The 144,179-nt window shown below is 40.3% G+C and overlaps 1 non-coding gene across 1 annotated transcript; it reads right to left on the reverse strand.

Annotated features, from left to right (window-relative positions):
* Nucleotides 1-105,469: 105,469 nt before the first annotated feature.
* Nucleotides 105,470-105,576, reverse strand: LOC141616491 (small nucleolar RNA R71). Its single transcript, XR_012530837.1, has one exon. It is a non-coding gene; the product is annotated as a small nucleolar RNA R71 (small nucleolar RNA).
* Nucleotides 105,577-144,179: the final 38,603 nt, after the last annotated feature.

Here is a 144,179-nt window from a genome sequence, read left to right on the forward strand (position 1 = left end):
TTGTGTGCCGGCTTCGTACTTGTTGAGGTGTCTATGGTGGTTCAGGGAGCTTTCTGTCCATCAGGATGCTCGAATCCCTCTGTTTCGACCACGCGCACATTGGGTACTTCCTGCAGGAGGAATAGTTTGCTAGTTCCTGTTCATCTATTAGTCTACTAGGACATTGCCTTAATATTCAACTTACCATATTCACATTCAATCCATAAACAATGATAAACCTAAAAAATTGAAGCAATTTCATAAATCCAAAATAGTTTGGGGAGCACAAAGTGTGTTCCTCCAGAGTTTTACAACAACTTAAAAGAAATAGAGTTTTATTTTGGCCGTTTGAAATACTAAGTACGTTGCTTCCATATTTTGCTCCTTGTGACACCTGTGAAGTTGGCACCAAGGGAAAATAAGAAAAAGGATTTTGACTCAAAGGATTCGAAAGATACATTGTAAGTTGTCATTTCCTTAGTATTACTTGTTGAATACAGGAGACTTAGCACGTGCGTACTAAACGAAAGACTTTGCCTGGTGACTTAATTGTTCCTGCTGTCAAAAGAGATGTTACTGTTAGACCTACGCAGGGCACAGTCAGGTGGTACAAAACAAAATGATTAGTTTTTTGCGTATGTACCTCATGAGAGAGTGAGTTGTGGCTCCAGTAAGTGGGTTCAGGGGTTGTTCCCCTTCAAGCGATAGCTGCTTAATCAAAGACACTTTTAGCAAGTTAGTTTATGTTCTAAGGTTTCTGGAGTACTGAATGCTAGGATTCAAGGGTCCTGGGATGTACCTGTTGGAGGTGGAACTTTTGGGTCCTGCACCTGGAACCTCAGACATAATACTTTTTAAGGTAAATGATGTTCCAGGATCTAGGGACAGCTTCCCCATCCATAGTCCCCAACTTGTATGCCCCATTACCCACGATGCCTTCTATGCGGTAGAGACCTTCCCAGTTATAGGCGATTTTACCTGCGCTCTGATTCTTGGTGTTTGAGAATACCTTTCTGAGTACCAGGTCCCCTACCTACAGCGTTCTCAGCCTTACATTTTTGTTGTAACTCCTGGCTATTGTCTGCTTGTAGGATGCCATCCTGATTTGGCCGCTGGTCTTTGGTTCATCAATGGTATCTAGGCTGCTGGTCATTTCAACCTGGTTCCTCTCTTCGGTGGCATTGGCATACCGATATGTGGGTACTTGCACCTCGGAGGGGATAACTGCCTTGGCCCCATATACCAGACTGAATGGTGTTTGAACTGTTGCCCCTTTGAGGGTAGTTCTATCAGACCACGGCACGAAGGAGAGCTCATCTGCCCAGTTGGCTATTATCTCCTCCAGCCTGCTTTTCATGTTGTTCATGACTATCTTGTTGTTGGATTCTACCTAATCGTTAGACTGTGGATTTCTAGGAGTGGACTTAAACAGCTTGATGTTCCACCTGGCGCAGTAGTCTTCTGTTCTGTTGGATATAAATTGTGACCCATTGTCACATATGATTTCTGAAGGGATGCCATATCTGCTGACTATGTTCCCCTTGATGAAAGATATCACATACATCTCCAGGACCTGAGGGAAAGCTTCTGCCTCTATCCATTTAGAGAAGTAGTCCGTAATCGCCAGCAGCATGTACGTCTTGTTTCCAGAAGCACAGGGTAATGGTCCCACAATGTCCATTCCCTATTTCATGAAAGGCCAATGCAAGATGATCGGATGCATGTGTTCTGCTGGCTGGTGGCTGACAGAGGCGTGCCTTTTGCATTCTTCACATTTCTTGACGTAATCTATGGCGTCCTTCCTCATGGTAGGCCATAAGTAACCCTTCCTTTGTGCCTTGTTGGACAGTCTCGTAACCCCTATGTGATTTCCACAATCACCACTATGGATATCATACATCACTGCCTGTGCCTCCTGTATGCTCAAGCACCTCAGATAGGGTCCTGCCAAGGACTTCTTAAATAGGATACCATCAATGAGTACGAATCTGGAGGATTTCATTTTGAAGCTCCTGGCGTCTTTCTGGTCAGTTGGTAATACCTCATCACGTAGCCAACTAATGTAAGGCTTGCGCCAATCATCAGTTTCTTTCTAGGGTGTGGCAGTACACATTATCCCTACTTCATATGTCCACTGGGTGGTTGCAGCCTTGATGGCGTTCTGCTGTTCATTCTGACGTATGGCAGGTTTCATGACATGTATGAAAGGTATAGTACCCACTGCCTCTAGAGTGAAGGCTGCTCCCAGGGTGGCGAGAGCATCCGCTTTAACATTCTGATCCTTGGGTATCTGATGGATGTAGAAGGAGCCAAAGCGGAGTTTGAGCTCCTTCGCCACTTCCAGGTAAGCTACCAATTTAGGATCCCTGGTCGTGTATACGTTATTCACGTGGTTCACAATCAGTTGGGAGTCACTATACACTTTGATGTGTTGATTTTTATTTCTAAGGCTAATTGAAGTCCTAAGATTAGGGCCTTGTACTCAGCCTCGTTATTCGTTGCTTTGAACTCACACCGTACTGCCTGTATTATCTGTTCCTCCTGAGGTGATTTCTAGACCAGCCCTAGCCCTGCTCCCTTTGTGTTGGATGCCCCATCAACATGTAATTCCCATACCTGCTCCCCTTTAGCCTCACTTAGGGTCAGTATTTCACTGTCGGCTTGTTCTTAAAGGGTGGGGCTAAAGTTTGACGCAAAGTCAACTAGGGCTTGGGATTTTATGGCTGTTCGGGGTTCAAATTTCAGGTTGTACCCACTTAGTTGGACAGACCACTTAACCATTCTCCCTGAAATTTCGGGTTTCCTCATTATGGTTCTCAGGGGGTAGTTGGTCACGACTGAAATTGTATGTGACTCAAAATTAGGACGCAATTTGTACAAAGCAGTAACAAGTGCTAAAACGAGTTTTTCTAGAGATGTGTACCTGGTCTCTGCAGGTAACAGAGACTTGCTTATATAGTATACTGGTTTTTGCATACCCTCGTGCTCTCGTACCAATACAGCACTTACAGTCGCCTCCGTTACTGACAGATACAAGTAAAGTGGTGTTGGGAAATGTGTCCAATAGCCACAATTGGAGGATCCTTGGAGATCCAAACGAGGGAGCTTCTCAATAAGAGCCCTTCTTGTCCAAAGCTTGGATGATCTCGCCAAGCACCAACCATGATGGTGTTGGGAAATGTGTCCTCAACAATAGTGCGATCACATGATTTAAATATCATTATTAAATCTCATTTTAAAGAATACAATTGGGAAGTATTTTACTGTCAACTGGTCAACATATATCGGTAATGATTGGCTGACTAGAGTTTGACATTACTGTCGTGCGACGGTGGTGATCAGTTGACCCCCTAGGTCATACCTATAGGGCAACACTCTTAATTGATCATTTAATTAATCGTATAATATTACGAGTTAATTAAATTACTTGAAAATTGACGAATGATTTTGGAAGTAAAATTTACGTATCACATTGAAATGTGATTAAATGAGATACGGTCTGAGTAATTGAATTGTATCATTACTCAGATGAAATTATTGTTTGAAGAAACAATTAAATATGAATGAATTATTATAAATACGATTTATAAATTGGTGAAATATTTTGGTACAAGTAATCATGAATTACTAAGTTGATTGTTGTATATGACGTATTTTTATTAATACGTTGATTTTAATATGTTAAAAATACATGACAATTTTATGTAACATGTGACATGTGACATATTGACAATTGACAAAAATAAAATGGATTTCATGTTATCCATTTGGACCGAAATATTGGACATAATTAACATATTCTTATAATGTTAATTAAATAGTGGAAGATGTAATCATTCTTTTTACAACTAGGCATGCATACCTAGTGCTTCTTGTGGAAGAGCACCTAGCCCATGCATTGGCCTTCCTCTTCCTCCCAACCGGTTTCACCTAGAAAAGAACAAGGGTTCTTTTGCTTATTTTGATTATTATTCACCATATGAATGTGTGGGTAAAATTATTATTCATTCATCTCATAAAAACTAAGTTTTAGAAAGAGAAATTAATCTTCCATCTTCTCTCTCTCCCAACCGGTTTTTGGGAGCCAAAAACCAAATATTTTTGGGTCATTTTTCTTATAAAATTAATATTACCTAGTATACATAATATTGATTTTAATTAAGAGTAAGCCTTGGGTATAAATCCTTGGGAGAGATCCTACACTTGGATCTTTTGTTCATCCAAAAGGAAAGCTCAAGAACAAAAGAAAAGGAGATTTATTTTGTGCCCATTTGAACCGAAAACACCCAATGTAAGGATATGATTTCTCCTCTATTTTACTCACTTGTTTGCATGCATAAAATCCATGTTTAATTTTATGACAAATTAAATCATAACATATATGAATATGTAAGTATTTAGATCTACTTATCCTTCAATCGGTATCAAGAGCCATGGTTGTTTGCATGTAAATCGGTTAAAAGTTTTTCCGAGTTATAAAGATTAACATATAAAACTTGTAAATTTTGTGTTATTATGACATATCACGAAATTAATTCATCCATGTTAAAATTTCTGGTCTTAAAATGTTTTAGGATATTTTGGTTAATTTTACGGATTTTTATTGTTCATATTATACAATAATGGCACTTAAATATGATTTTATGAGTAAAAATGTCATTTTCGGTCTAAAATTATCTATACTTCGAATTTTCCATTGATTTTTGGATATGTTGTCACATATATTATTTTGAGATAACCTGTAAATTTTCAAATTTTTTGGACTTGTTATGCTCGAAAAATGGATTTTTCATTATTAAATTCGGATTTTGGTGAAAAATAGGTTAATATAAGTTAAATTTCGAATCTGGTCATAGAAATTTAATATGTTGTCACATGCAATTTTACAAGATGTGTGTAAAATAATTGGCTATAAAGAAGTCGTTTTGCATGATTTATGGATTTTTGAAGAAAAATAGCATAAATAGTGACATTATTAGTGAAAAATTAATAAAACATAATCTATGACTTAGGAAAAACGTCTAATGTTGTTTTTTATTATCTTTTTCAGATCTAAAATTGAAAAGTTAATGAATATAATTTTTCCATATTTTTATGAATATTTTAGTAAAAACCGATAAACCGCAACATTGTTTTTCCGGAAAAATTTTAAAATTTTTGACCTAAGATTTTGAACATTATGAGTGTCATGGTATTTTTCCAGAATGTTCATGAATTTAAATTTTGAATTTTGAGTTTATTTGAAATTTTGTGATTTATTTGAAGTTTATAGCTTATTTTTGTATTTTTTAGTCCATTAATGAACAATTTTATAAATATGAGTTAATTATGGTCAAATTATTAGCGAAGACTAAATTTTGAGTCCTAAGAGGTTAGGGTAATTAATTTATGCATAAATATGAATTTATGTAATTTTTGTGATTATAAAATGTTGAAATCACGCAAATCCGTAAAAACCGAGTAATATACGATATTGGCTAATTAAAGGCGATTTAGCATAAAATTGGGCATGTTCATACATATTATAATGCTGCATTTTCTTTATGATTGTCATAATTTTAATTTATGTAATTTTTGAATTATGTAATTTTACTTAGTATGGCCCTAGATTTAATTGGTATTTCCCGAAATGTATGGGAATATCGATTCGGTTGTAATTTTATTGTGATCTCGTATCACCGTTTTGTAATTTAATCGATTTATTTTATTTTAGTTACAAATGTATAATAGGAAATTATGTAATTTATTATGTAAGTTTATTCATTCCGGAGTTCCCAAAGACGGATTTCTTCAAGAATGGCGATACATAAAGACGGTGTTACCTCGAGATGCGTGCCACAACCGAAGTTCAAGGGACCAATGGAGTTGGTTTCCGAATATGTAATAGTTAAATAGTTTTTCTATTTTAGGAAAGGCCATACTAGGATTTATTTATTTTTTATGCTTGCATTTTATTTTATGTCGCATGCATCGCTAAATCGCCATAACTAAAACATGCATCCTTTTTCATCGAGTTTATCGACCGTGTCAATTAAAATTATCGCAGTTCACCGCTTTAGTTCACTTAAAACGTGATAGATAATAAATTGACATGACCTCTCGCTAAAACAATTAATTGAGACATAGCCTTACCAAATAGTAGAAACCATGAAAACCTATTTCGCGAGGGAGTGCACTCGGCCATCCCGGGGTACAAACCTTGTTACGTAGGGGAAGGGGGTGATGAATGTCTATCCACCGAATTCGTGTTGATGAAGGTTTCATCGGCCATCCCATGCCCAAATTAACGTGAATTTGGATCATGGACACATTTATTCGAAATTTGGGTTGACCTCAACGAAAGTATTCGTGACCGTAGTCGCATGTGTTCCGGGCTATAGATAAATATTAGAGTAATTTTATCGACCAAGAGTTCTAAAAGTAGAATCGATTAAACGTTAATCCACCGAGTTATATTAATAAGGGTTGCATCGGCTATCCCGTGCCTAAGTTGATATGAATTTGGGTCTTGGAATCATTTATAATAGTTGGGTAGAGGTCACTATTTAAATGTTCATTTCTTGTCAATTTTTACAAGTATGATTTAAAAAGACAAATGTTAATATTTCCTTTTCCTCCATATTTGTAGTTCTTTACAATGAATCCAACAAATGCTACCGCACCAATAACTATTGAGTCTTACCACAATGTTCTTGACGACATTTGCTCCAACAATGATTTCGATACAACTAGAGAACTTCATTTTGGGATAGGTTCGGATGGAAACCTTAACTTCATCACTTCTTCTAAACCACCTACTACTACTAGACCTCGCGTGAGTCCGTCTCAGGAAGACTACCTCATACAATCTATAGGGTCTTTGTCTTTGGAAGATAAAGATGCCAAAGCTAGTGGGAGCTCAAGCAATCAAGTTCTTGCTTCAAAGGGCAAAAGGTTCAAGAAAAAGGGAAAGAAAATCAAAAACTTCAAGCAAGTTGATGATGAGTGCCATTATTGCTATGGCATGGGACATTGGCTTAGGAACTGTCCCGTATATTTGCGAAATATAAGGGAAGGACTCATTACTCCAAAAGGTACAATTCCTAAAGAAATTTATGTTATTGATATAAATTATACTTCCACTACGACATGGGTACTAGATACCGGTTGTGGTTCTCACCTTTGTAATCATTTACAGGGTTTAAGAGATGTGGAGAGGCTTAGCAAGGGAGATGTAGATCTACGCCTTGGAAATGGAGCTCGGGTAGCGGCCGAATCCAAAGGAACTTATGTTTTAGCTTTGCCTAATGGATTTGAGTTGTATTTGCATAATTGTTTTTATGTGCCTACACTCTCTAAAAACATTATTTCAATCGCCATGCTAGACATGGACGGTTTTTATTTTGTCATTAAGAACAATCGTTGTACTATTTCTAGGAACGACTTGGTTATAGGCCAAGCTTCCTCTATCAATTGCATTTACATTTTAGAGACCTCAAATCCAACTAATGATATCTATAACATTCAATCAAAGAAACTCAAATCAAGTGACCCAAGTGAAACGTTCATTTGGCATTGTCGATTAGGTCACATAAACGAGAATCGCATCAAAAGATTAATTTCAACTAATGTGATTACACCATTTGATTATCAATCATATGGTACATGCGAATATTGCCTACTTGGCAAAATGACTCGTAATCCTTTTAGTGGTAAAGGGACACGAGCTAGTGAGCTATTGGGACTCATACACACCGATGTATGTGGACCAATGAGTATCACCGCTCGTGGTAATTATGACTACTTTATAACCTTCACCGATGATTTGAGTAGACATGGTATGTCTATTTAATGAAACATAAGAGTAAAGCGTTTGAGAAATTCAAGGAATTTCAAAACAAAGTAGAGAACCAATTGGACAAAAAGATAAAAGCACTACGTTCCGATCGTGGTGGAGAATATCTTTGCCTTGAATTCGATTCACACTTGAAAGGTTGTGGTATTATATCACAACTTTCTCCACCCGGAACACCACAACTCAATGGTGTTGCCGAAAGGAGAAATCGAACCCTACTTGATATGGTTCGATCAATGATGAGTCAAACCGATTTACCAAACTCGTTTTGGGGATTTGCGATTCAAACCGCAATTATATCTTTGAATAATAGTCCCACAAAGGCCACCGGAAAAACTTCATTTGAAATGTCGAAAGGAAGAGTTCCTAATCTATCCTACATGAAAATTTGGAGATGTGATGCTTACGTCAAAACCAAGAATGACAACAAGCTTGCCCCAAGATCCGAAAAATGCATCTTTGTAGGTTACCCCTCAACCTCTCGAGGATACTACTTCTACAAACCTCAAGATAACAAAGTGTTTGTGTCTTGCGAGGCTCTCTTCTTAGAAAGAGAATTTATTTCTAAGAGACAGAGTGGGAGAAATTTTGAACTTGACGAAGTTCAAGAGCCACAAACCGAGGAAGAGACGCAAGAAGAAGTTCCTTCGTCGTCTAATGCGGTTGTACCTCCTCCACTAAGAAGGACGGGTCGAGTAATTCACCATCCCGATCGATATGTGGGACTTATCTAGGAAGATGGAACACTCGATGTGTTGCTTATGGAAAGTGACGAGCCCGCCACCTACAAGGCCGCAATCTCTAGTCCAAATTCCTCCTTATGGCTTGAAGCCATGAAGTCTGAAATGGATTCTATGCATGAAAACCAAGTTTTGGACTTGGTAGATTTGCCTAAAGGGGCAAGACCTCTTCAATGCAAATGGATATTCAAAATCAAGAATGGCAAAGAAGGACATGACGATGTCTACAAAGCTAGGCTAGTGGCAAAAGGATTTACCCAAATCCAAGGTCTCCATTATGATGAGACCTTCGCCCCCGTAGCCATGCTGAGATCCATACGGATTTTGTTAGCGATTGCCGCATTTCATGATTATGAAATATGGCAAATGGATGTCAAAACCTCTTTTCTAAATGGGCCTTTAGAAGAGGAGGTGTACATGATACAACCCGAAGGTTTTGTTGATTCTAAAAATCCTAACAAAGTGTGCAAGCTTAAGAGATCCATTTATGGTCTTAAGCAAGCATCTAGAAGTTGGAATCATCGATTCAATCATGTTATAAAGGAAAATGGTTTCACTCGAAGTGTTGAGGAACCATGTTTATACATGAAATTCAGTGGGAGCAATGTTGTGTTCCTAATCTTGTATGTCGATGACATACTACTCATTGGAAATGATATTCCAATGTTGTCTTCTGTTAAGAAGTGGTTAGGTAACCACTTCCAAATGAAGGATTTAGGAGAGACACAACGCATATTAGGTATCCGGATCCATAGAGATAGATCCAAGAGGGTATTGGCACTAAGTCAAGAGTCTTATGTTGATAAGATTCTTCGACGGTTCAGCATGGACAAATCCAAAAGGGGTTTGGTACCTATGGTAACAGGGACAATATTGAGCAAGACTCAATGTCCCTCCGAACCCCATGATGTTGAACGCATGAAGTTGATCCCTTATGCTTCCGTTGTTGGATCAATTATGTATGCCATGATATGCACACGTCCTGATGTCTCGTATGCCTTGAGCATGACGAGTAGATATCAAGGAAATCCAGGTGAGAGTCACTGGATTGCAGTCAAGAACATCCTTAAGTACTTGAGAAGAACTAAGGATTCTATCCTAGTGTTTGGAGGTGACACTGAGTTGCGTGTTAATGGATACACGGACTCAAGTTTTCAAACAGATAGAGATGACTTGAAATCACAAGCTGGTTTCGTTTTCATGCTCAATGGTTGTGCCGTAGGTGGAGAAGCTTCAAGGAAGTCAGAATCATGGATTCTACAACGGAGGATGAGTACATCGCAAAGATCGAAGCTGCTAAGGAAGCTGTTTGGATCAGGCAATTCACGGAAGGTCTAAAAGTAGTACCTACCGCCAATGATCCCATCACTCTCTATTGTGATAATAGTGGGACGATCTTCCAAGCTAAGGAGCCGAAGTCTAGTAATAGATCTAGACATGTACTTAGAAAATATCATGTAATAAGAGATTTCATTGAAAGAAAGGAAATTGTGATTTGTAAGGTTGGGACGGATGACAACATAGCCGATCCGCTCACCAAGCCTTTATCGCAGGCTAAGCATGATGGACATGTTACGTCCATGGGACTTAAACGTGTACCAAGTTTTTGTTAGATTTTGAAATGAAATAAAAGTGTTGTTTTTGTTCATGTTCATAATCACATTTGTCTTTTATCTTTAATTTGTACATTGTTACATCCAAACGGGTTGTAGTGACAATTGAACCCCGTTAAAGTGAACATGGATTAACATAGTATTTGCCCATAGTCACTTGTATGAGGTGACGTCTCGAAGTGACTAGAGTGTGATGTGATTGATGGCAAGTTCAAGTGCCATAGAGTCATGTGAGATGACTAGTCGATCACATAGGCAGACTGTTAGGAACATTTTTGTCGGGCCTTATGACCGCTTATAGAGTTCTGGTAATTTATATAGCCTGGTCGTGGCAAGAGCTACTATAGTATTCAAATGAGTCGATTCTTTTGACTAAAGACTATTCGCCTAAGATGGCACAGTTTCAGATTAACTTTGATTTGTGTTACTACGACCTTCGTAAATGGGGTCAAATGGGCATATTTTGGGTTACGATGGCTGTGGCTCGTCGAAGGGAATGAGTGCGATAGGAATTGTCCACCCCTAGTCAGGGTTATAACAATATCTCAGGGCCACTCGAGGAGTAATAAACTGGAAATGCGTGGCCACGCTCGGAAAGTATCTATGATAGATAAGTCCGGTCAATCAGTTATTCTCCAGATCGAGGAAACCACTCTCGATATGATCACTTGCAAGTACGACCTGAAAGACACCTTGCATTGAGTGGCAGATAGTAATAGGACAAGAGAATTGGTGACGCACACTTGTCGAGGACAAGTGGGAGATTGTTGGGAAATGTGTCCTCAACAATAGTGCGATCACATGATTTAAATATCATTATTAAATCTCATTTTAAAGAATACAATTGGGAAGTATTTTACTTGTCAAGTCAATCAACAACATATATCGGTAATGATTGGCTGACTAGAGTTTGACATTACTGTCGTGCGACGGTGGTGATCAGTTGACCCCCTAGGTCATACCTATAGGGCAACACTCTTAATTGATCATTTAATTAATCGTATAATGTTACGAGTTAATTAAATTACTTGAAAATTGATGGATGATTTTGGAAGTAAAATTTATGTATCACATTGAAATGTGATTAAATGAGATACGGTCTGAGTAATTGAATTGTATCATTACTCAGATGAAATTATTGTTTGAAGAAACAATTAAATATGAATGAATTATTATAAATACGATTTATAAATTGGTGAAATATTTTGGTACAAGTAATCATGAATTACTAAGTTGATTGTTGTATATGACGTATTTTTATTAATACGTTGATTTTAATATGTTAAAAATACATGACAATTTTATGTAACATGTGACATGTGACATATTGACAATTGACAAAAATAAAATGGATTTCATGTTATCCATTTGGACCGAAATATTGGACATAATTAACATATTCTTATAATGTTAATTAGAGTAGTGGAAGATGTAATCATTCTTTTTACAACTAGGCATGCATACCTAGTGCTTCTTGTGGAATAGCACCTAGCCCATGCATTGGCCTTCCTCTTCATCCCAACCGGTTTCACCTAGAAAAGAACAAGGGTTCTTTTGCTTATTTTGATTATTATTCACCATATGAATGTGTGGGTGAAATTATTATTCATTCATCTCATAAAAACTAAGTTTTAGAAAGAGAAATTAATCTTCCATCTCCTCTCTCTCCCAACCGGTTTTTGGGAGCCAAAAACCAAATATTTTTGGGTCATTTTTCTTATAAAATTAATATTACCTAGTATACATAATATTGATTTTAATTAAGAGTAAGCCTTTGGTATAAATCCTTGGGAGAGATCCTACACTTGGATCTTTTGTTCATCCAAAAGGAAAGCTCAAGAACAAAAGAAAAGGAGATTTCTTTTGTGCCCATTTGAACCGAAAACACCCAATGTAAGGATATGATTTCTCCTCTATTTTACTCACTTGTTTGCATGCATAAAATCCATGTTTAATTTTATGACAAATTAAATCAAAACATATATGAATATGTAAGTATTTAGATATACTTTTCCTTCAGATGGATCTCTACCATGCTCCATTTTCTCAACCACGTGCACAAGGGTCATGCTACCATAGCATTTTGGCCCCTCTTTCTTCAAAGCATCAACAAAAAGGTATGCATGGACAAGGCAAAAGGCAAGAGCCCTGATACCCGTCGTGAGGTGTCAAAAATAAATTTATAATTCCTAACTACAACTATAGATAGTGGTAGCAGGGTCGAACCACAGAGAGGCAGATGCAATTTCTAGTTCTCTAAATTTCGGTCTAAGGTAACAATAAAGTGGGGGTTTGAATTGATTTGGTCTACAGATAAAGGCAATAAAACAAATTAAACTAATTAAACGGATGAAAATAGATATAAAAGAGGTACTAGGATGGTCGGTTCACTATAGTTTCGGCGGCAGCATACTAAGTAGGTCTAAATCAAACACATGAGGCGGGAAAACAAGAGGTCCTCTCGGTCCACTCTCACAGGTAGCATCTTTCGATCTCGCTACAGGTCCCTAATATCACTAATACCGACTTCCGTCCTGAAAAGTGACTAAAAATCTAAATGATACCTATCTTTCGATCTCAGCAAAGTTTAGTCATTTTAATTGGTAGTCTAATAACCTTCCCTATTCTTCGATCTAATGGGCCAGTCATATACTAAGTATTCAACTAGTCGCATGCATTCGATTCGTCGAATATAGAATTTAAAACAATTAAAACGAAGGTAACACCTCACGTGGTCAGTCGATCGACCAGGTATAGCAGTCGATCGACTGACACGCGATTTCCGCCTACTATTCTCTAATGCCGCCTAATTCTACAGTTCCCCTACATCCTAGCACGGGCTATTTAGCTACTCATACTGAAAATAAAGGCAACAATAAAATTGGCTAAATAAACTACAGAATTCATGATTAATACGGAGAAATAAACAATTAACATAAAACAATAAATTGGCTTCAGGAGATCTAACTTAGCAATTCTATACTACGAATAAAAACAATAAACGAAATATCAGAACAGAAGAATATCGCGTATAGGAATTGTAGAGGAAAGATCAAACCCGATTGCAAAAGTAAACTTTATTGATGAAAGAATAAACTAAAACTAATCTATTGAATTGTATCTATAGAACTTGATTAATAAAACTCGATGCCAAAACTAAAACCTAAAGCTACGTTATATAGGAATATAACGTCACACTTATTCCAAAACCTAAGAATACATTGGGCTTTCTAATTCTCGATCTTTTATTTTGCGTCAGACCCGTTGTTCAGTCGATCGACCATAAGCATCAGTCGATCAACCAACTTGTGCTGTACACGAGCTTCTGTATGTCGTGCTCTGGTCGATCGACCATGTAGGTCGGTCGATCGACCAAGGTCTTTGTCATGCACTGCATTCTGTCGATTCCTGCAGCGCGCACCGATCTTAAAACAGCTGCCATTTCTTCGTTACTTGGTCAAATCAGGCGTTCTATGCGGCGTTGGAAAGCTAAGAGGATAAGCTTTCACGTCCAATTGGAATCACTCGATTATCAAGTCTAGAACTCGAGATATTGCCATCTGAAGTAGGCTGCAATAATGTGAAGTGCTTCTCTGCTTGTTAAACTCGTACGCACCCATGCTTTTGCTATCTTTAGGCCTTGAAACGCGCACCAAGCTCTTTCCTCGAGTCACTACTCCATGTAAAATGCAATGCTAAGTACTTAGGGACGGATTTGGCTCGATTTCTACTCATTTCCGCATAAATCTGCAATATTACATAAAACTACGAAAGTAGACAAAATGAGGAGAATAGTAGCAATAACTACTTAAATGAGCTCTGAAATGCGTGTAAAATAGGGCGTAAAACAACATATTTAGGACACGCATCAAACTTCCCCAAACCAAACCCTTGCTTGTCCCCAAGCAAAAACTAGACCCGATCTAAAGGAACGAGTTCAAACTCAGAGCGAAATGCAATTGAATAGCCTAAACCAATTTAATGCAATAACCAACAATCAATTAGCAAATGAATCATGCAAACGAGTTATGGAGTCGTTAAAAATATGCTGAACCGTCAACTATAGAGACTTTTCAAATCGGACTCTCACGGGTCGCTCAAATCACTCAAATAAGCAAAGGTGAATAATGTAAAGATAGAAAGAATTCATTTTGTAGTGACTCTCACCTAACTACGACCTATAAGGACATGCCTGCAGTCTAATATGAAAATAATCTCTACAACCGTACATATGCATTCCAACCAACAAATGACCATGACACATGCCGAGATGTATATGGATATGTGAGGTATGGGTAAGAAGAGGCAAAGATAATTATGGGAGTGTGGAGGTACAGGTGATCAAGCTAGTACCTAACAAAGCCAAATGACAACATCCACTTCTTGCTCATAATCAATGATAAAACCCGGTGCAAATGATTAGCACAAATCTCGCATTCTCCATAAAAATAAATCAATCAACTCCCCATAAGGTATAAATGCAACATGGGAGCAAAAATCGCCATAAAAATAAGAACTTTGAATTATGCGAATTGATTTCTTTCTTTTCTTCTCGGGCATTGGTCGATCGACCAAGATGGGCAGTCGATCGACTGCCTCAAACAGTACAGAACTCTCTTTTTTTTTCTTTTTTTTTCATCTTTTTTTTTTCTTTTCTATTTCTTTATTTCCTTCTTTTCATTTTCCCAACAACATCTCAATCGAGCAAATACCACCAAAAACGAAGTAACAATCTCAAGAACTAAACTACTAGCTTGACAAGGGCAGGCTATATGTAGGATGTAGTTAACGGGACAAAAAGGCTATTTTTGGCAGTGTGGAGCTTATGGGCAAAACGAATAAAGGAAACCTCTTCCACATGTGTCAACAAACCACAAACCGAATGCATACAGGTATTAAGCAGATTAAGTTCATATTTATGCATATTTATGTAACATGCCTCATAAGGAGTACTACTCACATTCCTAAATAAACCGGTCATAGATGTCACCAGTCAGAAATATGATGTAGTTTGCCAATAATCTAAGTCAAGTCTCAAGTTCAGCAAATAAATTAACGAAAACTCGTAGACTATGCATATGATTCTACCAATAACATGTTAATTAGCAAGGCTTAGGCGTAAACAAATGCAAATGCAATGTCATCATGGAAATACTACCGTTCCGACTCAACCTAAATGCTAAAATAAACGTGCATTTTTGTTTGAATTTTTGAAATTGTTTAATTTTTTTGGATTTTCTGTATATATATAGGAAATGAAATTACATATGCAAAACAAAAATGTAAACGTGAAACAGAAATGCAATAAAACTTATGCAAATGCGACGCAAAACCCTTCCCCAAACCAAATCGCACAATGTCCCCATTGTGCAAAATCATGTAATGAAAGAAAAGAGAAACGGGAATTTGCGAGAAAATAATTAAATATGACATGAAATAAAGACTCGGAAACTCACAAGACTCTAAGCGCAGCAAAAGGAAACCTCCCCAAACCAGCGTGAGCTAGGAGGTTTCAGTAGCCAGCAGTGCTACCAATAAGTACCTGAAAAGACAGAAAATACCACGCATAAAACGAGAAAACAATGTGGGAGCGGTAATTACGTGCAAAGTTACTAAAATGGAAGAAATCAGAAATGAGTCGGGAAATAAAATAGAGTAGAAAAACTCCCTCAATCCCGAAAAACGACCCAACACAGCAGGGGAAAGGTCGTGAACAGTCAAAGAATGCGGTGGTCGATCGACCATAGATGGCGATCGATCGACCAAAGTGAACAGAACAGAAACTCCTGAGATGCGCAACTCAGTCGATCGACCATGGAAGGCAGTCGATCGACTGGGAAAACTGCTGTAACTTTCTGATTTCTTCGAATTAGCTCGATAACTTGAGCTAATATGGTCCATATACCTGCACAAGCACATAATAACGCGCCCAAAATTGCGCAAAACCCAAAGTATCCAACTAAAGTGTTGCTAATTATTAGAACACACAAAAACAAATAAAGCTAAATGTTTCAAAACCAAATTAAACGAAATGTTTCAAACTCCGGGTTGCCTCCCGGTAGCGCTAGATTAGACGGTCCCAGCTCGACCCACTTTTCGATCATCAAAAAGCACAAATCACTGGCTCACTATTGGGCTTCTGACTGAACGTAGTGGCTTCAGCAATTGTCAAATATATTCCCGGCCTCCACAACATGGCAACGGAAGAACAACAACGTCTCGCAGCATCCGGATCCCAATCTTTCGCCCCAGCGCACGGCTTCTTCTTAGACGGCATATCCTCATCAGGACCTCCTCATGGATCATATTTCCGGGCAGTTCCAGACTTCAAGCTAGGAACACCCAACTCACCTCCGCGGTCTTGGAACTTGCCAAGACCTGTAGAAAGAGAAACAAAGCGATGTTCCTCCAATTTGTCCCAAAACTGGGGCGGAGGCGTCAATTCTACAGCAGCAAATGGTTCAACAGAAGGTGTAAGAAGGTATACATAATCGACTAAAGGAGTGGAATTACCTCTAATCGGATAGGAATGGTCTTTATTTACCTTCTCATCGTCATCCGGAATAGGCGTTGGTGACGATTTAACAATTCCCAAGGCTGCGGGGGTTGATCGAACAGCATCACTACTCGATCGAGTAGTTTCCTCCTCCAGCATAACTGGTCGATCGACCACTGGTTCCAGTCGATCGACCACTCTCCCTTCTGCAATGTCATTCGTTCGACCACACAAATCTGCTTGATCGAATTCTTCATGTGGCACAGCATTGAAGTCTTCAATTGACGCTTCATCTTCCTCCAAATCATCATCCTCCGAGTCATACATATCATCATTTTGTTCGGCGGCTACTTGAGCCAATAGAAGCTCAAGTCTTTTGAAAGAAGCTTCTCTCTGTTCAGCGACTTCTTGCATTTGGAGTTTAAACATCTCCACCATGGACTTCAATTCCGCAATCTCTTCAGAAAGAAGAGGGTCTTGCTGAGGCGGTGCAAAGGAATATGAAGGCTCTTGGAAGCCTTGCTGATAGCACGGATGTTGACACGGCTATCGCAACTCGATCAAAGATAAAACCTAACGGTCTCAACTAAAATGTAGTAGAGGCAGTCGAGTATCGAATCCACAGGGAGGTAATGTAATTATAGCTGTCTAATTCTAATCCTACGGTAACAATTGGGGGGTTGTTTAAATTTGGTTCTAAACTACGAAGTTTGAAAGGGAGATAAATAAAGTAAAGAGCAGTAAAGGCAATAAAATATGATTAAACTATCAAGAAGAGAGGGACATGTCGGGAATTCGGTTCACTACGGTAGTCCTGTGACTCAGCTGTAAATGATTCAGACGAACTAATGTGAGACGGATGCTGAAAGGTCCTTTCGTTCCACTTTATATCCTAAAATACCACTAACTTAACTTTCATCCTCATTAGGGTAGTCTACTGTTTATAGCAGGTCTATTTAGTCCAATCTTTCGATCCAGGATTAATTTTAGCCAGATTAAGGGGTGACATAGAAGCGTGCACTCAACTAAGTCGAATAAATACAATTAAATTGCTATAGTGACAGAGTCTCACGATTAATTCATCTAATTCATTCACTATATCGTCACATTTCTACCACAGATCCCCTAATCCCAACATGAACGGGGTTTAGTTACACATATCGCTAATTAAACTAACAGCAATTAAATTCCCAGCAGAAAACATTATAAATAAACAATAAATTGCAATAAGGAAAATTAGGGCAAAAGAAATAATAACACAAACGAGAAATTAAAGCAACCAAATGATTAATTATTATTAAGAAGGAGAAAGGAATTACAATCCAAGCGAATCCGGCGTAAAGAACACAGATTCCAAGTGAAAGCAATCCCGAAATAAAGTAACAGTGAAGAAGAAACAGCAACGTTCTAAAGTTTACAGTAGAGTGTTTTATAATATGAAAGATGATCCTAATTAACCTAGTAAAGCATGCTTAAATAGCAAAAGAAACAAGTTTAGCGAAATAAAACATCACGCGGGCTAATTAAAGCCCAAACCTATCAAAACCACTCGATCGAGTGGATTAAAACCACTCGATCGACCAACTCTTCAGCCAAAACAGCTCGATCGACTGGAAAGTTACTCGATCGAGCAACAGCTCTTTCTGCAGCTTAAGGATCGAGTACAAAGTACTCGATCGACCACTTCTGGGATGTAGAAACCACTCGATCGAGTGGAAAACAGCTCGATCGAGTGACTTGACTTCATTTCACCTCACGTCCTCGCCTAAATGCCTCGTAATGCGTGCCACGACGCTTCCAAATGCAGTATCTCACTCTGGAACAATCCTGTCTCCTCTAAATGCATGCAAAAAGGACGAAAAAGAGTACGGTTCCACTACTTCCGCGTTCATTTCTACAAAAATGACAAAACGCACAAAAGTAGCCAATTCGGGGCAAAAATACCATAAAAACAGTATAAATATGCATAGAAATACGTGCTGAAATAGGTTAAAAAGACTATACATTAGGCACGTATCAGATGTGGCGGCGCATAATGATCTTGTTTATAATGCCAGTAAGCATAGACTTTGTCCATATCTGCTCGGCACATAACAGAAGCATGCCCCTTAGCGCCACATCTCCCATAAATCTCCACCTGCTGCTACCAAGAATGGAACATGAGTGGACTCTCCTGAAGTACTGCAAATAAACAACACTAAAGGAGAAGATAAGAACTGCCTCAAGGTACTCAGTCTTCCCTTGAGGCGAAAAACAGACTAAAATAAAGACAACCAAAAATTAGAACAATTGCCTCCCCGGCAACGGCGCCAAAATTTGATACCCGTCGTGAGGTGTCAAAAATAAATTTATAATTCCTAACTACAACTATAGATAGTGGTAGCAGGGTTGAACCACAGAGAGGCAGATGTAATTTCTAGTTGTCTAAATTTCGGTCTAAGGTAACAATAAAGTGGGGGTTTGAATTGATTTGGTCTATAGCTAAAGGCAATAAAACAAAGTAAACTAATTAAACGGATGAAAATAGATATAAAAGAGGTAATAGGATGGTCAGTTCACTATAGTTTCGGCGGCAGCATACTAAGTAGGTCTAAATCAAACACATGAGGCGGGAAAACAAGAGGTCCTCTCGGTCCACTCTCACAGGTAGCATCATTCGATCTCGCTACAGGTCCCTAATATCACTAATACCGACTTCCGTCCTGAAAAGTGACTAAAAATCTAAACGATACCTATCTTTCGATCTCAGCAAAGTTTAGTCATTTTAATTGGTAGTCTAATAACCTTCCCTATCTTTCGATCTAATGGGTCAGTCATATACTAAGTATTCAACTAGTCGCATGCATTCGATTCGTCGAATATAGAATTTAAAACAATTAAAACGAAGGTAACACCTCACGTGGTCAGTCGATCGACCAGGTATAGCAGTCGATCGACTGACACGCAATTTCAGCCTACTATTCTCTAATGCCGCCTAATTCTATAGTTCCCCTACATCCTAGCACGGGCTATTTAGCTACTCATACTGAAAATAAAGGCAACAATAAAATTGGCTAAATAAACTACAGAATTCATGATTAATACGGAGAAATAAACAATTAACATAAAAAAATAAATTGGCTTCAGGAGATCTAACTTAGCAATTCTATACTACGAATGAAAACAATAAACGAAATATCAGAACAAAAGAATACCGCGTATAGGAATTGTAGAGGAAAGATCAAACCCGATTGCAAAAGTAAACTTTATTGATGAAAGAATAAACTAAAACTAATCTATTGAATTGTATCTATAGAACTTGATGAATAAAACTCGATGCCAAAACTAAAACCTAAAGCTACGTTATATAGGAATATAACGTCACACTTATTCCAAAACCTAAGAATACATTGGGCTTTCTAATTCTCGATCTTTTATTTTGCGTCAGACCCGTTGTTCAATCGATCGACCATAAGCATCAGTCGATCGACCAACTTGTGCTGTACAGGAGCTTCTGTATGTCGTGATCTGGTCGATCGACCATGTAGGTCAGTCGATCGACCAAGGGTGCTGTACAGAATTGCATTCTGTCGATTCCTGCAGCGCGCACCGATTTTAAAACAGCTGCCATTTCTTTGTTACTTGGTCAAATCAGGCGTTCCACGCGGCGTTGGAAAGCTAAGAGGATAAGCTTTCACCTCCAATTGGAATCACTGGATTATCAAATTTAAAACTCGAGATATTGCCATCTGAAGCAGGCTGCAATAATGTGAAGTGCTTCTTTGCTTGTTAAACTCTTACGCACCCATGCTTTTGCTATCTTTAGGCCTTGAAACGCGCACCAAGCTCATTCCTCGAGTCACTACTCCATGTAAAATGCAATTCTAAGTACTTAGGGACGGATTTGGCTCGATTTCTACTCATTTCCGCATAAATCTGCAATATTACATAAAAATACGAAAGTAGACAAAATGGGGAGAATAGTAGCAATAACTACTTAAATGAGCTCTGAAATGCGTGTAAAATAGGGCGTAAAACAACATATTTAGGACACGCATCAAGCCCTTCTCCTAGCCACCTCCGAAACATTGACATCCAACCGGTTTGAGAAAATGTTGATAAGAGCCAACATATCCACACTATGAGGAGCACGGAGAAAATTGACTTGACTTGTTGACAAGCCCAACATCGAACGGAACTTCTCCTTATAACACAACCGAGTAGGAGGAAGCACCAGAACACAACCCGGCTACCCACTAATGGCTCCTACTTCTTCGGCAAGAGGACAAATTTCGCCTTTCGGGAAAACGAAAACATGATGTTTTGAATCCCAAAACCGAGAGCATGCTCCAAGAAATGAGGATTGCACCTTGACTTGTCGAAGCACCAACAATTGATCAACTCCCATGCAAGTAAGTTGATACTTCCCGGTAGGTGACAAATCCCGACACCAATGCCGCAACCTATTTTCAAAAGCATCCATGAATAATTTTGTGGAAGAAGAAGAAAGGGTTTTGTAGAGATGTTTTTCGTGTTTCGGATGATGAAACATTGAAGCATAAACGTCCCTATTTATAAAAACAATCAGCGCCTTTTTTCTGAAAAAAGGGGAAGCCGGCTTCTATCGCCAGTTGGCTCGCGCCTCTTTGGGCTGTTCCTCAGGATTCCCACCTTGAATTGTCCCTTTCAAGTTGTGTTTCTTCCTGACACCTCAAACCTCCCGCCGCAGGGCTCGTGATTCTTCGGGCCTATCCAGGATGTTTTGTATTTTCTCACACTCACATTTCCTTGTTTTCGCGTTTTACGAAATCCGACACGGTTTCCATGACGCAGCTTTAAACATATGGGTTTTTCACTTTTTTTTCAAAAGGGGAAGGGCTATTCCCCCCAATCCGCGACGGGTCGTTTCCATGTCAGTCGAAATTCCGAAAAATTTTCGCTTTTTCGCATTTTCCACAAAATCGAAAATTGATGATAACACGACGTCAGTTTTCTCCAAAATTTCAAGCTCTCACAAATCCGAGTCTTGATCTCACAAAAATCAAATCAAATACACTCGCAAAAATCCATTTTTGAATTCACCCCTGACGATTTAAGTTTGAATTTTTCGAGTTACAAATCAATTTCGACAATTTCGATGCGATTTAATTCAAGACACGAGTTAATTGCACAATTTTCAAATCAATTCTTTTTTAGGAGTCCGAACGTGATGACTTGTCACGGAATTTTCAAAATATCAATTCAAATTTCAATTTTTAACTTCGAATCACCGTGGTTAATGTTATTTTCAATCAAATGCTTTTTACGTGTTCACATTTTGCATATGTGCTACATGTTGCCTGTTTTCTACACTAACGATGTAGGAACTACTGCGAATCAAAGGAGAACTGACAACCGACAGCACTTCTACGAAACACAACACAAAAAAAGCCAAAAATCACAAATAAACCACAATTCAAAAACACATATATACAAACCGCCTCACGCAAATTACATCGACACACGTTTGATACAAACGACTGACCATACAAACAAGGCCTAGTACAAACATCTATCATACAGACACTAGCCTAAAACAACGAACCGAACTAAACACTCCCCATCCTTCCAATCAAGAAAGGAAAGGAGCGACAACAGAAGTAGAGGTTGTTACCATGACGTTAATACCACATTCCTGCTCCGCGGCAAAAAGGAAAATGATGCCTGGCAGATTTCGGATGACATGACAATCGGGGATCGTAACTCAGCACGTTATCCCGATGTTGACCTCCAATCGTCACAATTCGGCAATGAAAATAAGCCATGAAACCGGGCGCTACCCCGATGTTGAACCCATTCATCAGAATTCGACAACGATCAAAGACAGCAACGTGGAATAATGCATCCGTCTTGAACCCCAATCATCAGACATCCAAACCTCTGCAAACGACGACCAACGATCGATACCCGATTATTGGCCTGGCAAAGGCCGCCAGGGAGAAACACAACCAAGCCTGTAATAAAAAAAATGTCGTCTCTCCTCCTCCAGGATCATCCTCGTCCTCCGAAGTCTCAGCAATTGACCAGGTAGGCCCCGAACACTCCCCTGCAATAAAAAGAACATCCATGGAACGTCAGCCATAATTTCGGCATTGCGACGGCACAAAATGGACAAATCCAAAAAAAACCTGCAAAGCAAAACAAGGGCAATCCCGCCCAAACCCAGCCAAACAAAAACAACAAAACAATCCACAAAAAAACCGCACAAAAAACGACTCGCCCCTCTTTTTAAGCAAAAGAAAAGTCAAAACAAAAACAACAAAAACGGCACCTCAGGAACCATACAAGGTCCACCAACAACAAACAATATACTCCCGACGCAATGGGGTATTTTCCACGGCTAAAAAAAGGCAATTTTACGCCGATTTGAGCACAAGCAGGTTCAAATTTCAAAACACGACCACGACAGGGTAACGTGATTTTTATCACGTCTCAAAGCGATCTATATTACCAATAAGGTCCATTTCAAGGCAAACTGACTCAAATTGAGCTCAAACAGATGCTCACCTTGTCAGACATAAGACCGCTTCAAAAGCGAAAATTGCAATTTTGCCCACAATACCCCAACGAAGGTTCAAAGTGGATAACATGGTCTTCCTCGACTAAAATACAACCTAGTGGGGCCCACAACTCAAGCAAACAAACTTGACATTCTGAAATGAGAAGGTTTCCTCGTCTCATTCACGTTTTTCGAGCATAGGGAGCGGGAACGGGGACCAAAATACAAACTAAAAGCACCCCTATACTCCTAAACAGGTTTCTAACCTAATGCAATCATCAATTTTACTCGAAAATGGCTCAATCAAAAATGCCCAAATAGATTTTTGAGGGTTTAGGGTTTCGCCCTAATTCAATCAACAAAACAACAAGCAAATTCAAATGGATTTAAGAGGAATTACATACCTTGAGATAACATTTCGACAAAGGCACGAAGACAAGCAAGGAACCAACCCAAAAATGGCGATTTTTTTTCGGGCTTTTGAGTTTGTTTGAAGAAGACGAAGTGAATGGGATCTTCCTGATCCTCGCGTCTTTTTACAGAAAAAAGGGAAGCTCCCTTCCTTCGCCGAGTAGCTCGCGCCTCATTGAGGCGTCCCTATTTCATTCAGCGGAACTTTGGGCTTTGGCCCAGTTCCATACACATTTTCTCAAATCTTCAATGACGGAATTAAAAATCGTCATTTTCAAGTTAAAAGTCAATAATAGTTGTGGACAATGGGGGCCCACGGGGGCACTTGGGAAACAAGCGTTTGCATTTGTGGAGTCGCCACCAATTTTTATGGGAAATTGGAACCGTTCGAATACCTCGTGTCATGTCAAGACACAAAGTAGAGACATGAACACCAAGAACTCGTTACCCTTAACATTCTATGTCTTGAATGACTCTCGTGGATGCCAATGAACACGGATGTTCACAGAGATCTGGAGTAAGGGGTGAGGGTACATATTAGGAAGCTCTTTTGATCGAACACCTAATCCCGCCCGCCTCGATAGCGGCCTCTACTAATGATTAGGGAAATCGTCTATACTCGATATATCGTTGATTATATGCATGCAATGCAACATCCAAGTTTTAATCCTAGCATGTGAAGATTAGACTAAGTCGGTGAACAATTAATTAGCAAACAATTTAGTCAAAGTTGGGATTTATGTTCAATTACATGTGAAGACATACAAATGATACAAAATACAAAGATAAATACAATAAAGAAAAATTACAATAATTACAATGGGTTTAGCGATTTATGTCGAAAATACCTTTAAAATGGATAATTTGAGAAAATAAAAAGAATAAAGGAACGAATTAACGAACATGAATTAGGCGATAATATGAATAATAGTTAATTATATGTAAGCTAATTAAACTAGGTCAAGGCAGAACGGAAGTTCAGAGACAGAAATCAACCTGAACAGTAAGAAGAGATCGCCCTTTGGAAGAGGCGCAAGCCCGATTCTTTGCGTCTGTTCCAAGGGTGAGTTCTGGCTGTGAAGCCGGAACTGCAAATCGTTAATATTAATTGGTGATTTTAATGATCGATTATGATATTTACTCGGATGGAAGTGATTTAATTCATTAATTACATGTAAGTGAGTCATAAAAGCAACGAAACATGGATGAGACGGAATTAAGATGAATTATTTACATGAACGAAAGATTGATTAGTGACATAAGTGAACAAAATAGGTTAGATATAACGAATTAATGACAAATTAATGACGATTGACAGATGAAAATATATCAAAGATCGAATTCTAGAAACCTAATATGAACAAATCGAATTTCTACAACCCGGATTGACTTTAATGACGAAAACCGGCAAATATGAGATTATAAGGGATTTAAGTCGAATTTAATGACGAATTAAACGTGTTAATGATGAACAATATACATGTGAAATTATTATCCTAACAAAGAATTGACGAAAACAAATGAAGACGAATAAAAGTTGACGAATTACAGAGGACGAAGGAAGAAGAAAGGAAGCAGGAACTGCGGCAGCCTCACGAAGAGGCGCAGCAGCCACTGCGCTCCTTCGAAGAGGCGCAGTAGTTGCTGCGTCCTTTCTCGACGGTTTGTCTTTTGGTAATCCGCAAAAAGGGTTTTAAAATGGGTTTTAGAAATTCGTTTTAAGAGGTATTTTCGACATAAACCTTACATTAGTGATACAAAAAGTAAAGAACAATAATAAAAAGAGAGATTTACACCCTCAGACTTACATGTTTGACGAAACGAGATGAACTAAGTTTACGATTTAGTGATGCTCGACTCGAATGTAACGAAAGTGCCCTCGTAAGAGGAAAACGATTAGATTAATTAAGTTGATTATGGTGGAGTTGGTCAAATTGGTAGGTCATGCAAACGAGGTTGGTACTCAGAAGGATCTGAGCTTACGTGGTTGAATGTTCAAGCACGTAGACGCCAAAAAGTAAGAAAAAAGGTCTAGAATGCAAAGAGAGAAGAGAAGGGCGGACACTCGCGTGAGAAATATGAGGAGCGAAGGCTCCTATTTATACTAATCACGTGAAGGAATAGGGTTTTTGGAGAGACTTTAGAAGTGAATCTCGAAAAGATATGAAAGATATACGAAAAATACGTAGAAAAGGACCTGGGAAGAGGCGCAGCAGTCACTGCGTTTCTTGGAAGAGGTGCAGCACCAGCTGCGTCTGTTCCCAGGTGGTTTCCTCCTGCGGAAGAAAGATTTCCGTGTTTAAGTTATGGAATGACGGGATAATTTGGTTTTCCTTAATATTTTGTATGAATATTACGGGAAATTATTTACCAAAGATTAAAAGATTGTGAAATATTTATAAAATATGGAATAGAAATATCCGGAACATTCCAGAACATTCTGACTCGGGATTTAACGGTTATCAGAAAATGAAGACGGTTTTAGGCCCGGACTCCAAATGTACTCTAATTACTGTCAAAAAGACCGTATCGGCACGTACATGACAACTAAGAGGTAGACATCAGTGTTTGAGCAATCACTTGACGATAAACTTATCAACTGTCACAAATCGTTCCGCGTACCAAACATGCGGCCCAATCATCACCGGGTGGTTTGCGAGAGGTTCAGAAACGAGGTATCTACAGAGCCCCCACTTTGACTGAGGCTTGAACAAGGCGAAAGTCAAAGTATAGCCATCAAGTCAATCGAAGATTACAACCTGACGACTATGGCGACGCGAGGCGGCTCAAGGGGTCTGAACCAAGGACTTGTCGTCGGGAACATTTTAGAGTCTGTCGACTATCGGGGAGGGTCGTTTAAAGTCCATTAGACCACGTAAGGACAGAGCCGCTGGAGAAGGCCTATCCCGTGGTGAGGGATTGGGTGATGTGTCGAACGAGGAGCAAGCGTTCCTCTCACGGTATTTACCGGCGGGACGTGAACGCTCTTCAGCTGGACAGCGTGAGCATCTCACTTATATTCATTTTGCTTCTTCATTACTTCTTAACCGATCATAAGAATGATTCCTTGTTTGTCTTGTCCCAGTGGGTGCCCAGGCCTTTGGCGGAGTACGCTGGAGCGCCTCCTTTTGTGGCTGAGGTCCTTTGACCTAGGAGCTCGAGCCGGCTGTTGTTGAGGACGTCGATGGGTCCTGTGTGGTACTTAGGCGAGCGCTTGGCTCGTCGGTGCTCTCGGGATGTCTTGACGGTTCCCATCGATCCTCCTAGGACGATGTTCAGGAAGCCTTCCGAGGCTGAGAGGGAGGCTGACTTGGCTGGCGTTGGTGGTGACGCCCTCCTTCTTCCTGGTGAGGACTACTCGGCGTTCCTTTACGGGATATTGGCATACTGGCCGGTTGTGGTAAGCATTTTACTCTCCTTCTTTATCCTTGATTTTGAGAATACGATGAAAGATCATCAAATAATGAGAAACACTTGACTTTGCCGGAGGTTGAGGCGGCGGGCATCGAGCCCCCAGAGTACCCCGAGACCCTCGAGTACACTGACACGACCGGGAGGACGACGATCTCCGAGCTGCGTGACTTTGACGTGGCTGTGACGGATGCTGGCCTGGATGATTGGCAGCATCTGATTCGGAGGGTGAGCCTCTAATTTGCATGATTTTTTTGTGTAAGAACACATTTGATTGAACTTATTCAATTATTGAGAATTTCTTTTTGAAAATGCAGGTTGCGCCATCTCGGTTTGTAGCGTTATGGAGGGTGGCCAACCGGCTGCGAGCTACTGTCGTCGAGGTCGTCAGGTATGAACCCTGTGTCTATTTCATTTTTGAATTTTGATTTTCCAACTTTTCTTGTAATTGCTTGAAATGATTGACATGAGCCAATTTTGCTGCTTGCAAGGGGATCGTGAGCTGGAGCGAGAGTTGGCCCAGTCTCGGGAGGAGACAGCTCGGTTGTTGAGGGAGCTTGAGGTTCGCGACGCCGAGGTTGCTGCTCTCACGGCAAGAGTTGCGGAGCTAGAGGGCGACCGGCAGTAGTTTTGTTTTGCTGTTTTTTGTATCTTGCACATTTGTACATTTTTAGGACCTTCATTTTGGACATTTTGGACTTTGCTTGGGGCTCGAGCCCCCAATTTGTTGTACATTTCCCTTTTTTGGCTGTATATGATGGCCTGAGTGCCTTTGCTGCTGGGTTGCGTTGCTTGTACCTGCAGGTTAGCTTTGAACATGTTTGGTAGATGACGGTTTGTGTCGTCATGCTGCCGAAATTTACATAGAAATCACGCAGAACACACGTTTGTATATACATATGGCCTAGATTAGCGCAAAACGAATGACTCAAAAGTGAAAAAAGAATGCAAGAGAAAGTGCCAAAAATGCAAAAAAAATGTCGAAAATGACCGGACGGTAGGGAGGGTTACCCCTAAAAAGAAAATGAAAAAATATAAACCTATTAGTTAGGAATGAAATGATTACAAAAAAAAACAAAAATAAAAGAAATATATATAAGTTTTGAAATAAATTAAAAAGAAAATTATTTCCTAAAATGAAAATAAACAATTGTGTTAAAATGACGAAAGTGCTGATATTGCCTCGAAATGCGTGCCCGCGGATTTAGGAAACACCAAATATGGCAATTTCCACGTATTTACCAAAATAATAACCCGTAGGAATAGGAAATTATTCGTCAAGGAATTGAGGAAAGATCCAACGCGGGAAATCACAGAAACCTTGTTGAGGAAGAGGCGCAGCATGAGCTGCGTCCCTTTGAAGAGGCGCAGCACTGTTCCCAAGTGTGTCTGCTCTGGCAGATTTTAGGAGACAAATTTTAGTATAAATAGAGACGTCGATAGTGTTTTTATTCGCACAATTCTTCCGTCTCTTCTTCGTCTTATTACATAAAATTCTCAATATAATCACTCATCATGAATACTTTGGAGATTCGCCTAAAAGAGTGGACCAACGAGTTTTCCAACATGGAGAAGCACGACATGGGCGCTTATAATCTTGGATCATTATTGAGTTTGAAGCTTATCAAGGTTGTCAAACCATACTTAGATGCATGTCTTGATTATTGGGACCAATTATCATGTTTTTGCGTTCCCCGGAGGCGACATTTGCCCATTTCCTGAAGAAATTGCTGCGATCGGTGGGTGGGACCCAGAACACTTGCCTGCCATTCCTTCTACTTCACAAGGGTATAAGAGCAAATTTAGAGACTTGCTTGGGTTGACAAGGCTCGAGGTGGACCGTTTAGTGACCTCGAAAGGGGTGTAAATGTTGGACTTCATTGACAGATTCATTAACAGGGCTGACCCCACCGTTTCTTATGTTGCTAGGCAAAGAGCATTCGGATTTTGTTTGTTGCATGTATATGTCCTTCAAGGGCATGTTGATGAAGACTTGAGAGGTGATCCCCGTCTCTTGGGCCTAGTTGAGCAAATGGAGCTGCGCAGGAGCTCAGCTTGTTTATGTTTAGGAGAGATCCTTTTGGGCTTACCGTTACGTTGTTCCCAAGGACTAGCAAAATCGAAATAGCGAAATTCTTCTTTTTTTTTTTTTCAAGAAAAAGGAGCCAAACCAGGCGCACCATTCAGCCAGCCTCGTCATCGAGCGAGCCCTACTTCTTAGTGTGGTGCTGAGAATGAGGTTTTTAGGTTGGGGCGATTCCTCAATGAATCTCCTTACCCTCTTTTATTGAAAAACTTTACCGACATGAAATGAATCTATTTCAGCTATAATAGGAAAGCCAATCGCGACCTACCGTACTTGGGAAGTCCCATTATTCTGCAGGTAAAAGAACATTTTTCTCTCTTTTCTTTTCTTTTTCGTTCGTTTTTTTTTTTTCTTTTTCCTGTTTTTCATTTTCTTTTTTTTTCGTTTTTTTTTGTTTTTTTGTTCTAATACCCGCTTTTGGTAGGTTTGTCTTATGGAGCGTCTTCGATTGATCGAGCCCCCAGTTCATGTTCCTTCTTATCATGATCGTTCGATTGCAATGAGGACCAGGCTTTGCATGGTGGACTTGACTCGAGTTTGCAATTATTGGGAGAATAAACTGAAGAGTGATGATGGCCCCTTGATTAGGTGGATTGTACCATGGTGGCACCTCAAATCTGTCACTAGAGTGTCTTCCTTGGATCCTACTCGATCTGTGCGCATTCCTGGCTTGGAATTCATGGTATGCATCTTCCCGGAAAGGTTGATGAGACAGTTGGACTAAAGCAGACGATCCCGAAGCTTGACACCATCCCGCAGACTGCCGTGGCGCTTTCTACTGAGAGTCGAAGAGAGTGGGCCATTAAATGGGCTCAAAGAAATGTATGGTTCTTGAACTCTTCTGCTAATGCCTTATGGGTGTCGGATTCCTATCTGCGATGGAGGAAGGCTACTACTCCGGAGGAGCGCGAGAGATTGAGGAAGCGCGAGCTTGTTTACTACAAGGTGCGCGAAGTGGAAAAGGAGAAAGAGAAGCATTTGACTGAGAAAGAGGAAGAAGCCGGGTTTCGAGTTGTTCATCCTTCGAAGAAACCGAAGACCTCTCTTGCCGTGGGCAAAGTGATTGATAAGAATGGGAAGGCTAGACCGCGAGAAAGACCGTTGGTGATTAGGTCCGAAGTGGCGCAAGAGCGTCCGGCTCGGGGTCGTGACAAGAAATATGACAAGAATGACAAGGGCAAAGGGAAGATGGAGGAATAGCCCAAGTCTTTATTATTATTTACTATTATTATTATTGTAATAAGGAGGTGGGGTTTTTAGAATCCTAGCCTATTTTTATTTTTATTATGTAATGTATTATTATTAGAAAATGAATGAAATAAAAAAGGTTAATTGGGTATGCAACCGTTGTGATTTTCTATTTATTATTCTTGTCGAATACCAAATGCAATGCAAATGTCCTTCTATTTACATTTTGAAATTAATGGGTTGTATCCTGTGAAGGATTGCCTACGTATTCATTAAGAAAATGAAATCAAACCCTTGCGCGTAGTTCGAGTAAATGTAAAAGAATAATTGTTCTAAGCAAGAGCTTGTAATGAACTTAGAAAATAAGCATGAGCTTTTTGCTTACTCTTAAGGTGCAAATTTAGTTTATTTGATGATATGAGGATGACAAGTTTGTCAAAATGCAAGAGCATAGTGACCTTAGCTTATTTCAGCTTGGCCAGGGGCCGTTTATTTAGTGCCACAAGAGCGACACGTGAGGTTACGCTAGGCGCGTTTTTGTTCCTATTCTAGGCATAATACCGTTTTAGTTGGTCGAGGTTTGTCGGGTAGGAAAATTCATTCCCATCTAGGTCTGTGATTCTAACCGCACCCCTGGGAGTATGGACTTGACTAGAAATGGCCCGGCCCAATTAGGTTTGAATTTTCCCCGTGGATCGACGGGTAAAAGAGCTCTAACCGACTTGAGTACTAAGTCTCCTTCCTTGATGTTTCTTGGCTTAACCCTTTTGTTGAAAGCTCGTTTGATACGTGCTTGATATATTTGGACATTATGCAAGGAGCATAGCCTACATCCCTCTTTCAATCGGCTTCCGGGATTTGACTTTCAAGTAAGATACGCAAGGATGGTATTTCTAACTCGACTGGCTATACAGCTTCCATGCCGTAGGTCAAATAGAAAGGGGTGGCCCCAGTGAGCGTCCTAACAGATATGCGATATCCCCACAAAGCAAAGGGTATCTTGCTTGGCCAATCTCGATAGTTGTCAATCATTTTCTTGAGAATTGTGACAACGTTCTTGTTTGCTGCCTCCACCGCGCCATTAGTCTGTGGTCTATATGGCAAAGAGTGGTGATGCCTAATTTTGTACTTGGCTTGCAATTGCTCAGTCTCAGCTTGGAAATGTGATCCATTATCACTAATGATCTCATGTGGGCAACCGTATCGACAGATGAAGTTATTTTGTATGGACTTTGCCACGTTTTTAGCCGTGAGACTAGTGTAGGAAGCCGCTTCTACTCATTTGGTGAAATAGTCAATTGCCACTAGGATGAAACAGTGACCTCCTGTTCCGGCTGAGGTTATCTTCCCGATTATATCAATTCCCCAGGCAGAAAATGGCCAAGGAGATGTCATTGTATAGAGCAATGAAGGAGGGACATGTTGTACATTCCCGAAGATTTGGCAATTATGGCAATGTCCTACATATTTGATGCAATCGGATTCCATTGTGGTCCAATAATACCCCAAACGTGTGATTTTCTTTGCCATCATGGGCCCACTCATGTGAGGACCACATTCTCCATCATGGACGTCTTCCATCACTTTCCGTGCCTGTGAATGATCAAGGCAACGTAGGATTACACCAAGAGGTGTTCTTTTGTATAACTCTCCTTGCATGAGAACGTATTGGGAAGCCAGTAGGCGTATGGTGCGTTGTCCCCTTTTGTCCATATCTAGTGGATAGGTACCGTTGAGCTTGAAATTTAGGATTGCTTGGAACCAGGGTTCCTGTGTGATTTCCTCTTCATTGGTGATTTGGTGGACATAAGCTGGCTCTGACCGTCGTTCGATACATAAAGGCATTTCCACCATGTCATCTGGCATATTAATCAAAGATGCAAGTTTTGAAAGAGCATCCGCAAATTGATTTTCTTCCCGAGGTAGGTGTAGATAGGTCACGTGATCAAAGAATTGGGCAACTTGGTCTATTCTGGCTTGATAAGGCGCTAAGCTTTCGCTTCGGATTTTCCAAGATCCCGTAACTTGATTGATGATCAGGGATGAATCCCCATGTACTCGGAGGTTTTTAATGCCTAAGCTCACTGCCGCTTGTAGTCCAATGAGACCAGCTTCGTATTCCGCAGCATTGTTTGTCACCTCGAAGTCGAGTTTGACAGAGATTGGTGTATGCTCACCTTCAGGAGAAATGAGCAACACTCCTATTCCAAATCCTCTTAAGTTTGATGCTCCATCAAAGTGAAGTTCCCAGGAGTCTACATCAGTTTGGAGTATATCCTCGTCCGGAAATGACCAAGTGTCTATTATTTGTGCATCGTTGATGGGATTTTCTGCAAAGAATTCAGAAACGGCGCGCCCTTTTAACTTTTAGAGGCACGTATTTGAGGTCGAACTCTGAGAGCATCAAAATCCATCTTGCAAGGTGTCCGTTGAGGACGGGTTTTTCGAAGAGGTATTTGACTGGGTCCATTTTGGAGTATATTTTGACGGAGTAGCTAAGCATGTAATGGCGTAGCTTCTTCGTTGCCCACACAAGAGCGAGGCATGTCTTTTTAAGTTGTGAGTATTTGCACTCGTACTCCAAGAACTTCTTACTAAGGTAGTAGATAGCCCTTTCTTCCTTTCCTACAGTTTGAGCTAGCATGGCACTCATGGCTGTTTCGGTTACTGTGAGATATAAACCAAGAGGTTGATCTCGTTGTGGTGGAATGAGCACTGGTGGTTTAGCTAATATCTCCTTGATTCGGTCAAATGCCTTTTGACAGTCATCATCCCACATGGTGTGGTCTATTTTCTTGAGCTTCTTGAAGATAGGTTCACAAATCATGGTGAGTTTCGATATGAATCGACTTATATATTGCACTTTTCCAAGGAATCCTCTGACTTCTTTTTCTGTTTGAGGTTGTGGCATTTCGATCAGAGCCTTGATTTTGGAAGGGTCTATTTCTATACCTCGTTGGCTAACGACGTATCCTAGGAGTTTGCCAGATGTTACTCCGAATGCGCACTTCTGAGGATTGAGCCTCATGTTGTACATTCGTAGCCTTGAGAAGAATTTGCGAAGGTTCGCAATGTGCCCTTCTCTATCCTTGGATTTGACAATCATGTCGTCTACGTATACCTCAACTTCTTTGTGCATCATGTCATGTAAGAGTGTAGTTGCGGTGCGTTGATATGTAGCTCCGGCGTTGATTAACCCAAACGGCATGATCGTATAGCAATAGGTTCATCATTGAGTGACAAAGGCGGTCTTATGCATGTCTTCTATGGCCATCTTAATTTGGTTATAACCCGCATACCCATCCATGAAGGATAGTAACGCGTGGTCTGCGGTATTGTCTACCAATATGTCGATGTATGGTAGAGGGAAGTCATCTTTAGGACTTGCTTTGTTTAAGTCCCTAAAATCAACACAAACACGGATTATCCCATCCTTTTTGGGTACAGGTACTATGTTGGCTACCCAGTCAGAATGATCAGAAACTTTGATGAACCCGGCTTTAAATTGCTTATCGACTTCTTCCTTAATCTTGAGAGCCCATTCTGTTCTCATTCCAAGAAGCTTCTGTTTCACAGGCTTGAACCCTGGATTAATCGGGATTCTATGTTCGGCGATATCTCTGTCGATCCCTGGCATGTCTTTGTAGGACCAAGCGAAGACGTCTTTGAACTCGTGTAGGAGGTCTATGAAATCGGCCCTTTCGGTAGAGCTCAAGGTAATCCCTATCCTAAGTTCTTGGGGTTCTAGTTCGGTTCCTACATTGATGGGTTCGGTGTTCTCTATTACTGGTCCCCCTTCCCCTTCCTACAGTATTTCTTTGGCTACGTAGGGAGGTATCTCAATTGAGTCTGGGTCTGGGTCATCCTCAGTATCATCGTAAACAGAATTGCACTCAAGATAACACAAAGAGTAAGCAGAACCTGATTTATTCATATTAAAGTTTGAGAAAAGTTGAAACAAAGAAGCCATCTGATATGTGGTCAGTGGCAGTAATGGGACAGTGGTTGGGAAATTTCCCGAACTACTGTTACTATTCGAGGCTAAGCTATGAGAAACAAAGGGAATGGGGATGACGACAGGAAGAGACTCTTTAGTGACTTCTCTAGACTCCGACTCTGACTCCGACTCTGACTCGAATTCATCGTCTTCTGGTTCTCCTTTGAACATCTCTCCTTCTCCAGTGGTTTGCTTGAAGAGTCTTCCTTGATTGTTGGTTCACTTGATTGATTTTCTCCATCCTTTATGTTAGTTCGCGTTAGCTTCTGTGATTAACGCGGTGGGGTTGAAGTGAACGTCTTGAAGTATCATGGTAATGATCTCATCCTGCGCGGCTCTAACAAATTGATCTTCTCCAAACAATAGACTAACAGCTTGTTCGTCTAGGCAAGGTGCTTGACGAGTTTTGACGGTAGGAACCGTTTCTGGAGGAATGAAGTAGCAATCGTGAAAGATCTCGATTCCGGCTAGCTTCCTTTCGAGATAATGCCAAGGCTCGGGAAATCCGTGAAAGAGTTCTAGACTTCCTTCCTTAACAAAGTATCCATTTAGGGTAGGGAGACAGGGTCGCATTTGGACTCCTACGTACTTACGGTTTTGAACTTGAGCAAGCATCTCGAGAACTTCCTCTTTGGTGGGTTTGTACCCTAGTCCCAGTGGTATCCTTTTTTAGTTGCCTTCCTTGTAGGGTGCGAAGGTGTTTCTTCGGATAGGGTTCAAAGGCATTCCAGGGAAGTATCCCTGGGATTTGAGTATGTGGTTGACCACCAAGTTGGAGTAGGGATCGTAGTATAAGGGTGCCAATTCGCTTTCTATGACATTTATGCTTTGGAAGCCCCCAAGCTCATATACTGGATCTGCAAGGACTTGATTGTTCGACTTCTTTTCGATTATTGCCTTGATGGGTGACGAAGTGATTGTCACCACTTTGCCATTTAGTGGGATCTTGATCTTTTGATGAAGGGTGGATGTTACCGCTTTGGAAGCGTGAATCCAAGGTCTTCCTAGAAGTATGTTGAAGGAAGCTTCAATGTCCACTATTTGGAAATTAACCTTCTGCTCAATTGGCCTTGTGGCTATGGTTAGGTTAACGAGTCCTACTACCTTTCGTCGTGTACCATCATATACGCAAACACCTTGATTGGTAGGGGTCCAATCCGACTCTTTCATGCCTAATTTGTATGCCGTTTTGAGGGGTATGACGTTGACCGCGGAGCCATCATCAACCAAGGACATTGGCACATTCTTCTTTAGACAAACGACAGTGATGTAAAGAGCCAAGTTGTGGCTAGCGCCGAAAGGTGGCAAATCTTTGTCTGAGAAAGTAATAGGATTACTTAGCTTCGGTGATTCTTGGAAGACCAAGTTGACTACATCTTCGGGTGTGGAGTTATGCGCTACATTTAGTTTGGCCAAAGCTTGCAGTAAAGCTTGGGGATGTGGGAATGAGCTTGCTACTAGTTGCCCGACTGAAAGATCAGCCTTTGTCTTCTGTAATTGCTGGAGCAAATGATCAGTGGAGTCATCTTCGTTATCATTTGGTGTGACAACGTTGGTTGGGCCGTTTTGAGTGGTGCTTTGATATGGACGCCCCGAACGAGTTAGGTGGTCCACATCTTGGTCTTCACCATTTTGGACTATTTCCTTGACTAGGGAGTGTTCAATGAGGTACTCATCTTCATCATCATCGGCCCATACTCCATTGATTGTAACTAGTTCCCTCATTTTCATGATTTCGTCTTCTAATTGCGTGATTTGGTCAACTAGTTTATCAACCACGACGACTATTTCTTGCATAGTGGCATTTTGAGAGAAGATTAGTGGCACATGCTCCTTAGGTGTTGCGTTGGGGTCATATAAAGTTGTCACCACATTTCCTAATTCCCAAACTTGCCTATCCACACTCCTTGCTCATGTGATGAAGTCGGAAATGGTAGGAGAGATAGTAGAGTAGAACCCTTCACTCTCGATTGCGTGGATTTCATCTTCAATTGGAGAAATGAGGTGTGAACAATCTAAGGTAGATTCTTTACTTGTGATCACTAGAATCCCAAGAAGGTTCTGAGTGTTGTTGGGTTTACCTCCCGGCGGTATTGGTAGTCGACCATCCTCGATCATGTCTTGAAGCACATTTTTCAATTTGTAACATTTTTCTGTGTCATGCCCCTTACCCCTATGGTATTCACAGTACGAGTTCTCGTCCCAGAATTTGGATTTCTTTTCGGGTTCGGGAGTAGGTCCTATGGGTTGGAGTTTGCCTTGCTTCATTAACCTCTTTAGAGCGTTGGAGTAAGTGTCCCCAAGATTTGTGAATTTCCTTGGTGGGGTACTCTTCTTGGATGGCTCGATAAGGTTGACTTCATCGGTCTTGCTAGTGGAGCCGTATGAACGACTTGTTGAGCCTTGATATCCTCGACCTACCGTTTTGGACAAGAGACCTTTACGGATGTCATCTTCAATCCTTATTCCTAGTACGGTTAAGTCCTTGAAGGTTTTGATGTTTTGGTACCTCAAGTGATTGGCATAGATGGGTTTTAGATTGTCCACGAACTTCTCCACAAGGGTAGCCTTATCCGGGCGTTCAACTAGTTGGGTACTAGTCTTCCTCCACCTACTTAGGAAGTCGGTGAATCCTTCTTTGTCATTTTGGGTAAGAACTTCTAGAGTGCGCATGTTAACTTGGATCTTAACATTATCCGCATATTGCTTAGCAAACTCGATCGCGGCATCTTCCCAAGTAGCGATCTTCTTGTGTTCTAAAGAGTAGAACAATTGTTTTGGGATGGTGTCAAGAGATGAAGGAAAGATCCTTAAGAACATCTCGGGTTTGATGCCTTTGATATACATGTAATCCTTAAAAGCACGGATGTGGTTCAAAGGGTTTTCGTGCCCCTTGAATTTAGGGATATCCGTCATGTTGAAGTTGGTTGGCAATTTGGAATTTACGGCCTCATACTTGCGATTATTCTCCCTATAAATGTCATCCCCTTTGAGGTACATCAATTGCTCCTCTAAGTATTGGAGTCTTTTCTCAGCTGCAGTCATTCCCAAGGGAGGGTTTTCGTCCTTGGATTCATCCGCGAAGTCACCCACTACTTCACTTTCTTGAGGAGGCAACCTCCCCTCTACGGCGTAGATTCGGCCCTCGATGGTGTCAAGGCGATCATACACTTGGTCTTGCGTAACTTGGATTTGAGATAATGCGGCTAGGATTCGATCATTACTATCTTGAAGTTGGTTGAAGTTCACGTCAATTGTTTCAGGCATCTTGAAAACTGGATAAGAGATCGACGACGAATCAAAATACGATCGACCATTCTAACACACTTACCTAGAGAAGAAATGTTCTAACTTGTGAAGTGGGTGTGTGCCACTTGTGTTGAGTGAGTCTTGAAGAAAGGACAAAGGTTTTAAAATGTGTATCCTAGTCAACTATAGTGTAGTTGTAGGAGTGGACTCGAAGTGAGGTTTTAAAATGGGCTTGGGCCCGAAATTGGACTCGTCAAACGGACAGAGTTTTGACTCGGTTTTGCGCTAATCAATGGCCTTTTTCGAAATTTTCATTTAAAAAAGGGATTTTGATTTTTACAAAAATCGTCATGGTTTTGTTTAGAAATGGTGATCACGTAAGGTACCAACATTTATACAAGCATTATAACGGAATGTTGAGTGCATTTAAAAAGGTTTTGGTTTAAAGGGTGGGTAGCCATACCGAACAATCAAACCCGAAGTCTGTGGAAAGGCTCGTACCAAACAAGATTAAGGCCGATTCCTAGTCCATTTCCTCAAGTAGTGAAGGTCCTTGATACAAACAAGAGTAAGCATCATGGTATGGATGACGTCAATCGCTATCCATCCTTAGGCCCAAATAAGAATTAGGACCGTTTAGACGAGACGATTGGTCGAATGGGTTGGGTTGGGCCTAGGAAGGCCGAATGAAACGATCTAGGAAGACCGAGTTATGAAAACCGACAATTGTCTTATACAAACTATTCCCTAACCTTGTTCAAGTTTCACCTTTTTGGCTACACGTAAGTGTATCGTCCCCAGCGGAGTCGCCAAACTGTGGACAATGGGGGCACACGGGGGCGCTTGGGAAACAAGCGTTTGCATTTGTGGAGTCGCCACCAATTTTTATGGGAAATTGGAACCGTTCGAATACCTCGTGTCATGTCAAGACAAAGTAGAGACATGAACACCAAGAGCTCGTTACCCTTAGCATTCTATGTCTAGAATGACTCTCGTGGATGCCAAGGAACACGGATGTTCACAGAGATCTGGAGTAAGGGGTGAGGGTACGTATAAGGAAGCTCTTTTGATCGAACACCTAATCCTGCCCGCCTCGATAGCGGCCTCTACTAATGATTAGGGAAATCGTCTATACTCGATATATCGTCGATTATATGCATGCAATGCAACATCCAAGTTTTAATCCTAGCATGTGAAGATTAGACTAAGTCGGTGAACAATTAATTAGCAAACAATTTAGTCAAAGTTGGGATTTTTATTCAATTACATGTGAAGACATACAAATGATACAAAATACAAAGATAAATACAATAAAGAAAAATTACAATAATAAAAATTACAATAATTACAATGGGTTTAGCGATTTATGTCGAAAATACCTTTAAAGCGGATAATTTGAGGGAAAAAAAAGAATAAAGGAACGAATTAACGAACAGGAATTAGGCGATAATATGAATAATAGTTAATTATATGTAAGCTAATTAAACTAGGTCAAGGCAGAACGGAAATTCGAGACAAATCAACTGGAACAGTAGCGCAAAGAAGATCGCGCCCTTTGGAAGAGGCGCGGCGATTCTTGCGTCTCTGTTCCAAGCGTGAGTTCTGGCTGTGAAGCCGGAACTGCAAATCGTTAATATTAATTGGTGATTTTAATGATCGATTATGATATTTACTCGGAGGGAAGTGATTTATATCATTAATTACATGTAAGTGAGTCATAAAAGCAACGAAACATGGATGAGACGGAATTAAGTTGAATTATTTACATGAACGAAAGATTGATTAGTGACATAGGTGAACAAAATAGGTTAGATATAACGAATTAATGACAAATTAATGACGATTGACAAATGAAAATATATCAAAGATCGAATTCCAGAAACCCAATATGAACAAATCGAATTTCTACAACCCGGATTGACTTTAATGACGAAACCCGCAAATATGAGATTATAAGGGATTTAAGTCGGATTTAATGACGAATGAAACGTGTTAATGATGAACAATATACATGTGAAATTATTATCGTAACAAAGAATTGACGAAAACAAATGAAGACGAATAAAAGTTGACGAATTACAGAGGACGGAGGAAGAAGAAATGAAGCAGGAACTGCGGCAGCCTCACGAAGAGGCGCAGCAGGCACTGCGCTCCTTCGAAGAGGCGCAGCAGTTGCTGCGTCCTTTCTCGACGGTTTGTCTTCTGGTAATCCGCAAAAAGGGTTTTAAACGGGGTTTTAGAAATCGGTTTTAAGAAGTATTTTCGACATAAACCTTACATTAGTGATACAAAGGTAAATAACAATAATAAAAAGAGAGATTTACACCCTCAGACTTACATGTTTGACGAAACGAGATGAACTAAGTTTACAATTTAGTGATGCTCGACTCGAATGTAACTAAAGTTCCATCGTAAGAGGAAAACGATTAGATTAATTAAGTTGATTATGGTGGAGTTGGTCAAATTGGTCGGTCATGCAAACGAGGCTGATACTCAGAAGGATCCGAGCTTACGTGGTCGAATGTTCAAGCACGTAGACGCCAAAAAAGTAAGAACAAAGGTCTAGAATGCAAAGGGAGAAGAGAAGGGCGGACATTCGCGTGAAAAATATGAGCGAAGGGTCCTATTTATACTAATCACGTGAAGGAATAGGGTTTTCGGAGAGACTTTGGATGTGAATCTCGAAAAGATATGAAAGATATACGAAAAATACACAGAAAAGGACATGGGAAGAGGCGCAGCACCTGCTGCGTCTGTTCCCAGGTGGTTTCCTCCTGCGGAAGAAAGATTTCCGTGTTTAAGTTATGGAATGACGGGATAATTTGGTTTTCCTTAATATTTTGTATGAATATTGCGGGAAATTGTTTACCAAAGATTAAAAGATTGTGAAATATTTATAAAATATGGAATAGAAATATCCGGAACATTCCAGAACATTCTGACTCGGGATTTAACGGTTATCAGAAAATGAAGACGGTTTTAGGCCCGGACTCCAAATGTACTCTAATTACTGTCAAAACGACCGTATCGGCACGTAGATGACAACTAAGAGGTAGACATCAGTGTTTGAGCAATCACTTGACGATAAACTTATGAACTGTCACAAATCGTTCCGCGTACCAAACATGCGGCCCAATCATCACCGTGTGGTTTGCGAGAGGTGCAGAAACGAGGTTTCTACAATAGTGAAATTCAAAATTCGCTATATCCTCAAATTTCAACGACGATAATTAAAACTGTTATTTCAAAAATAATAGTGAAATTCAAAATTCACTATTTCTTCAAATTTCAACGACGGCAATTAAAAACCGTCATTTCAAAAAATAATAGTCAAATTCAAAATTCACTATTTCTTCGAATTTCAAACGACGGTAATTAAAAGCGTCGTTTCAAAAATAATAGAGAAATTCAAAATTCACTATTTTTTCAAATTTCAACGACGACAATTAAAAACCGTCATTTCAAATGATAATACTGAAATTCAAAATTCAGTATTTCTTCAAGTTCAACAACGGCGATTAAAACCGTCATTTCCAAAATAGTAGTGAAATTCAGAATTCACTATTTCTTCAAATTTCAAACGACGGTAATTAAAACCGACGTTTTAAAAATAATAGAGAAATTCAAAATTCACTATTTCTTCAAATTTCAACGACGACAATTAAAAACCGTCATTTCAAATGATAATAGTGAAACTCAAAATTCACTATTTCTTCAAGTTCAACAACGGCGATTAAAACCGGCATTTCAAAAATAATAGTGAAATTCAGAACTCACTATTTCTTCAAATTCTCACGGCGGCATTCAAAAGCCCCCATCTGTCAAAGACAAAATCAATGGCATGTCTCAAACCCGCTATTCTCACAAACATTCATCACATCTCAAATTGTCAAAAGACGAAATTGAAATCGTCCTCCTCAAACACACATCGAACGACAGAGCACGCCTCTGTCTCTTTTCTACAAAACCAACGGTAATAAAAACCGCCATCTCTCCTCGAGATTCAAAAATCGCTGCTAACCGTGGGGGCTAGGCTCACAAACCTATCCCTTTTCGGCACCACGAACAAACACCGAGATTCCCCAACTGGATACTGGGGATTCCTCACGAAGCCTGCCAATTCAAACAAACTTCTCAAACAAGCCCATCACGGTTATTTCCCCACGGTCGATCAATCGACCTTCGATATGGCTGGCAAGCCTCAAAATGCAGCACATTCAACATGGCTGGCGAGCCTTACAAACGCATATGGCTGGCGGGCCTTACAAATGAATATGGCTGGCGAGCCTTACAGCGCTTATGGCTGGCGGGCATTATAAACGCACATGGTTGGCGGGCCTTATAAACGCATATGGCTGGCGAGCCTTACAACGCACCGCGGCTGGCGAGCCCCTTTCATATACGCACCTTGGCTGGCGAGCCCCTCTCATATACGCACCGCGGTTGGCGAGCCCCTTCATATAAACACCGCGGCTGGCGAGCCCCTTCATATCCGCAGCACAGCTGGCGAGCCTTTGTCCTCAAACAAGATACAACTCAAGGACATATCCCGAAGATGCCTCGGGTACGACTCCTTATCACAGATGGCGGGCCTTTGTCCGCAAGAATGCGCAAGGACATATCCCGAAGATGCCTCAGGTATGACTCTTTTTTATGGCTGGAAAGCCTTTGTATAAAATCTAACGGACTTTAAACGACCCGCACAGACAGTCGACAGACTCTAAACTGTTCCCGACGACAGGTCCTTGGCTCGTACCCTCGAGTCGCCTTGTCGTCGCCCTTCCCGACGGCAGGTACTTGGCCCGAATCCTTTCGAGCCGCCTCGACGTCGCTTCGGTCTCTAGGTTGTAATCTTCGATTGACCTGAGGGCTCTACTTCGAGTCTCCAACAACCACCCAATGATTATCGAACTACAACATGCTAAGGAATCGCGGCGTTTGATTGATAATTTGTGTACAACTTTACGTCGGGAAACTTAAAACGATTTTGAAAATAAAATATTTTAAAACTTTTCAAAAGTACCTGGAGTGTTTAATGCATGACGACGGGGTCGCAATGACACTAACTAGAGTCAAAACCGACACCGGACCAAAAACCGACTCAAAATTCAAACCCCGACTCCAACAACGAGTCAAACCGAGTCAAACACAAAAAACAAAACCATTCAAATGCTTCTATGTTGAGGTTTCCCGGAATCTTACATAGTCAAGTACCAAACATGTTCATCACAATCCTAGGATAGAACAAATGATGATTTTCTCGTGTGATAGTGACAAGACACCTCGAAGACGTGCGACGTGGCTCGCGCCTCTTTGAGCAGCCCATGTGGCCACGTCACTCAAAACTCACACAACCACCCATTTTCCTATAAATACCTCTTAAATGCCACCATTTGAGAGTTACGCGAGTGTCCGCTCTCTCTTTATCCCTTAAAATTCTAGATTCAACTTCTCAAGTCATAATCCGACATGTGTTTACGACATACCGATCGTAAACACAAGCCTTACACATTGTTTGGTACCGTCATCGTGCATTAAATCACTTGACCGACCATCTCGACCACTACACCATCACTAAGATTAAAAAAACCCTCTTTTACTTACTAAAACGGTTTAAACCAAGTTTTCCGGCCAAACGAGTTGATACAGTTACGTCGGTTTCTCGCAACAAGCCTAGCATGTAAGTATGAGGGTGTAAAATTATTCTTTTATCATGTTTTCATATGTTTCATGACTATAACATACTAAATCATGCATAACATAATCCAAAACATGGGAAGAATAAGCCAAAACCGGATTTTTGGCTCGCGCCTAAAGCAGCTGCCCAACCTAATCCAAACCGTGTTTGGTCTCTTCATCTCCTTCATTTTCATATTTGTAATCGGTTTTTACCATTTCAAGTATTTTCAAACCATTTTTCTATGACAAGTTTTTAACCATAAAACATTAATCATCCTTGGTCCTTAATACCATGAAGGTTTAATCCGTGTTTCGGTGATAATATTTGGTTAATTACATTAAAAGGTATTTTAAAGCCTTTTTATTTCATTTCTTTACATTTTGAAGGGTATTTTAAAGCCTTTCTCATTTCTTTTCATTTCAAAACAAATGTATTAGTCACCAACACAAAGTCATCCTTGGGTCTAATATACCATGTCGGATTTTAATCCGAGTACAATGATGAATGTTGACTAATTATATACAAATGAACTTAAAACAATTAGTTCATAATCATTTTCAAAACTATTCATGTCAAGCTTGCAAAACCGAACCTGACATCGAATATTGTCAAAACAATGACGATTATTCAAGTCTTGTTCTTCAAATCAACACAAAAGCGGCCTAAACGGCGTTTTCAAATCAAGACGGGTTTAAACACCCATTTTCAATATATTTTTACAAACCCTTTCAATGGTCCGAAGACGTTTTTCATCGTCTGTTGACCCGCGCCTAGACAGGCCACTTATTTTTCTATTTTCAAACCAGGGAAGACCCATTTGCATCGCCAACAGCCTCGCGCCTCTTATAATGGTCTGATGCAAACCAGGGCAGACCCATTTAAATCGCCAACAGGCTCGCGCCTCTTGTGGCTGCCTGATGCAGGGTCTGCTCCCCTTCCAGCATTTGTCCAGGACGATCCTGACTTCGGTTACCCGAATACAGGATGGATTACACAACGAATCTGCCCATTCAACATTATATTTGCAAAATGCCTTAGTAAGACAAATGGATCACGTTATGCACCATAAACCTAATTCGGTAAATGGATGTTTAATTTCCGTCTTGCATGCAAATCAACGTTAAATACAACTCGACATCTTATACTTGATACTTGGATTAAACAAACCGACTTAGAAAGCTCACATATTATGTTTAAACTAGTGGATGCGCATTCATGCATTTACCCGTCTTATCAACTTTTGCATTTAACCAACCAAGATCGATCAGTAGAGGCCGCCACCACGGGCGGGATTGGATGTTTGATTAAAAGGGCTTCCTAATACGTACCTTCACCTCTGATACGTGCATTTTATATAGCCTTTTTAGCCTATTTTATGCACGTATTTCCATGCTTTTATCGTATTTTATGCTACGAAATGCCCCGAATATGCTACTTTGGTTTGTTTTGTCTTATTTGCAGGAATGAACCAGAAAGTAGTGAAATCAAGCCTTTTACCGTCCGTTTAGCATGCATTTGGAGGAAGAGTGAATTTGGAGCGGGAATGTAGCTGTCTTGAGATGCGCAAAGAAGAAAGATAGCTAGGCGAGCAAAGGAAGAACTTCAAATTGCTAGTGCCTAGTTTGGAAAGCCATATCTCAAGTTCTACAACAGATATCCAGGTGATTCAAATTGGGGATGAAAGCTTGTCCTCTTATCTTTCCAACGCCACCGGAATCACCCTGTTTGCCCAAGTAACGAAGACATGGCAGCCGTTTGAAATTCATTGCGCAAAGCAGGAAACTGTTGCTGGAAAGTACTCGATCGAGTAGAATTTTGGTCGATCAAGTCCTTTTTCTACTCGATCGAGTAGATTCAATTTATGGTTTAGTCGATCGAGTAGATTTTCTACTCGATCGAGTGGTTTAAGCTCTAGTTTGGTTGATCGAGTGGTTTTAATCCACTCGATCGAGTGGTTTTGATGGGTTTGGGCTTTAATTAGCCCGCGTGATGTTTTATTTCGCTAAACTTGTTTCTTTTGCTATTTAAGCACACTTTACTAGGTTAATTAGCATCTTTTTTCATATTATCAAACACTCTATTGTAAACTTTAGAACGTTGCTTTATTCCTCTTCACTGTTACTTTATTTCGGGATTATTTTCACTCGGATTTTGTGTTCTTTACGCCGGATTCGCTTGGATTGTAATTCCTTTCTCTTTCTTTAATCCTTTAATCCTTTTTATTGCTTTAATTCCTTCTTCCCTATATTAGTTATCGTAATTATTTTAAGTCAATTCTTATTAGTCTTTTATAATGTTGAATTCCAATTATCTATTTCTTGTTATTGTTAATTCGTTGGTTATGAGTAGCTAATTCCCCTCTGCTAAGACTATAGGGGATCCATAATTATGAAGGGAGATTAATCAATTTATTGGGTTAATGCTGGTATTGTCTTTGTTGGTTAAATGCTGCAGTTAATTGTATCCGTCTGATTGAGTCGACGCAATTAGGCATTTATTTCTTAGTGATCCTCGACCTGGACCGAAAGGTTGGAAGAGGCGAGACTAGTAGCGAACAATAGAGTATTGCAGTGAGGGCGAAAGTTAAGCTGTTTACGCTTTAGGGTGAATTAAGGACCGAAAGGTGACGTTCGTTACCCCTTAGACCGTATTTGCATTGACCTGAGACCTAGATTACTTGACCGGATGATTATGGTGAACCGTTTGTCTTAGCTGTTTCTCTCTATCTGTTTAATCCCTTTCTCTTATTCTCTTTTCCTTGCTCTTATTAGTTTAGAAAATCATATTTAAACCCCCATTTCTGTGACATCCTGACAGACAGAGTTAAACAGATAATTAGCAAAATAGCCTCCCTGTGGAGATCGACCCTACTTGCTGCTAGCTTCTGTTAGTTGTATTTAGGTTTATTTTTGATACAGAAACGACCGTATCAAATTTTGGCGCCGTTGCCGGGGAGGCGACGCCTTTTTATCTGTTTTATTTTGTTTGTTTTTCACCTCAAGGGAAGACTAAGTACCTTGAGGCCGTCCTTATCTTTTTCTTTAGTGCTGTTTTGATAGGTCCTACAGCTCTATTTGACAGATTTTAGAAAGAGATTGTCGAAAGGAAGGCTTGAGTACCTTCGACTCTTTTGCCAAGATGACGTTCGTCTCTCGACTTATCGCCCAGTTTGAGCTTCAAACTGAAAGATCTACGAATTGGGAGAGGAAAGAATCTTGGGGTTGTGGTAATCAGTACGACGCTGCTCCTCCACCAAGGCCTAGACCACAACCGTTGCTGCAACAAGGCTACCCACCACCTTGTTATTCTTTCTCACCGCAACCAATTCCCCCACTTGCTAGGAATGATGAGGCTGAAGAAGTTAAGTCACTGATATTGGCACTTGCACTACAGTGTCATAATTCTGGTGCGGAAATTGATAGCCGTATGAAGAAGCTAGAGGCTCGGTGTGATCAATTAATTACCGAGCAAGAGCAATGTGAGACGGTGTATGCTATCAACACCGACACCATTCCGTCTCATGAAGAACCCCTGTCACCCAATGTTGAGAATGATTCCTATGACTCGGATGACGAATTCCTATCGTACTTCAAGAGTTTATGCGAAGATTTCAGCCCTGTACAGGAGGAATCACTCGATCGAGTGACTAACATTGGTCGATCGAGTGATTTTCCAGGAGAAAGTGCTCGATCGATTAGTAAAGCTGCTCGATCGAGTGGAATTCAGGAGGAAAGTGGTCGATCGAGCAACAATTCCGCTCGATCGACTGAAGACGAAAGGGAAACAGTTCGATCAACTAATAGACATGCTCGATCAATCCCAGAAGCTGCGGAAACTGTTAAATCGTCACCAACGCCTATTCCAAGTGACGATACAAAGGAACATACGGTTAACTCCTATTTTGTTCAAGTTCCTTATCCACAACGATTGCTGCCACACCGTAGATTTCTGGACCGCATACAAGCCTTCAATATCGCTGCTCATTACGATGAGATGATCACTAAGGTACCCACTTATGCTAATTTTATTTCTCAAATTGATTGGTCTGAGAGGGATGCTAATGAGACGATAATGAATGTAGCTATGACTGAAGAGTGTAGCACACTTCTTCGGAATGGGACCTCCCCTAATATGTCTGACCCAAGTCGTTTTCCTACTCCGTGTTCTATAGGGACCCATTCGTTTGATAATGCTTTATGTGACCTCGATTCTAGTGTCAACATTTTATCTTTATCGCTGGCGTTGAACTTGAAATTGACTAAGTTTACGCGCGCTAGAACGACTGTTCAGCTAGCTGACCATTCTTATGTACGGGTCAAAGGAGCTTTACATGACGTACCTGTTAGGATCGGGAATTTCTATATTCCCGCAGATTTCATTGTCTTAAACATACCCGAAGACCGCAATGTTCCCATTATTTTGGGACGGCCATTTTTGTGCACTGCTGGCACAATTGTTGATGTCGGGGTTGGGACACTTACCTTTCAGGTCAGAGGAGAGGATTTGGTTTTTACTAAGTCCGATGACTCTAGGGAATCCATACCTATCATACCTTGCATTGATATTCCCCTTGTAGACTCCATTGATATTCCGTCTGACATTCCTAGTGTGTCACTTATTGCTGCCGTTACGACACCTCCGCCCCATTCTGGGAGCAAATTGGAGGAACATTTGTTTGTTTCTCTTTCTACAGGTCGCGACAAGTTCAAAGACCAGGGAGGTGAGATGGGTGCTCCGAGTCCGAATCCGGAATCGCTGGATAGACGACCCAGGAGGAGGTGTTGATAAGGCTACACCGTCTAGGAAGAAGTTGCGTGATGAGACAATAGTTTGGGACCCGGACGCCATGAGAAGCTGTTGTTCTTACATTGCCAAGCTGTGGAGGCCGGATGTCCGCTTGACGATTGCTGAAGCTACCGCGTCCAGTCAGAGGCCTAGTAGTAGGCCGATGATTTGTGCTTTTGGATGATCTGGAAAAAGGTCGTGCGGGACCTCATAAACCAGCGCTCTCCGGGAGGCAGCCCGAACTGTTTTTTTTTTTTGAACTATTTATATTTCTTTAGCTTTTTGTTGAACTTTAGACGTTGTATTACGAACTCCTTATGCTTTTCTAGCTTTGGCATGCGTGTTTTGCTGGACCAAGTACTCGATCGAGTGGTTTTGTCCTCGATCGAGCACTTTTTGGGGCAGTTTTCACTCGATCGAGTGATAATTGTCCTCGATCGACCAAAAGCAAATGCAAGTTTACTCGATCGACCGGTTTTCTGCTCGATCGAATCCATCCCATTGCCAGTTTACTCGATCGAGCTGTTCCAAGTGCTCGATCGAGTAGTTTTGACTCCCAGCTGATGTTTTCCGTCTATGGAGCTACTGTTTGACTTTCTTTGACCTCCCATGTTCATGGTCGGTTTGGGGAGGTCCCTCTATATGACGTTTTGTAAGTTTTTCCGACTCCATTTATCCTCTCCTCTTCAGTTTGCATTTCTTTCCCTATTTTTGGTACAATGAGGGCATTGTACGGTTTGGTTTGGGGAGGTATGGATCCATATCTGTGTCTGCATGTTTCTTGCATTTTTGCTTGCACGTTTATTTATTCTCGCATGCATTGTTGTTTTAATTAATTCAAAAAAAATCATATAAAAATCATAAAATCCATAAAATTTCAAAAATTTCATGTTTAAATTGAGTCGGAACGTTTGAACATTGACGCTACTTTGAACCCTTACTTGAGCCCTGCATATTCTTGACATTTAGTTGGCATGATTATGTGCACAATCTACGAGTTTTTGTTTCTCTCTTATCTGAACGAATAGACTTGATTCATTATATCGGCAAGCTATATTACATTCTGAGGTTAGAGCTTTATAAACTGGTGACATTCACGACCGGTTTCATTTAGGATGTGAGTAGTGCTCTCTTTAAGGCATGTAACATCAATTTGCATAAGCATGAGTCTAGTCTTCTTAATACCTGTATGCATTCGGTCTGTGGATGGTGACACGTGTTAGGAAAGGCAGTTCCCTTTATTTCATTCTACCCATGAACCCCACATAGCCAAATTGCCTTTTTGTCCTATCAGCTACTTTCTATAATACTTCCTACCCTAGCCGAGCTAGTGACGAGTAGTTGTTGGAATATGTTATTGCAATATGGTTATTTTATCTGATTTCAGAGGATGGTGGAAGAATCGAAGGGAATGAAATAAAGAATTGTTGAGAAAAAAAATGAAAAAAGAGAACGAAAAAAAAACGAAACAAGAAAAGAAGAAAAAGAAAGAAAAAAAATCATGTGAAAAGAAATGAGAATTGTACAAAGATTTTCACTCCCAAGTCTTATTTATATCTTTTGGGGAGTTGACGATTTTTGGTTAGTGCATAGTTTTGCACCGCTTCATCTTGCTATATTGAGTACGAAGTTGGGATGCAGTTTATATTTGGATTCGTTGTTGCTAGCCTGGCTATTAACCCCATATATCCAAATTCATTTTAGCCCCTTCTTACCCATTACCTCACTTACCCAAATGTAAGTCCTCGGCATGTGTCTTGGTCATTAGTATGGTTGGAATGCATATGTACGGTTGTAGAGCCTTTATTCATGTTAACTGCATGCATGTTCTTATAGGTCGAGTTAGGTGAGTGTCTTACTTCTTTCTATCTTTCACATATATACTCACCTTGTGCCTAATTTTGAGTGACGAGCGACCTGTGAGAGTCCGATATCTTTTGAATCTTTCAAGGTCGACGGTTCAGTAAGTTTGAAACATTGATTTAACTCGTTTGTACTTCTCATTTGCCACTTTGTCATTTTGTTGCATTAAATTGATTTTAGTGGGTGATTTGTAGCTGATGCGTTGGTCCCGTTCCACTGTTATTTCTTAGTTGCATTCATATTTTATTGGGGACAAGCAAAGGTTTAGTTTGGGGAGATTTGATACGTGCATTTTATATAGCCTATTTTATGCACGTATTTCCATGCTTTTATCGTAGTTTATGCTACGAAATGCCCCGAATATGCTACTTTGGTTTGTTTTGTCTTATTTGCAGGAATGAACCAGAAAGTAGCGAAATCAAGCCTTTTACCGTCCGTTTAGCATGCATTTGGAGGAAGAGTGAATTTGGAGCGGGAATGTAGCTGTCTTGAGATGCGCAAAGAAGAAAGATAGCTAGGCGAGCAAAGGAAGAACTTCAAATTGCTAGTGACTATTTTGGAAAGCCATATCTCGAGTTCTACAACAGATATCCAGGTGATTCGAATTGGAGATGAATGCTTGTCCTCTTATCTTTCCAACGCCACCGGAATCACCCTGTTTTCCCAAGTAACGAAAAAATGGCAGCCGTTTGAAATTCAGTGCGCAAAGCAGGAAACTGTTGCTGGAAAGTACTCGATCGAGTAGAATTTTGGTCGATCGAGTCCTTCTTCTACTCGATCGAGTAGATTCAATTTATGGTTTACTCGATTGAGTAGATTTTCTACTCGATCGAGTGGTTTAAGCTCTAGTTTGGTCGATCGAGTGGTTTTAATCCACTCGATCGAGTGGTTTTGATGGGTTTGGGCTTTAATTAGCCCGCGTGATGTTTTATTTCGCTAAACTTGTTTCTTTTGCTATTTAAGCACACTTTACTAGGTTAATTAGCATCTTTTTTCATATTATCAAACACTCTACTGTAAACTTTAGAACGTTGCTTTATTCCTCTTCACTGTTACTTTATTTCGGGATTATTTTCACTCGGATTTTGTGTTCTTTACGCCGGATTCGCTTGGATTGTAATTCCTTTCTCTTTCTTTAATCCTTTAATCCTTTTTATTGCTTTAATTCCTTCTTCCTTATATTAGTTATCGTAATTATTTTAAGTCAATACTTATTAGTCTTTTATAATGTTGAATTCCAATAATCTATTTCTTGTTATTGTTAATTCGTTGGTTATGAGTAGCTAATTCCCCTCTGCTAAGACTATAGGGGATCCATAATTATGAAGGGAGAGTAATCGATTTATCGGGTTAATGCTGGTATTGTCTTTGTTGGTTAAATGCTGTAGTTAATTGTATCCGTCTGATTGAGTCGACGCAATTAGGCATTTATTTCTTAGTGATCCTCGACCTGGACCGAAAGGTTGGAAGAGGCGAGACTAGTAGCGAACAATAGAGTATTGCAGTGAGGGCGAAAGTTAAGCTGTTTACGCTTTAGGGTGAATTAAGGACCGAAAGGTGACGTTCGTTACCCCTTAGACCGTATTTGCATTGACCTGAGACCTAGATTACTTGACCGGATGATTATGGTGAACCGTTTGTCTTAGCTGTTTCTCTCTATCTGTTTAATCCCTTTCTCTTATTCTCTTTTGCTTGCTCTTATTAGTTTAGAAAATCACATTTAAACCCCCATTTCTGTGACATCCTGACAGACAGAGTTAAACAGATAATTAGCAAAATAGCCTCCCTGTGGAGATCGACCCTACTTGCTGCTAGCTTCTGTTAGTTGTATTTAGGTTTATTTTTGATACAGAAACGACCGTATCAACCTCTTACTCAGAAACTTTGGATAGTGGACGACCTTATCCAGGGCGTACGAGAGTCATTCTAGAAATAGGATGCTAAAGAGGGACGATTCCTTATCTTTAGTACCTATGTCAAACCCTTCTTTGTGCTTCGTTTGACCAAAGTATAAAGTGGATTCGAACGGGTTCCAAGCATCCCACAAATGCTTGGTGGTTACTCCGGACATATCTTGAATCGTTTCGAGACCCTTGCCGAGACGAAACCGACCGATCTAAAACAATCCGGTCGAGAGCATTTTTACGCCGCCGATCATGGCTTTCAAAAGACCGCTATACGTCCAACAGATTGGCTTGGCATGTATGTGGGCCATGTCCACACAACCGGTAGCGATAATTCATTCAATTTGCATCCTTTTCTTCTCTTCAAAAATGGTAAAGTCATGGGAAGAGTTCCCTGCCAGTTAGCCGGTTGTCGGCCTGCCGGCAGAGAACACTTCTTCAATGCGTCCCCCTCTTCCTCTTCTCATGCTAACACAAGCTATCGTCCGTGCTCGCTCTTTATTCCGTCTTGCCTCTTCCTTGGCCTATTCCCTAAAAAGTGAGACGGGAATTCATAATATGGAAGCACATGGAATAAAAGGGGTAAAATTCAAGCTATTCGGAGCTAAAACCGTGTCAAATGCGGCCAAAAATCATGATAGTAAAGAGGGGAAGCGGTCTAAATAAATCACATATCAATCCTTATTTCAATTGTTTACAAATCGAGTCGACGAGAATCATCTGGGTTCCAATAGTTAGTTCCCTAACGGCTCTTATATTCCCGTCTAAGCCATGTTCGTGAATGCTTGTTAGTATAGTTCAAATCAATCTCACATACTAAATCACTTGGCCAAAGTAGATTAGATGCATTAAACGATTAGAAACCAAATCACATGATAGGATCAAAATGGCGTTTTGCATTATCTTACAATGAATCGTGTCCAATTAGCCATCGTAGTCCTTAGTGGAGGCCTTTATTGCAATGGACGGCGGTGGGTGTTTTATTAACGAACTTCACATCACGTACTTTCAACAACAAACTCAAATCTCATTGTCAAATGGTTCCCAAATTTCCTTAAATTTGGTGGAACTCCAAACGGTTTTTCAAAACCGTGGATACCCCAATCCCAACATCCACATGTTGACAGTTAGGGTGATGATGTTTATGAATATGATTAAACTTCGAGGATGAAGTTCATTTTAAGGGTGGTAGAATGTAACATTTCGTTTGGCGGTTGATCTTGCTTGGTGGATTGTCTTAACGTTGGATTTTCTAGTGGGTAATAGGTTACTGAGACGGAGGTAGCGACATTTATGGTTGGTATTATGGAGTTAGTATCGAGAGGCTATGCTCTAGTTGAGACGATATTGTGAGCCGTGTTGTGAAAGTTGGCATTGTTGGTGGAGTTAGTGTTCAGTGTTCATGTTTTATAGGTTGGGTTTGAACTACGAGGATGAAGTTCATTTTTAAGGAGGGAAGACTGTGATACGTCAGATTTATAAGTTGTTGGGTATTCTATCGAGTAGGGCTTACTCTGTCGAATAAGTCGGTTTTATGTTCTAGAGTGTGTACTGCCTGTAGGGTACTCGATCAAGTGGGGGCAACTAGATTGAGTAGGGGCTACTCGATCAAGTACCTCACTTACTCAATCGAGTACCTCACTTACTTGATCGAGTACGTTGGTTTTTACGGGTTTTGGCCGGGATTTTATAGCAACGCGAGAAAGTTATATAAAGTACTTTTCACCAGTTCTTTTACTTTTTCCTTTATTCCAAACATGTCACCAGAGAAAACAAACTACGTTAAATCCTCTCTCGCATTGCTATCAAATCTAAAGGGTTAGAGTCGTCGGATTTCAGAGTTCTTTATATCGTTGAGCCGTCGTATCGTGGGTAAGATCATAGTAAAGTTTTTATGTTTATTCGTTAGTTTTGGTTTAAACCCTAATTGGATGATTGGGGATTTTGGGAGTATTATTGGTATTAGATTATGATTGTATGATTATATATTGATAGGAGGTGATTTCGTAGAGGAGCACTATTGATCTACTGCTTGTGTCGATTTGTGGTGATTGCATTCCAGGTAGGGTTTCCTACTCAGTTATTTCTTACATGATTATGAGACGGTTGTTGGTTGTTGGTTATTGGTAGTTGGTTATTGGTAGTTGGTTAATGGCATTTGATTATATCGTAATTGATTTGATATTATTGATTCTGTAATTGATTATTGTTATTTGTCTGTGGTTCGCGAGGTGCGCCCTCGGCTAAGTGGAGTCACTTGCGGGAGTGGCTTCATGCCCTTGATTTGCCCCTTGTGGAACCCTCCACAAGAGGGGATGTGCACAATAAGGAACATGGGTTTTCGCTAAGTAAAGATGAGCAGGGCTTCAGTGGGAACGGCTGCGGTCTCCCACTAGCGGTGTGGATTACTGGTTGCGGCCGTAATCTGGCAGGACTGGACCTTCAGGCTAGTCAGGTGAATGGTGATGTGAGGGTGTTGGAGAATTATGTTTGTGTATTGTTGTTGTATTATCTTATATTGTGTATGCAGTAACTGTCCACGTTTAATTGTTTTAACTGTGGTGTTCCATTCAGGGATGGTGATCGGTTATTGAGCAGGTATGATTTGGATGCGCGAGGGATTAGCTGGCCATGAGTCACCACGAGTCGCTTAGAAGTCTTCCACTGTTGTGTCGAACATTTATTTACTTTATTGGTTATGATTTGGGACACTTGTATCGTACTCCTATCAATTTGGTTTCGCATGTAATCACTTTAGACTTATTTATTTAATGTGCGTCTTTGATGGTCTATTTGATATACATTGCCTCGGGTAACCGGGATGGTAGCACTTTTATGCATTAGGTGGTCTTGGTAAGGCACCTTGGTGTATGGGGGTATTACAAATGGGATCCCCTGCCAGACGTCGTGTCTCAACCACACGAGTCTCTCCGTAACTCAAGCCATTAATGTGCACATTCCTCTTGGAGTGGGAAGCTACAAGAGGCGACTCAAGAGTAAGATGGTCTCCCAACCGCTTTACGTCTCCATACCAGTAAGTAATCCACCATGTCCTCCGACATACAAGATAATACAATAAATGCAAGATACCGTATAACATGCTTGTTACCGACTCATTCAATGCAATTAACCAATGTCATGTTATAATGCAATGACCATTAAAATACGACTCACATGACCATTCAATCATATTAAAACTGAGTAGGATTAACCTACCTTTTAGCATATATACTCCGTAAGCAATCCAGCTAATAATATTCTTCCATAGAAACCGTCACTTAAATATAGTAATTAAATATATTTAATTACTAACTAATCTAATTAAATTAAATACGAATTAATTAATTAAATAAAAACTCGTCTTAAGCTATTCAAATCCCACCCAAACAACTCATAAAACCACGGCTCAAATCCCGACTCACTCACACCCATTATTTAATAACTAGTATATATCCCGTGCATAAATGCACGGTTTTTTTTAGATTTGGATGTTAGAGAGTTTAGCAAATAAAGATGACAAAATTTAAAGCAAATTTAAATATTTACACACTATGGATAACAAATATTAAGTTAAAGTGTAAGAATAATTATTTATTCGTAAGTTTATAGTATTATAAGTTAAACCTCTCCGTGAATATCTTTCATAAACAATGTTAATTAAAATTATGTAAAACATTCAGCGAATTATATATATGAATTTTCATATTTATAAGAATTTAGATTAAATATATTATTATAAAATGACCTATCCGAAATGCTATTAATTACAGAGTAGCGCTTTATTGTACTGCAATCATGTTTCATAAGTAAACTAAGGCCCTGTTCTTTTGGACATAATTTCAGTTCTTATAATTTCGATTCACTTATTCGATTCGATTCGATTCGATTCACTCCATTCGATTCATTCATTCATTCAGATCAGTTCAATTGATTCGATTCGATTCGATTCTTTATTTCAACATTAATAATACTATTCTTATTTTATATTCTTACTGTTATCATTATTATTATATTAATCTATTTAATATTTTTATTATTATATTAATATATATTTTTATATTTATTATATTTCTATTGTTTTTATTATTATTTTTATTATTTTATTAATATTTAATATATTTATTTATTATTATATTATTATGATTAATGGCAATATTAGTAGTATAAAGTATTAATTATTATTATTATTATTATTAAATTTATTGTTTATTAATATATTCATTTTGATTAATATTATTAACAACATTATTATTTTATTATTATTATTATTATTATTATTAATACCTATTTATTTTTTTAGTTATTAGAATTAATATATTGTATTATTTAATATTATATTATTATTAATATTACTATATTTATTATTATATTACTATTTTTTTATATATATTATTATATTATTATTATATTATATTATATTAATAATAATAATAATAATAATGAATAATATTGTTATAATATTTATTATTATTATTATTATTATTATTATTATTATTATTATTATTATTATCATTGGTATTAATTTTATTATTATAATCTTTTATTTTTATTTCAGTTCATTTCAGTTCAGTTCAGTTCAATTCAGTTCAGTTCAGTTCAGCTCTATTAAGTTCAGTTCAGTTCAATTCAGCTCCATTAAATTTAGTTCAGTTCAGACAATTTCAGTCCAAAAGAACAGGGCCTAACACATGATATAAATCAGATGTGAGGCCAAACTTTTACAGATTAATGACAATTAATAGAAATCGGTTTGTACCCCATTATTTATACGTAGTTTATAATCCAAAAAGGGCCCAACTATGGGAAATATTACTTAGGCGGGGATTAAAAGATAATAATTTAAAGAAATAAAAATGTAATTATTAGTTTCTTTTTTTAATGAATGCATATAATTGTAATTACCTTCCTTATTTAAAAAGATGGTTTTTGGAGGAAAAAATGTGAGAATTCCTATTCTTTTACTCCGTAGTAAATAGGGGATTATACAATAAAATTAGACAATTTGCAAAAGACTACATTTGTATCAAAAGACAGGAAAATAAAAATATGAAAAATATTATGTAAAGTATTTCTCACATACCATACGTATTATTAATGCGATTCCACATTTCCGACTGTGTAACAAAATCAATATCCCAATAATGTATGTTTATATATTGAATGTATTAGTATTTTTTATTTATGGTATAGAATTAATATGACATATAGTGTGAGCACCAATCATAGAGATTTTACTTAGGCGGGAAAACTTTAGAGAACTCTTATTCTTTTAGTTTAAGGGGGATTAAATCCCGTCTTAAATTCTACCCAAAACCCATAATATACACACAACATACATGGTTAAACCATGTTTGGACAGTCCTTTTAACCGCCCCCAAAACAGCCTTTTAAACCACCTATACCGCAGCTAAATCCACATGCTACCACCACCGAGGACCGCCCTCACCTTAGCCACCACACACCCGCCCCAACAACCACCAAATGAGACTCCAAAACCGCCCCAAAGACCGCTGCAAGCAACAATAACTACAACAGCCCTACAACGCCCTTACATGACATACTCCCTCAAAACCCAACCAAAACAACCACCATTTGCACCACCACTGCCCCCACCAGGTCACAGTCCACACGCCGCCACACAACCACCACAATACACGATAACACAGCAACAACACGAGACAACCTTCAACTCGCCCAACCCGTGTACCCTCTTTTGAACCCATTTTATACCACTTACGGCCACCCCTACTGCCACCACTAACCACCACTCAAGTCCCCTCACCACCCATGGCACAACCACCCCAAAATCAACCCAGGTCAGCCACTAATGGCAGGGTAAAATGCTGCCCAAAACCGAGTAACAACAACCATAAAAACGACCCTTTTTAACCACGGTCAAACATCCATTTACACGGTCAACGACGGTCAAATAGGCGGTCAAGGATGGTCAGAGACGGGTCAAAGTCGAGGCGGGTCAATGGTATTAATTAAATAATATCATTATAACTAATTATTATTATGATTAGCATCTTATAATTATTATTACTATTTTAGTATATTATTCCGTCTCATACATAATTTGTATAATATATAATATAATATTATTTATATAATTATAAAATACGGGGTATTACACTACCCAACACTAACGTCAAAACTGAAACCCACTATACTAAATAACACGGTCTTACCTAATACAATGCAACAAAAGATAGCGGGTATTACATCAAAACTTCAATTATTGGCAAGAATTGGGAGAAAGATTAAAGATGCTGTCAGAGAGGCATAAAATGAAAAGCCTACGGGGTATACTGGGCCTCTTCTTCTAAGAGCAAGGCTCCTGTAACGAGTCACTTTGTGGAAATCATCAATTTGTTAGAAGGACAACAAAAAGGTCGCAGCGCCATAATCCAAGGACATTCACTAATAGTGGATGTACCTACACTTATGCCTTCCAAAAGCTGATGGCCCAAGGAAAAATGAAACTTATAGGTCCAACTTCGGACCCTCCTGGTGATAAACTAGGTAATTGGTACGAACAGATGCCTATTGTGCCTTCCATCAAGGGAAAGGTCATGATACTAAAAGGTGCTTTAGATTAAAGCACGAAATCCAAGATATGATTGAGAACGGAACGCTCCCAATCCCAACCTTGAAGCCCAATAACGTACCTAGCCCTTTGGTGATCATGCTAATCACGTCACCATCGAAGACAATGTTGATTATTCTCATATCATTCGTCCATGCCATCCAAAAGGGGTATTTTTCGGGAAGGTATTTGTGGATTGTTCCAAGTTCATGTCAAGCTCGATGAATGAAATTCTAGTTGGAAATTTTGCTATCGATTGTACTCCATATACACTACAAGAAACACTCGTTTTTGAGACCGATTTTTTGGGACCGCTTATTAAAGTCGTCTCAAAATCTGTTTAGAGACCATCAGTGGTCTCAATTTTATTTTGGCGGTCGCTAATTAGTGACTGAAATTTTAAGTGTCTCAAAAGTTACGAAGTCGTCTCAAAGTTGAGACTTGCTTGAAATATTGAGACTGACGATGGTCTCAACTTAAACGCGCCAATTTATTTCATGAGACCGGGAATTCTTGTATTTTATTTGGAACCGCTGGCATGTATTTGGGACTGCTATTGGAAGCAAAACATATTAATATAAATAAAATTAAAAAATAAATCCAACTTGTACCCACAAACCCAAATATCAGTTGACACGGCTGTCGCAACCCTATCAAAAATAAAATCAACCGGTCTCTAATAAATGCAATAGAGGCAGTCGGGTATCGAATCCACGGGGAAATGGGAAAATGTATGCTAAACTAAGTCGATCTGAGTAACTATTTCTTGGGGGTTTTAAAGGATTGTTCTAATCTACGGAGATTAAAAGAGAAACAAAATAAAGAGAAATAAAGTAGAAATTTGACGAGTTTACCAAATAGAGAGAAACAGCTAGGACAGTCGGTTCACCATGATTCTCAAGAAGTCTAGTCTAGGGTCTTAGGTCAATGAAAATTCGGTCTACGGGGTAGTTAAAAGGTCCTTTCGGTCCGCTATTCACCCTAAACCATTACTAACTTAGCTTCCGCCCTCATTAGAATGCTCTAATGTTCACTGCAGGTCTTACCCCTTCCAATCTTTCGATCCAAGTCATGGTGTACCAAATTTAATCATCTAATTGCGTTGACTCAAGCAGACAAGTACAGTTACTTGCAGTGATTAACAACCCATATCTAATTCGCACTAAACCCTAGTCGCCTATTCACAATCCCCTTAATATCATGGCTCCCATATGTCCTAGCAAAGAACATTAGCTATGCATAAGTATTGAATAAACAACAACAACAACAACAACAACACATAAACTGAAAGAATTAAACATAATAAATAATCTAAGAAGAGAATAAAAAGGGCAAAAAGATTGAAGTAACAAGAAGAATAAGGCAAAAGTAATTAATTATAATCAAGAGTAGAGAATACCGAATACAAGTGAGTAGCAATAGAGAATTAGGTTTTCAGTGTAAAATTCTAAGAGAGAGAGAGTAAGAGCGGGAGAAAGGAGAAGAAGTTGAAGACCTCCCTAATGACTGCCGTCACTTCCTATTTATTCCCAATTACCAAAAATAATATCCAAGAATTAACTGAAATCCGTAAATATGACTAAACCTCTCGATCGAGCAGATTAAAACCACTCGATCGAGGACAAAACCCAGCAAATTTCTCGATCGAGTAAAACAAGTACTCGATCGAGGTCTTCAACAAACAGCTATCTCGATCGAGTAAAGAGAGAACTCGATCGAGAACCTTTAGCGATGTAAAGCAATCGATTGACTAGTTTAAGTAGCCAACTTGGTCGATCGAGCTATATTAGCACTGGTGGGCTTCTTAAACACCTTCTGAAGCCGCTTCACGCATCTCTAAGTGACAGATTCCAATCTCCGATTCCTTCTTTTCCAAAGTGCGTGAGATTGGGACAGGTGCAGGCTCAATTTTGCTCCTTTCCGGTTCATACCTGTAATTAATACAAGACAAACCAAAGTAGACTATTCGGGGGCATTTGTAGCTAGATGCCACATAAATAACATAGAAATGTGTGTAAATATAGGGTACAAACCTTATATAAAATACACTCATCAAATTTCCCCAAACCAAACCTTTGCTTGTCCCCAAGGAAACTAAGAATGCAACTAAAGACAACTAATGGAACGGGACCAACTCATAAGCTACAAATTGTCCACCCAAACCAGTATAATGCAACAACTAACAGAGCGACGATAGACAAGTGCAAACGAGTTAAATCAATTCTTTAAACTATTGAACCGTCGACCTTGCAAGACTCATATATATCGGACTCTCACGGGTCACTCGTCACACAAATTAAGCATAGGGTGAATATATTAGCATGCGATAGAAAGAAGTAGAGACACTCACCTAACTCGACCTATAAGAACATGCATGCAGCTGACATGAAATCGATTTCTACTGACCGTACATATGCATTCCAACCAATCAGGACCAAGACACACACCGAGGACTTACATATGATGTGAGGTGAGGTTATTGGGTAAGAAGGGGTAAATAGATTTGGATAAGTGGAGATAAAGTCAAGCCAGTACAACCATAACCAAATAAGAGAATCATCCCGCTTCACTACGCAATACAAAATGTAGAACTGTGCCATTGTGACAAATCATCACTCACATCGACAAAGGACTCCCATAATAAGGTAATGATAAGGATGGTAGTATTATTCAACGATCTTTTTCACATATTTTCTTTTTCGTCCTTTCTTCATCATTTTTTCTTTCTTTCATATTTCTTTTTCAATCTTTTTTTTTTCAATTAACTTCTTCAATTCATACCACCAACTTCAATTCTTTCAAAGCGAGCCAAAAATACAAGGGTGACAGCATACCCGCAAAAACCACTATAACTAGCTTGACAAGGCAGGCAAAGTTTGGATGAAGTTACGGGGTCAAAAAGGCAAATTTGGTTATTGTGAAGTTTATGGGTAGTAATGAAAGAAGGGTTGTAAGTTACCTCTCCATGAGTGTCACCACCACAAACCAAATGCATACAGATACCGAGAAAAGGGCGTCATGCACGTGCAAATTGATGTTACATGTCTAATAGAGAGTACTACTCACATCCTATATGAAACTGGTCATCAATGTCACCTGTTTATCAAGCTCTAAATCTTAGAATGTATAAGTAGCTTGCCAGTATAAGAGTCAAGTCTAATTGTTTAGATAAGTTTAAATCAAATACTCGTAGACACAGATATGGCTGCCTACCTCCCCAAACCAAACCGTACGATGCCCTTATTGTACCAAAAATAGGGAAAAGAATGCAAACTGAAGAGAAAAGGAGAGTAAAACTCGGAAAACTTATAATATAGGCGTGAAGTAGGGACCTCCCCAAACCGACCAGCAACATGGGAGATTGAAAATAGCCCATCAACGTCGCAGCATGCGAGATAGATCAACAGTACTCGATCGAAAGGTGGAAGGGCTCGATCGAGTAATATGGGCTTCAGAAAGTCTCGATCGAAGAAGAAAAGCTCTCGATCGAGATGGCCTCATTTGTAGATACCCGATCGAGAAGAACAAGTGTTCGATCGAGGAGAATGAGCAGCAAAAATGTTTGATTGAGTAAACAAAGCTCTCGATCGAACAATTCACGTGTGAATCCTGCAAAACGCAACAAAAATTCTACGAAACTAACAAAAAACCTTAAATGTTCAGCCTATTGTTTGTAAAACTAGAATCTAAAGCACACAAAAACAATTCAAAAAGTTCAAACAAAATGACAACAAAAACTGGTCGGGTTGCCTCCCGGCTGGCGCAGGCTTAAAAGGTCCCGCACGACCTTTTGACTTCAATTATCTGGCTCATCAGGATTGTTGAAGTAGAGAACTTCAACTCTGTCACCCAAGTCATTTGCCTCATGGTAATGCTTCATATATTGCCCCTTGACTTTAAACCTGTTGCCCTTGGAAGTTTCTAATTCAACGGACCAAAATTTGGTGACAGCAGTCACTGTAAAAAGGCCACTCCACCTGGACTTCAGCTTACCAGGAAACAAGCGCAGTCGGGCATTAAACAGCAACACTTTATGCCCGACATGAAATTCTCTAGGTATGATCCGTTTGTCATGCCATCTCTTTGTTTTCTCTTTATAAATGCGCGAGCTATCATAGGCATTTAGCCTAAACTCTTCCAGCTCATCTAGCTGCAATAAACGATTCTGGCCGCATAACTTAGGATCATAGTTTAATTCACGAATAGCCCACCAAGCCTTACACTCTAACTCAACAGGTGAATGACCGGACTTCCCATAAACCAACCGATATGGTGATGCACCAATCGGTGTTTTAAATGCAGTCAGATAAGCCCATAATGTGTCATCTAATTTAAGAATCCAATCCTTCCGTGATTTAGAAACTGCCTTAGCCAAAATCTCTTTTAGTTCCCTATTAGAGACTTCAACCTGTCCACTAGTTTGGGGATGATACCCCAAACCACGACGATGTTGGACACCGACTTTAGACAATATAGAAGTAAGTTTCTTTTCTTTAAAATGCATTCCCCATGACTAATGACGACCCTATGGACACCAAATCGGGGAATAATAATCTTTTTAAACACCTTAATCATAGTCTTGACATCACAATTAGGTGAAGCAATGGCCTCCACCCATTTAGACACATAATCTACTGCTACCAAAATATACTTGTTACCTTTACTAGATGGGAATGGTCCTTGGAAATCAATGCCCTAGACATCAAAATACTCGACCTCTAGAATGCCATTTTGTGGCATCTCATGTCTCTTAGATATATTCCCATAGCGTTGGCAAGCATCACAAGCTGAAACAAACACTTTAGCATCGGCAAATAAAGTAGGCCAGTAAAAACCAGATTGAAGTACCTTAGTCACGGTTCGTGATGGACCGTGGTGACCACCATAAGAGGATGAATGAGAGCCTTCTAAGATTGTCTTAGTCTCCCACTGCGGAATACACCGTCTGTAGAGATCGTCTGCACACTCCTTAATAAATAAGGATGATCCCAGAAGTACTGCCTGGCATTATAAATAAAACGCTTCCTCTGTTGATAAGAAAGATCGGGTGGCAGCTCGCCACTAACAACATCGTTAGCCAAATCTGCATACCATGGATCATGGTTAGTGGTGGACAAAATAGGAAATAGGAAATCATCGGGAAAAGAATCGTCAATAGGTAAGGAATCCTCTTCCTCCTACTGTGATAATCAGGACAGATGATCAGCTACTACATTCTCTGCACCCGTCTTATCCTTGATCTACAGATCAAATTCCTAGAGAAGAAGTATCCATCTCAACAGTCGTGGTTTAGCTTCCTTCTTAGCAAGAAGGTGTCTCAGCGCTGCATGGTCAGTAAAAACAGTGACTTCTGACCCTATCAAATAAGAACGAAATTTCTCCAGCGCATAAACCACACCTAACAGCTCCGTCTCAGTAGTGGTGTACTTCACTTAAGCCTCATCCAGAGTTTGGCTCGCGTAGTAGATTACACTCAAATATTTGTCTTTCCGCTGGCCTAACACCGCTCCTAGTGCATACTCACTAGCATCGCACATAATTTCAAACGGCATCTCCCAGTTGGGACGCTGGATAATCGGTGCTGAAATCAAGGCCTGCTTCAACCTGTTCAAAGCAAAAAGACACTCATTAGTAAATGCAAAGCAGGCATCCTTAAGCAACAGCTGTGTAAGAGGTTTAGCAATTTTTGAAAAATCCTTAATGAACCGGCAATAAAAGCCGGCATGACCAAGGAAACTCCTCACTCCTTTAATATTAACAGGAGGAGGTAATTGCTGAATCACTTGCACCTTTGCTTTATTAACCTTGATGCCCCTATCAGAAACTAAGTGCCCTAAGACAACTCCCTCATTGACCATAAAGTGGCACTTCTACCAGTTAAGGAAAAGATTAACCTTAATGCAGCGCTGCAACACTTTATCAAGGTTAGACAGACAATTATCAAAATCACTTCCATAGACGCTAAAATCGTCCATAAAGACCTCCATAATAGACTCAATATACTCAGAAAATATCCCCATCATGCACCTTTGAAAGGTGGCAGGGGCATTACATAAACTAAAAGGCATTCTACGATAAGCAAAAACACCTTGAGGACAAGTAAAAGTAGACGTTTCCTGATCATCTGGATGAATGGGGATCTGAAAGAACCCTAAATATCCATATAAATAACATAAAACCTTATGAGAAGCTAACCTTTCTACCATCTGATCGATAAAAGGAAGGGGAAAGTGATCTTTTTTTGTGGCGGCATTTAGATGTTTGTAGTCTATGCACATCCGCCAACCAGTTACTACTCTAGTGGGTATTAATTCGTTTTTATCATTCTTCACCATAGTAGTCCCTCCTTTCTTAGGGACTACCTGAACTGGACTCACCCATTTAGAATGACCAACAGAGTAGATAATACATGCATCGAGCAGCTTCATTACCTCAGCCATCACAACATCCTGCATCTTCTGATTCAACCTGCGCTGACCCTGTCTGCAAGGCTTGTGATCTTCCTCTAGCTCAATTCTATGCATACAAATATCAGGACTGATACCCTTAATGTCATCTAATGTATAACCTGTTGCCTCCCTGTTTTTCTTAAGAACGGCTAACAAAGCAGGAAGCTAATCATCATCCAATTTAGCACTAACAATGACTGGATATTACTCTGTATCATCTAAAAATGCATATTTAAGATGAGAAGGAAGAGGCTTACACTCAGGTGTAGATACCCAGTATCTGCTGAGACTCCAACAAAAACCCGATGATTATCGGACTATAACGTGCTTTGGAATCGCGGCGTTTGATCGATAGTTTGTGTACAACTTTACGTCGGAAGACTTAAAACGATTTCGAAAATAAAACATTTCAAAAATACCTGGAGTGTTTAATGCACGACGACGGGGTCGCAATGATGTTGGAATATGTGTCCTCCGACAATAATGCGATCACGACTGTTGATCATGATGATCACATGTTTAAGTCTCATTAAAATGAATACAATTGGGAAGTAATATTGTTACTGTCAACTGGTCAACATATATCGGTAATGATTGGCTGACTAGAGTTTGACATTACTGTCGTGTGACGGTGGTGATCACTTGACCCCCTAGGTCATACCTAAACGGCAATACTCTTAATTGATTATTTAATTAATCGTATAATGTTGCGAGTTAATTAAATTACTTGAAAATTGACGGACGATTTTGGAAGTAAAATTTACGTATCATATTGAAATGTGATTAAATAAGATACGATCTGAGTAATTGAATTGTATCATTACTCGGATGAAATAATTGTTTAATGTAACAATTAAATTGAATGAAATTTTATAAATACAATCAGTTATAATTTATAAATGGTAAAATTTTTGGCACAAGTAATTATGAAATTACTAAGTCGATTTTTGTATGTTGATACGTGCCTAATGTACGGTCTTTTTGGCCTATTTCAGCACGTATTTCCATGCATTTATATACTGTTTTTATAGTATTTTGCCCCGAATTGGCTACTTTGTTGTATTTTGTCCTTTTTGTAGGCATGATCGCAAAAGTAGCGGAACCATGCTCTTTTCTGCCCTTTTGCATGCATTTAGAGGAGACGGGACCATCCCAGAGTGAGATGTTGCACTTAGAAGTGTCGTTGCACGCTTTACGAGGCATTTTGGTGAAGACGTGAGTCAATTGAAGACCCGTGGGTCTATCGAGCTGTTTGGTGGTCTATCGAGTGATTCCTAAGCTTCCCAAGACTCGATCGAGCTACTGCTTACTCGATCGAGTGATCCACACATGACCAGTCCTCGATCGAGTTCCCTGAAGGTCGATCGAGGAGTTTTCCCTGAGCTGATGGTCGATCGAGTAGTCTAATCTACTCGATCGAGAGACCTTTGACTTCGTGGGCTTAATCAGTCCGTGTTTTAGTATTTCCGCATAAACACTTAGACTTTTCCTATTTAACCGAGGATTACTAGGTTAATTAGGCATCACTTTTTACTCGGAGACTATCTCTTTTACTATCATTTTCATATTAGAAAAACCTCATCATTTACTTTTTACGTTGCTTTCACTTTGGGGATTATTGCACTCGGATTTCGTCGTTCTTTACGCCGGATTGCTTAGATTGTAATCTCCTCCTTCTCTTAATAATAATTAACCCTTTGTTGCTCTTAATTCTTGTTTTATGTTATCATTATTTCTCGCCCTAATTTCTGTTATTGCGCTTTATAATTATTATTTCGTTATGTCTTCTGCTGGAATATTATGTGCTGTTAGATCAGTTATGAATATGAGTAGCTAATTCTCCTTCATGTTGGGATTAGGGGATCTACGGTAGGATGATAGCGATGTAGTAAATGAATTAGACGATTTGATTAAAGAGACTCTGTCACTATAGCAATATAACTGTAATTATCGACCTAGTTGAGTGCACGCTTCTATGTCACCTATTAAATCAAGCTACAATTAACCCTGGATCGAAAGATTGGACTAAATAGGCCTGCTATAAACAGTAGACTACCCTAATGAGGACGAAAGTTAAGTTAGTGGTATTTTAGGGTGGGAAGTGGACCGAAAGGACCTTCTAATATCCGTCTCACAATTAGTTCGTCTGAGTCATTTACTGCTAAGTTGTTGAACTACCGTAGTGAACCGAGTTCCCGACATGCTTCTCTCTTATTGATAGTTTAATTCATTTTCCTCGCTTATCTCGCTTTCCTCTTTATTTCTCTTCTTTTAACTCCGTAGTTTAGAACCAAAAATTCAATCAACCCCTTTGTTACCATAGGATTAGAGATAGACAAAAGTAGTTGCGTTACCTCCCGAGGATTCGATACTCGACTGCCTCTACTACATATTTAGTTGAGACCGTTAGGTTTTATTTTTGACAGGTCAACGACAGGCGTGTCAAATTTTGGCGCCGTTGCCGGGGAGGCAATTGTTCCAATTACTAGCTGTTTTTATTTTTAATTCTTCTTTTAGTTTAAGGAACATCGTTCCTTAGACTATTCTCATATCTTGCTTGTAGTTTCGTCTTTATGCGCAGTCGCAAGGTGGTCCACTGCTACCTTTTGATCCCGAGATTGAGAGATCCTGTCGCGCAAAGAGGAGACTATTTCGAGAGCAACAAGAAGAGGAAGAGCCCAGTTCTCGCGGCAATTTTTACGAGAACGAGCTTTTCAAGACAACCCGCCGTCTTCTCCAGCTTTCCGACTATTCACTTGAGTCTATCACTTTTCCGTAAGTACCGAAATGGCCGAGGAAGCATCCATTGCTAGTCACTCCGAGCCCACACCGACAATCTTTATAAGGGGTTCGAATCGGGAGATGCCGAAAGTTCGAACCGAAGCCCTCTTACATCGCATGGTAGAGAAAAATCAGTTCGGGAGTCTGCGAAAGAAGATGCAACAAAGATATGGAGACCTTCATCGACTCATCGCTGCTCCATACCTCCTCCCGCCGGTGTGACAAATGATCGATCAAAGAAACTATGTTCATCTTCTCACTCTGCGATGCTGCAAGGGAGTGGTACAGGGATTTGGACAAAGCTGTTCACGGCATAACAGATTGGAATTCGCTAGCACTGGCGTTTTATAAGAAGTATTTCTCTGCTTCGAGGACCATAGCCATCAGAGCTCAGATAACCAGTTTCAAACAAGGGCCCGACGAGAATTTCCATGAGGCATGGCTTCGTTTTAAGAAACTAGTGCGAACCATACCGCACCACGGTTTCGAGAAATGGAGTCTATGTAACCATTTCTACAATGGTTTATATGATGATCAGAGAGCTATTCTAGATGCGGCAGCTAACGGTCGATTTTCTGACAATTTGGGGCCGACGAAAGGATGGAAAATCATTGACGATTTGGCCACTCACAGGGCCGAATACGGGAATTCGAGGGGAAACCAAAGGAGAGCTGCTGAGTCGTCTTCAGTGGCTGCATTAGAAGCCCTTACTGCTAGGTTCGATAAGTATGAGCTAGGGGGAGCTTTCAAGCCAGGGATGTACCAGGTTAATGCTATGACAGACGGTCCCTTCGTCTGTACGAGGTGCGGGGCAGAAGGACATGTCTCTGATTTTTGTCCCAGTCCTTATGAGCAATGCGCTGCCTTCCAACATTACAGGCAAAACAACGCTCAATATGAGCCGAATATCCACCCCAATTTGAGGTGGAGTAATCAGAGCAATGTGCTTAACCCCACCGCTCCTCCGAACCAGCAGCAGCAGCCTTATATGCCGCCACATCAGAAGCAACAAGGCTATCAGAAGCCTCCGTCCTTTAACCCACCTAGCCACGGTTCATCTTCAAGTGGAGTGAGTGAAATGGGCGAGTTGAAGTCTATGATACAAGCCTTTACAAAGCAAACATGCGAGTGATCAACAAAGAAGCACAAGTGATCAACAGAGAGACGCGACCATAAAGGCACTTGAGACTCAAGTTGCCCAACTCGCCGCGAATCAATCCTCGAGGAAGCCAGGTCATTTACCGACTCAAAATGACAAGAACCCAAATGAGACGGTACATTTGATAGAGTTGAGAAGCGGTCGTTCTTATGAAGGACCAGAAATGACGAAATCGGACTGAAGTCAGCAGAATCGATAATGAACAATGTGTTCTCGTTAAGAGAAAGGGACTCACGACGAAGCGATTTACTCGATTGATCAAGTCCGTGTGAACCAGTTCGATCGAGTGGAAATGGTGAAGATCTTGGTCGATCGAGTAGTCACTCTACTCGATCGAGTGACCTGGAAGCTGAAGAAGGTCGATCGAGGGGGGCTGTTGCTCGATCGACTGAGGTTGCTGAAGAAACAGCTCGATCGAGTGGACACATTGCTCGATCGAGTGATATAACTGACGGGAAGCTTATTCGAGAGCCTGCTAGTGCTCGTTTAAGCGATGAATTACCAGAAAGGCCTCGTTCGAGAGGTAAGAAGCGCCCAAAGGACACCGAACTTGCGCCGGAAGACACTTTGGAGGCGAGAAATAAGGGACTTGAGATTCCAATTACTGTTCCCTTCCCGAGGCGGCTGCAGAATACCAAGATTAATCAACAGTTCAGCAAATTTGTTGAGCTTTTGAAGAGTCTGGAGGTTTCCGTGCCGTTCACTGAATTGCTTATGAAGGTACCCTCTTATTTACGATTTATGAAAGATATTTTAGCACGTAAGAGGACCATTAATGATAATGAGACTGTAGCTTTGACCGAGATGGGGTCAGCCCTGTCTCAAAATAAGCTACCTCTTAAGCAATCAGACCTGGGTAGTTTTTCGATCCCTTGTCACATAGGAATGAATTTGATTGATAATGCGCTATGCGATTTAGGCGCTAGCGTAAGTGTTCTACCTTTGTCTCTAGCTAAGAGACTTGGTGTGACCAAACTGAGTTGCACCAATATGACTGTCCAGATGGCCGACCGTAGTCTATCACGGCCACTAGGTGTAGCGGAAGACGTACCTGTTAGGATCGGGAAGTTCTTTATTCCCGTTGACTTTGTCGTCCTAGATATCCCCGAAGATGTGCATACCCCTATCATTTTAGGGAGACCATTTTTGTCCACCGCCCGTGCAAAGTGATAGATGTCGGGGAAGACTTTGACCTTCCGGTAGGGGATGAGGAGCCGACCTTCCATCACCCAAGTTCGGGGGCTCCCATGCAGTCTCGGCCTTGCAATGCCCTCTCTTCTCGTGACCCCATTATTGACACTCCACCCCGGAGAACATTGCTATTGCTTTGCTAACCCTCCGCCTCATACGAGAGCAAAAAGGAGGAAGATCCGTCTGTTTCCCCTACCGCAGTGCTGCAGATGAAGGCAAGAAAGGAGCTGTCAAAGGACGTGGTAAGACCATTATCAATCAACCTGGAGCAAAGGATGCCAAGGAAGATGACAGAGGGGCGAGAACAAAGGCAGTTCGGACCTACATAGATCAGAATTATGTTCCTCCTCCTCTCAGAAATTCAAGATCGTGGAAGTCAAAGAGGACGGTCAGCATCGCTGAAGTGACGTCCTCCAGTCAGAAGCCCACGAAGGGGCTACTGACAGATGACGGGAATTAAACGGGGAAATGCCCCGTGTAACAAATTGTAACAAATTTTTGGGCTGAATTTCTTTTGAATTTATTTTATTTATTACGTTTTTAATTAGGACAATTAGTTAGACAATTAGTTAGACAATTACGTTTTTAATTATAGACTGTATTTCTGCATATTTGGTATTTTGGGATTTGTTTTACGCAGGTTTGGGGAAATGCACGCATTTCGAGGAAGAAAAGATGGTTCGATCGAGTCTGCTGGTTACTCGATCGAGGAAGGCCACAACAGAACAGCTCGATCGAGAGGTTGGTTACTCGATCGAGTAAGGAGACATCAACAAGTCCTCGATCGAGTGACTTAAAATCACTCGATCGAGTGGATTGAACAGGGACCGAGGGAGTTTTCTATCTTAAACTCTTTAATTCCCTAATCTTATTTCATTTCATTTATAATTTCCCTCTAACTTCCTCCCCTAATTGCGATTGATTTCCCCCAAATCCCCATCTCTTGCCCAAAAATCACCAAATCAAACACCTACATTCTCTTGCTAGTTAATTAATCTTCCATAACCCCTTAATTTCCCCCTCTTTTGTGCTCGTTTTTACGGTTTTCAAAGGGGATTAGGGTTTGCGGTTTTGTCGATCAAATTTCCGCCATTGTTGCTTGTTGTTTGGAGTTTAATTGCTACATTGTAGGTCAATCATCATCAAGTAAGTGTCCATTCAACCTCCTTGCATTTTATCTTCAATTTTTTTGAATTTTTATGAGGTGATTTGAATTAGGGCTCGAAAATTCCATGTACAGTCGACTTGTTTCGATTTTATTGTGTTTATTTGCCCTTGCTTCGCTTATTGATGATGTTCTCGCAGTTCCTCACTGTTTTTGCGAGTTAAATTCGAATTTTTTGCGCGATTTCCGCAACTAGGGTCCCTGTAAGTCGAATTCATCGACTGTCCGACGGTTTTTCTATTGCATTGCTTGCATAACTGCAGCTCTTGACTGCCTTTTGCTGCTGTTATCTGTTTCCCGTCCCCTATTGCCATTACTTGATGTAAATTATTGGGAAGTCTCGCACTGTGAGTGGTTATTTCCGACTGCTAGGAGCCTTATATGCTCTCTCGTGTGGCTTCCATGTTGTTTTAGCCCTTTTTGCAGTCACTGCTTATCATCTATTCATCACTCACATGCTGTTTTTCGAAAATTTTTGAGGAATTGTTTGGTTTTGTATTCTGGAAGTCGAATTTTCGACTATTAGGGCTGCTCTGTTGCTGTCACATGTTGGTTAGCGGGTTGTTTTAACCACGGTTAGCAGCATCGTCTCTTATTCATGCCCTTTGACACTTCGCAGGATGGACGCAAGTTCCCTGTCTTCTACCAGCACGTCCTCCAGCTCTTCTGTGGGTGAGCAAGTGGCCCCTGTTGCTGCCACTAGCCCTACCTTGGTCACCACTGCAGCACCTGTTTTACTTGTCTCAGCTGCAGGGACAGTTTACGGCGCACCTAGCTCAGCCGGGAGCTCAGTTCAGGCCTCACAGGCCATCACCACTACCAGGCTTTTCTCTTTGCTGGACTGTGGACGGACACCCCGTTTCCAGCAGCCTGGTATGCTGCCACCGAGACTACACCAGCAGGCTAGCCAGCTAGCCCTCACTTCCACCCGTCGAGGTCGTTGTTACGGAGAGGGCGCTCACACACTGTGCATCGAAGATGCCTTCGGACGTTTCACTTCGAGGCTCACCGGAACCGGTTAGTCGCTTTACTTCATTGCCCCTCTCCTCCACCCGTTTCCTTGCACGAGCCGACTTAGAGACCTTAGGCATCTATGAGGAGGTCTCTGTAGTTTATTGAACGGGACGGGTATGTCGGGTCCCTGATTACCATGCAGAGGCTACCATTCGTACCCTTACGTTGTGTTCTTTAGCTCCTATTCCTTTGACACCGACACCTACCAGGCTGACCACTCCAGTACCTGCATTCACTTCCGACTCCGTAATGAGTCACATCACTGGACCTTGGCCAAGTTTGGGGAGGTTTTGGGACTAGTTAGTGATGGTCCCACTCGCCCCACCTAGAGAGCCCCTTCACTACTCCTGGCTGCTCTCTCTCACACTCCCTTCCAGACACGGAAGGGAGCTCATGTGCATCTACCGCGCCCCGTTACTACTTGCGTCTCGCTAGCAGAGACCATCTTTGGGCGCCCGAGCCCAATAACGTTACCAACACCGAGCTAGCCATTCTCGCGGGTACCTCAACATTGACTACGGTACCCCGTTTGTTCTGAACATTGCCTTTCTGGTAGCTCAGCATTGGAACGGTATTGGGACTCGGGTTAAGACCGCAGTTGTCTGCGGCGGGCTGGTGACTAGGATTGCCCGCCACCTTTACCCTACTGACCCTTCACTCACTGCACCCGAGGAGGTGGCTTACCTTGACCTGGATGCCATGGCTACCTTGACCTGGTTTCCCAGGGCGAAGGGGAGCGCGAGGACGTGGAAGATCTGTAGTTCCACGTCTGTTACCTTGCCGTGCTCTACCCTTCCCCCACTTTTACCGCTCCCTACTGCTGATGAGGGAGCGAGGCCACCTCCACCTACCTACCACCTTACCTTCACCCCTCCCTCTTCTTCTACGAAGAAGAGGAAGCGCGAGGCCGGAGCATCTTCTAGCTCCCGTGCTCGCACTCGTGCCCAGCCGGACCGACACCCACGCCTCGCCCGCACCCACACCCACTCAGTCTCACACTCCACCTCCACTTGACCCTCCTTCTGGTTCGGTTTTCCCGGCCAATTTCGTTTGCCCTCCTGCTTTAGAGGCGCCCGCGGTCACAGACCAAGGGCGTCGTGATGCCTTGCCTCCGGAGTTGTGCAGGTACCTTACTGAGATGAGACGGGATATGGCTTTAGCCGTATTCCCTCTCTACGAGTTCCACATCCGGGCCCGGCGACCGATTCCAGAGGGGTGGCCGCATCCTTCCTTCTACCGATACCCAACGGTCGGGTACCCTCCACTATCCTCTGACTCAGATGAGGAGAAGGAGGAGACAGCGGTAGAACGAGAGGTGCGGTTACGGGCAGAGCAGGCGGCGGCGAGAGCTGCCAGAGAGGAGGCGAGTGACCCTCCGTTCGTACCCGGTCCGAATGATCAGCCTGGAGATGATGATGACTGAGTCTCCCCCTTGTTGTTGCTGGTTTGGGGAGACCGTTTTGTTGAGTCTGAGTACCTGAGAGACAGCGGTGCCGACGACGAGTAGCTACTGGTCTACTCACTTCCCGCTTTACGGCTGGTTTGGGGAAGTTCGTGTTTTGTATGTTCTCTCACTCTTTTTATTTTTCGTCTCCTTTATTTTTCTTTTTATTGGTTGTATACTCCCATCCCCCATATTACTGCTGGTGTATGCTGGAGGACAACGAGGGCGTTGTCCGTTTTGGTTTGGGGAGGGTATTGCATCCTTTTGAGTCTGCATCTGCATTTGTTTTGCATTCACGTTTAATTTTTCAGTTTGCATTTGTTGTTTATTTTCATTAAAAATCAAAAAATCCAAAAAAATAGAAAAATTCAAAAATTCAAAAATTTCACGTTTATTTTTGCATTTAGGTTGAGTCGGAACGGTAGATTCCCGTGATGATATTGCCCTTAACTTGTCAATTCACTTGAGCCTTGCACTTTATTGATGGTTTTTAGCTTTGTCATACGCATAGTCTACGAATTTCTGTTCAAATAATAGCTGACTGTTTAGACTTGACCTGATAAACTGGCAAACTACTTAAAAATTCTGAGTTTTTAGAGCCAATAACTGGTGACATTCATGACCAGTTCATTAGGAATTTTGAGTAGTACTCCTTGCATAGCATGTTCGTCTCTTTTGCACATTTATGACATTCAATTTCTCGTCAAATGCACACATTCGGGTCTGCGGTTGGTGTCACATGCAGGGAGGGTCTTGCAAATTTCCCTTTCTTCACTTTTTACACCCATTTAGCTCCACATTGACCAAAACTTGCCTTTTTGACCCATTAGCCACATTCCAAACTAAGCCTGCCTAGTCAAGCTAGTTAGTCTGTCCTATTGTGGTATGTTTTCAGTTGCAGTTTGGTCCGTAATTCCCGTTTGGAGTTGGTGTTTGAATTAAGGAAGGAGGAAGGAAAAAGAAAAAAAAAATGTTCAAAAAAAAAAAAGAGAAAAACGTGAAAGAAGAGAAAGAAAAAAAAAAGGAAGAAAAAAGAAAAAGAAAATGAAAAAAGCTGTGATTCAAGAAAAAAAGAGAGATAGATTGTGAAAAATATTGGACCCTCTTGTCAGAGTTGAGAAGATGTTCGAAGATGTACAATCGACAAGAGGGTTGGTTGGTTGTTAATTGTCTCAGACGGTGTTTAAAAAAGAGAACTTTGTGACCGTCTGACTCCTCCACTCTTATTTTACATTTTTTGAGGAGATTGTGTTTCCAGTCTAGTGAGTTTTGTGCCAAGTGAAGGGCACCCGTGTTTAGTCTTTCAGACAGTTGAGATCCGGATGGTTTATTATGGTCCTGTTAGGAACTAGCTTGACGCTTTTACCTCCACATTTCCATAACTTGTTTAGCCTTTTCTCACCTGAACCTCACTATTCCCATATTATTTGCAAACCCTCGGCTGTGACGGACATTATTGGTTGGAGTGTGTGCATTAGTACTTGAATTGTCTTTCATTTTTGTTGCATGCATGCTATGTAGGTCGCAGTTAGGTGAGTGACTGTTTTTCTTCTCTCTTTTACATACAACATTTGCCCTTTGCTTCATGAGAGAAGAGTGACCACGTGAGAGTCCGGTTTTGTTGGTCTTGCAAGGTCGATAGGTCAGCTTTATTTTTGAACAAATGTATAATTCGTTTGCGTATTGACTGTCTAGCTTTAATTGTTGATTTTGTCGCATTAAAGTGGTTCAAGTGGACAAGTTAGGCTAGCTCTGAGTTATCATTTCCGTTCCATTAGTTTAGTTTTGAGTTTACTCGAGGGCGAGTAAAGGTTTGGTTTGGGGAGATTTGATACGTGCCTAATGTACGGTCTTTTTGGCCTATTTCAGCACGTATTTCCATGCATTTATATACTGTTTTTATAGTATTTTGCCCCGAATTGGCTACTTTGTTGTATTTTGTCCTTTTTGTAGGCATGATCGCAAAAGTAGCGGAACCATGCTCTTTTCTGCCCTTTTGCATGCATTTAGAGGAGACGGGACCATCCCAGAGTGAGATGTTGCACTTAGAAGTGTCGTTGCACGCTTTACGAGGCATTTTGGTGAAGACGTGAGCTGAATTGAAGACCCAGGTGGTCTATCGAGCTGTTTGGTGGTCTATCGAGTGATTCCTAAGCTTCCCAAGACTCGATCGAGCTACTGCTTACTCGATCGAGTGATCCACACATGACCAGTCCTCGATCGAGTTCCCCGAAAGGTCGATCGAGGAGTTTTCCCGAAGCTGATGGTCGATCGAGTAGTCTAATCTACTCGATCGAGAGACCTTTGACTTCGTGGGCTTAATCAGTCCGTGTTTTAGTATTTCCGCATAAACACTTAGACTTTTCCTATTTAACCGAGGATTACTAGGTTAATTAGGCATCACTTTTTACTCGGAGACTATCTCTTTTACTATCATTTTCATATTAGAAAAACCTCATCACATTACTTTTACGTTGCTTTCACTTTGGGGATTATTGCACTCGGATTTCGTCGTTCTTTACGCCGGATTGCTTAGATTGTAATCTCCTCCTTCTCTTAATAATAATTAACCCTTTGTTGCTCTTAATTCTTGTTTTATGTTATCATTATTTCTCGCCCTAATTTCTGTTATTGCGCTTTATAATTATTATTTCGTTATGTCTTCTGCTGGAATATTATGTGCTGTTAGATCAGTTATGAATATGAGTAGCTAATTCTCCTTCATGTTGGGATTAGGGGATCTACGGTAGGATGATAGCGATGTAGTAAATGAATTAGACGATTTGATTAAAGAGACTCTGTCACTATAGCAATATAACTGTAATTATCGACCTAGTTGAGTGCACGCTTCTATGTCACCTATTAAACTGGCTACAATTAACCCTGGATCGAAAGATTGGATTAAATAGGCCTGCTATAAACAGTAGACTACCCTAATGAGGACGAAAGTTAAGTTAGTGGTATTTTAGGGTGGGAAGTGGACCGAAAGGACCTTCTAATATCCGTCTCACAATTAGTTCGTCTGAGTCATTTACTGCTAAGTTGTTGAACTACCGTAGTGAACCGAGTTCCCGACATGCTTCTCTCTTATTGATAGTTTAATTCATTTTCCTGCTTATCTGCTTTCCTCTTTATTTCTCTTCTTTTAACTCCGTAGTTTAGAACCAAAAATTCAATCAACCCCCTTTGTTACCATAGGATTAGAGATAGACAGCTGTAGTTGCGTTACCTCCCTGAGGATTCGATACTCGACTGCCTCTACTACATATTTAGTTGAGACCGTTAGGTTTTATTTTTGACAGGTCAACGACAGGCGTGTCATATGTGACGTATTTTACTAATACGTTGATTTTTAATATGTTAAAAATGCATAACAAATATATATGTGACATGTGACATGTAACATATAGACAATTGACAAAAATAATATGGAATCCATATTATTAAGTGGGCCGAAAATTAGAGGGTTGTTGAGCTAATTATATGTTGATTGTAATTAGTGGAAGGCATGATGATTGCACTAGTGACTAGCCATGCAAGCCTATTGTTCATTGTGAAGAACAATTTTTCCATGCATTGGCTCCCCTAAAGCTCTCCTCTTACACGGTTTTGGGGAAGAAAAACCATCATTGTTTTTCTATAATTTTTACCTAATAATATACTAAGTGTAGTGTATTATTCATTCATTCAATCCATCATCCAAAATACAATTTTAGAGAGAATAAAAATCCTCCTCTCTTTCTCTCTAAAAACCGAAATATTCAAAGTGTTAAAAATATTTTGGTTCAATTTTCTACTTAATTAATATTATACTAGTATTTGTAATATTAATTAAATTAAGAAGAAAGCCTTGGGTATAAATCTTAGGGAGAGATCTTATACTTAGATCTTGTTCATCCATAAGGGAAAGCTCAAGATCAAAAGAGAAAGGTGATCTCTTTTGTGCCCTAATAACCGAAAATCATCATTGTAAGGACATGATTTCTCCTCTATTTTATTATTGTTTGCATGCATAAAATCCGTTTTAATTTTATGACAAATTATTTTAGACATATATGAGTATGTTAGTATGTATATGAATCTACATTTCCTTCAATCGGTATCAAGAGCCACGGTTGTTTGCATGCAAATTGGTTAAAAGTTTTTCCGAGTTATAAGAATAACAAATAAAACTTGTAAAATTTGTGTTATTATGAGATATCACGAAATTAATCCATGCATGTTAATATTTCTGGTCCTAAAATGTTTTAGGATATTTTGGTTAATTTTTCGGATTTTTATTGTTCATAATTTACAATAATGGCATTTAAATGTGATTTTATGAGTAAAAATGTCATTTTTGGTCTAAAATTAGCTATACATCGAATTTTCACTTGGCTTTTGGATATGTTGTCACATATATTATTTTGACATAACCTGTAAATTTTCATAATTTTTGTACTTGTTATGCTCGAAAAATGAATTTTTCATTATTAAATTCGGATTTAGGTGAAAAAATAGGTTAATATGAGTTAAATTTCGAATCTGATCATAGAAAATTAATATGTTGTCACATGCAATTTTACAAGATGTGTGTAAAATAATTGGCTATAAAGAAGTCTTTTTGCATGATTTATGAATTTTTGAAGAAAAATAGCATAAATAGTGACATTATTAGTGGAAAATTAATAAAACATAATCTATGACTTAGGAAAAACTTCTAATGTTGCATTTTATTATATTTTTCAGATCTAATATTGAAAAGTTAATGAAAATAATTTTTCCATGTTTTTATGATTATTTTATTAAAATCGATAAACCGCAACATTGTTTTTCCGGAAAATTTTTGAAATTTTTAACCTAAGATTTTGAACATTATGAGTGTCATGGAATTTTTCCAGAATGTTCATGAGTTTAACTTTCAAATTTTGAATTTATTTGTAATTTTGTGATTTATTTGAAGTTTAATAGCTTATTTTTGTAATTTTTGGTCCATTTATGAACAATTTTATAAAATATGGGTTAATTATGGTCAAATTATTAGTGAAGACTAAATTTTGAGTCCTAAGAGGTTAGGGTAATTAACTTATGCATAAATATGAGTTTATGTATTTTTGTGATTATAAAATGTTGAAATCACGCAAATCCGTAAAAACTGAGTAATATATGATATTGGCTAATTAAAAGGCGATTTAGCATAAAAAATTGAGCATGTTCATACATATTATAATGCTGCATTTTCTTTAAGATTGTCATAATTTTAATTTATGTAATTTTTGAATTATGTAATTTTACTTAGTATGGCCTTAGATTTTAATTGGTATTTCCCGAAATGTATGGGAATATCGATTCGGTTGTAATTTTATTGTGATCTCGTATCACCGTTTTGTAATTTAATAGATTTATTTTATTTTAGTTACAAATGTATAAAAGGAAATTATGTAATTTTATTCATTCCGGAGTTCCCAAAGACGGATTTCTTCAAGAATGGCGATACATAAAGACGGTGTTAACCTCGAGATGCGTGCCACAACCGAAGTTCAAGGGACCAATGGAGTTGGTTTCCGAATATGTAATAGTTAAATAGTTTTTCTATTTTAGGAAAGGCCATACTAGGATTTATTTATCTTTATGCTTGCATTTTATTTTATGTCACATGCATCGCTAAATCGCCATAACTAAACATGCATTGTCTTATCGAGTTTATCGACCGTGTCAATTAGAATTATCGTAGTTCACCGCTTTAGTTCACTTAAAACGTGATAGATAATAAATTGACATGACCTCTCGCTAAAACAATTAATTGAGACATAGCCTTACCAAATAGTAGAAATCATGAAAACCTATTTCGCGAGGGAGTGCACTCGGCTACCCCGGGGTACAAACCTTGTTACGTAGGGGAAGTGGGTGATAAATGTCTAATCCACCGAATTCATGTTGATGAGGGTTTCATCGGCTACCCCGTGCCTAAGTTAATGTGGGTTTGGATAATGGACACATTTATTCGAAATTTGGATTGAACTCAACAAAAGTAATCGATGAGGGTTTCATCGGCTACCCCGTGCCCTTGTTGATGTGTTTTGGGCTATAGATAAATATTAGAGTAATTTTATCGACCAAGAGTTCTAAAAGTAGAATCGATTAAAAGTTAATCCACCGAGTTGTATTGATAAAGGTTTCATCGGCTACCCCGTGCCTAAGTCGATATGAATTTGGGTCTTGGAATCATTTATCTAAATCATACATTTTTACGAGTATTATTAAAACGACAATTGTTTTACTCCTTATATTTTGTTTTGTAGACCACTTCTTTTTCATAACAAATGGCAACATCAACACCAACTCCTAATGCTACACCACTCGCTAGTTCGTCTTGGCTCCGATCCTTTATGGATCGATGTAAACTTGAAAAGAATGGGTCAAATTTATCCGAATGGGATGCCCAACTCAAATTAGCCGCCGAAGGTGACGACAAGCTTCGTTACCTTACCGAGGCCTCTCCACCCGAACCCTCCACTAGGTCCACCGCGGCCACTAGGAAAGCCTATGAGACTTACCAAAAGGAGTCCGCCGCAATGAAAAATGTCTTGATATTTGTGATGGAGGCGGACCTCCAAAGGAGAGCCTTCAAAATGGGCAATGCTAATGAGATTTACTCCAAACTTGTGACCATGTTTTCACAAACTCCGCGGATCGTCCAATATGAGGCGGCCGCGGCATTCTTTGATCTCGACTTCAAAGAGGGCCAAAAGGTTAGCCCTCATGTGCTCAAACTCATGGAGCTTGTCGAGACCTTGAAAATTCAAAAGGTTAAAATCCCCAAAGAACTCATCGTAGATAGGATTCTACACTCCTTGTCCAAAGTCAAGGCATATGTGCAAGACAAGGATGTGTCTCTTGAGGAGTTGCACAAGTTACTTGTGCAAGCCGAGAGGGACATGGGGTTAAATGTGAACCCTCCCAAGGATGTGCTTAACATAAGCACAAAGAGTAAGGGGAAGTTCAAGAAGAGTGGAAGAAAGGGTAAAAAGCAAGCTCCCACATTCACCAAAGCTAAGTCTTGTGAAGCTAGCACCTCCAAAGTCAAGAAGGGTCTTCTTGATAAATGCCATTATTGTAATGGCATGGGACATTGGAAAAGAAATTGTTCCAAATACCTTGGTGATATCAAAGCTGGAAAGATCACTCCAGTAGGTAAATGACTAACCTTCTTTTATGTTTCTAATTCAACTATGGTATTATGATGCAAAGTTGTGTTAATGTATCTCCCTTTTTATTGTAAATAGGGCCTCCACCAAGCAAAGACAAAGGAAAAGAAAAGCAAGCATAAGAAACCATGGAGAAGCTAAGGATAGCTTTTATGGAGCTTTGTTTTTCATTGTCTTATTTTAAGTAATGTTTTGGATTTTTAGAACTTTAAGTTTCCATGTTTGACATGGAAAGGTATTTTGGATAATGGGTTGTATTTTGGATAAAAGTGACTTGGTTTGCAACCCAAGTCACCCGTTTTATCATTTATCCTTTTAATGTTCTAAAATTCATCTTTAAATGCTTGCATTTTGAAACATAAGATCATTCACTTAATGTGATCTAATAGACAAATATAATGACGGGTTTCATTATATGTCCACATGCTTAAGGCATGTGTATGATCATTTATAAAGTGATTTTGAGTCTATGAACTCTCTTAAAGGAATGTCAATCACCAAGAACTCATATGAAATCAATAACTATTAGTCAACCTATGAGGTAGTTCTCCTTATACTTCAACATCATTAATTTGTGTCTCATATGCTATCTTTGAATCTATAGTGTATTTATTCTAAAGATAGAGTGGGAGAAAAATGAGGACTCAACACACAAGGCAAGACAAAATTGTGTACTTGTGTATAAGAAGATCTACGCAAGAGAGAATGATTTGAGTGAAGGTATATTTATTTACATAGTATGCCAAATAGATGAGATCTATGGTCTCAAGTAAGTTCTATATGACTAATGAGACCACTTGAAGTACTCGAAAGAAATACTCTTAAGAATACTACGTGAGGACACCAAAAGTAAGTTTTGGAAGAAATGACTAATGTAAAGTCTTAACAAGTTTTTGACTAAGTTTATGAATATTTGACCAATAGTTTCAACCATGAGATTTACTTAAGAGCCTAAATAAATCATAGCAACATACTAGTTATGATCGAGTTGCAAGGATTGATATACCGATATCTTCAATAGCCAAAGTTTTAACCACGTAGATGTCATGCTTAACCTCACTATGAAATGGTTAAACCTCCTTCCAAAAGGGTATTTGCGAAGGATGTATTCTAAATATTGTTTATATTTAAAAATGACATTACTACACATCATTATGACATGAGTGTGTTGGAGATTTAAAATCTCTTTCCGTAAGGTTAAGATGAGACCACTTCAAAATAGGCATTTTGAAGGGATATGATGGGAACATATATGGTTTTATCCTAATAACTTGGCAATGCAATTCATATTTCAATTCTTGATAAATTTCGATTGAGAAGTCAATTTCGAAATGTGTAGAATTGAGTGGGAGTTAAGAAGATCTCATGTGAAGACATGGAATTTAGTGGGAGCTATCATCCTTTAAATGTTTACAAACTCATCACTCATTAAAGAATGACGAGCTAATACTTTCTTTCATAAAGAAACCTTTGAGTTTTCAATTCTGGATGAAAATGGACTATGATGAATCCAATTACATCAGGGATGTTGGATTAGTATTAAGAGATACACATCACATCAACATACACATAGGTTATTCATATGAATGAAAATGGAATTGCCATTAGCAGTCATGGTCGTCCATAGAACCCACGAACGGTTGATCTCATGATCATTAGTAACTAATGTTTCCGCCATTAGAATGATCATGTACATGTCCAATTATGAATCATATGCATAAGAGCATGATGATTGATTGGTGAGCCATAATGGAAACGTCATGAATTCTCAAGAAGAATCCGATGAGCAATTTCGGTGTTTAACGGAATACTCCATTATGTGATCAGAGGTTGCACATATTGTAGAAAATCCGAGCACATATGAGGATTTATGAGAATCCCAAATCTTTCAAGCCTAGAAAGAGAAATGAGAAGTTTTGGAAAGATGCTTGGTTGAATAAGAGGTTATTCAAAACAATCTTTCCTAGTAAAAGCTAGGACTTGTGAGAAGTGCTAGGCTAAATAATCTTGTCAATTGTTACAAGATTCTACAAAACATATACCTAGTGCATTGTGTGTGGATGGAATACTTGATCAGTACAAGTTGTATTATTCATCGCAAATTCGTTCGTTATGACATGATCGATAAGAAAGTTCTTTTCAAGTTAAAGAACCAAAACCAAGGTCAAGAACCTTGATGTGTACTTGGTAAGATTCATGCTATGAGAGAGAACATGAATGTGAAGGAAAATGCAAGTGTAAGAAGTTTGAACACATGGACACATGGGATGTTAAACTTCTATTGCAGTCTATGAGTGTTTACACTTATGATATACATCACAAGGTTGTAATATGATATTGACTACCCGAGTGTGATGTCGACATTTGTCGTTTGAGTTATTATTAACTCACTTTGTACATTGTTATATCCAAATGGGTTGTAGAGACAATTGAACCCCGTTAAAGTGAACATGGATTAACATTGTTTTTGCCCATAGTTACTTATATGAGGTGACGTCTCGAAGTGACTAGAATGTGATGCGATTGATGGCAAGTTCAAGTGCCATAGAGTCATGTGAGATGACTAGTCGATCACATAGGCAGATTGTTAGGAATTTTTTGTCGGGCCTAATGACCGCTTATAGAGTTCTGGCAAATTTATATAGCCTGGTCGTGGCGAGAGCTACTATAGTATTCAAAATGAGTCGATTCTTTTGACTAAAGGGTATTCACCTAAGATGGCACAGTTTCAGATTAACTTTTATTTGTGTTACTACGACCTTCGTAAATGGGGTCAAATGGGCATATTTTGGGTTATGATGGCTGTGGCTAGTCGAAGGGAATGAGTGCAATAGGAATTGTCCACCCCTAGTCCGGGTTATAACAATATCTCAGGGCCACTCGAGGAGTAATGAACTGGAAATGCGTGGCCACGCTCGGAAGGTATCCAAAGTGGATAAATCCGGTATATCAGTTATTCTCCAGATCGAGGAAACCACTCTCGATATGATCACTTGCAAGTACGACCTGAAAGACACCTTGCATTGAGTGGGAGATAGTAATAGGACAAGAGAATTGGTGACGCACACTTGTCGAGGACAAGTGGGAGATTGTTGGAATATGTGTCCTCCGATAATAATGCGATCACGACTGTTGATCATGATGATCACATGTTTAAGTCTCATTAAAATGAATACAATTGGGAAGTAATATTGTTACTCACAACCGGGTCAACATATATCGGTAATGATTGGCTGACTAGAGTTTGACATTACTGTCGTGTGACGGTGGTGATCAGTTGACCCCCTAGGTCATACCTAAAGGGCAATACTCTTAATTGATTATTTAATTAATCGTATAATGTTGCGAGTTAATTAAATTACTTGAAAATTGACGGACGATTTTGGAAGTAAAATTTACGTATCATATTGAAATGTGATTAAATAAGATACGGTCTAAGTAATTGAATTGTATCATTACTCGGATGAAATAATTGTTTAATGTAACAATTAAATTGAATGAATTGTTATAAATACAATCAGTTATAATTTATAAATGGTAAAATTTTTGGCACAAGTAATTATGAAATTACTAAGTCGATTTTTGTATGTGACGTATTTTACTAATACGTTGATTTTTAATATGTTAAAAATGCATAACAAATATATATGTGACATGTGACATGTAACATATAGACAATTGACAAAAATAATATGGAATCCATATTATTAAGTGGGCCGAAAATTAGAGGGTTGTTGAGCTAATTATATGTTGATTGTAATTAGTGGAAGGCATGATGATTGCACTAGTGACTAGCCATGCAAGCCTATTGTTCATTGTGAAGAACAATTTTTCCATGCATTGGCTCCCCTAAAGCTCTCCTCTTACACGGTTTTGGGGAAGAAAAACCATCATTGTTTTTCTATAATTTTTACCTAATAATATACTAAGTGTAGTGTATTATTCATTCATTCAATCCATCATCCAAAATACAATTTTAGAGAGAATAAAAATCCTCCTCTCTTTCTCTCTAAAAACCGAAATATTCAAAGTGTTAAAAATATTTTGGTTCAATTTTCTACTTGATTAATATTATACTAGTATTTGTAATATTAATTAAATTAAGAAGAAAGCCTTGGGTATAAAGCTTAGGGAGAGATCTTATACTTAGATCTTGTTCATCCATAAGGGAAAGCTCAAGATCAAAAGAGAAAGGTGATCTCTTTTGTGCCCTAATAACCGAAAATCACCATTGTAAGGACATGATTTCTCCTCTATTTTATTATTGTTTGCATGCATAAAATCCGTTTTAATTTTATGACAAATTATTTTAGACATATATGAGTATGTTAGTATGTATATGAATCTACATTTCCTTCAAATGACACTAACTAGAGTCAAAACCGACACCGGACCAAAAACCGACTCAAAAATTCAAATCCCGACTCCAACAAAGAGTCAAACCGAGTCAACCACCAAAAACAAAACATTCAAAGCCTTCTATGCTAAGATTTCCCGGATTCATGAATGGTCAAGTACCAAACATGTGACTACAAATCCTAGGATAGAATAAATCATGATTGCACTTGTGTGAAAGTGATAGGACAACTCGAAGAACCGCGACGTGGCTCGCGCCTCTTTGAGCAGCCCAGGTGGCCACGTCGCTCAAAACTCACACAACCACTCATTTTCCTATAAATACCCCTCAAATGCCCCCATTTGAGAACTTACGCGAGTGTTCCCTCCCTCTTTTCTCCCTTAAAATTCCCGACTCGACTTCCTAAGTCACAATCCGACGCGTATTTACGACCTATCGATCGTAAATACAAGCCTTACACATTTTTTGGTACCGTCATCGTGCATTAAATCACTTGACCGGCCACTTCGACCACTACACCATCACTAATCTTAAAACACTCTTTTTACTTACCAAAACGGTTTTAAACCGAGTTTTTTCCGACCAAACGAGTTGTTACACTTACGTCGGTCACTCGCCATAACCAAACATGTAAGTATGAGGGTGTAAAAATCCTTCTTTTATCATGTTTTTATTTGTTTCATGACTATAACATGCTAAAACATGCATAATACGATCCAAAACATGGGATAAACGAGCCAAAACTGAGTTTTGGTCTGAGGCAGAAGCCCCTTAATGTGCACATAGGCTCGCGCATCAATGGGGTGCCCAGGTCAGAACTCAACTGTGTTTGTTCTCGTCTTTCCCCTTTAATCCATTTTCATATTTGTAATCGGTTTTTACCATTTCAAGTATTTTTGAACCTTTTTATTTTATTTTATTTGTTTTAATCATAAAACATTTTTCACCCTTGGTTCCTCAAACCATGACGGTTAAATCTGTGTTTCGGTGTTAATATTTGGTTAATGACATTTAGAAGATATTTTAAAGCCTTTTATTTCATTTCATTACATTTTCAAAATAAACGTATTAGTTACCAACACAAAGTCATCATTGGTTCTACATACCATGCCGGATTTTAACCCGGGTACGATGATGAGTATCGACTAATTATATTCAAATGAACTTAAAACAATTAGTTCAAAATTATTTTCAAAACTATTCATGTCAAGCTCGTCAAGTCGAACCCGACACGGAATATTATCAAAACAATGATGATTATTTGAGTCTCGTTCCTCAAATCAACAAATGCGGTCTAAACGACTCTTTCAAACCAAATCGGGTTCAAATACCCATTTTTCAACACGTTTTACAACGTTTTTTAAATGGTCAGGACACAGGATACAACCATTGGTTGAACCGCGCCTAAACAGGCCTTTCAATTCTCATTTTCAAAACCAGGGGAGGTCCCCTTACACCGCCGGCTGGCTCGCGCCTCATGTAGCCGCCTGGTACAAGGCCTGTTCCCTTTCCAGCATTAGTCTAGGATGATCTCGATTCCGGTTAGCCCGGATATAGGACGGATCAGATGACTATTTGTTCATTCAAAATCATATTTACAAAATGCCTTACTAAGTCAAATTGATCGCGTTATGCACCATAAACCTAATTTGGTAAATGGATGTTTAATTTCCGTCTTGCATGCAAATCAACTATTAATCCAACTCGACATCTTATACTTGATACTTGGATTAAATCAACCGACTTAGAAAGCTCTCACATGTTAGGTTTAAATTATTGGATGCGCATTCATGCATTTAAACCGTTTTATCAACTTTTGCATTCAACCAACCAAGATCGATCAGTAGAGGCCGCTGCCGCGGGCGGGATTGGGTGTCTAATTAAAGGGCTTCCCAATACGTACCTTGACCTCTTCCTCAGAAACTTTGGATAGTGGATGGCCTTATCCAGGGCGTACGAGAGTCATTCTAGAGATAGGATGCTAAAGAGGGACGATTCCTTATCTTTAGTACCTATGTCAAACCCTGCTTTGTGCTTCGTTTGACTAAGGTATAAAGTGGATTCGAACGGGTTCCAAGCATCCTACAAATGGTTGGTGGCGACTCCGAACATCTCTAATCGTTTCGAGACCCTTACCGAGACGAAACCGACCGCTCTAAAATGATCCGGTCGAAAGCATTTTTACGCCGCCGAGCATGGCTTTCAAAAGACCGCTTCATGTCCACAGATCGAAGTGGGCTCGCAGGTGGGCCATGTCCACAGATTGGCGACTCCACTGGGGAAAACTAGGACACTTACGTCTTTGTGATCCCTAGATGGTGAGACTCGAACGAGGTCTTGGTTGAAATGCATTAATTGATATTACGGTCACGGTCGGGTTCCTTGTCCGGGCCCACAACCTAACCCTTTTCGACCAATTGGCTCGTCTCATCGGCGTGAGTTTTCTCATCCCCGCGTTTCGAATCCCGATTGAGTCAAGCATACCGTTGACGTTACACATTTCTGTTTTGTCAAAGAGCTTTCATCACTTTCAAGCATGAGGCTAGGGCACCCTCCTTACACATTTTGTTTGGATTGGTATCCCTCTCGCAAATCGGGGTTTGATTGCTTGGTGTGTAACCCACCCTTCTAAGCCAAAACCCGTGTCAGCATAATGCATAATATAATGCACTGCGGGTGCTTATGTACTACTTGATCATAAGTCCTTCCGTGTCATTTTCAAACTTTCAAAATCACCTTTTTGCGCCGTTATAATGGCCATTTCAAACCTCGGTCTTTTGCCGACCGTTGCACGCATTTCTAGGCCGTCGTAATGACGATTTTCAAAACCGGTTTTTTATAACCATTTCAACACGCCTTTCTAGGCCGTCGTAATGACGATTTTTCAAACCCGGTTTTTTATAACCATTTCAACACGCCTTTCTAGGCCGTCGTAATGATGATTTTCAAACCCGGTTTTTTATAACCATTTCATCACACCTTTCTAGGCCATCGTAATGACGATTTTCAAACCCGGTTTTTTATAACCATTTCAACACGCCTTTCTAGGCCGTCGTAATGACAATTTTCAAACTCGGTTTTTTTTTACAACCACTTCAAAATCACCTTTTCACGCCGTTATAATCGCCGCGTCTAGACACGGATTTTAACCCGTTTCGCGCCGACAATGGCTCTTTCAAAACCCGAGAAAAGCACACACCCTTTTCTCGAGACACTTTCGAGATCCCGAGGACCATACACCGTCCCTGAGACCTCATCAAACATCTCAAACTCGATTTTCAAAACATACAATTTTGAATTTCAAAAACCGTCTTGGGAGGCAATACACCGTTTTCCGAGCCGACTCAAACTCAAAACCGTCTTTTGCAAATAAACATAAGACAACTCTTTCGAATGACCGACTTACGGGGATCTCTATCTTCGGAAGCCGTCCACAAAGCGACAAATGAATCTTTTTGAAAATTTCTATTTTCGAAAACTTCAGTCCACCATTCCAATTCCACCTCGTGTCTATCGAGTCGAAGCAAATGTACTTATGGGTCTTTACTTATGAGTCGTCTCACCACGAGACCCGTCCGATGGCGTCACGCCACTACATTGGACTCGTGTTAAAAGTTCGGTCAACACTGTCACGTCATAAATCGAGTCAGCACCGAGGAACCACACACGGTCATCCTCGTCTTGTTGAGTCTGCTCTTTGTCTCGTCCTTTGTGTTGTATGCGTTAAGTCTTTGAACCGTGTCGGATTGAGTTGTAATGTGAGCCATTTTTCTACCTCAGAGCCATGGCCCCGTCTTCAACTTCGTCTGTCAACAACAACAACAATGATAACAACAGAGATGTCACGACTGATCAGCTAGCCAGCCTGCTCACCGCTCTTAAGGTCACCCTGGATCGCGTCGAGACCCGTATCGACACCCTGGAAAACAAGGAAGCTGGAGAACATAATACTCCACCTCTGACTGAAACTGAGAAGAGGTTAAAGCTCTTGGAAGAACAGCTCCAGGCCCGGGGTAACAATATCCATCTTGAGAACAACCGAAGGTTCGAACCTATTGGGGATCAATTACCCGACAACTTTACCCTAACTGATGTGCCTAAGTTCAAAGGAGTGGAGGACCCACTCAACCATATCCGTGCCTTCAAAGACTACATGGCCATTAAAGGGGTCAAACAGGAACTTTTCACCCGCATCTTTCCGACCTCTTTGGAACCGATCCCACGTCAGTGGTACTACTCCCTTGATCCGAAAAACCTTACTACTTGGGATGAAGTCGCAGTTGAATTTGCCAAACAATACGCCGATAATGTTGAAATCCAAGCCAATACCCGTACTCTCGAGGTTCTAACCCAGAACGATAAGGAGGGATTCACCGAGTTCTTAACCCGTTGGAGGAGGGTGAGCACTCAGCTGGTCAGCAAGCCGAGTGAATCAACTTTGGTGGAAAAATTCGTCAACAACCTCTGCCCAGTCTATGCCAACTTACTGAGGTATCAAAATATTAAGACCTTCCAGGATCTGGAAATTCTGGGGACACGCATTGAAGATGACCTCCGGAAGGGTGTCTTGGCCAAGACCACTGGCAGAGGCTACCAAGGATCCACCTCAACCGGATCCCGCCATTACGGTCAAACGAACAAAGTTGATGAAGTCAACCTCGTTGAACCATTTTCTAAGAGAGCTGAGCGCCCCCAGAGAGTGTTCACTAATATAGGGTCAACTTATGCAAGTGCTCTGAAGAGGCTCATGGATCAGGGAAAGTTACAACCAATCGGACCCACCCCGGATCCGACCGATGCTAAGAAATCCGGCTTCTGGAATCCCAATTCCTACTGTCAGTACCATCAAGGGAAAGGGCATGGTACAGCAACCTGCTTCAAACTCAAACACATCATCCAAGACATGATTGAGAAAGAGGATTTGCCTTTACCCCCGTCGACTAAACCATACAACAAAATAAATCCTCTCGGAATCCACGCCATCTCCAACGATGAGCCAACTCTGGACTGCTCACACCTCATCCTGCCAGCTGATGACGAGGTGAATGCCTTGGAGAAAGATCCCTCGGACGAAGTATTTGTGTTCAGTGCCGCAACTATGCTCACCATGTTCCAACAGGTGGAGGAAGCCATAGCCAGCCTCTCTGAAAGGATCACCCGACTTGACGATGCCTACCGCTGACTTATCTTTAATCCTCCACCACCATGCCCGAGGGAGATTCCCCCGAGCACCAAAAACTACCCTCACCAGGATGAATTGCTCCCGCGACCATTCTGGCATGCACTTCACAATAATCACCCTCACAATAATCACCCTCACAATAATCAACCTCACAAAAACAACCCTCACAAAAATCACCCCCACAAAAATGTCCCTCACAAAAACTGCCCACCAAGAAATACCCCTCCAGGTGCCTTCGAGATCCTGAAGTCAATGGCATCTAGAGAGACGATGTTGAAAATGTCTATATTGTCCTAGGGAAAGAGAAACGGGCGAAAGAGATCGGTCACCTTACCCGGTCCGGACGCCCCTATCAGAACCCGAACAGTCCAACGGTCGTTCCAACAACGAATGACCAAGTTATCCCGGATGCGGACACTCAACCAAAAGCTCCCGAGAATTCGATCCTAAAGCAGCTTCAGAAGGCAAAAGCCGAGATCTTATTCTGGCAACGGATCGCGACATCCTTTGAGCATCGACAGGCTTTGCTACAGGCTTTGGGAAAATTAACCGTGCCCTCCACCTCTTCCCCTGAAGAAATAGTGACACATATGACGAGGGACGCCCCCGACTTGAACAACCCAGTCGTCTTTTCCGACAAAGATATCCCTCCCTTCGGAGCCAACCATAACCTTGCCTTGTACATTACCGTACAATGTCTCAAGAAGAATGTGCCCATGGTCCTTGTAGATGACGGATCCGCGGTAAATGTCATTCCCCTCAAGACTGCTCACAAGCTGGGTATTAAGGAAGCCGATTTTGTCCCGACAAACCAAGGAGTACGCGCCTACGACGGCACTCGTTGCAAGGTCGCGGGCTCATCACTCTGACCGTCGCAACCGGACCACTGGAAAGGCAAACCCGTTTTCAGGTGGTCGACATCGATGCCTCCTTCAATATGTTCCTGGGACGTCCCTGGATTCACGCCGTCAAGGCGGTTACCTCAACTCTCCACCAGAAAATCAGGGTCCCCTTCAACGGGAAAACAATAACAATTCCTGCTTCCCCGATCAAAGCTGTCATGAGAAAGGGAATGGCCTCCCAGACCATTGAGGATGATGATAATTAAATGTGGGGATTCCAAGCCGTGAATGCCATAACTAATGAATCAAGACCCTTTGATTGTGACCCGTTCGCCAATCTCACTGTCAACCGTATTATGATGCGCCAGGGTTACTTCCCGGGTTTACCCCTCAATCCACTGAAGAGCACCTTACCTCCCTTGAAACAGGCTAAGGTCCCCAACATTCCCTTCGGACTGGGATATGAACCTACCATTGAAGATATCCATGAGATGAACCTCCTAAATCGAAAACCCAAGAAGCACGGAGTTATCCTCCGTCCCTACCATCTGACCCTCAACGGATACTTCTTCCCCGAGGGAGAATCCGAGCTCTATCATGGCTTTCCGGAACCGATCTATGACTCTGTGGCTAAGGCCAGGTACCCGGGTGTGGAAGTCTTCCAGGATTGCTACTTCATCCCCGACAACACCGAAGCTGCATCAACCGAGTCTAAGCCGTCGTCATGCCTCGATGGACAAGATGTCACTCTCCTCTTTGGGGAAGATAACATCAAGCACCTCGACTACGAGGACATTATTAACATCGCCCTGAAGGATAATCAATTTGACCCAACCGCCTTGATCTCCGACACTGACCCGGAGAAAACTACATAAGGCTGGAGGAAGACCGTCAAATGGACCGATCGCCAAGGTCGCATTCTCAAGATCACAACTGGAGAAGGCCCTATGTTCAAGGAGGGAAGTGGAGAAGAATTTGAATCTGAGTCTGAGTCGGAGTCAAAGTCTGTCATAACTCCTAACACTCCTGATGTCCCAGTCAAGGTCCCTTTCCCGCTGTTTTATCACAAAGTCGTGGTTGATTCAGAGGCTGAGTCTACTAGGGTCACCCCCACTCCCATGAAAGGTGACAACCTGGAGCCTGTTCCAGGGGCCACCTCCTCTGTTGTGTCGCCTCTGAATGACCATGAAATGGCTGTCCTCTCCGAGCTTTTCGCTCGTGTCAACTTAATGAACGCTAAATTTGCTTATGACTCGTCTTAATTTAACTGCAATGCAATTCTGAATGACTATGAGGAATTTGACTTGAGTGACTACCCACCTCACTTAGCCAAAGAACTTGACAAACGGGAAACTAGAACCCCCAACATTGAAGAGACCGACCCCATTAACGTAGGAACCGACAACACGCCTCAAGAACTTAGGATAGGGACAACCCTTGACCCCTCGGAAAGACAATAGTTCATTGACCTCCTCCGCGAATACAAGGACGTATTCGCCTGGTCCTACATAGATATGCCTGGGATTGACAGGGAAATTGCGGAGCACCGGATACCCATTAAGCCCAGAGCTAAACCCGTAAAACAGAAGCTACACCGGATGCGTCCTGAATGGGCCCTGGAAATCAAGGAAGAAGTAGACAAACAGTTCAAGGCTGGATTCATCAAAGTGTCTGAATACTCTGACTGGGTGGCCAACATAGTTCCTGTACCGAAGAAAGACGGAAGAATTCGGGTTTGCGTCGACTTCAGGGATCTGAACAAGGCTAGTCCAAAGGACGACTTCCCTTTGCTACATGTTGACATTTTGGTGGACAATACTGCCGAACATGATCTCCTATCATTCATGGACGGGTATGCTGGGTACAACAAGATTAAAATGGCTGAGGAAAACATGCACAAGACTGCGTTCACTACACAGTGGGGTACATATTGCTACACGGTCATGCCCTTCGGCCTCATCAACGCCGGAGCAACCTATCAAAGAACCGCTACCACTGTCCTACATGATATTATGCACAAGGAGGTAGAGTTATATGTCGACGACATGATCGTCAAATCAAGAGAACGGGACGGCCACATCAATGCCATTCGGAAATTCTTCGCCCGTCTGCGGAAATATAACATGAGATTAAATCCTCAGAAGTATGCATTCGGGGTCACCTCCGGAAAACTCTTGGGACATGTCACCAACAAAAGAGGCATTGAGAATGATCCAACCAAAATCAAAGCCCTCCAGCAAATGCCTCGGCCTAGGAACGAGAAGGAGATTCGGGGATTGCTCGGTCAGGTCCAATACATCAGCCGCTTCATCATCAAGCTCGCCATGATTTGTGAACCAATATTCAAGAAACTTTGCGCCTCCGATCACACCGATTGGGACGACGACTATCAAAAGGCCTTCGACAGGATAAAGGAAATCTAATCCAAACCTCCTGTCCTCATGCCGCCTCAACCGGGGATTCCCTTATCCCTATACCTGACTGTCACGGACACAACCATGGGAGCATAGTTAGCACAAACAGTCGACGGCTAAGAACGAGCCATCTACTACATCAGCAAAAAGTTTATAGAGTATGAGATGAGGTATACCCAATTGGAGAAGACATGTCTTGCCCTAGTATGGTCAACAAAGAAGCCGCGGCATTACATACTCAGCTACACGGTCCACATCGACTCCAACATGGACCCGGTTAAATACATCTTTGAAAAACCCGTACTAAACGGAAGGCTGTCTAGGTGGACACTCATGCTGTCCGAGTTCGATCTCAAAGTTGTACCCCTCAAGGTTATCAAAGGAAGAGCAGTCGCCGATTTCCTAGCAGAGAATCCCGTCAACGAGGATCCAACGACCGACACATGGTCACCTCCTGACGAAGACATCCTTTGTGCCGACTCCAACGCATGGGACCTATACTTTGACGGTGCATCTAATATAAGAGGCTTCGGGGTAGGAATCCTTCTAATATCACCAGAGGGAGAACATGTTCTGATCTCGGTCAAGCTAGACTTTGCCGTCACCAACAATGCCGCTGAATATGACGCATGTCTCATCGGCCTACAAGCAGCCATCAAACTTGGCATCAAGAGACTGAGGGTCCACGGCGATTCCTCGCTCATCATCAATCAGGTGTCCGGATCATGGAAAATTCAAAGTGACAGCTTGGCTCCCTACCGAGCAAAGATCAATCGAGAGGCCGAGTCTTTCGACCAAGTCGACTACTTCCTTTTGCCACGAGAGAAAAATCAATTTGCTGATGCCCTGGCTAAACTTGTCGTGCTCGTCAACATACCTGATGACATGACATCGATGCCCCTATATGTCGACAGAAGGAGCGAGCCAGCTCACATTTGTGTCATCAACGACAAGGAGGAAAGCCACGATGAACCTTTGTACCAAGCCATCCTCAACTACAAAACCAAAAACAAATTCCCTCCCAACTCTGATCAAAGAGGACAAAGATCCATCCGTTTACTTGCATCATAATTCGTGATAAACCAAAATCAACTATACAAAAGAACACCCCTAGGGATTCTCCTCCTTTGCATCGACCATCACAAAGCCAAAAAAGTCATGGGAGAGGTCCACGACGGAGAATGTGGCCCTCACATGAGCGCAATGATGCTTACCCGAAAAATCATGTGGCTAGGTTACTATTGGACAACCATGGAAGCTGATTGCCGTAACTACGTCAAACATTGCCACAATTGCCAAATCTTTGCCAACATACAACACATACCACCATCCCTTTTATACACGATGACGTCACCCTGGCCTTTCTCAACCTGGGACATCGACATCATCGGAAAAGTTAACCCGATAGGCACCAAGGGGCATTGCTTCGTCCTCGTCTCCATCGACTACTTCACCAAATGGGTGGAAACGCAGTCATATGCAGTCTTGACCGCCAAACAAGTGGCCAAGTTCTTCCAAAACAACATCATCTGCCGGTATGGGTGATGTGACCATAATTAGAGCATATTTAGTCCCCGAATTAGCCTTGTTCCCATGCTTTTTAGTGCATATTTGGGTCACTTATTGTCTTTAGTTCTTTGTTTTGCATATTCTTTGAGGTTTTGTGTCCTTGGTAGGAAAGGAGTGTAAACCTTGCATTTTCATGGCAAAATGAGGCTAAATTGATTGAATTCAATGACCAAGCATCAAGGAGAGACAAGATTAGAAGGCCTTTGTACATACTATAGTAAATGGGCAATGATGAGAAAAGATCCTTGCATCCCCGAGGAAATCCCCAAGGATTTCAGGAAGAAAAGAAGAAGAAAGCAAACTGGCCAGCAATCCGTGCGGATTGTCCTGAAGACGCCCGTCTCCATCACCACAATCCGTGCGTCTTCCTTACAAGACGCCCGGGCAGCAGCACCAGAAGACGCCCGTCTTCTCCCCAAGACGCCCGGGCAGAGTGATGCGGTCGATGTCGTCACTCAACCAATCAAACACATTTATAATACTCAACAAACAACTAGTTAGCGGTAAGTCGAGGTCGATCCATGGGACGGTGTGCTTTGGGTTCTAAGTCTATCTATCTCAATTTATGCTAGTGTCACGATTTGGTTTGGATTGTAGTTGTGTCTAAACTAATGCAAACAATAAAGTAGAACGAGTAATAAAAGGAAAGATGTAAACAATTGATTAAAAGTGCTAGGATATCATGGGGTCATAGGGGATTCATGGTGTTGATCATACAAACATGTTTACAAGGTTGCAAGCAATTAATGTTGTGGAGAAACCGAGTTGGGTTATGTCTTACGGTTCTTAGGAAGAGTTGGGTCCCGGAGCCGAATCGATTAGATTGTACAACACCTACAAGTCGACTTACTTTCCTCCTAATCAACTTCTATGCATGGTCTAACAAGACTCGAGTTGGGTTATGTCTTACAAGTCAAGTTGAAGAGATAGTAGATGATAATAAATGCAAGGATTCATAGGCTTAGCATTTCATCAAACATAACATGTGCATAAAGTTGACATCACAACAAGCAAGCAATTTAATCATGTGAACATATTAGATTAAGCATGAATCAATCCCATGTTGGTTTCCCTTAATTACCCATTAATCCTAGCTAAAGAAACTACTCACTCATTATCATGGGAAACATGTCATTAATGGTGTCAATCATCACAACAAGTATAAACATGATAATAAAATGAAGAAATGAACAATAAAGATTAAAGAGTAAAGGAATTATACCAAACTTGAGATGATCCAAATAATAAAGCAAAGAATAATAGAAGAAACTTGATGATTGATGGAAGGTTGTCAATCCTCCAAGAATAACCCAATAATCTTCAATTACCCAATAATAAACTTGAATAATAAACTTGAACAATAATTAAGGAGAGATTAATGTGTAATTTGTGGAAAGATTAAAGAGTAATTTATTCTAATCTACTCCTAATCTAATCTAAAGAAGGATTTTCTACTCTCCAACTTGATTCTAATCTAATAAAACTTTTTTAAAAGATTATTACAAATGGGGTATTTATAGTGGAAATTAGGTGGGATGCATTAGGGTTAACTAAGGGCTAAATAAGTAATTACACTTTTTAGATTTGAGCAAGGAGACTCCGGTATTTTTGGAGAGAAGGGCGTCTTTCTTTGAGCTTGAAGAACACGAAAATCTCTGGAAAGGAATCCGAGCGGATTACTGTCGGGACGGCCGGATTTGGGCTGAAGAATCCGAGCGGATCCTTGGGCAAGACGCTCGGATTGGTGAGGGGGAATCCGAGCGGATTGTAGGGAATCCGGGCGGATTCTCTTACAGTGAATTTTCTTGTTTTTCCTAGCCAGAAGACGGGCGGATTGTGGACAATCCGAGCGGATTGTAGGAGACGAGCGGATTCTGTCTCGGGACGCGCGGATTCCCGAACAGCTTCTTTGTTTGAGCTCGGATTGTAAAACGGACGTTATTTTCTCATCCGGACTCCTATTGGAGTGATTCAAAAGCCTAGATCACTTGATTTTTCGATGCCGTTCCATCTAGCATACTTTCAGAGCCAAAGGAGCAACCCTTGGTTCAGTTTCCGAGCAATTTCTTCATAAATGGCTTCCTTCTCGTCATCCTTGCTTTTAACCCTTATGAGTCTTCTATAAACTCTTTATTCCTACATACTTGGACATCATTCTTGCCTCCTCTTCATACTAGTCCATCTAATATCATCAATAAGCTTCCAAATATGCACGAAAGACGGGAATTTCCGCCTTATTCTCTCCTTTTCTACAAAACATATGAAATGCGATAGAAAAGCAAATAGGAAGGTTTTGACGGATAAAATGGCCATAGAATGTTATAATAGTATGCAAAATAGGCTCAATTAGGGGACTAAATGTGCGCAAATAATGTTCACATCAAATATCCCCAAACCGAACCTTTACTCGTCCCGAGTAAAGAGGTGACTAAAACTAGACCTTTATTTAAACTATCTTACTAATATAACCGATATGAGACAATTAGCGGGTCTCACTCCGCCCCTTCAACTCACAACAAGACAACCATGAGGTAGGATGCCTTCTTGCAAGGCAAGGTGGGTCTTGCCAAAATGGCGACACATCCAATCATTAAGCACACAAAACAAGTAATGGATGCATCTACAAAAGAATAACCACTTTCCTCATCTAAGTGGCGGAAATTATCTACAAGGGAAGCAATTCAAGGGTACACACTCCTCCATAGATGCAATTTATTCAAACTACTAAGCCTAGAAGGATACCAATAAATCACCTCCAAGTTGTGTCAAGCTAGGGTACCTTTGTCCTCAATCGTTAAATGCTTTTGTCAAGAGTAGACTCCCTATGGTGTTAGAAACACTGGAGGATCGCGGAATTCCCCCTCTTGCCTAGACAAGAAGAAGGGTCGTCCCCTCTCTACCATGCACAAAAATGGATACGATGGATAAAGGGATCGATAGTATTTGAGTTTCACTTTGGGAGTTTGCTTTTGTTTTTGTTTTCCCCCCAATTTCTTGTGGTATTTGACATTTGAGAACACTTTCTTTGCCATTTCTTTTTGATGTTTGGCATTTCAATACTTGACAACTTTTTGCATTTCCTTTTGAATATTTTCAAAGTCACCCCAATTAGTAACGAGGGTGCCTTGTATTTGAAGCTTAGGAGTCTATTTTTGCTCCTCTTTTTTGATTTGCATTTTTGCAAACTTTTTCTTTTCTTTTCATTTCTTTGAACTCAAATTGATTTTCTTTTTGTTTTTGTGCCCATTCCCTTTGATGACAAAATGTATGGTAGAATATGGATGAATGATGGTTGCATGGTTTCAAGGGTCACCTTGGAATAAACGGTAGCCAAGGAGTTATCACACCACAAGGTACTCTTGACTAGGCCTTAATCCATGGGTCAAAGGATACTAGCATGACACATCCTAGGGTGTTTTACAAGTATTCTAACAAGCAAAGTCTTAAGAACAAAAAGCATCTACTAGGGCCTATATACACTTGTCAAGTTTCCCAAGTAGACGGTTTCACAAGATTTTCTAACATGCAACTACATGCCATGATGCAACTAACATATAAACATCCTAATGCATATGATTCAACCAACTAATATGCCAAATAAACTAAATGCAATCCTAAATTCACATTGTTTTTACCGCATCAATCAAAATAAAGCCACATAGTCATTAACATAAAGAGGAAAAAGGAGATTGGAAAGATCATACCATGCGGTCTTCTATATCCTCATGTCTCGGATGTGGCGTAGTCGATCAATGTGAACAAGGATAAACAAACACAATATATACAAGACAATATATACAAAGGAAATGAACTTGTTTTTGGTTTTTTCAATTTTCAAATTTTTAAGGATTTTGTTTTTATGAAATTAAAAGACATATTTTTGTGATTTTTTCGAAATTTTTCAATTTTTATGAATTTTTGGAATATAAATTCCCATCCCCCACTTTATTTTGGACATTGTCCTCAATGTACATGTAGGAGTAGGAATGGAAAGGAAATACATGTTTTTGGATTTTTAAAGTTTTTTGAAATAAAGTACAAATGCAATGATATGATATGAATGAATGCATGCTCTAACTAAATGCAATTCTATATGACATATATAACAAATGAATGCAATCTAAACTATACTATATGATGCATGATTTAAACTATGGTCACTTATGATCAAACCTCCCCAAACCGATTTAAACACTATTTCTAGTGTAGAAAAGAATAGGATTGGTCATTAGTGACTATGCATGAATTCTAATCTATATGCAACTAACTACATGAATCATGTGAGATATATTACAATGCAAACTAATGTAAATGAACTAACTAATGCAAATGCAATATGAAATATAATACAAATGCAAGCTTAAATGCATATGTATATAACTAAATGCAAGTGTAAATGTAATGCAAAGTTAAAGGAAAGGGTATCTTACAAATGGTGGTTTGAGATAGGACTCCACCAAACTCATTCAAATTCCATTATCCATGGAGCTCAATGCTCTCAAAAGTTGGTCAAAAGCTTGTGAATGGTCCTCAAGTAAGCATGAATAAGTCTTGAACCATTTCAAAATATAGTAGGGCCAATCCATGAGGGACCTCCCTTTGAACTCCTTCCCCTTCTCTTTTGCTTTGTGATGATGGCCTTCCCGGCTCTTGAAACTAGCAAACTTGAGATTGTTGTCATAGGGGGTTTTCCGGTTGCTCCTATTTCTTCCAAAGTTGATGATGCAAATGCTTGGACTAGTCAATTCTCCAAGGATAGAAGGCCAAATTTCATGGCATTGATGATGGGATGTCTTAGGAGTTGGGATAGTGGATGCCAAATTTCCACAAGTAGCCTCACGTGCAATTTTCTCCTTGAGCTTTTCCACCAAGTAGCTTTTGTATGATGTCTTGACCTTTTGAAGAAGGTCCACCATATCCTCTTCAACAATCATCGGCTCCATAGTGGGTGCAAAAAGGTTCTCATGAAGGCATTCCTCCTCTTCATCGAAGCAATCTTCAAACTTCTCAAGGATGGGTTCCTCAAGAAAGCTAATCCCATAACTCCATTCATCATTTGAGTCCATATTTCCCTCATCATCTTCTTCCATAGATGCATCATCATCGCTTTCTCCATATGAATCATAAATAGGGGCTTCACTCTTCTTCACCAACTCATTCTCCAACACCTCAACGTTCACTTCAAATGACACACCCTCATACTCACAAAGGCTAAGAGTATTTGGCTTACTCAACCTCATGTCTTCATCATCAAATACCACACTTTCATATTCACAAGAGCTCAAAGAGATTGGCTCTTCCCACTTCTCATCAAAGGTAACTCCTTCAAACTCACATTCATGGTCAATGTCCAAGGAGTGGTGGGGGGTGGTTTCTTGGGATTCTCTCACTTGGGCAATTTGAATCTCCAACTCCTCACATTGGGCAATAATGCCTTGAAGAACATTGTCCCCCTTTTGGCTCTCCTCTAGAATTTGTTTGAAGAAGTTTTGTTGGTCTCCCATCATTTGGAGAATCACATTTTCAATGGGTTCATCTTCTTGTTGTGGGTAAGTGTGAAAGTGGTTGTATTGTGGCATTTGGAATTCATTGTCAAGTGGGTATTGGGTGGGTGGTTGTTGTGGATATTGGATGTGGTGATTTTGGTGGGAAAAATTGGGGTAGTAGTTAGGATTTTCGTTGTACAAATAATAAGGTAGGTTTGTGTTGACTTGCTCCTCAAACTCCCCATACCCATAGTCATACTCAAAAGATCCACCACATACTCCATGTGTCAAGTCTTGAGTCATCATAACTAAGACAAGGAAACAACTACAAGCATGGAAACTACACAAAAATGGTAAGAACAATCCTTGAGGAACAAGTTCCTCAAGGTGAAAGCAAAATCAAAATAGACAAACAAGTAAGAACTTAATCACATAGCACCATCCCCGGCAACGGCGCCATTTTTGATGCGGTCGATGTCGTCACTCAACCAATCAAACACATTTATAATACTCAACAAACAACTAGTTAGCGGTAAGTCGAGGTCGATCCATGGGACGGTGTGCTTTGGGTTCTAAGTCTATCTATCTCAATTTATGCTAGTGTCACGATTTGGTTTGGATTGTAGTTGTGTCTAAACTAATGCAAACAATAAAGTAGAACGAGTAATAAAAGGAAAGATGTAAACAATTGATTAAAAGTGCTAGGATATCATGGGGTCATAGGGGATTCATGGTGTTGATCATACAAACATGTTTACAAGGTTGCAAGCAATTAATGTTGTGGAGAAACCGAGTTGGGTTATGTCTTACGGTTCTTAGGAAGAGTTGGGTCCCGGAGCCGAATCGATTAGATTGTACAACACCTACAAGTCGACTTACTTTCCTCCTAATCAACTTCTATGCATGGTCTAACAAGACTCGAGTTGGGTTATGTCTTACAAGTCAAGTTGAAGAGATAGTAGATGATAATAAATGCAAGGATTCATAGGCTTAGCATTTCATCAAACATAACATGTGCATAAAGTTGACATCACAACAAGCAAGCAATTTAATCATGTGAACATATTAGATTAAGCATGAATCAATCCCATGTTGGTTTCCCTTAATTACCCATTAATCCTAGCTAAAGAAACTACTCACTCATTATCATGGGAAACATGTCATTAATGGTGTCAATCATCACAACAAGTATAAACATGATAATAAAATGAAGAAATGAACAATAAAGATTAAAGAGTAAAGGAATTATACCAAACTTGAGATGATCCAAATAATAAAGCAAAGAATAATAGAAGAAACTTGATGATTGATGGAAGGTTGTCAATCCTCCAAGAATAACCCAATAATCTTCAATTACCCAATAATAAACTTGAATAATAAACTTGAACAATAATTAAGGAGAGATTAATGTGTAATTTGTGGAAAGATTAAAGAGTAATTTATTCTAATCTACTCCTAATCTAATCTAAAGAAGGATTTTCTACTCTCCAACTTGATTCTAATCTAATAAAACTTTTTTAAAAGATTATTACAAATGGGGTATTTATAGTGGAAATTAGGTGGGATGCATTAGGGTTAACTAAGGGCTAAATAAGTAATTACACTTTTTAGATTTGAGCAAGGAGACTCCGGTATTTTTGGAGAGAAGGGCGTCTTTCTTTGAGCTTGAAGAACACGAAAATCTCTGGAAAGGAATCCGAGCGGATTACTTGTCGGGACGGCCGGATTTGGGTCAAGAATCCGAGCGGATCCTTGGGCAAGACGCTCGGATTGGTGAGGGGGAATCCGAGCGGATTGTAGGGAATCCGGGCGGATTCTCTTACAGTGAATTTTCTTGTTTTTCCTAGCCAGAAGACGGGCGGATTGTGGACAATCCGAGCGGATTGTAGGAGACGAGCGGATTCTGTCTCGGGACGCGCGGATTCCCGAACAGCTTCTTTGTTTGAGCTCGGATTGTAAAACGGACGTTATTTTCTCATCCGGACTCCTATTGGAGTGATTCAAAAGCCTAGATCACTTGATTTTTCGATGCCGTTCCATCTAGCATACTTTCAGAGCCAAAGGAGCAACCCTTGGTTCAGTTTCCGAGCAATTTCTTCATAAATGGCTTCCTTCTCGTCATCCTTGCTTTTAACCCTTATGAGTCTTCTATAAACTCTTTATTCCTACATACTTGGACATCATTCTTGCCTCCTCTTCATACTAGTCCATCTAATATCATCAATAAGCTTCCAAATATGCACGAAAGACGGGAATTTCCGCCTTATTCTCTCCTTTTCTACAAAACATATGAAATGCGATAGAAAAGCAAATAGGAAGGTTTTGACGGATAAAATGGCCATAGAATGTTATAATAGTATGCAAAATAGGCTCAATTAGGGGACTAAATGTGCGCAAATAATGTTCACATCACAGAGACCACAGAATCCGCCCGTCCCGTGCTGAAGACGCCCGGATTCCAAGGCAGACCAATTTCGTTTCTTCAAGCTTCAAGAAAGATGCCCATCCTTCCAAAAATACCGGCGTTTCCTTAAGTAGGGACTTAATCGTCATTTAAGCCCTTAGTTAACCCTAATTCCTACACCTAATCCCCACTATAAATACCCCATTAGTCTAATTAGAAGAGCATGTTCTTCTTAGCAATCCTTAGGGTAGTTAATATCAATCAAATCTCTCTTTAATCTTGTAATCAACATTTAATCAAGTTTTAATAAAAGTTTTATTTCCTTAATCTCTCTCTTGTTCATCCTTTATTTTGGGTAATTGAAGATTATTTGGGTTATTATTGGGAGATTGACAACCTCTCAATCAAGCATCAAGTACTTCTTTTATTCTTTGCTTTATTATTGGAATCATTAGTAGGTATAATTCTCTTAATCCCTTTTTAATTATTGTTAATTACTTTCATTTATTCATCATGTTTCACTTTGTTGGTATGATTGACAACCTTGCTAGCATGTTCAACATGATAATGAGTGAGTAGTCACCTAGCTAGGGTTAATGGGTAATTAGGGGAAACCAACATGGGGAATGATTCATGCTTAAATTAATATGCTTTCATGGTTTATTTGCTTGCTTGTTATGATCTCAACTCATGCACATGTTATGTTTGATGAAATACGAGCCTATGAATCCTTGCATTTTTTACCCATCACCTATCTTTTCAATGAGACTTGTAAGACATAAACCAACTCGAGTCTCATTAGACCATGCATGTTGTTGAGTAGGGAAAACTAAGTCGACTTGTAGGTGTTGTACAATCTAATCGATTCGGCTCCGGGACCCAAACTTTCCTAGGATTGTAAGATATAACCCAACTCAATCCATCACAACAATAATTGCTTGCTTATAATTTGAGAACATGTTTGTATGATCAATTATTATGATTCCCCTATGACCCCATGACACCCTAGTGTTTTTTATCAATTGTTTACATCCTTTTTAATTCATCTTGCTTGTTTAATTTCATTGTTATTTAGTTTAGTGACCTTCTACATCAACCCCAATTGTGACACCCCCTAAGACACCGCTAGTTACAATAGAAATCTCATCTCAATTCCCGTCCCTTGGGATCCGACCTTTACTTGCCTCTTTACTAATTGTAGAGTTGTTGGTGAAGTTATAAATTGTGTTTTGGTCTAGGTGCTCCTAACGACAAGTTACTGAAAAGACATAGTTCCACGACCAAAAATGGCGCCGTTGCCGGGGACGGTGTTAACTTGATTTAGATTTTCTTATATTGTTATTAGGCATGGCAATGGATCGGGTTGGATCGGGTTTTACGAGATCCACACCCGATCCACTTACTTAATGGATCACCGATTCATATCGAAACCCGATCCATATCCAAAATTTTGAAATCCATATCCAATCCAATATACCTTTTTCAAATCCATATCTGCTCCAAATCCATACCCGATCCACCATATAATCCAAAACCCGATCCAAAACTTCCTTTAGCCATATAAAAAATTCGTCTAATATAACAAATTTGAAATTTAAAGCTTAATAAACCCAAAATTTTCAAAAATATTTGAATGGATCGGGTTCGGGTATGAATGGATCGGGTTTGGATTTGGTTCGGGTTTTTCAATGGTGGGTTTGGATATGGATTTTTAAATAGTGGATCGGTTATGGGTTTTCCAAAGGTGGATTTGGATCGAACTTTTTTCTTCGGTTCGGTTCGGTTTCGGTTCGGATTGAGCCACTATTGCCATCCCTAATTGTTATTAGTTGTGTCTTTCTTTGCCTTGGGGAAGTAAAACTCCTCAAGGTTTGTTCTAATTGTTTTCGAGTTGTTTGATATTTTGCATGTCTAGAAGGTCACAAGGTGACTTGTTACCTTTTGATCACGAAATTGAAAGAACTTTGACAACCAATAGAAGACTTGCTAGGAGAACTTTGAGAGGGATTGGTGAGGTTGTAGATATCCAACCAACTATTGCGTTCATCAACCCTTTTGCAAGAGAAGGTGAGGAGAACCCAGCACAAAATCCAACACAAAATCAACCCACAATGCCTAAGTTTTCATCACATTTCGTACCCACCGAGGAGAACCTACCCAATGGTACTCCCACACCACAACATCTAACCGGAAATTTTATTGCCAAATCCGCATTTATCCAACTAGTCAAAAGAAGCCAATTTGGGGGGATGCCTAGTGAAGACCCTCACTCTCATATGGAGACTTTTTGTGACTATTGTGATGCGGTTTATCAAACCGGTGTAACTCAAGACCAAATTCGATGGGTCTTATTTCCTTTTTCTCTCATTGGCACCGCGAAACAATGGTTGAAAGGCCTTGATAAGGCTACTCTCGGAATTGATTCTTGGAAGAAGTTGGCTCTAGATTTCTACAAAAAGTTTTATCCACCGGAAAAGACTAACATGCTAAGAGCTCAAATTACGGGTTTTAAGCAAAGGGATGAAGAATCTTTGTATGAAGCTTGGGAGCGATTCAAAGGAATTTGTCGCTCATGTCCTCACCATGGACTTAGCGAGTGGTTCTTGGTACAACAATTTTGGAACGGTCTTTATGAAGATTCAAGGAACATTCTCAACATGGGATCAAATAGAATGTTCACCAAAGTTGATGACAATCAAACTTGGAACAACATTGAGGAAATGGCGGTCCATAACTCACAATATAGTAGACCTCGCAAGGCTACTAGAGGAGGAAAGCATGAAGTGGACTCCATTACTCAATTGGGTGCTCAACTTAGTGCTCACATTGATACCATCAATTTAAAGTTTGAAAAAGCTATGGCTAGACTTGAAGAAGCCTCAAAATCACCAAGGCATCATGTTAATGCCGTGACGGCATCTTCATCAATCCCAAGTGGGATATGTGAGAATTGTGGAACTTTGGGACATGACCAAAGTGAATGTAGAGGAACAAATGAACAAGTGAATGCTTTTCAAGCATACAAGAGTGGTACCCCTTATTCCAACTATTACAATGAAAACACCAAATTCCATCCAAATCTCTCATACAAAAGCCAAAATGTTCAAAACCCTCAACCAACATACACCCCACCTCCCATAAGAAACCAAAATCAAAGACCCTTTTACAACCAAAACCAAGGTTACCAAAATCAAACTCCATACAATCAATAAAATGAACAAGGTTTTGATGTTCAAAAAGCGTTCCTCCACATGCAAAAGAATCAACAAGAGTTTTTCACTCAAATGCAAAAACATAGTCAAGCAAAGGAAATCACCATCAACAACATCCTAGCTCACACCAAAATGTTGGAAACCCAATTGACTCAACTAGCATCTTCAAGCTCACAAAGACAAAAGGGGCAATTACCACCTCAAAGTAATCCCCCAAGACATGAAACGGTTAGTGCCATTCACTTGAGAAGTGGTACAAGGTATGAAGCACCGAAGAAGAAAGTTGAGGATGAAGTTGTGGAAGCTAGTGACAAAGAAGAAATTGTGCAAAACTCCAAGGATGGAGAACCATCAAAAGAAGAAATTTCAAACAAAATTGAAGACAAGGTCAAGGAGAAGGAGCCCATTGTGATTAGACTTCCTTTTCCAAGTCGTCAAGCCAAGCCCAAATTTGATGACCAACTTGGAAAATTTATGGAAATTGTGAAGAATTTGGAAGTCTCAATTCCTTTCACGGAATTAATCAATCACGTGCCGGCCTATGCGAAATACATGAAAGACATCCTCACAAAGAAGAAGTCGGTCCGGAAGCTTGAGACTATCGCCTTCTCTAAGGTGAGTAGTGCAATACTTCAAGGGAGTTCACCTCCAAAACTCAAAGTTCCGGGAAGCTTCTCAATACCGTGTACCATTGGCGACACCACGATCAACAAAGCCTTATGTGATCTAGGGGCTAGTGTGAGTGTTATGTCGTACTCGGTGAGTAAAAGGTTGGGGATGGGAGAACTTAAATGCACCAATATCACACTCCAAATGGCCGATAGATCAACAAAGACACCATTAGGGATATGGGAAGATGTTCCCGTAAGAGTTGGGAAATTTTTCATCCCGGTGGACTTTGTCATTGTTGACATGGAAGAAGACTCCAACATTCGAATCATTCTAGGAAGACCTTTCTTACACACCGTGGGTGCGGTGATTGATGTAAAGCATGGAGAGCTCACTCTAGAAGTGGGAGATGAGAGCATAACTTTCAATCTTGACAAGACCAGGAGAGCTCCCCGTTTACACGAACCATGTTTTATGATTGATCATTATAGCCGGAAGGATGATAGGAAGAAGTCGGAACTCCAATGGAAGAAGAAAATTGAAGATGCTCCATTCAAAGAGCAAGTGAATTGTGACAAAGAGAGCTTGAAAAGCTCATCAAAGTCAAGCACTGAAGAGGATGGCCTCATTGGCCAAGACAAGAAAGTGGGAGAGTCGTCTCCATCAACTCAAGAGATCTTTAGTGATCAAGTAGATGAAGTTTGTGGTCTTTGGGACGATGAGTTTGAAAGGATTTTCAATCCCTATATTGGTAATGCTATCGATCAAGACCGACAACAAGGGCAAAGATCTATTGAAGATCTTTATCATGATAATGAACAAGCTTTTGATTACTTCTTCCAGGTGTTGAGCAACATCAACAACACCTTGGACATGCCCCCATGACATCTCACTAAGGATGAGAGTTTGGTGGAGTCCTCCCTAAACCATCATTTGTAAATATTTCTAACTCCCTAACTCGCATTTCAATTCTTGTATTGCATTTTTGTCATTTTTGGGTTTTTATACTTTGATCAAGATAATTATCATTTTTGAGAGAAGTGAGGGAGGGACTAATGATTTCAATTGATGTGCAGTGCTTTAGCTTAGTGTGGGGATAGCAATTGCCTAGGCTATTCATGCCTTAGTAGTGCCCCCACAATGAAGAACACGGGATTTTGAAGAATGAAAAATGACACGGGATATGCAAGTACACGGATGGAACTGAATCTGGGTAAAAGGGGCAGAATCCGAACGGTTTCTAGGGAATCCGCCCGTCTTCAGGCAATCCGGGCATATTTGACAGAATCCGCCCGTCCCTCTTAGCTGAATTTTTGAAATTTTGGGACTGTTGATAAATCCGGGCATCCTGCAAGAGAATCCGCCCGTCTCCAGAAAGACGCCCGTCCTGGAAGAAAAGACGCCCGTCTTTTTGGCTGAGAAAAACAAGAAAAATCACTGGAAAGGAATCCGCCCGTCTTCAGTGAAAGACGCACGTCCCGCAGCTGACAATCCGAGCATCTTTGCTGAAAGACGCCCGTCTTTAGGCGAGAATTCCTGAAGCCAAAACAGACAGAATCCGGCCGTCCCGAAGGAAAGACGCCCGTCTTCCCCCTGCATTTCAAATTTTTTCGGGTCTTTTATAAACCCCCTACCACATTCATTTCTTCATTTCTTCATTCAAAAGACTACCCATAAACCCCAAAACTCAAAATGCCCCATCCTCTCCATCACCAAAACAAGATTTCCTCAACCACATTCAACAAAACCAAATCCAAACATCCTTTTTACAACAATTAATCACTCCTCTTCCAACAAAAATCAAACCAAGCACCAAAATCTTCAACCTTTGAGTCGATTTTTGAATTTATAAAGGCAAAGCCTTTCATCTTAAAATCGATTTGGGTATACTTGGAAATTGAAGATTTTCACTCTTTTCTTGGTTCAATCATCAATGGCAAGGACAAAAGGACCAACAAAGGCCCCTAAGGCAAAGGCACTCTCAACAAGACAAAAGTGTCTTCAAGCAAAGAAAGCCTCATTGGCTATGGTGGTAGCTAGTTCAAACTTGGAAGTGCAACAACAACAACCTCCCTTGGAAGCAACAACATCAACAACTCCGGAAATTGCTCAACTTTCGAACTATCCGGAGGTAATTTTCATTTCTAAATCCCATAGGGAAACTTTTGCCAAGTATGCTCGAAAATCCTTTCTATCCACCAAGTTTATTTGTGAAGATGCCTTGAACAAGTTGGGTGTCTTTGAGCAAACTAAAGCCTTCTTTGAAGCCATGGGGTTGGAAAAATTGTTTGAAACAAAAGAATTGACATACCCCTCCCTTACCTTACAATTCTTGAGTTCTTTGAAAGTTACAAAGGTAGAGACTAGGGAAAACATCGAGTTCCGCCTAGCTAATGTGAGTAGGCGCATCACCTTTGAGGAAATGGGTAAAGCATTGGGTCTTAGTGATTCACCTAGTTATTTCAAGAATGTTGGCAAGTATGACCCCGCTCCTCTTTGGGAGGCGATTTCCGGAAGGAAATTTGAGAACTATCATGCTAGTCGCGCTCTATTAGTCCACCATCCGGGCATTAAAGTGTGGCACAAGGTCATAGGGAATACCATCATTACAAGAAAAGACACCAACCACTTTACCAAGCTCGATTTTGTTCTTCTTGAGTCGGCCTTAAATATTGGAAGGGAATTCACCAAGCCTTTCAACTCTCTAAGGCTTTTGGTGGAAAGATGGCTAAATGTTGATTGTGGGAAGCAAGGCACCACCGTTATTGTGAATGGAGGTCTAGTCACCCTTTTGGCTAAGTACTTTGATCCGAACTTCAACAAGGATAGCAAGTATGTGGCGAAAAAGGGGGGTCATCTCGTTGATATGGATGCTATGATTAACAAATACAAGTGGGTCTCTCATAACCCTCTTGACACCAAGTATGGGTGGCTCACAAGTGAGGCTATATATTTTACTTTGCCTTCAAAGATTTGTCGTTTGAGTGTCCATCGGACCAATTACCTCCTTCCCCTCTCAAAAGAAGCCGAATATATCATCCGACAACAAAGGGGTGAAATTGAATTGCCCTCCTCTTCCATTGTCACACCACCCTATCCTTTCAAGTACCAAGAGTTCAAACCCGAAGGTATTGAAGCAAGCAAAGATTATATGACTCTACTTATGCAAGAGATGCACAAGCAAGCTTTCAAGGATCGGGAAGATGCTTACTTAGCCCAATATCCACCCCTCCTTCATTTAGCTAGGCAAGGACTACTTGATCCTTCATGTCCTTTGCCTAGTTGGGCGGATAGGGAAGTCTTCTTTCCGAGTGCATCTAGGGGTTAGATTCCGGGTGACAATGAGGTTGTCGGTAATGAGGTTGTTGATGATAACATTGATGAAGAGGCTAGTGATGAAGAAGAAGAGGATGATGAACAAAGTGAGCAATAAATTGAAGAGGGAAGTGGTGATGAGTCCACTTCTATTGAGGAAGATGATGATAACGATGATATGGTAGAAGATTAGCAAGCTTTGGAGGCTCCTACCCTCTTGAGGTTTGTTCTACTTCTTTCTTTGTTTTATTTATTTATCTTGATCATGGTTGGAGTAGTCCTAGAACCATAGAGGACTAACACCTCGGCCCCATTGAGGTGTTCTTATTTCATTGTTCCCACTTTTGAAAATCCAAAATGACAAATTTAGTTTCATGCATTGCATCGTGTGTGCATGAACTACACCCAACCTTAGGATATTAGAAATAATGTCTAACTCGGTTTGGGGAAGTACATGCATACACAACGGGAGGTAATCTAAATTATCCTCTCCGTCATAAACAAAAACCCATGCATCATGTAGTGTAGATTAGTGTAGCTTGCATTTAGTGTAGAAATCATGCATCATGTTTGCATAATTTCCCATCATTTTGGCCATTGAGGACAATGCCTATATTAGTGTGGGGATGGGGAATTCTAACTTAACTTTTATTCAAAAATCCAAAAAAATTGAAAAATTTCAAAAAATCATAAAAATTTGAAAAATTAAAAAACCAAAAACAAGTTCATTTCCTTTGTAGTGTAGTCATGTATATATTGTTGTATATATTGTGTTTGTTCTATCCTTGTTCACATTGATCGACTACGCCACATCCGAGACATGAGGATATTGAAGACCGCATGGTATGATCTTTCCAATCTCCTTTTTCCTCTTTATGTTGATGACTATGTGGCTTTATTTTGATTGATGCGGTATAACAATGTGAACTTAGGACTTGCATTTAGTTTATATGGCATATTAGTTGGTAGAATCATTTGCATTAGGATGTTTATATGCTAGTTGCATCATGGCATGTAGTTGCATGTTAGAAAAATTTTGCAAAACCGTCTACTTGGGAAGCTTGACAAGTGTATATAGGCCCTAGTATATGCTTTTTCTTCTTAAGACTTTGCTTGTTAGAATGCTTGTAAAACACCCGAGGATGTGTCATGCTAGTATCCTTTGACCCATGGATTAAGGCCTAGTCAAGAGTACCTTGTGGTGTGATAACTCCTTGGCTACCGTTTATTCCAAGGTGACCCTTGAAACCATGCACCCATCCATCCATCATCCATGTTCTACCACATTTTTGTCAACAAAGGGAATGGGCACAAAAAGAAATTGATTTGAGTTCAATGAAGTGAAAAGTGAAAGAAAGTTTGCAAAATAATGCATCAAATGAAAAGAGGAGCAAAAATTGAACTCCTAAAGCTTCAAACATAAGCCACCCTCACTACATATGGGGTGACTTTGAAAATGTTCAAAAGAAATGCAAAGAAAAGTTGAAAGTTGTCAAGTGTTGAAATGACAAAAATAAAAAAGAAATGGCAAGAAAGTGTTCTCAAATGTTATATGCCACAATAAATTGGGGGGAAAAACAACAAAGCAAACTCCCAAAGTGAAACTCAAGTTCTATCGATCCCTTTATCCATTGTATCCATTTTTGTGCATGGTAGAGAGGGGACGAGTGGACGACCCTTCTTCTTGTCTAGGCAAGAGGGGGAATTCCGCGATCCTCCAGTGTTTCTAACACCATAGGGAGTCTACTCTTGACAAAAGCATTTAACGATTGAGGACAAAGGTACCCTAGCTTGACACAATTTGGAGGTGATTTATTGGTATCCTTCTAGGCTTAGTAGTTTGAAGAAATTGCATCTATGAAGGAGTGTGTACCCTTGAATTACTTCCCTTGTAGATAATTTCCGCCACTTAGATGAGGAAAGTGGCTATTCTTTTGTAGATGCATCCATTATTTGATTTTGTGTGCTTAATGTTTGGATATGTCGCCATTTTGGCAAGACCCATCTTGCCTTGCAAGAAGGCATCCTACCTCATGGTTGTCTTGTTGTGAGTTGAAGTGGCGGAGTGAGACCCGCTAATTGTCTCATATCGGCTATGTTATTAGGTTAGTTTAAATAACGGTCCTAGTCTTTGTCACCTCTTTACTCGGGACGAGAAAAGGTTCGGTATGGGGATATTTGATGTGACCATTATTAGAGCATATTTAGTCCCCGAATTAGCCTTGTTCCCATGCTTTTTAGTGCATATTTGGGTCATTTATTGTCTTTAGTTCTTTGTTTTGCATATTCTTTGAGATTTTGTGTCCTTGGTAGGAAAGGAGTGCAAACCTTGCATTTTCATGGCAAAATGAGGCTAAATTGATTGAATTCAATGACCAAGCATCAAGGAGAGACAAGATTAGAAGGCCTTTGTACATACTATAGTAAATGGGCAATGATGAGAAAAGATCTTTGCATCCCCGAGGAAATCCCCAAGGATTTTAGGAAGAAAAGAAGAAGAAAGCAAACTGGACAGCAATCCGTGTGGATTGTCCTAAAGACGCCCGTCTCCATCACCACAATCCATGCGTCTTCCTTACAAGACGCCCGGGCAGCAGCACCAGAAGACGCCCGTCTTCTCCCCAAGACGCCCGGGCAGAGACCACAGAATCCGCCCGTCCCGTGCTGAAGACGCCCGGATTCCAAGGCAGACCAATTTCGTTTCTTCAAGCTTCAAGAAAGATGCCCATCCTTCCAAGAATACCGGCGTTTCCTTAAGTAGGGACTTAATCGTCATTTAAGCCCTTAGTTAACCCTAACTCCTACACCTAATCCCCACTATAAATACCCCATTAGTCTAATTAGAAGAGCATGTTCTTCTTAGCAATCCTTAGGGTAGTTAATATCAATCAAATCTCTCTTTAATCTTGTAATCAACATTTAATCAAGTTTTAATACAAGTTTTATTTCCTTAATCTCTCTCTTGTCCATCCTTTATTTTGGGTAATTGAAGATTATTTGGATTATTATTGGGAGATTGACAACCTCTCAATCAAGCATCAAGTACTTCTTTTATTCTTTGCTTTATTATTGGAATCATTAGTAGGTATAATTCTCTTAATCCCTTTTTAATTATTGTTAATTACTTTCATTTATTCATCATGTTTCACTTTGTTGGTATGATTGACAACCTTGCTAGCATGTTCAACATGATAATGAGTGAGTAGTCACCTAGCTAGGGTTAATGGGTAATTAGGGGAAACCAACATGGGGAAGGATTCATGCTTAAATTAATATGCTTTCATGATTTATTTGCTTGCTTGTTATGATCTCAACTCATGCACATGTTATGTTTGATGAAATGCGAACCTATAAATCCTTGCATTTTTTACCCATCACCTATCTTTTCAATGAGACTTGTAAGACATAAACCAACTCGAGTCTCATTAGACCTGTTAGTTATTTAGACCAAATTAATACTCATCTTATGATATTAAAATTACAAATTAATTTAAAGTGGTCTAAATCTACATGCATGCAAACAAAAGTATAAAAGATGGTATTAAACCATCTTAAGACAAAAGTTCCTTCCATTGTATAAGGCAAGTAAGGGCACTACAAAGGTCTCCTACCTTTGTAGTTCTTGAGCTATATGAATGTGGATGATTCTCCAAATACACCAAAATTACCAAAATAGGTAATCTCCTAAGGTGGCACCCAAGATAAGCCCAAAATACTACTAAAATTAATAACTAGTTAATAATAGTAGTAACTTTGTAATATGTATATTTGATGTACTAATTAATATTATTACCTTGATAATATTATTAGTTTACTTTTATATGTGTTTATTGTAAAAGGATGAACAAAATAAGAAGAAAAAATATGGTCTTTTGATGGTGTATATGAACCATCCACAACATGCACACAAAGACCAATTTTTCTTCAAATTTCCAACCTTAGAAATGATGGAATGACTTAGGTATATATAGGCATGCAAATATATACAATTCACATACAAATACTAGTGGGAAATACCTACCTTTTCCACTCACAATGAGTGTATTAGTAGTGTATAAAAATCTGTCCAAATGGTTCCCTTCGGGTCCATTTCGATTTTCGACATTTGCCCCACAAATGCTTATAAGTCTTATATTTAATTATCTGACATAATTAAATATTAATTTGATTATTTAACCTTTAATTAATATAAATTAACTACCAATGACTATTTAACTATTAAATAATCATAAGACCATTTTATCAACATACAATGTGTCAATATTAACCCATTTAGCTAATTTTACAACCTCTTGTAAAATTTAATAGCTAATTAATTCCACCTCAAAACATATACACATATCGTATAAAATTAATTAATTAATAATTAATTAATAAATTCTAATAAATTTATTATTTAAATATCACATAATTAAATAACAAATCTCCTTGTCCCGAGTTCGTAACCCGTCATCAAATAATACATTTACGTGACTAATTAAAAGTCAAATAATACAAGGAATTAATTATCTCGTATCTCATACAAACAATTAATTTATTCTATTTGGACGTCATCCTATAGGTGTGACCTAAAGGGATCAGCTGATCACCGCCGTCACACGACAGTAATGTCAAACTCTAGTCAGCCAATCATTACCGATTAACGATGACCAGCTGACAAAGAAATAAATAAATCCCTGATATTCCTTTTACGAGATTTATTATGTAAACGCACTTATTGTGGAGGACACTACTCCAACAATCTCCCACTTGTCCGACACAAGTGTGCGTTTCCAATTCTCTTGTCCAAAAATATCTCCCACTCAATGCAAGATGTCTTTCAGGTCGTTCTTGCACGTGATCATATCATAAAGTGGTTTCCTCGATCAGGAGAATGACAGTCTGACCGGATAATCTACTATAGATCGCATTCGAGCGTGGCCACGCATTCACAGTCATCTCTCCTCGAGTGGCCTTGAGATAAAATATGACTTAAAAGGACAATCATGTTGACCTATTTTCTTCATTTGATACAGATCACAATGACCCAGTAAATGCTCATCGGCCTCCTTTTACGGTGCGACCTAGAACAAAAACCAAAGCCACCGGAAAACCGTACCAACTCAGACAAATAGTCACCAGTCTAAAGAATTGACTCGAAGGAATAAACAGAAATCCTCGCCACGATCTAGCAACAAAAGGACTCTATAAACGGTCACTGTCCGACAAATTGTCTCACAATATGCCTATGTAATCGACCAGTCATCACCATGACCATATGATAGTCGAACCTGTCATCTATCGCCTTACAATCTAGTCACTCCGAGACGTCACCTCATTAAGTAACTAGGGACAAAATACAATGTTAATCCAGTTCACTTAATAGGGTTCGACATTGTCTTTACAACCTATTTGGAGAAAACAAAGTATATAAATTCGGACATAAAATCAATATAACGATAAATGCAACTTATCATATATGAAATAATAAATACAATATTTTGATTATTACATATCATATAATTTACAACAAGATTCGGCATTCGTCTCAATCCCATCGAAACTACATGACTATCATGTTTAGATTGAGACAATGGCTTGGTTAAAGGATCAGCGATGTTGTCAGTTGTCCCAACCTTACAAACTGTAATTTCTTTCCTTTCTATTAAATCTTTAATTACATGAAATTTCCTAAGTACATGTCTAGACTTGTTACTAGACTTGGGCTCTTTTGCTTGAAAAATAGCCCCACTGTTATCACAATACAAAGTGATAGGATCATCGGCGGTCGGAACTACTTTCAGTCCCTCTAACATTTGCCTAATCTAAACAGCTTCCTTTGCAGCTTCAGAGGCTGCAATGTACTCAGCTTCCATTATAGAATCAGCACTCACAGACTCTTTGAAACTTCTCCAGCAAACCGCCCCTCCATTTAACAAAAAGACAAAACCAGCCTGGGATTTCAAATCATCCCTATCGGTTTGGAAACTGGCATCCGTATAACCTCTTACACGTAATTCAGATTCTCCTCCAAACACTAAGAATGAATCTTTAGTCCTTCTCAAGTACTTCAGAATATTCTTGACGGCTATCCAGTGACTCTCACCTGGAGTTTTCTGAAAACGACTCGTCATACTCAAAGCATACGAGACGTCAGGACGAGAACACATCATAGCATACATGATCGATCCAACAGCGGAAGCATAGGGAATCGATTTCATGCGTTCAATATCCTTAGGCTCAGTAGGACACTGTGACTTACTCAAAGTGATCCCACTGCCCATAGGTAGAAAACCTCTCTTGGAGTTTTTCATATTGAATCAGCCAAGAATCTTATCAATATAGGCTTCTTGACTCAATGCTAATATCTTTTTGGATCTATCCCTATAGATCCGGATACCCAAGATGCGTTGAACTTCTCCCAAATCTTTCATTTGGAAGTGATTTCCCAACCACTTCTTAACAGAAGCAAGCATATCAACATCATTCCCAATGAGTAATATGTCGTCCACATAAAGAAGTAAGAAAACAACTTTACTCCCACTAAACTTCATGTATAAACATGGTTCCTCAACACTTCGAGAAAAACCATTCTGTTTAATAACATGATCAAAACGATGATTCCAACTCCTTGACGCTTGCTTAAGACCATAAATGGATCTCTTAAGTTTGCATACTTTGTTAGGATTTTTAGGATCCACAAAACCCTCGGTTGTGTCATGAACACTTCCTCTTCCGTAAACCCGTTCAGGAAAGCGGTTTTGACATCCATTTGCCATATCTCATAATCATGAAATGCAGCAATCGCTAACATTATCTGAACAGATCTAAGCATAGCAACTGGTGCAAAAATTTCATCATAGTGTAAACCATGAACCTGGGTGAAACCTTTTGCAACCAATCTAGCTTTATAGACATCTTTATGTCCATCCATGCCGATTTTAATCTTGAATATCCACTTACATTGAAGAGGTCGAACATCTTTAGGTAAGTCAACCAGGTCCCATACCTGATTATCGTACATGGAATCCATTTCGGATTGCATGGCCTCGAGCCATAGCTTAGAGTCAGAACTCATAATAGCTGCTTTATAGGTCTTGGGTTCATCACTTTCTAAAAGTAAAACCTCATAGTCACCATCTTGCTCGATAATACCAAGGTATCTATCAGTCAAGGACTAACCCTTTCCGACCTCCTAGGTTCGGAAGGAACAATAACTCGATTCGACGTAGAAGGAACATCTTCTTATATTGTCATATCAGTTTGTGGCTCTTGAACTTCGTCAAGTTCAAATTTTCTCCCACTCTGTCTTCTAGAAATAAACTCTTTTTCTAGAAAGACAGCTTCACGAGCCACAAACACTTTGTTCTCATTACTATTGTAGAAGTAATATCCACAAGTTTCCTTAGGGTAGTCTACAAAAATACACTTTTTAGAATGAGGTGCAAGCTTATCGTCAGACTTGCTCTTGACATAAGCATCACAACCCTATACTTTCATGTATCGCAGATTCGGGACTTTCCCTTTCCATATCTCATATGGAGTTTTCTCAGTTGCTTTAGTGGGACTTTTATTAAGTGATTGTACAGCAGATAAAATGGCAAAACCCCAGAATGACTTAGGTAACTCTGTTTGACTCATCATCGATCGAACCATATCTAATAAAGTTCGATTCCTCCTTTCAGCCACACCATTTAATTGTGGTGTGCCAGGAGGAGTTAACTGAGATACAATACCGCAGTTTATAAGGTGATCTTTAAAGTCATTACTTAAATACTCCCCACCACGATCTGATCGTAATGCTTTAATCTTCTTATTTAATTGGTTTTCTACTTCATTCTGAAACTCTTTGAACTTATCAAAAGCTTCACTTTTATACCTCATTAAGTAGATATACCCATATCTACTCATGTCATCGGTAAAAGTAATGAAATAGTCATAATTACCTCTAGCAAAGGATCGTCATTGGACCGCATACATCGGTATGTATTAAACCCAACAACTCACTAGCTCGAGATCCCTTTCCTAGAAAAGGTGAACGAGTCATCTTGCCAAGAAGACAAGATTCGCATGTACCAAATGATTCGAAATCAAAAGGTTTAATTACACCAGTCGACACTAGTCTTTTAATGCGCTTCTCGTTGATGTGTCCTAATCGACAATGCCATAAATAAGATTGATCAGGATCACCTGTTTTGAGTCTTTTATTATCTAAATTATAAACATCGTTGCAAGTATCTAGAATATAAATACCATTGATTGAAATAGCTTGACTATATACAATCCCATTAAGGGAAAAAGTACAACACTTGTCTTTAATTACAAAGGAAAACCCTTCTGTGTCTAACACAGATACGGATATTATATTTATAGATAGCGTTGGTACAAAATAACAATTATTAAGATGCAACTGCATTCCTGAAGCTAAACTAAGTACATAAGTTCCTACTGAGACGGCGGCTACTTTAGACCCGTTTCCCATTCGGAGATCGACATCACCCTTGTTTAGCTTTCTTATGCTTTTTAGGCCCTGCAAATGATTGCACAAATGAGAACCACAACCAGTATCTAATACCCAAGTTGTATTTGAAGCATAATTTTTGTCTATCATAAAAGATTCGGTTGAGAAATTACATGTTGGCTTCACAATGCCAGCTTTTATGTCATCCAGGTACTTAGTACAATTACGCCTCCAATGTCCCTTGTTATTACAGTAATTACAAGTATCTTTAAGAGGATTACCCTTTATAGGTTTAGGCTTGGTAGAGCAATTCGCAATTGCTTTACCTTTGCCCTCTTTCGAATGGGCTTCTTACCGCATTCCTCTTAAATCGCTTCTTCCCCTTCACATTTATCGCAAGCACATCTTTCCTTGTACTCCCACTCAATCCCATGTCCTTCTCTGCTTGCACAAGCAGAGAATGGAGCTCATGTAAACTCTTTTTCATGTTCGTCATATTGTAATTTACCCTAAATTGGGTAAATCCCTTGACGTGAGAGAGAGAGTGGAGCACTCGGTCCACCACAAGTTCGTCGGGGATCTTGCATCCCAACCCCTCTAAAGTTTCCACGTACTCAATCATTTTAAGTACGTGTGAACTTACAGTTTGACCATCTTTGAGGTTAGCCTCAAAGAAACGAACTGCGGTGTCATATTGAATTATTCTCGGGGCTTGAGAAAACATAGTAGAAAGCCTCGAGAATACTTCATGTGCATCGCGAAACGTGACACATTGCCTTTGTAAAGCAGGATCCATTGAAAAAATCAAAACATTTTTTATTGCGACGGATTCCTTTTGATAATTTGAAAAAGCCTCCCTTACATCGGCAGTGGCTCTAGTACTAGGCTAAGGGAGAGAGGGATCGACAAGGTAGCGTAATTTGCCATCACCTGCGGCAGCTAATCGAAGTTGTTCCTCCCAATCTTTAAAATTACTACCGTCGGCTTTTAAAACATATTTTTCCATAAAAGAACGTAGCCATGAATCTCTAGCTATGGTGACGGTTTCACTAGTAGAAGTCGTCGTGATTACTACAAAGGAAATAAAGGAAAGATTAACATTTGTCGTCTAGAAATATTTAACTTGTGAAACTATTTAACAAGTTCCCATTTATATAATGATCTCCCACTGAATTATATAAATGATTCCAATATCCAATTTTATATAAACACGGGCACGGTGGACCGATTCAACCCACATTTATATAAATTTGGTGAGTCAACAACTTTGACTGATTCTACTACTAGAACTCTTGGTTGACGGATTTTCTTAAAATCTATCTTTTAGCCCCAGAATAAATATGGGCACGGTGGACCGATTCAACCCATATTTATCCCGTTGAGTCCAACCAATTTTCACGCGTAATAACTTTTATCACTCTACTTACCCAACGTAAAAAGAGTGTACCTCGGTGATCCGAACCTACCTCTAATGAAGAAGGGATTCATAGGTGCTATTATTTGGTAAGGCTTAATCTCAATTTAAACAAATGTGAGAGATCTTATCAATTTAATTGTCTATCACTTTTAAGTGAACTAAATTGGTGAATGCTAGACAATTAAATCGATAACAACAAAAATAAAACATGTAGTAACGATTTGGCATGAATGCATAAATGAATTAAAACAAACAAGTCCTAATATGGCCACCTAGTTAATCTAATTAACTAAAATTATTACACTTCGGAAACCAACTCCTTGGTCCCTTGAGTCTTCATAAATTGGCCTCCTTCTTTAGGATTTCGGAACGCCTTTCCGAAAACACTGTCTTCATGAAAACTCCATCTATAGATGCTTCATCTAATTACTAATAATTAAATTACATAACAATACCCTATTATACAATTTATAATAAAATTAAAATAAAAACTATTAATTAATTACAAATTAGGCGATATGAAATCGCAATTAATTACAAAACAATTCGATATTCCCTTACATTACGGAAAATACCAACTTCTACCTATGGCCATATTAGGAAAAATTACATAATTAAAATGATAAAAAAAACATTCATCCAAATGAATAATAAAATGCATTATGGAAAAATGACATGCAAAATCGTCTAACTTACCAACAACGATCATTTGAGCTTGCTTTGACGGAATTTTTACCAATAAAAATTCATAATCAATTTTTAAAACAATTTTAAGACTTACTCATCATACTAATCTGGTCTAATATCAAAATAATTATTCTCAACAATTATCTTGAATTTATATGGGAATTAAAACACAATTATGACAAAAATGATATAATAATTCACAATTATCATACAAAAATTCCATTTAATATAAAAATTTATGGAAAAATAAATTTCAAAGCCATGAACATTCTGGTCTTACACCAAAAATGCCATGCAAGTGAAAATTTTTGTTTTTAAAATTTATTTAAAACGATTTCACAATTTAATTGATAAACGGATAATTTTTACAATTTAATTCTAAATCAAACCATAAAAATTGAAACAACTTTAAAATTAAATTTTATACATTTTGGAACATTTTCCAGGAGCTAAAAATTCAAAAATTTCGAGCCAAAAAATTAAATCAATATTTATTTGCAAAATAACCATTATTTATCAATTTTTTATCAAATAAAAATTAATAAACAACCTAAATTAATCACATTAATTTAAAGTATCTACTTATCTCATAAATAGAACATGCAAGTGGTTATTTCTAAATAAACATGCATAAAATTAACATGCAACCAAATTTAATTAACTCTTAATTAATTTTAATGCATTTTTACTCAATTTTATGCCATTTTAAGTTATAAAAAGTGGAAAAATTTAACAAAAATCAAATTTTCGTCCCATATCATCTTAAGACCAGATTATTTACATGCAAGACCATATTATGTGATAAACTAATTTTAGTAACATAATATCAATTTTATTAATTTATCTCATAAATTACTAAAATCGTCTTAAAACAACATGCATGTATTTAACAATGCTCTGATACCACTTGTTAGTTATTTAGACCAAATTAATACTCATCTTATGATATTAAAATTACAAATTAATTTAAAGTGGTCTAAATCTACATGCATGCAAACAAAAGTATAAAAGATGGTATTAAACCATCTTAAGACAAAAGTTCCTTACATTGTATAAGGCAAGTAAGGGCACTACAAAGGTCTCCTAACATTGTAGTTCTTGAGCTATATGAATGTGGATGATCCTCCAAATACACCAAAATTACCAAAATAGGTAATCTCCTAAGGTGGCACCCAAGATAAGCCCAAAATATTACTAAAATTAATAACTAGTTAATAGTAGTAGTAACTTTGTAATATGTATATTTGATGTACTAATTAATATTATTACCTTGATAATATTATTAGTTTACTTTTATATGTGTTTATTGTAAAAGGATGAACAAAATAAGAAGAAAAAATATGGTCTTTTGATGGTGTATATGAACCATCCACAACAAGCACACAAAGACCATTTTTTCTTCAAATTTCCAACCTTAGAAATGATGGAATGACTTAGGTATATATAGGCATGCAAATGTATACAATTCACATACAAATGCTAGTGGGAAATGCCTACCTTTTCCACTCACAATGAGTGTATTAGTAGTGTATAAAAATCTGTCCAAATGGTTCCCTTCGGGTCCATTTCGATTTTCGACATTTGCCCCACAAATGCTTATAAGTCTTATATTTAATTATCTTACATAATTAAATATTAATTTGATTATTTAACACTTAAATAATATAAATTAACTACCAATGACTACTTAACTATTAAGTAATCATAAGACCATTTTATCAACATACAATGTGTCAATATTAACCCATTTAGCTAATTTTACAACCTCTTGTAAAATTTAATAGCTAATTAATTCCACCTCAAAACATATATACATATCGTATAAAATTAATTAATTAATAAATTCTAATAAATTTATTATTTAAATATCACATAATTAAATAACAAATCTCCTTGTCCCGAGTTCGTAACCCGTCATCAAATAATACATTTACGTGACTAATCAAAAGTCAAATAATACAAGGAATTAATTATCTCGTATCTCATACAAACAATTAATTTATTCTACTTGGGCGTCATCCTATAGGTGTGACCTAAAGGGATCAGCTGATCACCGCCGTCACACGACAGTAATGTCAAACTCTAGTCAGCCAATCATTACCGATTAACGATGACCAGCTGACAAATAAATAAATAAATCCCTGATATTCCTTTTACGAGATTTATTATGTAAACGCACTTATTGTGGAGGATACTACTCCAACAAGACCATGCATGTTGTTGAGTAGGGAAGACTAAGTCGACTTGTAGGTGTTGTACAATCTAATCGATTCGGCTCCGGGACCCAAACTTTCCTAGGATTGTAAGATATAACCCAACTCAATCCATCACAACAATAATTGCTTGCTTATAATTTGAGAACATGTTTGTATGATCAATTCCCATGATTCCCCTATGACCCCATGACACCCTAGTGCTTTTTATCAATTGTTTACATCCTTTTTAATTCATCTTGCTTGTTTACTTTCATTGCTATTTAGTTTAGTGACCTTCTACATCAACCCCAATTGTGACACCCCCTAAGACACCGCTAGTTACAATAGAAATCTCATCTCAATTCCCGTCCCTTGGGATCCAACCTTTACTTGCCTCTTTACTAATTGTAGAGTTGTTGGTGAAGTTATAAATTGTGTTTTGGTCTAGGTGCTCCTAACGACAAGTTACCGAAAAGACATAGTTCCACGACCAATGGGGTACCCCATGAAATCATCAGCGATCAAGGCTCTGACTTCCAGGCGGAAACTCAAGCTTCGCTGGACAAATACAAGATCAAACGACATTGATCATCCCCCTACCGTCCCCAAACCAACGGAGCGGTTGAGGCATCTAACAAAACTCTTGTCACCATTATCAAGAAATTGCAAGACAACTACCGCGATTGGCCATGCAAACTCCCATTCGCACTCTGGGGATACCAAACCTCCATTCGAACACCGACAGGCGCCACACCCTTCTACCTAGCATATGGCATGGAGGCGGTTTAACCGGTAGAGTTAGAGGTCCCTTCTCTACGCATCCTACTGAAGAGTCAAGTCCCTGAGGCGGAATGGACCCGTCGAAGGCACGAGCAACTCACTCTTCTAGACGAACGGCGACTCAACGCCTTGCACAACGTCCAGCTATACCAACGACGTATACTACGGGCATTCAACAAGAGGGTCAAACCCAGGAACATCCAGGAAGGCGACTTGGTCCTCAAGTCAGTCCGAGCAACGTTACCCGTCGATCCGAGGGGAAAATTCAAACCCAATTGGGTCGGGCCATAGCTGGTCAAGAAAATACTTTCGGGGGGCGTAGTGAGACTGAGCGACCTAGACGGGGAGGATTTTACAAACCCGACCAACCTAGACCAACTCAAAAAATACTACCCTTGAACCATAGCAACCAACGACCTAGCCCTAGTTTTACAACTAGCGTTCACCTTATCCCTTTTCAAGTCAAGTTCCCCAACGCGTTCTGATTTGATATTGCATGTTTTATCGAGTCTAAGTTGCGGCACCTTGCCCGTTTCAAATGTCCTTTGATCTGTCAAAGGCAACATCCATTTGCACTAAAAAACAAACAAAAACCCCTGAACTACGAGCATGGTTTGATTTCACCCCTTCGGGTGGATACGTAGGCAGTCCCTCTTATACCTGAGGGATACAACCACAAAACCCAATCAAAATCACAAAACATTTCGAACTACGGTCATGGTTTAATTTCACCTCTTCAGGTGAATATGTAGGCAGTCCTTTCGTACACAAGAAAAATACAACCATCCCTACAATCAAAAACAACCATCCCCATACAATAAAAACCCCACCCACGAAAAAAACATCCCCATCAAAAAAGAGAAAGGGAAAAACATTTCCCTTTCCCACAAAAATACAAAATAACCCTTTCTCCCTTCCCACAAAATTCCAATTCCCAAGTGCAAATGTTTAGGATGATTCAAATCGAATTGCCTTTATAAAATGGATGGAAGAAACAAGCGTTCACAATTTTCGACACGAGCAATCCTCTTATTTAATTAATAATGGGAGGGATTACAATTTCAACAACAAATAAAGCTCGACAAGTCTACAACTTGTCAAAGCTAAGGTGTCAACTAAAACACCTCACATAAAAAAACTAGCACAAAACACACAATACATAGCTAGTACAACATAATAAAAAAAACTTACAACAATAATACAACATAATAATAAAGTGGGTAATAGAGGTCTTCACTCTTCCATTTTACCCTTGCCTTTTCCCTCGGGGTACATCTTCCCCTTGTTCTTCTTGTTGGCCCGCCTAGCATGGATTTCCTCCTCGGAACGGATCCTCAACGGATCTAAAACGGCAGCGGCCTCCGGTCTAGCACAAGACCCCATGTTCGACCCGAAACGAGCCAATGCACGGCCCACCATACCCTTGGGACCCGAGCTTCTCCTCTTTGGTGGCCTCATCACATCGGGACTAGCGCCATCAACATACTCTTCAAAGAAGGCACGGTTGGCCTTGCCAACCTCTCGATACTTCAAGTCGACAACCTCGTCCTTACGGAATTTGGACCTCTCCTCCAAGGATAGAGCTCTTGACCATTTGACATAGGCGGGAGTCGCCCATGACGTGGCAACGGGATTTGGTACCTCCCAAAGCGGCCGAGTGGCCCACCATCTTTCGAAGACCTCCACAAGCTCGGAGTTCCGGAAAACATTCTCTTGGACAAGGGTATTGATACGTGCATTTTATATAGTCTTTTTAGCCTATTTTATGCACGTATTTCTATGCTTTTATCGTGGTTTTATGCTACGAAATGCCCCGAATATGCTACTTTGGTGTATTTTGTCTTATTTGCAGGAATGGACCATAAAGTAGTGAAATCAAGCCTTTTACCGCTCATTTAGCATGCATTTGGAGGAAGAGTAGATTTGGAGCGGGAAATGTTGCTGTCTTGGGATGCGTGAAGGTGTTTCGGGCGCTAAAAGGACAAGTCAAGGCCAAATTGACGAGAATGATGAGCTGCTGAAGTCAAGTTTCACTTGATCGAGTAGTTTATTACTCGATCGAGTGGTTTAGGAGTCAATAATCAGTCGATCGAGCACATTACTTACTCGATCGACCAGTTCCTTATATGCCTTTACTCGATCGAGCACTTTCCTTGGTCGATCGAGCTGTTTTTGAGTCAAGTTCACTCGATCGAGTGATTTAGTTGCTCGATCGAGTGGATATTGCTGACGGGCTGGGCTTTTTAGCTCTAATTCCGTCATTAGGTTATTTGTACTCCTATTTTCTTATAAATAGGAGTTAGGATGTCATTTGTAATCATCCAGTTAGCACGTTACTCTTCTCCCTTTCTTTACACACTGTTACTTTTATTCTTGCTCAATTCCGGATCATTTAATTCAGTAACTTCTTCCCTTTTTCTCTCTTTAATTTAATTTAATGTTTATTATTTGTTCTTCCTTTATTTCTTGTTCTCCCTTAATTATGCATAGCTAATTCCCCTAGTATGTTAGGATTAGGGAAGCCGTGGTAGCAATGTTTTAACTGACTTGAATAGGTTAGACTTGCGATAGGAATTGTATTAGGCAATTTAATTGTTATCCGGTCGAATGAATGCATGCAGGAGACCATAAATCTAGTTAACCCCGACCTAGATCGAAAGATTGGAAGGGAAGGCTTGCTTAATTATAATAGGGTATTGCAGTGAGGGCGAAAGTTAAGCTGTTTACGCTCTAGGGCGGTTTAAGGACCGAAAGGTGACGACCATAGCTCTTCTTATCAATAGTTTAATCGCTTCAGTATTCCCGATAGTATAAGATTTGATAGCTGCCACGGTGGACCGACTCTTAGCATACTCCCTTCTCTTACTGTTAGTTCTCTTATTCATTTCCCTTGCCTTAATCTCTAGTTAGTCCAACACAATCAATTCACCCCCGTTTGTGACATTAAGCAGATAAACAGACAAATAGATAGTACACCGCCTCCCTGTGGAGATCGACCCTACTTACCGCTGACTTCTGTTAGTTGTACTTAGGTAATTTATTTTTGGTACGAAACGACAGTATCAAATTTTGGCGCCGTTGCCGGGGAGGCAATCTATTTATTTATTTGTTAAATTTTATCTGTTTTTAGCCTCAGGGGATTTTTCCCTTGAGGCCGTTTCCGATCTTTTTCCTTGAGTCTTTGTTTTGATAGGCTTACAGTACTACCTAGACAGTTCTAGGTGAAAGACCGTCAAAGGGAAGGCTTGAGTACCTTTGACCCGTCACCGATGTCCCATTATATGGAACAGTAGGTGATCTCTGGGAGATGTGGTCTGCGCGAGCACAATGCAGCTGTAGTTGTGCCGCCACATCCATCCTATCAATGGCCACCGCAACAAGATCCTCCTGACATACAAAAAGAAGAGATTGCGGAGCTGAAATCCTTGATGGAGACACTTGCATTCCAAGCGCAAGAGTATGTCTCGTGAGTTGATAATCTCGAGTCTGTAGTTGCTCAGTTAGCAGTTGAGATGGAGAAAGAAGAAATCGTGGAGCTGACATATTTAATGGGGACCCTTGTATCCCAAATGCAAGAGAGTGATAGATATATGGACACTCGAATCCATGGGCTGAAGTCACAAATAGCTCAGTTAGCAGCTGAGATGCAAGAAGAAGAGGTTTATCTCGCTGAGAGCGGTTTTTCTCCTGAGGAAACCGTGTTGCCCAATGATGAGGATGACTTCTATGACTCAGACGACGAGTTCCTATCATATTTCACTGCCCCACGCGAAGATTTCAGCGCTATGCAGGAAGAATTACTTGATCGAGTGCCTAATATTAGTCGATCGAGTGGAATACAGGAGGATAGTTCTCGATCGAGTGATTTTGCCACTCGATCGAGTGAAATGCGGGAAGAAATTGATCGATCGAGTAATAATTCTGCTCGATCGACTGATTTGGCCATTGGGAGCTGTAATTCGTCATTTGGGCTTGATTTAGATGACGACTTTGACGATGATAACGGTTACGGTGAATCCCCCTTATTCAAAGCCGAGTTAGATGCATTTGAGGCTGCGATTTACGGGACGAATTCCACTGAGGGCGAGAAAAGGACAGCTGAGTCGGTACTTTCTCCTAGCACGGATGAGGTATTACACTCTTTTATCGATGATTCCATTGAGAGCAACCTACCCGAGGTAATTAGCGGTAATTTTATTATTGTTAATTTTCAAAGTAAGCTACCTTGTTTGACTCATGCTAATTCTTCTAATGCTATACCCCCTCCCATGTGGACGTATAATTTGACTGCCTTTCACCGTACTTGTCATGTCAATATTGTTAATCTAAAACGAATCCCCACTTTATCGTATATTGCTCCCGCGCTCCTTTATTTCGTGGATAAATTTAGGAGCGCCCATAGGAAATTTGTTAGACTTAAGTGTTTACATATTTTTATTTCCTATTTCTGTAATCCACTTTGGTGCTACTTACTCTTCTGTGTAGCACATGCGCAGCTATTTGACAGGTTGCTGCGTGCTTTGAGCTATTTTGATTGTATTTGATTAGAGAGGCTTGAAGAAAAAGAAGGTCGAGCTGGGACCTGACTGAAGCTAGCGCTACCCGGGAGGCAACCCGGCGATTTTATTTTTGCATTTTAATTCATTTCAGTTGTAATAAATGGTTTTTATACCATAGACTATCTCAGTACGCTTGTTTTTGTTAGTTTGCGGGCTGTTTTTCATTGCATTTTGCAGGAATACGCTGAGGATCACTCGATCGAGTACTTGTTGTACTCGATCGAGCACTTTTGCTGCCAAATCCATTCGATCGAGCATTTCCTCTACTCGATCGACCACCTGCAAAAGGAGAACCACTCGATCGACCTAGTTACCTTTCGGTCGAGCAGTTTTAGACGCCCATGCTACTCGATCAGCTACTGTTCGACTGATATCGAGTATTCTTGACTTGGATTAGCTTCCTGAGACGGTTTTCCGGGCCTTAGCAACCTCCCATTTCATGGTCGGTTTGGGGAGGTCCCTTATTTCGCGTATCTTGTAAGTTTTTCCGTATTCACTCTCTTTCTCCTTTAGTTTGCATTTCCTTTCCATGTTTTGGTACAATGGGGGCATTGTACGGTTTGGTTTGGGGAGGTTATGCATCCATATCCGTGTCTGCATATTGTTTTATTGCATTTCAGTTATCACGTTTAATTTATGTTTGCATTGTTGTTCATTTTCATAAAAATTCAAAATTCCATAAAAATTGAAAAAATTTCAAAAAATTCAAAAAAAAATTCACGTTTAATTTAGCATGTAGGTTGAGTCGGAACGGTAGATTTCCATGATGATATTGCTCTGCGACTGTCTTTTTGCTTAAGCCCTGCATTGAACTGTTATCTTTTAGCTTTGTCTTATTGCATATCTACGAGTTAATGTTTAAATTTAGCTGAACGAATAGACTTGACCTGAAATTTTGGCAACCTACTTATAATTTCTAAGAATTAGAGCCGTATAAACTGGTGTCATTTGTGACCAGTTTCATGTAGGATTGTGAGTAGTTACTCCTTGCATAACATGTATCATTAATTTGCACATATATGAAATTCAATTGCTTTTTGCCGTCATACATTCGGGTTAGTGGTTGGTGTCACATGCAGGGAGGTGCTTACAAATTCCCTTTCTTTCATTTTACCCATAAACTCCACATTAGCCAAATTTGCCTGTTGACCCTTAGCTACATCCAAATTTAGCCTGCCTTGTCAAGCTAGTTTAGATTGTTTTGCGGTATATATTTCGTTGTGCCAAGTTTGGCTTGTATTCTGTTGATTCGGAGTTGGTAATTTTTGAAGAAAAGGAGGAAGAGAAAAAAAAAAGAAGTTGAATGAAATGAAAGAAGGAATTCGAAAAAAAGGAACGAACTGAAGAATAAAGAAATAAAAAAAAAAAGAAAAAAAAGATGTTGTTTGATGAGACGGTTTCTGCTCCTATGTTCTATCTTATATCATATGAGGAGTTAGTTCAGTTTGGTTTGGTGAGTTTTATGCCAAATGAAGGGCACGTGCTTAATTCATAATTGAGTTGGAATCGGATGTTGATATATGGTTTTGTTTAGGTACTAGCTTGATCACCTATACCTCCACATTCCCATAGATTGTTTTGCCTTTTCTTACCCATTGCCTCACTTTACCATATTTTTGTAAGCCCTCGGCTGTGACAGGACCTTGTTTGGTTGGAATGTATGTACGGTAGCTAGAATTGTCTATCATATTAGTTGCATGCATGTTTATGTAGGTCGTAGTTTAGGTGAGCGACTATCTTTCTTTCTCTCTTACATATATATGTTCACCCTTTGCTTCATGAGATAAAGAGTGACCCGTGAGAGTCCATCATTAACGGTCTTGCAAGGTCGACGGTTCAGCTTTATTTATAAACATCTTATAACTCGTTTGCATTTGACTGTCTTGCTATAAGTGTTAGTTTGCTTGCATTAAATTGGCTTAAGTGGGCATTTGTAGCTAGCTCTGAGTTATTTTTCCATTCCATTAGCGTATAGTTTTGAGTTTACTCGGGGACGAGTAAAGGTTTGGTTTGGGGAGATTTGATACGTGCATTTTATATAGTCTTTTTAGCCTATTTTATGCACGTATTTCTATGCTTTTATCGTGGTTTTATGCTACGAAATGCCCCGAATATGCTACTTTGGTGTATTTTGTCTTATTTGCAGGAATGGACCATAAAGTAGTGAAATCAAGCCTTTTACCGCTCATTTAGCATGCATTTGGAGGAAGAGTAGATTTGGAGCGGGAAATGTTGCTGTCTTGGGATGCGTGAAGGTGTTTCGGGCGCTAAAAGGACAAGTCAAGGCCAAATTGACGAGAATGATGAGCTGCTGAAGTCAAGTTTCACTTGATCGAGTAGTTTATTACTCGATCGAGTGGTTTAGGAGTCAATAATCAGTCGATCGAGCACATTACTTACTCGATCGACCAGTTCCTTATATGCCTTTACTCGATCGAGCACTTTCCTTGGTCGATCGAGCTGTTTTTGAGTCAAGTTCACTCGATCGAGTGATTTAGTTGCTCGATCGAGTGGATATTGCTGACGGGCTGGGCTTTTTAGCTCTAATTCCGTCATTAGGTTATTTGTACTCCTATTTTCTTATAAATAGGAGTTAGGATGTCATTTGTAATCATCCAGTTAGCACGTTACTCTTCTCCCTTTCTTTACACACTGTTACTTTTATTCTTGCTCAATTCCGGATCATTTAATTCAGTAACTTCTTCCCTTTTTCTCTCTTTAATTTAATTTAATGTTTATTATTTGTTCTTCCTTTATTTCTTGTTCTCCCTTAATTATGCATAGCTAATTCCCCTAGTATGTTAGGATTAGGGAAGCCGTGGTAGCAATGTTTTAACTGACTTGAATAGGTTAGACTTGCGATAGGAATTGTATTAGGCAATTTAATTGTTATCCGGTCGAATGAATGCATGCAGGAGACCATAAATCTAGTTAACCCCGACCTAGAACGAAATATTGGAAGGGAAGGCTTGCTTAATTATAATAGGGTATTGCAGTGAGGGCGAAAGTTAAGCTGTTTACGCTCTAGGGCGGTTTAAGGACCGAAAGGTGACGACCATAGCTCTTCTTATCAATAGTTTAATCGCTTCAGTATTCCCGATAGTATAAGATTTGATAGCTGCCACGGTGGACCGACTCTTAGCATACTCCCTTCTCTTACTGTTAGTTCTCTTATTCATTTCCCTTGCCTTAATCTCTAGTTAGTTCAACACAATCAATTCACCCCCGTTTGTGACATTAAGCAGATAAATAGACAAATAGATAGTACACCGCCTCCCTGTGGAGATCGACCCTACTTACCGCTGACTTCTGTTAGTTGTACTTAGGTAATTTATTTTTGGTACGAAACGACAGTATCAGGTATCTTGAGCAGGCACCCTTTGTTGACGCCCCATTTGCCTCATAAGCCTTTCAGGATAAATGAAGGAAGCAACCTTCAAACCCACCACCATCAAATAACGAGGACTAGCACCCGAAGCGGGCAACCCCATGAAGGACCTCAAGTGCCACCACGGCACCACCCAACGGATGTGAGGGCCACCTTCCTCCGCCAATCTCGCGGCCCAATAAGCCTCGGTGGAAGCAAAACTATCCGAGTACAACTTCTTTCTCATGGTAAGGTGACGGAAGGAATAAGAGGAAGAATCAACCGGAGGCTCTACATACCTTAGCCTCTCCAATAACCACACTTGGAGGATCCTTGGGGACACAAATGAAGGAACTTCTCCGAAAGAGCCTTCCTTGTCCAAAGCTTGGATGATCTCGCCAAGCATCAACCATGATGGATCTCTACCATGCTCCATTTGCTCAACCACATGTATAAGGGTCATGCTACCATAGCATTTTGGCCCCTCCTTCTTCAAAACATCAACAAAGAGGTACACATGGACAAGGCAAAAGGCAAGAGCCCTTCTCCTAGCCACCTCCGAAACATTGGCATCTAATCGGTTTGAAAAGATGTTGATAAGAGCCAACATATCCACACCGTGTGGAGCAAGAAGGAAGTTGACTTGACTTGTCGACAAACCCAACATGGAACGGAATTTCTCCTTGTAGCACAACCGAGTCGGAGGAAGCACCGGAACACAACCCGGCCACCCACCAATGGCTCCAACTTCTTCGCCAAGAGGACAAATTTCACCTTTCGGGAAAACGAAAACATGGTGTTTCGAATCCCAAAACCGAGAACATGCTTCGAGAAATGAGGATTGCACCTTGACTTGACGGAGCACCAACAATTGACCAACTCCCCATACAAATGAGTTGATATTTTTCGGGAGGCGACAAATCCCGGCACCATTGTCGCAATGCATTCTCAAAAGCATCCATGAAATATTTTTGTGGAAGAAGAAGAAGAAGTTTTATGGAGATGTTTTTGTGTTTCGGATGATGAAACAATGAAGCGCAAACATCACTATTTATACAAGAATGATCAGAGCGTTTTTCAAAAAAAGGGGAGAGCTGGCTCCCATCGCCAGGCTGCTCGCGCCTCTTTAGGCCTTCCCCAGGATTCCCGCTTTTGACTTGTCTCTTTCAAGTTGTGTTTTCTCCTGAAACCTCAAAGCTCCCGCCAGGACGCTCGCGCCTCTTCGGGATGGTCCAAGACATTTTGTGTTTCCTCACACTCACATTTCCTTGTTTTCGTGTTTTACGAAATCCGACACGGTTTCCATGACGCAGCTCTAAACATACGGATTTTTCTTTCTTTTTTAGAGGGGGGAAGGGCTAGTCGCCCCGATCCACGACGGATCGTTTCCATGTCCGTCGAAATTCCGAAAATTTTTCGCTTTTTCGCAATTTTCCAGCAAAAATAAAAATTGAAAATTGACAACACGACGTCGGTTTTCCTCAAAATTTCAAGCACTCACAAATTCGAGTCTTGATCTCACAAAAAGAAATCGAATCAAATACACTCGCAAAAAAAAAACAAAATCTCTTTTCTAAAATTTATCCCCGACGGTTTGAGTTTGAATTTTTTCGAGTCACAAATAATTCCGATGCAATTTAATTCACAACACGAGTTAATTGCTCAATTTTCAAATTAATTCCTTTTGACATCTAAACGTGACGACTTGTCATGGAATTTCCAAAATTCATTTCAAATTTTAAATTCTAACTTCGAGTCATCGCGGTTAATTCTATTTTCGATCAAATGCTTTTACGTGTTTACGTTTATGCATATGTGCTACCTGTTGCCTGTTTTCTACACTAACGATGCAGGAACTAGTGCAAACATAAAAAGAAGAATTGACAGCCGACAGCGCTCCTCCGAAACACAACACAAAAAAGCCAAAAATCACAAAATGAGCCACAATCCAAAAACACATATATACAAACCGCCTCACGCAAAATGTAAATATATACAAACAAAAGTCCAAGACACGGAAAAACTACTACAACTACTCAGTGTCTCCCGTCGGACCAGTCCCGGTCTCACGAGAAGTCGCTGCCAACGCAGACACCACCATCTGCTCAGACTCCCTCTCCGGAGAACTCTCCAGTGTCTCATGCTCCATCACGACGCGAAGCTCCTCCGCTGCAGCCAACTGAGCCCTCAGAGAGGCAATATCCGCATCTCGGCTCCATAAATCGTCCTCACGACGCCTCAACTCCTGGTCTCGACGAGTGATCCCCAACCCCTGGGCCTCGATCATCGACCTAGCTGCATCCAACTCAGCACGGACCCGAGCAAGCTCTGCTGGATCCGTAGTACCCTACAAAACACAATACAGATCATCAAGATCTAAAAACATGAAATGCAACACAAAATACACAAAAACAACACACACAAAGTACCTGAGAAAGCCGAGCCTCACTCGCAGCCAGGTCACCAGCAAGCGCCCTCTAGCGGTTAGCCATCCGCCACAAAGCCTGATGACTAACGGTCATCACCTACATTCAAAAATGTCCTTCAATACAATGCAAGGCAAAACAAAAATGAGGAAAAATGTTCAAGTCGGGAACTCACCCTCAGGACGATCAACCTCCACTCCATGCCAACGTCGGCCACCTCGGCGACAGCAGGCTCCGGTAAGCGCAGCTGTAGCTCCTCACCACCCGGCCCCTGAAAGGTGGTCTCCGCCGGGAAAGCTGGGGGCTGAGTCCTCATCAGCAGGTCGACTTCCTGCAATTTGGATCCGCATCAAAAATAACAAATCCTCCTATCAAAAGAAGCAATGAAAACAAAAGAACAGAGGAAAATATACCTCGATCGGGTACCAGGCAAGCCTCGACAACCGGAAGGTGTCGTAGTCGACGTCCCACAGCAACAACGCCTCACCTCCCTGACCGTGAAGGTGCTCCTCAACCTCGTCGAGGGTCGACTCCTGGAACAACACCCTAGGCAGGTCGACCGGTACCACAAAGATCTCAGTAAGGCATTGACGAGCTAAACGCTCGCCCAGGTACCAAACCGGCTCGATCGCCGTCTCCAAGTACAAACGCAGGGAGTTACGAGGTCGCAGACGCTCCCTGACAGCGGCCGGCACACCCGTGTAGTGCTCCCAAGGCCACCCGACAAACTGCATTCAAGACAAAGCTACTCAATCGACTAGGGGCTTCCTGAGCTACCTAGTCCTCCTATCTCTATCTAATTCTACAAAGAAGAAGAAGTAAGGAATAGCAACTTACGTCAGCAACTCGAAGCTTGTTCACGCGACGCCTGCAGTCCTCGTAAGTCGACTTAATCGACTTTTTCCGAGCCACCGTCCAACCCCTTACAGTAGGGTAGGTCGAGGGGACGCCGCCTGTAGTCCCCGGACGCAGAGGGGTGAAGTAAGCGTACAACCAAGCCTGTAATCAAACACAGCAAACACAAATCAGCCAATTTCTCAAAAAAAAATGCCAAAATCAAAATCAAACTCAAACAAAAAAAAACTGCAAAAAGTTCTCGTACCTCCAAGATGAGGCTGGGACCAACCAAAGCAGGGGCACTACCATCCCTCACTGCCTCCGGACACACCGTTGCGTGCATGTACCGGATGAAACTCGCCAAGGCCGGCGTAACCCAGTCAAATTGAACCAAAGTGTCAAGGTCAGCAAGGAGGGGAAGCACCTTGGTAGACAAGCACTCTCCCTTGTCACCAAAGTACGTGGTACCCAAGAAGTACCACAACCACAATCGCGCCTCATGCGCGTCAGCCCTAGCCTCGGCCTCCGGACTCTCTAACGGCGCCAGAGCAACACCCGCCACTCGCCCACTGAAGTGGTCTCTCATATAAAAACTCGCGATCAGGTACGGAGTGATGTCAGAAGGCTCCGGCAAAGCAGTACCGATCAGATGAGTAACCGCAGGAGAAGACAATCTCTCCGGCGTCTCGGTAAACTCAACGGGCGTCTCGCCACATGGGAGGCCGGATATCATGGCGAAATCCTCTAAGGTCATACCGACCTCCCCAAACTCCATGTGGAACGACGACATCGTATCCCAGTACTGATCCAACATGGCACGGATCAGACATAGGTTCGACCTAATCGAAGACATGTGATTATCCCGCCAAGCGGCCACCAACGGCCCAAAAGCCGACCTCTCTATCAATGCCCTCGTCCCAGCTCGGAGAACGTCGTAAAAGCCCAGGCAGGTAGTGAAGCCCGAGAAAGTCCTCATGGTGTCGATCTCCTGAAATCAAAAACAAACAACGTCAGAACGCCTATTCAGGTCTGACACTTCAAAAGTGACGAAAGTTCAAATCAAGGGACACGACTCACCAAGCCCTCGTGAGCACGGTAGGAGATGTGCCTGTCAAGTCGAAGCAACAACTGGCTGCCGTCGAAACCCTCGGCCCAAGCAGGCGCCGCCCGCAGGTTCAGCCCCCGCGGGGCTATAGCCCGTCTAGCGTCCCAACTCGCGACGTCAGCGTCGTCCTCAACTGTCTCCGCCCTCCTCCTCTTCTGACCACGAGACTCAACGTGACAGACGGGAGGCCTTTCGATGACCCTAACGACGTTCTGTAACGTTCGTCTGGTCGGCCGAGGAGTCCGTCTCCTCGTAGAAACCCTCCTCCCGGAGGTACCAGCCTCAGACACAGTCTGGGCTCTCCTAGCGCTCTGGCCCTAATAACGGGCTCCTCGACGGCCCTCCCGGCCCCAACAGTCTCCGCAGGGGGTCCCTCCTCCTCGGAAACGTCCTCCACTACCGCGGCGGGTACACTAACCGGGGTGCTAACCGGCCCCGTCCCGAACAACTCCTCAAAAGTCGCAGCAAAGGACCCAGCATGTCCCGAACACTCTCCTGCAACCAAAGAACGTCAGCCAAAATTTCGGCATAATGAAGGCGTAAAATGGACAAATAAAAAAAAAACAGCAACCTGCAAAGCAAAACAAGGGCAATCCCGCCCAAACCCAGCCAAACAAAAACAATTCACAAAAAAAAACGCACAAAAAAAATGACTCGCCCTTCCTTTCAAGCAAAAGACGAGTCAAAACAACCACAACAAAAACGGCACCCCAAGACCCACACAAGGTCCGCCAACAAACCAAAATGCATTCCCGATGCAGCAGAGAATTTTTCTACGGCTCAAAAAAGCAATTTATACGCCAATTTGAGCACAAACCGGTCAAAAAATTCAAAATACGACCACGACGAGGCAACGTGATTTTATCACTCCTCAAAGCGACCTAAACTACCAACAAGGTCCATTTCAAGGCAAACTGACTCAATTCAAGCCCAAATAGGCACTTATTTTGTCAAACATAAGACCGTCACAAAAGGCAAAAATTCCAATTTTGCCCACAATACCCAACAAAGGTCCATAATGGCGAATATAGTCTTTCCCGACTACAATGCAACCTAGTGGGACCCACTACCCAAGCAAATAAACTTGGCATTGTGAGATGAGACGGTTTCTCCACCTCACTCACGTTTTCGAGCATAGGGAGCCGGGAACGGGGACCAAAATGCAAACTAAAAGCACCCCTATACTTCTAAACAGGTTTCTAACCTAATGCAATCATCAATTTCACTCGAAATGGGCTCAGTCAAAAACGCCCAAATCGATTTTCTAGGGTAAAATTCTTGCCCTAATTCAATTTAGCTAAAGACCAACAAATTCAAATGGATTCAAGAGGAAATACATACCTTGAGATGACATTATTGTTGATAGCACGAATGGAAACAAGCAAAGGTCCAACAATGGCGGATTTTTGTGTTTATGTTGAAGGTTGAAGACGAAATGGAGGGAATGGTATGCGGACCATCCTCGCGTCTTTTACAGAAAAATAGGGAAGCTCCCTTGGTTCGCCAGGTAGCTCGCGCCTAATCCCGGCCTTCTCTGCTCTTTCAGCGAATTTTGGGTTTTGGCCCAATTTCCCGTAATAAACTTCAAGTTTTCAATGACAATTTTAAGGACCGTCATTTTTCAAATACAAAAACAAACATTGAAATCAAAATTCACTATTTTCCTTCAAAAATTTCAAACAAACGGCGATCAAAACTGCCATTCTCCCATCAAAAACAAAATAATAGTGAAAAATTCAAAATTCAATATTTCTTCAAATTTCAATTTCAAAAATAATAGTGAAGATTCCAAATTCACTATTTCCTCCACATGTCAACGGCGGCACATAAACCGTCACATCAAACATAATAGTGAAGATTCCAAATTCACTATTTCCTTCACATGTCAACGGCGGCACATAAACCGTCACTCCAAACGTAATAGCGAAATTTAAAATTTGCTATTTCCTTCAAAAATCCAAACAGACATCGGCATATAAACCGCCACTTCAAATTCAAAAACGAGTAGTGAAGATTCAAATTCACTATTTCTTCAAATGCCAACAGGGAACTCCCTCGCGGAACCCGCTTATTTCAAAAACAGTGATAGTGAAAATTCAAATTCACTATTTCCACGGCGGCATCATGAGTTCGTTACTTCCAAAACAAGCCCATTTAACGTGGCTGTTCTCACGGTCCATTAACCGACCGCCCTATGGCTGGCGAGCCTTACTACGCATCGCGGCTGGCGAGCCCTCCTCATATACGCCCTATGGCTGGCGAGCCTTACTACGCATCGCGGCTGGCGAGCCCTCCTCATGTACGCACCATGGCTGGCGAGCCTTACTACGCATCGCGGCTAGCGAGCCCTCCTCACATACGCATCACAGCTGGCGAGCCTTTGTCCGCATACGCGCAAGGACATATCCAAAGATGCCTCAGGTATGACTCCTTCTTATGGCTGGCGAGCTTTTGTACGTAGTCTAACGGACTTTAAACGACCCGCACGGATAGTCGACAGACTCTAAACTGTTCCCGATGACAGGTCTTTGACTCGTACCCTCGAGTCGCCTTGGCATCGCCCTTCCCGACGGCAGGTCCTTGGCCCGAATCCTTTCGAGCCGCCTCGACGTTGCTTGGGTCTCCAGGTTGTAATCTTCGATTGAACTGGGGGCTCTACTTTGACTTTTGCCCTGTCCAAGCCTCAGTCAAAGTGGGGGCTCAGATACCCGATGATCTGCCGAGACTCCAACAAACACCCGATGATTATCGGACTATAACGTGCTTTGGAATCGCGGCGTTTGATCAACAGTTTGTGTACAACTTTACGTCGGAAAACTTAAAACGATTTCGAAAATAAAACATTTCAAAAATACCTAGAGTGTTTAATGCACGACGACGGGGTCATAATGACACTAACTAGAGTCAAAACCGACACCGGACCAAAAACCGACTCAAAAATTCAAATCCCGACTCCAACAACGAGTCAAACCGAGTCAACCACCAAAAACAAAACATTCAAAGCCTTCTATGCTAAGATTTCTCGGATTCATGAATGTTCAAGTACCAAACATGTGACTACAAATCCTAGGATAGAACAAATCATGATTGCACTTGGGTGAAAGTGACAGGACAACTCGAAGAACCGTGACGTGGCTCGCACCTCTTTGAGCAGCCCAGGTGGCCACGTCGCTCAAAACTCACACAACCACTCATTTTCCTATAAATACCCCTCAAATGCCCCCATTTGAGAACTTACGCGAGTGTCCGCCCCCTCTTTTCTCCCTTAAAATTCTCGACTCGACTTCCTAAGTCGCAATCCGACGCGTATTTACGACCTACCGATCGTAAATACAAGCCTTACACATTGTTTGCTACCGTCATCGTGCATTAAACCACTTGACCGACCATCTCGACCACTACACCTTCTTTTATCATGTTTTTATTTGTTTCATGACTATAACATGCTAATACATGCATAATACAATGACGGTTAAATCCGTCTTTCACCCTTGGTTCCTCATACCATGACGGTTAAATCCGTGTTTCGGTGATAATATTTGGTTAATGACATTTAGAAGGTATTTTAAAGCCTTTTATTTCATTTCTTTACATTTTCAAAATAAACATATTAGTCACCAACACAAAGTCATCCTTGGTTCTACATACCATGCCGGATTTTAACCCGGGTACGATGATGAGTATCGACTAATTATATTCAAATGAACTTAAAATAATTAGTTCATAATTATTTTCAAAACTATTCGTGTCAAGCTCGTCAAGTCGAATCCGGCACAGAATATTATCAAAATAATGATGATTATTCGAGTCTCGTTCCTCAAATCAACAAATGCGGTCTAAACAACTCTTTCAAACCAAATCGGGTTCAAATACACATTTTTCAACACGTTTTACAACGTTTTTTAAATGGTCAGGACACGGCATACAATCGTTGGTTGACCCGCGCCTAAACAGGCCATTCAATTCTCATTTTCAAAAGCAGGGGAGGTCCCCTTACACCGCCGGCTGGCTCGCGCCTCATGTAGCCGCCTGGTACAGGGCCTGTTCCCTTTCCAGCATTAGTTTAGGACGATCCCGACTCCGGTTAGCCCGGATATAGGACGGATCAGATGACTATTTGTTCATTAAAAATCATATTTGCAAAATGCCTTACTAAGATAAATGGATCGCGTTATGCACCATAAACCTAATTTGGTAAATGGATGTTTAATTTCCGTCTTGCATGCAAATCAACTATTAATCCAACTCGACATCTTATACTTGATACTTGGATTAAATCAACCGACTTAGAAAGCTCTCACATGTTAGGTTTAAATTATTGGATGCGCATTCATGCATTTAAACTGTTTTATCAACTTTTGCATTCAACCAACCAAGATCGATCAATAGAGGCCGCTGCCGCGGGCGGGATTGGGTGTCTGATTAAAGGGCTTCCCAATACGTACCTTCACCTCTTACTCAGAAACTTTGGATAGTGGATGGCCTTATCCAGGGCGTACGAGACTCATTCTAGAGATAGGATGCTAAAGAGGGACGATTCCTTATCCTTAGTACCTATGTCAAACCCTGCTTTGTGCTTCATTTGACCGAGGTATAAAGTGGATTCGAACGGGTTCAAAGCATCCCACAAATGCTTAGTGGCGACTCCGAACATCTCTAATCGTTTCGAGACCCTTACCGAGACGAAACCGACCGATCTAAAACGATCCGGTCGAAAGCATTTTTACGCCGCCGAGCGTGGCTTTCAAAAGACCGCTGCATGTCCACAGATCGAAGTGGGCTCGTAGGTGGGCCATGTCCACATCGGGTACCTTTACCTCCATAGCGTAGAGACTATTTATCATTTGTTCCACTCTCTCTCCTTCAGCATCGGTGGTGATTTGGCCAATTGTGTAAAAGTGGTATTTTCGATCGGTTTTTTCGATCGGTTTTTTGGGTTCGGTATACTTTTGCCAGGTCTAGCCAATTGTGTAAAAGTGGTGATTTGGCCTCTCAGCAGATTGGTGCTCTGTGGTGGAAAATACCTTCTGTAGAAGGCTAAGGCTAGGGAATTCCTGTCAGTAACACCAGCAGCTTCCCTATCCAAGTCTCTCAACCATTCTCGGGCGTCATCAGTTAAGGAGAAAGGAAAAAGGAATCCCTTAACCCTATCTTGTGTCACCCCGGTAGATAAAGGCATGGTAGAGCAATACTCCGTAAACAGCTCTACATGCTTACATGGATTCTCGCTAGGTACCCCCTTGAAGAGATTTATCTCAACCAGCTGTATGTAGGATGGATGAATCCCAAAGGCGCATGCGTCCGTAGTAGGAAGCAGGAAACCTTTAGGCAAAGAATCCACCATAGGTTCTGAGTGACTGGCGATGTTCGGCATCTTAGCAAGTAGAGTTGATAGAACGGCAGGTATGACAATGTCCTCTTCTAGGACAGATTTCCTGCAACACTATTAAAGCACTAGAAAAAATATGAGATCAGTCTCAAGGAATAAAATCCTTGAGACGAGAGACAAACTTAAAATAAAGCAACAAAATTACGCCACCTTTCCATCAACGGCGCCAAAATTTGACACGGTTGTCGCAACCCTATCAAAAATAAAACCAACCGGTCTCTAATAAATGCTCTAGAGGCAGTCGGGTATCGAATCCATAGGGAGATGACAAAATGTATGCTAAACTAAGTTTGTCTGAGTAACTATTTCTTGAGGGTTTTAAAGGTTTGTTCTAATCTACGGAGATTAAAAGAGAAATAAAGTATAAATTTGACGAGTTTACCAAATAGAGAGAAACAGCTAGGGTTGTCGGTTCACCATGATTCTCAAGAAGTCTAGTCTAGCGTCTTAGATCAATGCAAATTCGGTCTGCAGGGTAGTGAAAAGGTCCTTCCGGACCGCTATTCCCCTAAACCATTACTAACTTAGCTTCCGCCTCATTAGAATGCTCTAATGTTCACTGCGGGTCTTACCCCTTCCAATCTTTCGATCCAGGTCAAGGTGTACCAAAGTTAATCATCTAATTGCGCCGACTCAAGCGGACAAATACAGTTAATTGCAGTTATTAACAACACATATCTAATTCGCTAAACCCTAGTCACCTATTCACAATCCCCTTAATATCATGGCTCCCCTATGTCCTAGCAAAGGAGATTAGCTATGCATAATTATTGAATAAACAACAACACATAAATTGAAAGAATTAAACATAATAAATAATCTAAGAAGAGAGTAAAAAGGGCAAAAAGATTGAAGGAACAAGAAGAATAAGGCAAAAGTAATTAATTACAATCAAGAGTGGAGAATACCGAATACAAGAAAGTAGCAATAGAGAATTAGGTTTCCAGTGTAAAATTCTAAGAGAGAGAGTAAGAGCGAGAGAAAGGAGAAGAAGTCGAAGACCTCCCTAATGAATGCCGTCACTTCCTATTTATTCCTAATTACCAAAAAGAATATCCAAGGATTAACTAAAATCCGTAAATCTGACTAGACCTCTCGATCGAGCAGATTAAAACCACTCGATCGAGGACAAAACCCAGTAAATCTCTCGATCGAGTAAAACAAGTACTCAATCGAGGTCTTCAACAAACAGCTATCTCGATCGAGTAAAGAGAGAACTCGATCGAGAACTTTTGGCAATGTAAAGCATTCGATCGACTAGTTTAAGTAGCCAACTTGGTCGGTCGAGCTATATTAGCAACGGTGGGCTTCTTGAACACCTTCTGAAGCCACTTCACGCATCTCTAAGTGACAGATTCCTATCTTCGATTCCTCCTTTTCCAAAATGCATAAGATTGGGACAGGTTCAGGCTCAATTTGGCTCATTTCCGGTTCATACCTGCATTTAATACAAGACAAACCAAAGTAGACTATTCGGGGGCATTTGTAGCTAGATGTCACATAAATAACATAGAAATGCGTGTAAATATAGGGTAAAAACCTTATATAAAATACACGCATTTTCAGTGATACCAAACACAATCATCCACAGACACAATTTCCCTCAAACCTAACGTTTCCATAAAGGACGACCGACGACGACCACCCAGCGACGGCACAGGACCGACGACCAGACGCAGACGACACTTCGACCACGGCCGCCAAGCACTTGAATACTTGGTACGAAGTTTCCCTCTCCTTTCTATTGTAGTTTCTCAAATAGAATACGAAATTTTATTTGTATTGTTAAGAAACCTAATAATTTGTGGATTGTAAATATTTGAAAGTATTGATTGGTAGTAATCCTAATATTTTGGGGATTTTATTTGTATGGGTAAAAACCCTAATATTTTGGGGATTTTATTTTTATTGTTAAGAACTTTAATTTATTGAGTATTAATGTGGTAGATGAGGAAGTTATAGGGAGGATGATAAGTATGGCAGTCCTGTTATTTTTATTGGTCTCAAGCATGCAGGACGCGTATTTCTTTGAGGTAGACAATTTGGTGTGGTATTATTGTGTCGTCTCAATTCCACATGTTCATTACATGTGTTGTGCTGTTCTTTAAATTCGAAAAGTTTAGTTGATTCTAGATGCGAAACTGGTCCCCATTGATGCAATGCAAATTGAAGTAAGAAATAAATTTATTTAGGCTTTATATATAGAATATAAATGTTTTTTTTTTTGGTACATATGAGGGGCAAAGCCCCATTAATTAAGTACTAGCTATGACACGGGGAATAGCTACCCCAAATACATCTTCTCGAAGGATAGATCGCAAGCTACCGGGAGGACTGTCCAGCAGCGTAGGAGTAGTACTCGAATAAACCCCTTGATTTGCCAAGAAATCGGCGGCTCGATTTGCTTCTCTATATGTATGTTCTAGCTTGACAATCCAATGCTCTTCCCGAATTAAATCCTTGCATCGTTTGACAATCACCTTTAAGTTGTTGCTGACTAACTGATCCTCATTAACAAGGCTTACACAAGGGGAGTTATCCATACGGATTATTAGCTTCTTTATATTCAAAGACTTTGCTCTTTCCAGACCCACAAGAAGAGCTAATAACTCGGCCTTCATAGAGGAACAATTACCACATAATAGGAAATGCGCCGTAATGAAATTACCTGTTTCGTCTCTAATAACACCTCCACCACCGACTGGACCCGGGTTCCCTTTCGCAGCTCCATCGGTATTCAACAACATCCACGAATGAGGCGGAGGGATCCAACGGATGAATATTTCTGTGTTAATTGGTTGCGGTTGTGGTACTAGAAAATCAAACCGGTCAAGAGCATGCTTAGTGGACGCGAC

Source organism: Silene latifolia, chromosome 11 (assembly GCF_048544455.1).
Source record: "Silene latifolia isolate original U9 population chromosome 11, ASM4854445v1, whole genome shotgun sequence".
Classification (NCBI taxonomy): Eukaryota; Viridiplantae; Streptophyta; class Magnoliopsida; order Caryophyllales; family Caryophyllaceae; genus Silene; species Silene latifolia.